This window comes from Lampetra planeri, chromosome 10, assembly GCF_965212315.1.
Source record: "Lampetra planeri chromosome 10, kcLamPlan1.2.h2, whole genome shotgun sequence".
Classification (NCBI taxonomy): domain Eukaryota; kingdom Metazoa; phylum Chordata; class Hyperoartia; order Petromyzontiformes; family Petromyzontidae; genus Lampetra; species Lampetra planeri.
In genome coordinates this window covers 9,693,511-9,837,689 of record NC_136116.1, presented here as the reverse complement: position 1 = coordinate 9,837,689, position 144,179 = coordinate 9,693,511, and the positions used below count along the sequence as shown (strand labels likewise).

At 47.9% G+C, this 144,179-nt stretch overlaps 2 protein-coding genes across 2 annotated transcripts; both read left to right on the top strand.

Annotated features, from left to right (window-relative positions):
- Positions 1–70,227: 70,227 nt before the first annotated feature.
- LOC144721142 (sodium channel protein type 2 subunit alpha-like) lies at positions 70,228–93,282 on the top strand. The gene is made up of 11 exons (XM_078598538.1): positions 70,228–71,003; positions 79,563–79,681; positions 80,799–80,879; positions 82,513–82,641; positions 83,749–83,840; positions 84,285–84,485; positions 87,854–87,911; positions 89,156–89,297; positions 90,496–90,708; positions 92,141–92,374; positions 92,965–93,282. The coding sequence occupies exons 1-11, from the start codon at positions 70,743–70,745 to the stop codon at positions 93,280–93,282; spliced, it is 1,848 nt and encodes a 615-aa protein (XP_078454664.1). The 5' UTR covers positions 70,228–70,742.
- A 6,344-nt stretch (positions 93,283–99,626) lies between these two features.
- Positions 99,627–142,052, top strand: LOC144720994 (sodium channel protein type 2 subunit alpha-like). Its single transcript, XM_078598252.1, has 14 exons — positions 99,627–99,853; positions 102,092–102,265; positions 103,899–104,258; positions 111,691–112,065; positions 113,153–113,336; positions 117,149–117,303; positions 117,921–118,094; positions 119,831–119,953; positions 123,050–123,322; positions 125,567–125,623; positions 126,643–126,780; positions 129,016–129,120; positions 131,051–131,321; positions 136,624–142,052. The coding sequence occupies exons 1-14, from the start codon at positions 99,701–99,703 to the stop codon at positions 137,772–137,774; spliced, it is 3,693 nt and encodes a 1,230-aa protein (XP_078454378.1). The 5' UTR covers positions 99,627–99,700; the 3' UTR covers positions 137,775–142,052.
- The last annotated feature ends 2,127 nt before the right edge of the window (positions 142,053–144,179 follow it).

Sequence of the window (144,179 nt, the reverse complement as noted above, 5' to 3'; positions counted from 1 at the left end):
CGTTCGTATTCGCTCATCTGTACGAGGGTTAACGTGCCCCCGCGTTAGAGACATTCAGAGTTGATATATAAATAGTTTAGATTTGATTTGATTCGCTTTCATATGCAACAAAATCGTTGCAAATGGTAATAATGAGTACAAGTTCGGGTTGAATGTATACAGTTGTAGTGCAGCCCGCAACAGGCAAACAGCTAGTCGGATATACAGCGAGACAGACAGACATACAGCGAGACAGACATATATCCAGATGGACAGAAAGACGGACATACAGACAGACATACAGATAAACGGACAGACAAGTAGATGGGCAGACAGCTAGATGGACAGATAGACGGAAATACAAACAGACATACAGCTAGACGGACAATTATACAAGCAGACATTCATCTAGACGGACAGACAGCTAGATGAGCAGACAGCGAGATAGACAAACAGATATAACAATATAGCTAGACGGACGGACAGACAGGGCAGACAGCTATACGGACAGACAGACGGAGCTAATGCACAATTAACGCGTTCAACCTTAAATGCAAAAAAAACGCGGAGTGAGAAGAAGAATAAGAGGAAGAGAAGAACCCCCCACCCCCTCTCCCCCCCGGGCAGCAGTCGGACGAGGCGCGCAGCGTAGACGGGGAACAAGCGACGGCGCCGCGGAGAATGCAGGAGAGGGCCCTTCCCCTGGCGAGGCGGTCCCGCGGCAGTCGGAGGAGTTCGCGAGCGAGGTCCGCAGCTCGTCCCGGCAGCAGCAGCAGCAGCCGGCACCACGCGGAGACTTTGACCCCCTTCCCCAACCCCAACCCCATCCGCCCCAACCTACCCCGACTCTCTTGGGGGTGAAGGTTTGTAGGAGGGTGGGGAGGGGGGGGGTGACGACGACTCGGGATTTTGTAACGGAATCGCAATATTTATTTATATACTGCAGGAGGAATCCGATGAGCTGTCAAGCTCTTTTTCACAGATGTCCAGTCGGGGCGAGTAAGAACGTCACAACAACAAACAGTCGAGAAACACGCAAAGTCAGACAAAGGTAAACAAATCACGTAAACACAAACACATACAACTAGACCAACCCCCTTCTTGGTTCTTTCGGAAAAGTCACGTAGAAGGGAAATAATAAAATAATAAAAATAAAACATAATAAAATAATTCTCACGACGTTTCGGCCACAACGCAAGCAGCCGTCCTCAGGTGAAGACCAGGTCTGTCTCCCCCAGGTCTGTCTCCCCGACAGACCTGGTCTTCACCTGAGGACGGCTGCTTGCGTTGTGGCCGAAACGTCGTGAGAATTATTGTATTATGTTTTCTTTTTATTATTGTATTACTTCCCTTCTACGTGACTTTAGCGAAAGAACCAAGAAGATGAATCCCTGCAGTCACGAAAGGTTTAAATCGAAATTTAGACCAACCCCGTGCTACCAGACAAGGGGACACACACAGACGCGTACAGATGCGTCGCGGGACCGCCTTGGAGACTTTATGAGTGAACGGTGTGGGTTCGTCAATGGGGACTGGGGGCAGCTCGAGGTACCGGAAGCCGGGGTGGGACGGCGAATTCAGTTCCACGAGCGATTTGAGCGTTTGGATGCAACTGGAGATGATTTAAAGCAGCGCTATTTGAGTAATTTACTCGAGAATTTTGCGTTAGGCACTCGGCCCTGTCCGTGATATTTTATGGACGGAGCTAAGCGGAAGGTCGCGATCGCGCCCACGTCTTTGAGAAAGGACGTGGTACAGGGGGAGAAAGACAGAGAGAGAGAGAGGCGCGTGGGGCTAAATCGATGCGGCCGAGACATATATATTCAGAAGACACTGCAATTACTTTGAACAATTTTCAACAAGTTTAATTTGTTCTAACCAGGTGAGAAGTCCAGGGGGCAGGGATGCGCGTCTCGTGTGTCAGAGTGACCTGGCTCACCGACGTGACACGTGGTGTACCGGGTACAGTGCGTGGAACCCAAATTAAACCACCGCTGTTACTGGCAAGCTGCTCGATTATCATCATAATCAGCAGCAGCTCTGCTCAATCCACTGCTGCATGAAGGTGTCCTCAAGCCCACTGCCACCGCTCACGATCTCGCGACGCACCGCGCTGTCGTCGCAGCAACAGCAACAGACCAATTGCCATAGGCGAACGATTGACGGGGAGCGGTGGCGCAGTGGTTAGCGCGCTTGCACTCCGAACTCGACGGTCTCGGAATCTCGTGACTGCTCTCGGTTTCCGTGGCTCACATAGGGAACTACGCGGGGGGGGGGGGGTAGATGGGGAAGGAAAAGTAAAAAGGAGAAGCTACAAAAGGCGACGGAAAACAACGCGACGCGATCGATCGAGCAGATTGGGTCTGAACAGAAAAATAAGCAACCCCCCCCCCCCCCCGTTGCCGTCTTCTGGGCTCAGACGGAGTCAATATCCATAACGAGGCCTCGTGGGACGCACCGCTCAAGGAATCTCCCTCCTTATGAATGTAGGCAGGTGTGTGTGTGTGTGTGCGTGCGTGTGTGTGTTATATTTGTGGATGTGGAAAGAAAAAAACGATATTCGATTGCCCCGGAAAAAAATGCAGTTCCGCGTTCATCGTTGTGGGGTGGGTAGGGGGTTCGAATAACAACGAGGAAGAAAAACCACGCACCGGCATGGATTCTGTAACTCGTCCCAACATGCGTTGTTTGTTTTATGATCCGTGCTCACGGCTCTGACAACACGTATCGTGCGCGTGGCCATTGACGAAGGTAACTGAGCCGGAATTGAAAGCGCACAGAAAAAAACAAACAAACGTGAAGCGGCACGTGCTTGAAGTCCAACAGAAAGAGGAAGAGGAACACTTTGCTGGAGGGCACACGCAATCCAGAGATATTGTATTTACTGGAAAAAAACGGAGAGTAGGTCAGCGTGGGCAGAACACGTGGTTGGTGGTCGAGACTCATGACGGAGAAGCAGCTAAAAGAATGAACTCGACCGAAATGGCATCCAGTGTGCAGATGGAGTATCGAGATTCGATTGTTTGTGCAGGAGCCACATTTTTGCTATGCATCGCGAGACTGCGAGAAATGTTGAGGTCTTCATCCAGCAGCAGATGGTGACGATAACGATGGTATTTTTTTTTACACGAAGGTAACTTTCCTGTAGGAACTGTGGATACTGTCTACCTGTTCTGAATCGATATCGCTCCCTTTGTCGAGGTCTGTAGCCCTGAGGGGACAACAAGGACGCAATAAATTAAAATCTGCGTCCTTGAGAGCTCACGTGATGGTCACGATCCGGCCATCGATGACCCCATCCACTCTCTCAAAATTGGAGTTTTCATTTTGTCTCCCCAGTCCAGCGGTTGAAGGACGTTGCTCGTAGGGCAAAGGGTCATTGCCGCTGATGAACAAATCACCCCGAATGCGCCCCAGTCGAGTCGGATTCCCCCCTACGATCAGCCGAGACGGACCTAGCCAGCAGTTGAATGGCCACTTTGCAGCCCCATGGAGTTGTGGACTTGGGCTGTGAAGTGGCCAGGAGGCGGAGAGATACATCAACGGATGATGTGAATCCACGTATTCAGAGCTGTGAGTGCTATTAACTCAAATTTCGATTTAAAGCTTTCGTGACTGCAGGGATTCATCTTCTTGGTTCTTTCGGTAAAGTCACGTAGGATAGAAATAATAAAATAAAAAAATAAAAAATAAAAAACATAATAAAATATTTTTATTTCCATCCTACGTAACTTTACCGAAAGAACCAAGAAGATGCTATTAACTCGTGAGCGTACCTTTTTCTTCGTCGCGCACTGATGTTTCTTCCCAACATGCCATGCAAACACTCGCGTTTGGAATTGGTCAAGCATCCCGCACCAAAGGACCATCCTAAAACAAGAGTGGTGAGACTCGGCGATACTTTTCTTGGGTACGTAAAAGGGGAATTGCTATTTGGCCTAAGGCGCTGTGGTCACTCGGGCGAGACACACTGAGGAAGTCTGGCATGTGATCTGGAAATTCTGCAAAAAAATAAGCTACTTTGACATTTTACCCACGACAGACGCGAATATATAATAATAATAATAACAATTACAGTTATGTTTCCAATCCACCTTTGGACGTAGTCTTCCCTAAACCGTGTCGGCGGTGCGGCATATTTGTCCATACATCGCCCGACTGGTCAGTGTTGGTGAAAGGGGACCCAGGGCCAGTTCAGATGACGATACATTGAACTCGTTACACATCGCGCGGTGTTCGCTCACTCTCGGAGAGAGAGGCAATGGCTCGGAAGAGCGAGGAACCGCAGATATGCGGGAAGACAGCAACCACGTGGTCAGGAGTTCGGCTCCAAATCCCCTCCCCACCTCTCCTCCAAGCTCCGCGGTCCTCTCTATAGTAAGGTGTCACCTGCCAATTGATTAGTATTTACACGAGGCAGGAAACGTGGAGCATCGAGAGAAAATCCGCACCTTGTGCGTGGGCGTCAATCGCTCTTGTACAATTGTGCAGTCCACATTTGCTGTACTGCCTTCTCCGAAACGAGCGAGGGTATGGCTCCTCCTCGAAGCCCACGGGAAGGAAAGAATACCCAACATGTTTGTGATCCATCAACCCTCGCCTCCGCAATGCTGCCTTACAAGCCACGTGCATAGCCACCACCGCCTGGCAAATGTCACGCGCCACTGAATTTATAGCTGTGGCAGATAATCAGGCTCCGGTAGCTCTGTTCCTCGCACATTGTGCGAACCACTGTTCCACCGCTTCACATGATTAACATATATATAATACAGGTATTTTTGTTGTTTAATTAATGCTTTAAGATGCAGTAAATGATACACTGTGAATTTGTTTTAAGAATTCACATTGGAAACCCAGTGTCAGTATTAGGACTTAGAGGATAACTCCATTATATAAGTATGTTTTATATATTCCGTGGGTGAGAGATTGCGCTTGGAAGGTGGTATCACTGAACGACTTCAGAAGTGACCCCACACAAGGCCTCTTCGTCTACATTTAATGAACACATTTTAATGCCCCGGCAAAAAAAACATTCGCCATTTGCGTCTCAAAAGCGACGCGTGCAATTCTCCGTGATGGTGTTTAGCCAATGAAGTGAAACCGCACATTTGATGGAATGTTTCCGTGCAAACACTGGTGACCCGTCTGAGGCCATGACCCGGTTGCACGTGAGAAGTCCGGCTATAGCTGACCACGGCTACAGCTCAACACAGCAACAGCTCACTGCTGCCTGCTCAGCGCTTTGACCGCTGAGCCACTCAGCCACCTCTCTGTTGCACAAAGACAAAGATTCCCCTCCCCCCCGTCTAGCCTCAACAGACTATTGGGGGCAAGTGCTGTTAGCGAGCATCTATGAAGGCCGACACGGCACACGAGGAGGTGGGTGGACAGCACCACGCACGGCCGCCTTTGTCTCCCTAGTGGCGATATTTACACATCGCACCAGGTACTCATTGGAGGCTGAGTCGACCTAGCGAAGACCCAGGTACCGATTCAGATAATCGTCACTGGTGAGCGGGAATCGAACTTGGGACAACGGATTCGTAGCGCACCGCGCTAAATGCTGCACTACTGCTACCCTTATATTACAAAGATCCCCCGTATAGCCTTAACAGACTGTAGGGGCAAGTGCTGTTAGCGAGCACCTATGAAGGCCGGAACGGTACACGAGGGGGTGGGTGGCCAGCACCACGCCCGACCGCCTTTGTCTCCCCAGTGGCGATATTTACACACCGCACCAGATACTCATTTAAGGCTGAGTCGACCTAATGGAGGCCCAGGACCGGTTCATATAATCGTCACTGGTGTTAGCCATGAGCGGGAATCGAACCCGCGTCGCCAGGTTCATAGCGCAGCGCGCTAACCGCTACACTACCTCTCTCCACATATTAGACACACACACACATACACACGCTCCAATATATATAAACTGCCAATAGCGAATCAAAGGAAAATCCGTCGGGGGACATTTTCATTCTCGTGGCAGCTGAGTGCGAGAGTCGCGCCCGACCGAGATTGAAAGTGGCGTGGATATCGGAGTGACCTCCTCGGCTTCTTTCCAGCAGCCGGCGAAGGGGGGAGCCGTTGCCACGAAACAGGGGGGGCATCACCGTGACTGGGTGCCGAGGATGTAACGTGTCCACTGTTCCGTTGAAAATGCTGATGGGATCTCCTGTTAAGGCCGCCTCCTCCACACATCCTTCTTCTTCCCCGCGCCCCTAGACAGCCATTTAATTCCTAGAATTCAGTGTTAAAGTGTGTGTGGGGGGGCGGGGCGGGCAGTGGGCTGTGGATATGGGGGAGGGGAGGTAGAGATGATGGAACGCGGTCCGAGCGGCGATTAATTAGCCTTCTTCGTGTACAGGGTGAAAGTGAAATGTCTGAAAGCTGAATAATAACCACACCTACAGGCTGAGTTGATTCATTGTCCACACGCTGCACGCTTGAGTGCGATTTTGTATGATCAATCAGTCGGCTCTCCTTAAAATTGGGTTTTATGCAATCGAATGTATTCCTATTTTCACAATCATACCTGTCTGTACAATGTGATGCAGTTTCATCGCGGCATTATGGCAATCCCACGTGAGTATGAAACACACTGCACCCTCACAGTTTTACGACCGTGAAACCACTCTCCCCCATGCACCTTTAGATTGGATGGGACGCCCCCGTCGTTACATATGTTGCTGGACCACTGCCTCGCGACACCGCTTCGGTCTCTGAAGATGTTTGGCCATACTCCACCACGCTGGTTACTGCGAATTAGGAAATTGGGAGGCCCAGGACCGATTCAGATATCGCTCGTTTCTGATGTTAGCCGTGGCTCGGGAACCAAACTCAAGTTAGCGTTTTCACAGGCCCGGTGCGCTAACCACTGCGCCACCGCTCCTCAGCGCGGGATAAATTTTTGTTCATAGCCACGTGTTGGGCCACGGCTGTCTGCCGCTCCCCGTGTCTCTGCGCCGCGATTATGGAGCCGAAATTCTCGCGGTAGGGAATTCAGGAGTAGTCTCGATGCGTCACTCGGCACTGATGTTCAAATTTGTCGGGAAAATTGAACGTGGTGCAACCGGGTTTATAGTGCACTGGCCACTGCACCACCACTCCCCACCAGCCTTTTCCTTGCGTGGATGATGGGCGATGAAAAAGGTCCAGTGCCCGAAACGTCTGCTTTATATATACACCGACGATTCATTTTAACGTCCTCTACTTATTCTTCTGCTTCCCTATGGCAAGGTGAAGTTTGCAATCTGTTGTGTGTACATCGCGGTTATTAAGCCATTTAATCGCCTCTGTGGGAGACTTCGTGGAGACAGTGTTATTGAGGGTTTATTTTAGTTTTGTTATTTGTGCTTTGTGCACCACTGCCAAAGCAGTATCATCATACATATACGTTTTGTTTTTCTCCATTGGGTGGATCGGCACAATCCGTCTTTTTCAAAACCAAATGTCGTCGTTGGGGAGAGAAATAAAAAAAAATCCATTGGGGCCCTCCCCTAAGGAAGGGTCCTGTCACTCTCTTTCATAACGCGCCCGTGCGCTTGTTATTTCCATGATCTCCTCTCTTAAATCGTAAATGACATCGCGCTCGATAAGCCGCCTACGGCCAATGGTCGAGGCGGCCTCGGCTCCTGCCGCTGCCGCTGTTTGTTTTGTGCTTCTGGCCCCCGAGGACACACGGAGGAGGGCCCTCTGAGAGCTTTGCGACGTCCTACGATGACCCCCCCCCCACCACGTCCAAATGGAATGTGCTCGGCGGCGAGATGGGATTATCCGAGAGAGAGAGAGATAGAGGGAGAGAGAGAGCCAGACGCTTGCTTATCACGCCGGGGAGATATGCAGGCTGATCCCTTGCAGAGATATCGCACCAACGTCGCCATCGTCGCTGTTATCATCATCATCATCTGTAGCAGCCATGTTCAATTCGCTGCTTGATAAATGTATTACCAATCCGCTGCGACGTCTCCTCGCGATCCTGCAATTACCGCACCTCCGATTGGCACGGTTTGGCGACGTACGGTGCGAAAGAAGTTCCACATACATACGCACAATTATCATAGTAATGCAGCTAACGCACGCGCGTGCTCGTTTGAGGTCCTCTTGAGAACGTTTAATTCCTTGTCAAACGACAGTACTAGAGCACGATTGAGAACAAAGCCTTTCCAGTCGAATGCTCGAGGTGGCTCCCACCGGATTCAAGACGCGCACTGCAAGAGCTGCTCTAGCCGTCACTTTCAGCCGATATTGTAACCACCCCTCGCGACGAGAACGAGAGAGCCATTAGCAATACGTGCGGTATCTGCAATCAGTGTCGTATCTGTAATCAGTGTGGTATTTGTAATCAGTGTGGTGTCTGTAATCAGTGTGGTATCTGCAATCAGTGCGGTATCTGTAATCAGTGCGGTATCTGTAATAAGTGCGGTATCTGCAATCAGTGTGGTATCTGTAATTAGTGCGGTATCTGCAATCAGTGCGGTATCTGCAATCAGTGTGGTATCTGTAATCAGTGCGGTATCTGCAATCAGTGTGGTATCTGCAATCAGTGCGGTATCTACAATCAGTGTGGTATCTGCAATCAGCGCGGTGTCTACATGCGGATCTCCCTGTGCTCGCTGTATATTGACAGTAAAGGCAAATAGAGTTATACCCCGATATACGTCTCCCCTTTCACATCGTTTCATAAGTACGTCGTCACTTTATTAATACCGCTACCTGATTTGCGTCGCCTCAACCTTACACTTACGTCGCTGACAGCATCACCCATCCATTCTCGTATCTGTCGCCTCTCAAACCTCCGCCTCCACCTTCCCTGGAAAGTGCTTTGAATTTACGTCGTTTCAATATTCGTCGCACATTCAAGGAACGTATCCCTGCCGTAAACCGGGGTATTATTATTATAATACCATGAGCCGAACTCCGTTCTGTGTTACACATCTTTTAGTCCATCTACCTATTGGCTTTCCAGACCGGGGGTTCACTCGTGTACCAGGAACCCGGCCACCTGAGTTCGATTCCGGCTCCTGATAACAACAGTGGCGAGTGACATCCTGCATGCCCTCCCCCCTCCCAGCCCCCATATTTCATCAATCTGCACTGACCAACGTGGTGAAGTATGGCCAACCGCATCTTCATCCATTGGTGGTGGATTGAAAATGGCTGCGATGTATGTTTTATGATCGAGCTGCATTTATTTAAGCAAGAAAACTCTGGACCGATCATTTTGAAAATTTCGCGTGGAGTTCTTCGTGCCATAAGAACCGTGGCGGTGATTCTCCCCGGGACATGCCCTGCAGTGTCATCTCGGCCAGGATTTATTCGAATCTAATGTGGCCCCCAGAGATTCGAACATAAATTATGGAGCGCATAGCCGGCGGCGTGCTTATAGCGGGGTACCGTTGTTTAATATAAATAAAATAATAAAATAAAATATTATATTTTCCTCCTAAATAAATAATTACGTTTGAGCCCTTTGTCCGTGCACCGCTGAGTGGAATTTTTTTTTCCTCACGCCGTGTTGGTCGAGGGAGTTGTGTGACCATACTTCCCCACGCTGGTCAGTGCGGGTTGGCGAATGGGAAGGAGGGCTCAGGACCGGTTCGGATATCACTCGCCACTGATGTTAGTCGTGGTCGGGAATCGACCTCGGGTCACCGGGTTCGTAGCGCAGCGTGCCAACAACTGCTGCACCACCACCACCCCAGTTTAAGACTAACAATTTAACGTAAAGATATGCAGCGTAGAAAACACTTTCATTGTGAACCTCAGCGCACGTCAGAGAGACAGAGGCGTGAGATGAGAGTCCACGGAATGAGGCCGTCCACTGTACGCAGAAAATCCCCACTGCGCCGCCGTGAGTGGACGCGTCGCGAACTAAATTCGAGCGACGGCTGAATTTGAAATGGGGGAAGAAAAAAAAACAATCACGTCCAACGCAGTGGATCGGTCATCGTCGTCGTCGTAACCAGTAAATCCACTGCTGGATGAATGAGTCCCCGGCAAGCCGTGGCCAACTCTCACGGTGCAGCAATGCAAACAATCGCCCGATATCAGAATCAGAATATTCATCGATGCCGGAGGAGGAATCCGATGAACTGAAAAATCAGTTTCTCACAGATGCCCAGTATCGCACCTGGCACCTACGGCGCTCCATCTCGGACACTTCATTCAGACTGCAGACGTAGCGTAGCGCCGTGCTGCCTCCTAATTACGGTGGCGCCGGCTGCGCTTTGCGTGGGGGAGGAGTGGGGGGGTCGCACGTGCCATTAGTGGGGGGGGGGGTTGGGGCTGGGGGGGCCCCCGGCGGAGCCCACGAGGTAATCGTGGAACTGCAGCAGCAGAAGGGTAGAGGGAGTTCCTATTGCCTCCCCACCCCTAGCCCCCACCCCCCCCACCCACCCCTAGCCCCACCAACCCCACCCCCCCCACCCACCCCTAGCCCCCCCCCTACCCACCCATGCAGGCCTCCTCTCTGGTTTATTATAATCAACCACAGGCGCCCCTACCTCCAACACCCCGATCCAAATTGGATGCGCAATTATTGGGTGAGGGTGACCGTTGAAATTGATAAGCTTCTCCGTGACACATCGAAGGGAGCTGTCGTTGCGTGTCTGTATGCAGTCGTGCTCGCTCACAGCACTTGCCCCAACCGCCTGCGTAGGCTACGCGGGGATTCTTCGTCCTTGCGTGTCAGTGGAACAGTGGTTGAGTCGTTGCTTCGTTATCCCAGCGACCCGGGTTCGATCCTCACCCATGGGCGACGCCAGTGTCGAGGTCGACGCGGCTTTCAATGCGAGTACCGTGTGCAGTGTGTACCTATCAGCGCAGGCGAGACAAAGGCGGCCCTGGGTGGTGCTGGCCAAACCAGCACCACGTCGCGCGCCATGCGGTCCTGAGTAGACGCTCGCAGACAGCGCTTGAGCCGATAGTCTATACAGGGCACGGATCTTTACCTCTTTGTGTGTGTGTGGGAGCGCATGTGCGTTTGCATCTCACTCGATTTAACCCATGAGGTACCTGGATCTGTCCTGTGATCTGCCCTACCAGCGAGCCTCCCACGCATCGTGCGGTCTGAAAGTGCACTTAGCCTGCCACAACCGTCGTGGTGACTTGGTTGCGAATGGCGGTAGATGCTGCTGTTGTTGTTGTTTTACGGTGCCGCGCTGCGCGTCCTTGACGCGGACGCGCGCTTTTCCTCCCTTCACCCCCGCCGAGGCGCGGCCTCTATGAATAAATCCCTTCCCCAGAGGCTCCTCCTTCTGGAACAATCCCCGCGCTTGGCTTTCCCGGCACGTCCTGCCCCTGCTGCTCCACCGACGACAACGACGAGGAGGAGGCGGCGGCCCACCTTGCCACGCGCTCTGCGCTCACCGCACGCGCGCTTCTTCGCGAAATCGGCAAGAGCAGTCACAACAACAGCAGCAGCAACAACAGCAGAATGATAGCTCCCTCCATTTCAGTACTCCCCCTCCCTCCTCCTCGAATTCATTTCCCCCTCCATCCGTCCGTGTCTCCCTCATAGGATTCCCTCCCTCCCTCTATATACATCTCTCTCCCTCCCTCTATCTATACCCCTATCCCATATAGGATCCCCCTCTCTTCATGCCTACCCCCTAGGAATTCCCCCCCCCCCCGACGCTCCCTCCTCGCACTTCCTCCATCGCCACCTTCCTTCCCACCCTCCTCTTGCGACTCCCTCCCTCCCCTGTCTACCTCTCCCCGTCCCGCAACGCGGCCCAATCAAACCGATTGGGCCAATTACCGCCAGAGTTAATCACACGTCGTGGTTCTGATAACGACGGGGGGGGGGGGGGGGTGGTGCTTCATTAGCATCGGCGGATGCTATTTCTGCTCCACAAGGTCCGGCCGGGAGCGATCGTGTCGCGGGAAGTTTTTTTTGTGTTGTTGCTACGATCCGCGCACTCCGCGGGAGTCACGGTCTACTGAGCCACCAATGAGTCGTGATGTGAGGGTTTTGGGGTGAAGGGCAATCCTTGGGCTTAGATTATGTTGGTCGAGAATTGGTGAAGCAAACGTTTATCTGCGGGTTATTGTTCCGTGGCTAGGAGGGCAAGAACATTGCGATGAAGGTTAATATCCGAAGAAGGCCAGACCGTTGAATTTGCGATAGGCCACAAATGCAGCAACAATGTGACATTGCTACAATGGCAATGCCCTTTACCCGGTAGAGCCTCACTGAGTCTGAAGACGCATTTTCAGGAGGGTCCTGCATCGGGACGTTTGGCTTATTCCATTAATGAGCGTTGTGAGCGTTGTGTGTGTCGGTCAGTGGCGCACCGCAGACACTGCCTGCACAACTGCGTGCTGAGCGACGCGACGCGACAGCTCTAGCGTTTCAATCGGACTCCTGCGATGTGAATGTTCACAATGCAATCGCCCAAGTGCCACCAATCACGTTCCTCTCTCCACACATCAAATCAGCGCTCCCCTGCACTCACTCTACAACCGTCGCATCTCATACTAATCATTCATAGTTCATCATCAAACCAAATGCTGGAAGAGTACGCCCCGTGACGTGTCGGCGATAAGGGTTGCTTGACTATATTTCACCACGATGAAAAGAGGGCATAATGACCGGTTCAGATTATCACCCACCACTGATGTTATCCGTGGCAACGAAGCGGATAGCGCATATATGTTGACTGCTTTATTATTTTTTGATATAAACTAGACCGGTATTGCACACAACGTATTCATCATATTGTACGCGTACGTAACGGCAGGCACATCGTCACACGGAAGCACGAACGTACAGTGGCCTATTTTACATACAAAGTCTCCCCGAGAGTGCGAGACACCATCCGACACATTCATCTGAGCGCATTAATAATACAGCCGGCGTTGTGTCCACTGCGTTCATATCAAAACGCGAGGGAGCGGGGTCTACGGGCATTACGCTCAACATGCAGTGAAGGGAAATGCTGGGTCAGGAGGATGTGTTGAATTATAAACTGCAACAGAATTGTTCTTCTTATTTCTCTCCAATTCACCTTTGACATATGTTGGCTCTCGTCGTCCGGTGAGCATTTCACTGCTGCTGTCGACGTCACTGTCGTGCCCACGATCGCGGCGCATAGACGAGGAATCCGTTGGCAATTGTCGCAGAGGAGTGCTTCATCACCCCCGTGGTATACATATAGAGAACGGTACGCGGAAGCAGATCCCACAAAACCACTTCTGGAATATCTTCAAATGACCTCTTATCCACACTAAGGGGCAGGACTGCCTCGCCTGTTCTGCTTTAGAGGAATGGTCCTCGTATGCCAGTCAATCCAACATTTTACATATTCATTTTTTATACTCAGAGTGGAAATTGTGAAAATTGAATGCATGCAGAACCGAGTTTTCAGTTAACTGTTTTTTGTACAGTTAACTTAAAACGTAGGTTTTCGTCGTCAATACTGTGATCCACATTTTTTTGGTAAGGCCACGTAGTGGTAGTTTTTATATTGTCATTGGTGGCCAGGCTGAGTCCATCAACTCGCCACACTTTAGAGAAGACATTTCAATCTCGGGTGGCTATCCAGATCCAGACGCTGGTTTGAGCCTTTGTTTGTCTGCGAGGACCTGCAGGTCACTTAAAATGCCAGTGTTGTGCGCTGGCGCTATTCCACATTGGCAGTAAAATAATTATTCTCGGCTTTGTTGGAATGTGTGTGTGCAAACCCACCTGCCGCTGGCAGACATCCCCTCCCATTCGCTTTGTGCGGTGCTATCTGTCCGAGACAATGGGTAGGGTTTTTTTTCCAAAGAAGGACATAAAAACTCTCGGTAAATTTGCTCCAAAGAAGTTAATTGGAAGGGTCAGTTTATTGATTCTTTCGTAATGAGCAAGTTTCCGTTGCGTTTTTTTTGCAATATCAATTTTAAATGCCTCAGTTTAATCCATCACGCGCAATGATGCCCCGTGTGTTCTGTATGTGTGCCACAAATCGATGCTGATCAGCAAATTAAGTGTTGAAATGCCTTAGAACCCGCACAGTATTATTTGTGGGTGCTTGCTGTTGATTAATTTTCAAATGCTTTCGCATTTACGTTATTTATCATTAAAAGGTCAACCGCATGAGTGATGATAAATACGTGATTTGGTTTTTTGTTCGCAAAAAAATGTAAACGTGTTTTTTTTGCATTTTCGACCGGTTCTCTTGTCCTGTGACATGTAAAGCACATACGTTCGTATCGCGACATATGTAGATGTGCGTGGGACGCTGAGGTTTGTGCTCTACAACATCTGTATCATCGCAGGACTCCCAGCACAGAGAGCCGAGCGCATCATTGGGTCCTTCCTGGTGAAATAAATCAAATCTATCTTTCAATGTAATTCATGGCAGTGGCATGGCCCTTGAGAATGCTTTTCATGTGAAGCTTTCATCGTCATTAGCACTATCATCATTAGCCACGTTCTATCCACTGCTGGATGGAGTCCTCTCCAAAACGTTGCTCAGAGACTCGAGATGTCACAGACAGATCCATCTCGCTCCTGCACATGGACTGATCTGTCATTCATGATAAAGGTTTTTCGCGTCAGTATAAATGTGTTGTTACCCTCCACCACCCGACGTAGCCAGGAAGGTTTGTCACGTAAACAACGCGCCAATTAGTTACTACTTCAGCCCACCGGTGTGTTGGAGAGTAAATCCACAACATTATTCATATTATAAATGTATTTTAAAATTATAAATGTTGTGGATTTACTCTCCAAAACAACGGTGGGCTGAAGTAGTAACCAGTGCCGGATTATCCTAGGTCCAAAAGTAGCGACATATGCTACGGGCCCCGCACTTTCAAGGGCCCCGCGCTAAATGCTTTCAAGCTATCGATTCCGGTTCAGTGATTCTGCACTTGCTATATCACTATAGTACTATACTGCCTTCAACGTTAATGAACGACTGGGTGTTTAAGGTTAGCGATTTGTCATATTATCTGGCTGTACAGCAAAATAAAAAATACAACTAATTTTCTATGCAAGTAAAAAAACGTGTGTTTTAATATGTATGTGTTTTTATTTTATTTAGGGCCCCTTTATAATATATGCTTCAGGCTCTGCACCAGCTTAATCCGGCACTGGTAGTCACTAATTGGCGAGTTGTTTACGTGACAAACTATACTGGCTGTGTCGAGCGGTTGAGGGTTATGCCACGTTCATACTTACGCGATCTTACCCAAAAACTTTCATTGTGACTAATATTGGTCGCGGAAGTCTACGTGTCAAATTGATCTCTCATCGCTCCATCTCCGCAGTGCACGTGCGTCAATCACGTGTCATTTCAGTGCTCTGTTTATTTTTGCCATTGCGTTGATTTAGTTGCATTGTTGGTTCCTTGTTGTCTTTGCCTGAAGTTGATTGAGAACAGTAAAAGAAACACGTGGTGCGCGCGTGCGTGTGTGGGGGGAGCGGTAGTGTAGCGGTTAGCGCGCTGCGCTACAAACCCGGTGGTCCGTGTTCGATTCCCGCTCACGGCCAACACCCAGTGACGATTATCTAAACCGGTCCTGGGCCTCCCTTAGGTCGACTGTGCCTCTAATGAGTACCTGGTGCGGTGTGTCAACATTGCCACTAGGCAGACAAAGGCGGCCGGGCGTGTTGTTGGCCACCCACCCCCTCGTGTGCCGTACCGGCCTTTATAGGTGCTCGCTAACAGCACTTTCCCCAACAGTCTGTTCAGGCTATAGGGGGAAATTCGTGTTTGTTTGTCTTGTGAAGTGGCCCCTTAATGCTTACTCCAGGAAACCTTTGTTCTTCGTGTGATGCTGTTACTACGGTCCTCAAAAACGGAATTCGATTCCCAGCCACGCACTTTAGGTGGAATTACGTATTACTCTCGATCAGAAACCTTTCTGCAAGGTATTTTAGTCGAACCACGCTAAAATGGGTACTTGGTGCGGTGCAAAAACATCGGAGAACTGCGCGGCGAAGGCAGCTGAGTGGGCGTGCTGCTGGCAACCACCGCGCCGCAGTTACGGCCTCAATGGGAGCTCGTCGCTAATGGCACTTGCAGCCACGGTCTATACGACCAAGCAAACGGGGGGTGCGATCTTTGTCCTTATTTGCAACGAGAGGAACTGAGGGGCAGGTGGCTTCCACGCCGCATCGTCCCATAAAACCAGTGGCAGAGTGACTCATAAAGAGGAGGCGGGGTGGCCAAAACAGGCAACAGTGGCCACGTTTGTTCCCTAGCGATTGTGCGGCATAGTGGGGCAGTTCCCGAATGGGGTAAAGGCACGCCACCGGCTGCGGTGTGTGTGTGTGATCTGTTACAGATACCGATACAGAGACACGGAGATACGTAGGGCTAAACGCGGAAAGACAGCCAGACAGACGGGACGCAGAGGCACGATGATGGAGACAATACGGAGATTGACACGTACGGAGAGAAGGGCGCGGACAGGCGCACAGAGAGAGAGAGAGAGAGACTCACACATAGAGACAAATACAAATGAAGATACAGGGAGGCAGAAATAAAACATGGAGAGACTGAGAGATGGACACAGAATGACTCACACAGAGAGAGAGACACACGCAAAGACAAAGATACGCAAAGAAAAAAACACACACACAGGAACAATGATGGCATCAGACGTACAGCGAGACACAGATCGACACGCAGAGGCAGAGAGATGGGCACAGAGGGGTGCACACGGGAAGAGGGACGCGTGAAGAAAGTTGGGCGCGGAGAGATACAGAGAGACGCACGCATGAGACGCAGGGGAGACCGAGCGAGACAGAAGCAGAGCTGTATAGGCCGACAGATATGGAAAACACGGAGATAATTTAGAGCATCAGAGAGCTCAGTGAGGTCCCTGTGACCGTGGTCCCTTTGCCATCTAACCGCCGCGTGTGCCCTCACAGCGCCTGTGTAGGCGACGGTGCGATGTCGCTTGCAGGGAGATCGCAAGGTTACGCCGATCTAAATTAATGTGAACGACGGGAAGACGTAACTCGCGTGACACATGTTCCATTAAAAACAACTCCCAAGCTCGCACAGCAGGCGCGAAATCTTAATTGAAATACGACTCACGAATTTTACTTGAACTTATATAAATACATTGAGAGGTTCAAGCTTGTTGTTGTTGCTAAAACGAAAACAAAGGAGAGGTCGCTTGATGACTGGGGAAGTCAGAGCGTCAAGCCGCCACCGCTGAGACGCTGGGTTGTAATTTTGGTTTCATAATCGCGTGACTACACCGGGTTCGTGAATGTAGCGAGTTGATATTTGTAATCCCTGTGACCAATGAATGGGTGTGTGTATATATGTATGTTGAACTTCTTTTTCACCGTACGTAGCCAACTGTGCTAATCGGAGGTGCCCAAAATATCTCTTGATTTTTTGTTATATATATTGCGCTAAATTGGAATGAATTCCATCTCTGAGAATGAACATGTGAGTTTTACTGCCACGCCGCATATATCAGTAAACACCAGGGTGTGCGCGACAGTGCGGCTGGCCCGCAGTGTCGTGCGTGTCACTTTCAAGGATCTCAGAAGTAGCTCCGTGATCTCACGTTCCGCTGTCCGTTTTCAAACAAAGAGTGATGGACAAAGAGTCTTGGGCTCTTCCGTGTCATGATGACGTCGATAGCGTAATTGGAATATAATTGACGAAAAGAGCGAAATAACTATAAAAAGCGGGAAATATTCGTTTGTACATGAACACTATTTAATCGTTCCAACTAATGTCCCTTCCTGAATCAAAACAACATACAACCCGCACGTTGTTTGAAGGCGACCTTCTGTCCGGCCCTCCTTCTAGCCAGCCAGCAAAACTTTATTTTGGCATCTAAGATAGAATGCCACGCTTGACGATATCTTTGTCTGCAATATTTCACCACCCTGCATGGTCAGCGCGGGTTGGTGTAGGAGAGGGTGCAGGGCTGACCGGCTACACTGGCATGGGGCATTGACGCGGGGAGCAGAGGAGTGCATGGCAACAATAATGGGTTCATGTTGCTCCCCTTTTGCAGACGTTCGCCCATCCGAGCACCAACCACTCTCAGCCCCGCTTAGCCTCGGAGATCCCGATACGAGGTCGAGCGCGTTCCGGGCTATTAGGCCATAGGACGTGCTGGCAACAATCGTGAAGAATAACGATTTAAGGAAATCCAGTGACGGCGTTTTGAGAAGAAAAAAAGAATCCCGTCGATGACCACCGGGTCTTGCCTTTTGTCTCTCGAGTCCCGAGTGTGTTGCAAACGACGGGCACGTGACGTCTGGGGTTTGTGGAAGTGAGTGGGGGGAGGGAGGCTGGGTGGCTGTGTGGATGTCTGCGTGTGTGGGTGGTGGGGAGTGGTGGTGTAGCGGTTAGCGCTACGCTGCGCTACGAACCCGGCCACCCGAGTTCGATTCCCGCTCACGATTATCTGAACCGGTCCTGTGCCTCCCCCTAGGTCGACTCATCCTCAAATGAGTTCCTGGTGAGGTGTGTAACATCATTGCCACTGGGGAGACAAAGGCGGTCGGGCCTGGTGCTTGCCACCCACCCGCTTGTGTACCGCGCCTGCCTTCATAGGTGTTCGCTAATAGCACTTGCCCCCAACAGTCTGTTAAGACTATACGGGGGATCTTTGTCTTTGTGTTGTAGCGCTCTTCGCTGCGATCCCGGCGACCCGAGTTCGTTCCCGCTCACCCCGAACACCAGTGACGATTATCTGAACCAATCATGGGCCTCCCCTAGGTCGACTCAGCCTCAAATGAGTTCCTGGTGTGGTGTGTAAAATCATCGCCACTGGGAAGACAAAAGCGGTCGGGCGTGGTGCTGGCCACTCACCCCCTCGTGTAACGTTCCGGCCTTCATAGGTGCTCCTCGCTAACAGCACTTGCCCCAGCAGTCTGCTACAGGCTGTACGGGAGATCTTTGTCTTTGTTGCGGGGCTATCGTGTGAAGAGCAGGAAGCAGATGGCTGCGTTTGTGCCTGCGTCTTTGGCAAGGCCACCTTGTATAGTGGGGGTGGTGGTTGTTTTTTTGTGTTTGTTGTTGTTGTTGCGATATATATTTAATTACTTACTTGTATCGTTTCTGAAACGCGCGACGCACAACAACTGCACTGCTGCATGTACCATCTACCACCAAGGCTTTCGCGACCAACATTGCCCATAATAGAGGTCGTTGGGTCAGATCGCGTCAATATAAATGTGTCGTTAAACCCGCCACCACTCGACACAGCCAAGCAGTAAGGTTTGCCACGTTAACGAAACGTGCCAATTCGTTGCTAGTTCAGCACACCGGTGTGTTGGAGAGTAAAACCAGCACCATTAACAATTCGAGTACGACGTTTCGCCAATAATTACAACTGACATCATCAGGCGGACAGCCATAGTTGGCTGTGTCGGGTGGTGGCGGATTTAACGACACAATAATATTTACGCGATCTATCCCCAAAAACCTCAATTAATGGACTGAATATACCACATTGGACTTTTTTCGCACCGTACCTATCGGAGGTTCCCCTTGCAAACAGATTCATCATTAGGTGGGGGGGGAGGGAAGCGAATTCACGTCGAGGTGCGGGGAACGCAACGCACAGCGGAACAACTTCCAATCCACTACGCCCCCAGTGTGTTTCACTCATTTTCTGTGGGGGGGGGGGGGGGGGCTGTGGGGGGGGGGGCTGTGGGGGGGGGCACTTTCGCCGATATGACATCCTCAGTGTGAGTTGCCGCCGCACATGTTAAACCATTGGTGGTTCGACCGCAGCAGCACGATGGGGATGATGATAGGGGGCGAGGCGAGGGGGGGGGGTCACATTTGTTGTGGACTGTCGCGAGGCCGCTTGTAACGGGCCCCACTCAGTGCCGGATTAAGCTATAGTAGCATATGATGTTATAAAGGGGCCCTAAATAAAATTAAAAAAACACATAAATATTAAAACACACATTTTTTACTTGCATAGCAAAGTTTTCTTTTTTTGTTTGCTATGCAGCCAGATAATACGACATATCGGTAACCTTAAACACCCAGTCGTTCATAAAAGTTGAAGGCAGTATAGTACTGTAGTAACAGAGCAAGTGCAGAATCACTGAACCGAAATTGATATCTTGAAAGCATTTAGCGCGGCACCCTTGAAAGTGCGGGGCCCGTAGCTACTACGTATGTAGCTATCTTGATTTGAAGCTTTCGTGACTGCAGGAATCCATACTCTTTGGTTCTTTCGGTAAAGTCACGTGGGTAGCGGCTATCGCGGTTTTCACCTGAAGACGGGCGCTTGTGTTGCGTTCGAAACCTCGTGACTTATTTGGTTTCTCTTCTACCTACGCGACTTTACCGATAGGACCAAAGAGTGTATATGTAGCTACTTTTGCTACTGAGGATAATGCGGCACTGGCCCGCAGGCCTTGCAATGAAGAACCGCCGCTGCTTCTCGAAGCTCGTCGGAGGCCGAGCTCCGTGCGCTCACGTGCGCTCACCACCATAGCTCGCTTGGCGACGCTCCGTTCGCGAGGCGTTGGGCTTCTTGGGGGGGGGGGATTTCCCGACACGATTTACAGTATAACCGCAGACCGCACGCATAAACAACGCCGCGTTTATTAATATGCACGGGACAAATGTGGGTGCGCGATTGTATTTATTTAATTTAACGCTGTTGCGTTAGCATTCATTTTCAAAAAAATATATTATTGTAATGAAGGGAGCGGTGGCGCAGCGGTTAGCGGCACCGCGATACCAACCCAAGCCACTTTTTTTTTTACCTACGTGACTTTACCGAAAAAAATCTAAGAATATGAATCCTTTCAGTCACGAAAGCTTCACATCTAGCATTAACACTTTGGTTCGGTCCCTGACCACGGCTAACGTCACCAGGCGAGTGCTACGGCGCAGTGCACTTGCATTGGCGTAATGGGTTCACCTCGCCGTCTGTAGCCGCGTGGTGAGGCCTCATCCAGCAGTGGACGGTTAATGACTAAAAAGACTGCGCATGTCGCCTCCCTGAGTGGTTGAGTGTCAGCTGAGTGGCGACGTGTCTGACGAGGAGCGGTTGAGTGGCAGTTTGTCACGTGACTCTGTCCCTAGAACATGCCATCATCTGTGAAAAAAGAGCTTTACAGCTCTTCGGATTCCTCCGGTATTAATGAACAGTCTGAGAACCGGCTGTGCACTCGTTACTTCCTAATAACCGCACCCTGTGGTTGGCAAGAGTCGGTAGCATCAGCAGCATCAGCAGCTTACGGTTATGGAGGCCAACGTTGCTCTTCATGAATTCATTGCGTGGCTCTGAGTGACAATGCGCCGTGAATGAAGCAAGGCGCGCGCGCGTTTTCTCTCGCGGCCGCATTGGAGCGAGGCGACGCAGCCCAGGCCCGGCTCCCCCAAGGTCATAGCAGGAGCCACGCAAGCCAATTGCCATCACCCACGAGCCCTGTCCATCGCTGTTGGGATCGAGGAGCCACGATCGGGAACATCGCCTTACATCTGGCGCCGCCACGCTCGCTGCGTTTCCTTCCCACGCGTTCTCGTTCTTTGAAAAGACACGGGAATAGACAAAAAAACGACACGCTGTGAGGCGTTTGAAATGAAAAGAATATATTTTTTTTATCCACTTACGCTCCATGTATTTTTGTCTATACAGTACATATATAGTAACGTTCGGCCCTTTGTCAATCCACTCCTTTACTAAAGGCCTTATTACCACACTGTGTGGGTCATGGCGGCTGCTTTAGCATAGGTACTTTACCGCATTGCTCAGTGCGTGTTTGTGAAGCGAGGTTCAGATATCCACTCGCCAATATCAAACTGAGGTCAATGGGTTCACAGCCAAATGTACTAACCACAGCGCCACCGCTCCACCCACGAGCCCACTCGATATGAGTGTACAATTACTACAATGACGATTAAGCTGAGAGCAGATCAATCTTCCGGTATCTAATCTCAGCCGGGAACACGATAATCCGTGTTCTTCTTCATCATCATCAGCAGCATCCGTGGCCAATTGAGTGGTGAATAACCCTCATGCGCATTACCGTGAGATTTTGGAGCAAAAGACACCAATTTCAGAAATGACACATTGGCACATTGCCTTCCGTTTCATTATCAGCCGTGATTAATCCGCTGCTGGGTTGAAGACCTCCCCAAGCCGTCGCTATCCTCACGCGGTTCTGCTATGCAACAAATCCACGTCGCACCTGCATACAAGCTGCGTTAATCGCCCGGTCTCTCCTTGCCTGCGGGCTCCGCGCTCCTGTTGTGTCAACCACTCCCTCGTGACGCCGTGCCCCCCGTGGAAGCTTGGAGCGCTGAATGGAGTTCAAAAGAACTCGCAAAAAAAAACACCTCTTGAAAGACCCAACGCTGGAAGATCCCTGGGGTTTGATCTCCCACGAAGTTCACGGTCCACCCTTAAACCGCATCCCACGCACAAACCGTGGCACATGCGGATACCCGATGCACAAATGGACACTTAAAAACTCTCCAGTCGTGTGCGACGGTGGTCATCCACAACAGAGCATACAACATATAACGACACAATGCCCAATTCACAAATACGAAGGAGACATCACAGCGACACACTCCGCTGCTCCTGACCCTGTTATTTGGCTCGACCACCTGAATGTGAAATCTCAGTTGTTGCTCTGCATCGACATCAGCAGCCGTACGAAAGAAGGATGCAAATTAAGTTGTGACCACGGGCCATCAATCATCCCGACTCGCTATTATTTGTGTATATTTGGCGTCCACTTTGCGGGGGGGGGGGGGTGAACACACTTTAGCTGATGGACAATCCCGGTGCGGGTGCCGGTCCGCGTCTCCTCCGAAGCGTCTGCCTCGTTCCCCGTGACGATCAAAATGGACCCAGCCGTCCATCTCATTCCCCGCTGCGTCTTCAGTTCGGCGACCGAGCTTGGATTTGCGTCACGCGCACCAGACCCCGTCTTTACGGCACGTGCCACGCGTGTGTGCCACGTGCGTGCCACGCGTGTGTGTCGCGTGCGCCACGTGTACCACATAGACCACCTGCGTATGCACTTCTCCACATTCGCCGCCCGCTTCCCCTCTCTCTGTCGCTTGTTCGCTGTCTCAATGGAGCTATCCTCTCCCCATCCCTTTCAGTCCGTCTCTATGTGTCGGTGTCTCTGTGTCTTTGTTGTCTGTCTCGGTGCCTGTGCCTGCCTCTCCCCACGCTGCACAAACGTCCCTGCATGCGAAGACACACGAACACAGAGGCAGACAATGAACCTCGCTTGCACAGCTTCGAGGGAGCGTGCGTGTGAATCAATGTGCGAGCCACTGTCGAAATCAGCACTGTGAAACAATGTACAATAGGTGACCCTTTTTCATAGCAAGAGAAGGATGGGCCTTCTTCATATCACTGCTATGAAGAAGAGCCACTGTTCAAAACTTTCCCTATTATTTTTTACTTTTAAGGCAATATTTTGTTTGACGAATCTGAGTTTCGTTATTTTTTGCTTGTGCACCTCTGCCAACGCACTACCTTAAATAAGCCAATTGTTTAATGTTATGGGGGCAATGTTTACTGGCGCTTGCTGGGTGCCTCAATCACGTTTGGAACGTGGAGGGACCACTGTTGAAGAAAGATTTTAACTTTTAAAATATATATCATTGTCATCGGGAGGTCACTGCTCCGTGTCCTTTTCCCTGCATTTGTTTTTCTCCAAGGTTAATGAGATGACCCCACACGTGACAGGTTGCCCGTGGATAAGTTTCAATAATTGACGAACTGGGCTGCAGTTGAGAGATCAATTTGGGGGGGGGGGGTACATCCCCCGCCATCACCCATCCCTACCCCCCCCCCCACAACCGTATCATTCAATAAACCGCTTACGGCGCTGTGGAAGAGAAAAATAGGTGAAAGGAATTGGCGTTTGGTCAATTCCGACCGATTGTACATTGTTCTCATATTATATGGGATGGCTAACTGTCGACATTGATCTCTATCGGGTGCCTACCTAAACGGCTTGGCTAATTATTCCGTGAAGTGTGTGTGTACTGTATGTGTATATAAGATTGCATTATATCGCTGGATCGTGACAGATGGCGACGGATTTGAGAAGTCATTCAGCAGGGGATTGATAAGTTTTAAATAAACATGGATTTTTACGCTTGTTTACCCAGGAAAGCATCACTGAGTCTCAAGACGTCTTGCCAAGTTTTCGCAGTAATGGGCAATAATAGCTAGGCATATTCAAATTGAGAGCCATGGCTGATGGTGATTATAAAAACGACTGAAGAAACCGTGTATTGTATTAGAACTTGTTTGCTATTATGTTTGAAGTTCATGATGTTTACATTTTTCATTATAAGTAGTTTTCACCTTAAATGTTACGATGAAAAAGCAGATTTCAAGTCTCAACGTCCTTGTCATCATCGACCACGATCGATCCACTGCTGGATGAGGCCCCTTTCCGAGCCGTCGTAATTTCTCACACATTCATCCATGGGAAGTAACAATCCACCGAGCACCTCCGTATGTGTTTACATTTCATCGCTCCATCTCCATGCCGCACTTCTTCTCGGCCGCTTTGCCGCCTTATCCCGTTCGCAAAGAGAATAAGCATTCTGTTGTTAGTCACTTTTCCACCAAGCCGTACAATGTGCTCAGTGTTAGGTAAAAAAAAGAAATTGCAGCAATCAATGTCCCAGCTCCAAAGGCGGATCCGTGTGGCGGAGATTAAAAATAAAACCTAGCACCTACGCGATCAAACACTCGCTCACATCAAACACCTGCCTCCTCGCTCTCAGTGGAACTCACGCCTGGTGTCACCTCGTCGCTTTCCAACGATGCTCACGACCCCCACCCCACCCTGCCAGCACCCCCCCGTACCCCCCCCCCGTACCCCCCCCCTGTAACCCCCCCGTACCCCCCCCGTACCCCCCCCCGTACCCCCCCCCTTGTACCCCCCTGTACCCCCCCCCGTACCCCCCCCCCGTACCCCCCCCCGTACCCCCCCCGTACCCCCCCCCGTACCTCCCCCCCGTACCCCCCCGTACCCCCCCCCGTACCCCCCCCCCGTACCCCCCCCGTACCCCCCCTGTACCCCCCCGTACCCCCCCCCAGTACCCCCCCCCCCGTACCCCCCCCTGTACCCAACCCCCTGTACCCCCCCCCCATCCCAAGAGCTTCACCTCCAATCCTCCAAAATCAATAGCTGACGTCACTAAGCCAATGACACAGTCTTGGCGAAAAATAGCTCTCTGTCCTGACCAATTGTGGTCCCCGCGTCTGAATCAATGCGTCCCCCTGCAGCCTCGAGCGAGAAGATTGATCAAACACCGTCCAATGGGAGAGCCGGCGCCGAGGAAGCCATACTAATATAAATCCGGTCACCAGCAGTATTCCCATGGTCGCTCCTTCAGCCGCTTTCCTGCCAGACCCCCGTCCCCCCAACACTGCCCCCCCCCGCCCCGTTCCCCTGTCTTCCGCCCTCCCCCCTCCTACTTTCCTCACCACTCTCTGTCCCTATCACCTCCACGCTAAATTGGGCCAGCGAATCCCGGCGGAGATTTGCCGGGGGCAGGGTTAGCCGGACGCGCGTCCATCCATTCCAGTGACGTATTCGCTTTAAAATCAAATCCAGTGGCGCAGCGGTTAGGAGTGAGCGGCTCGCAAAGGCCCGGCTCGGGGTCGACTGAGCTCATCACCTCCTCTGGGTCGGTAAACGAGAACCGCTTTGTTGGGAAGTAGAATATCGGTGCCGTTATGTGCGGCATGAATAAGTTGCATATTTATTTGCTTTGGCCTACGTTGAAATATACTTTTCTGTTGTCACTGGGCTCCACATCAGCCATAATCAATCCCACTTCTCGATGAAGGTTTCCCCAAACCGTCACCACCTCGCACCGTCGTACAGCGCAACAATCCGTCCAGCTGCTGCCCACAAGCCGGTTACATCGCTCCATCTCTCCTCTGCTCATCCCTTTGGGCGTCTGCCCTCCTCTGATTGCCACTCCATCGTCAGTCTCGACCATCGGCTACGATCCCTTCCAGCGACCTGTCCTGCCGCTTTCGTTATTAACAGTCAATCTGATGTCTCGAACGTGCATTTAGTGCAACAGGTAGCAGTGATAGCCCCCTCCTGGCAGACTCACGATTGCAGGCGATGTGCTGAGTCACCTTGTGCCCACAGGGACAGCTGCCACTGGGGGTGCCCTTTGAACATTTTTTTTATGTTATTGATGTAATTCACCTATCCCGTGTAATTGAATTGAATAAAGATTTGTATTATTATTTTTAAAACCATGAATATAATCAAGAATTAGAGAACATTCATATGCTAAAATGGATGTTTTCCTCTTCCCGACAGGGTATTAATGTGTTCTTACATCGCCTGAAATAGATGCATTAAATTGTCGTCATCGTATTCAGAGCTTGCACCTGCTATAAGGAATGTGGAATTGACGCTGCTTACCCGGAGCTGTAAGTAAGAGATGAGTGACCACCCCCCCCCCATTTCAGATTTGAGTGGAAAACCGCCTCGCTTTTCTGGCGAATCTAGTTTGGCGAGGCGGGGTTTGCGGCGAAGGGAAATCTGAACCGGTCCTGAGTCTGCCCATCAACCTTCGGCGACTGGCACTTATGAATGTGGCCACGTGGAGTCAACCGGCGCTCGTGACAAGCACGGTGTGGGGGAAGCCCTTCACCCATCAGTTGCTGTATACATTACTTGCATATGATGTGATAATGTCACCTTTAGACTGAAATGAAGAAAAAAAAACTCAATACATTAGTCGGTGTTTGTTTGCTTTGTCAAACGTGTGCTTGTGCACCGCGGTCAATGCAGCATCGCCAAATCACTTTGTTTGTTATATAGACGAACGGAGTGAACAAAATCGTATAAAACCAGGCATAAAACAAAATGAATGATGCCAACAATGTTTTAAACACGACAGACAAGATGGGTAATTGGGTAATTTAATCTATGGTGTGTGGCCTCCAAATGTATATGTATAACACTGGTCAACACACTTTTTCTGGCATAAATTATTCCAACGGTTTCAATGTAATTTTGGGGTGTTGATTCCAAATCTGACATCAGTTTTTGTCTATCACATGATGTTTTAGAGATATCAAATATTGCATTTTCAATAAAAACTGCAGAAGAAAAACATTAAATAAATGTGGATAGCTACATAAAATGATATTATAAACACACTATCCTAAAAATACAGCACCATATTATAACACTAAAGCAGTCACTGACTCGCAACAACTTGCAATCATAAGTGACAGAGTTAATTTCAATGAAAATGGGGTATGCCGATAGCATAAAAATGAGATGTTATAGAGCAAATCTGAGATCAGATTTGGAATCAGCACCCTGAAATTTGTCTAAAACAGCTGGAAAAGTCCAGGCCAGAAAAAAATGTTTTTTTCTTGTTGACCAGTGTAATCTATCATATATTATAATCAGCATCTGCCATTAGCTCGTTCGTTACTCAGTCTGCTTTTGCTGATGAGGGTCGCGGCGGCAGCGTGTTGAGTCGGGCGATCCAGACCTCCCTTTCCCTGATGATGGGAAGGATGTGTTTGTGTGTATTTATTTATTCTACTAAATATTTCCTTGCGGAACTATCCCAGCTCAGCACAAAAAAAGCAGTTCTGTTGAAAACGCATTTCTTTAAAGCTGCATTTTGTGTTTCGTTTTGTGTCTTTCCCCCGCATCTCCGATTATCACGGTTGGCTACGTGCGATGTGAAAGAAGTTCAACAAACATGCAGATAGCAGTGCACCACCTGCTGGCTGTCAGAAGAAGGGTCCGAAGAATTGCTTGCCAATCCGCACAACGGTACACGTGGGGCGATGGCGCGGCCACCTTCTTCAAGAGTGGAAGTCGAGGGATGTGACCCCAAAGCCCGACTGTGGCCATGAGTCCGAGGCCATGGAGCGCATCGCATCAACCTTCCCACCGAGATATGTTGCCTAAGGCACTTCATTAGTCCACTTAGCATCTCAGGAAGCGATTGAGTGGATCGCCACACTAGACATCCCATTATAAGCTTTGTCCGTCATACAAAAGAATGTTAGCTTGGTATAATTACTTCTGAAGGGCTTCCCTTAGTTGGCCTTTTTTATATCTACACTATATTCCCTGCAAAAAGTGTGTCACGAAATGTGCAGCATTCCGTGATTATCTGAATTAAATGTGATAGGTTTTATTCTCTTCGTGCAGTCATTGTTGACCAGAGAGAGAGGTGCAATAGCAGTTATGTGAAACCTGGATTCGCTGAGCCACTCGGCTATTGTGAGCATGCAAGATACTTTAACGTGTCTCTTCAAAGCTAAAATCAAACTGTGTTCACCATCGATATCCGATAGCATCGACGAAATTTCCACATCAGTGAGCGGTCAGATGTCCCCGTTCTATATTCTGCATGAAAAATTGCAGACGTGGTGCCTGGCTAATGGATATTCCGCGATTGGCGGTCGTGCCGTTGCTTGCAATTACGTGCAATGCAAACATAACTAAAAAAAAACCTCAGCAAATTATGCAGTGTGCATACACAAAGGGAGGAAATATGACGAAGATAGTTTTGCAGTGGAACGAAGGTGTAAATGAGTGTGGCTTTAATTAGAACGATCTCTCGCGGGAGTACTCACACGAGAGTATTGGACAATGATGGAGCTTTCAATATGAATATATGTGATGGATGCAGTTTGTTTGACCCAAATGAAATACGCTTTCTACCTGAAGAAGGAAGCTTGTGTTGCCTCCGAAACGTCGTGATTTTTATTTCATTTTTATTTTACTTCTATTAATTTTTATTTTTTACCTACTTGACTTTACCGAAAACCTTAGAATATAACAAATATTTTCTTCTTGGTGCAAATTGAACGCTGGCGAGAAGCCGCTCGTGTCTTTGGGTCGCTCCGCGGTTCGCACTGCCAGTGTCGCAAACCCACACTTCATTTGCAAGTCCCCCCCCACCCCTAATGGGAGCATATCCGCTGAATGCAGAAGTCTCGAGGCGAGTTGCTTCTTTTAGCGAGTGACGTGATGTACATGTCTGGAACTACAGAGGATAGCTGTCGGGGTGCATCGGTTGGCACGGCGGACTGGCAACGCACAGATCGCCGAATTGATAATCTCCCAACGCTCCAGTCGAAGCAATGGGGCAAGTCTAATAACCCCCTCCCCCAGTGGCGGCTCCTGCAAAATCTCTCAGGGGGGGCAAATGTCTGGATGATTGATAAGGATAAGGTCCACCCATGCAATGGATAAATTAACAGCTTAAGCATGTAAAGGGAACTTCACTTCTTTAATATTAATGAAAAATAAAGTGACTCTTACAATACATCTTGTTTGTTTCTATACTCACTATTAATACAATCCACTCAAGTTTTTTTTATTAAAGATTCCACTAGGTGGCGACAAATTATATTGTTGAATGAAACGTGCTTGCGTATGATGACGTAAGCACGTTAGTGCGAGCCCTCCCGGAAGCCATAGAGAATGCATTGCAGCGCCCCCGTTCGAAAAAAAACATCTTTGAATGTAAGTCTATGGGGCCACTCGGGGCGATTCTCAGCCGGAGTGAAATCGCCCAAAAAGAGGTGGTACTCCACAGAACGTGACATGACGCTGATTGGACTATATCCAGCGGCACAGTGACGGCTAGCGTGACTCTGTGGTTGAATGACATTGGTGGTGCGTCGCCCAATCGCCCTAATGAAGAAACCGCCCCTGCCCTCCCCCCTCCCTCCGTCTCTGTTCACCTCGCAGTGTGAATGGGCTACACCACGGTTGGTAAATCGTCCGGTTGCCTGTAGTGGGGGGAAGTGTGGGTCCTCCCTCCTCTTCTAAGACGTCTGGCCAACGTGGAAGAGTAGACGAGAAATTACCTTTTGGAGGCGGCTCTCTAAATCTCTCTGTCGTGGAAGGCTCTTCTGCCGGCAGTGACATAACCTATTTCAGGGCGGCACCTTTATCTGTTTTACAGAACTGCAACGCATTTTTTCCTCCGAAAAAACATTAACTCCTGCTTGCCGTGTTTTCGCGCAGATGCTTTCGCGCACTTTGTCGTTGTGCATTATTAATCGCGGCCTCGTGCGAACCTTTCCCGCGGCGGTTGCTGGGCTCCGTGTCGAATGACATTTTGCAGTGGTGGCAGCTCAATTTGTGGTTCCTATAATGAATTAAAAGTAATAAAAGTAAAATAAAATAAAAATCACGACGTTTCGGAGGCAACACAAGCTTCCGTCTCCGAAACGTCGTGATTTTTATTTTATTTTTATTTTACTTTTATTAATTTTTATTTTTTACCTACGTGACTTTACCGAAAAAAACAAACAAAGAATATTAATCCTTGCAGTCACGAAAGCTTCAAATCTAGAACCTATAATGCATTACGCGAGTCCTGGTTGGTAACGTATCCGGGATGCGTGCAAGTAGTGAGCACAGGACCTATGCAAGGGCTGCGGATGGAAAGGGTCTATAAAACATGAATGAATTACCTCGGAAAGCCTCCCTGAGTCTCAATATTTTTTGTGTTCAGGAGGGTCCTGCTACATTTGGGATTTTTTTCACCCATTTAATTATTGAGTGTTTGTCTTGTGGGAGGAAACCGGAGGGCCCTGAGAAAAAAACACATCACTCGCACGGCAAAGGATTGCACCCAAATGCTCTTCACACGTAGAATTAGGGATCGATTTTCTGTACTGCCATCTCCTGGCCACCTTGCAACCTAGCAGGTTTGCGAGTTTCGCAGTTCTCTGTGGGTGCGCCTAACCACCACGCGTATCTCATTCGTCGTGCACGGTAAATAAGTGGAATTCACATCGACTGACCCAGGACCGCTGATGGCGAAGTTTATATTTCGTTCACAGACCTTTTTTACATCCACTGTAGGATGAAGGCCTTCTCACGCTGTGTTGGTTGTGAGGGTTGTTTGACCACGTTTCAATATGCAGGTCACTGCAGATTGTTGAAGCTGGGGAGCATGTAGGAGCTTGGAAGGACAGCCTACAACAATGGACGTTTCCCAACTGCACCTCGGAACCATAACAGTGTGAAATGCAGTCCTACCACTCTGAAAGAGTGTGTTGACCAATCAGCGGGGTCAGACTCGACCCATAACATTATCCCTCCCTCTTGTTCATTCGTTTGTTGCCTAGCCGGCCCATTGTCACGCCCCGTGAGACCTTGAACACATTCTGATTTGCAGCGGCAGAATATTTCACAGCTGCCCAGTGGCCGGTGAGATTTAACACGGTGTAGATTTAAATTGTGCCGGGGAGACAGGAAGAGGGAGGGACACGTGGATTCAAGAACATATGCAAGGAAAAAGACACCATGACGTCAGAGCGGGCTTGGGCAAGACACATCACTCGAAGGGACTAACGACGGAGTGGCAGGCGAAAGATGGAACACTGTAGCGATGGAGCAATGAAATCAGCTCGTGTGCAGGAGCAAGATAGATCGTTGCATTGCGTGTGCATGTTGAACTTCTTTCGCACCGTACGTAGCCAGCCGTGCTAATCGGAGGTGCGTGTAGGTGTGGGTGTCTTGCGATGATGACACAAGGAGGAGCCCTTTTAATGTTACATGACGCTCAGACCCGCGTGCCGTGAGACGTGGGCTGAGCAATCATCGGGCTCGTGCAAGCACGCGACGCCTTCGTTTTTTTTCTGGGAACGGAGCCGCGTGGTCAGCCTGTAAACGCGGACTGCGGTTGGCGGGACCGGAGTGTTGGGGAAAGGGCGGATGAAAGTGTTACGAGGCTGCGGCAGATGACAAACGGTTTTCACAGGCTTCCATCCAGCAGTGGATAGACCAATAACTACTGCCGATGTTCACGCTGGCGACGAACGGGATGGGAGGTGGGAGGGAGGGGGGAGAATAATAATAATAAACTCTACGTTTTGTGCGCGATCGGCCACAGAACATGCAGCGGTGTGCAGGGCTGGCGGCGGCCGTAAGCCTCTCTGGGGCACGTGATTTGACGAGCATCTGCTGCTGCTCCCTACCGCGATCGCTCACGGGAAATCGCAGAGAGAATTGGGGGATGAAGGGAACCGTGTCACATGATGCGCGATGACCGCAATTCTAACGGACGTATTTTTAAAAATATATATTTTTAATGGATTTTATCAAATGTATTGGCCCCTAGTGATTTCAGGTTTTTTTGATTTGTTAAATGAGACGCCACTATCATTATGTATAGTACAGTATTTGACTGCACACAACGATCGTTATAGGACTGCTTTTTTGTGTTAAGTTCGTTGTCCTTCGCTCGCACCTCCGATTAGCACGGTTGATGACGTGCGGTGCGAAAGAAGTTCCACAAACATACAAACGTTCATATCAATAGACGCAAGTGGTATATACAAGATCTTGTACATAACGAGTGCGCAGTTGTGTGTTGCCAGGACATGCTGTGTGTGTGGGGGGGGGTATTTGACTGTACGACACCATCACGCTGGCCAGCGTGTGTTGTAGTTTGACAGCAGAGATGCGGAACGTATGTATGCACGTTGAACTTCTTTCGCACCGTACGTAGACGGTAGTACCAATCGGAGGTGCGCATCATAGGGATTATTGCAAACATGATGCCTTGTATAAAGGTGTCAGTTTTTGTACCAGTTGAAAGGGTAAAAACCTATCACTATATTTTGCCACTGGTAAAGGAGGTCTCATAGTGTAAATGCTTACCCCGAGCTCTCAATACTCTGATAGTGCGCTGCTTTTTGAGTTGTACGCATTTTGGCGTCATCTGGTCCAACACCAATGGAGACTAGGCTCTAAGAAAAGCTGTCTCGGGTGTGGACCAATCAACTTCAAGGACAGTGCAGATCATTATCATTATCAGAGTTGTTTCTTTTTGTTTGCATTTTGACTGCTTGTGTTGTGGTTATTACATGATGCCTTGTATAAAGGTGTCAGTTTTTGTATCAGTTGAAAGAGTAAAAACATATCACTATAGGGATACCGCACAGGAATTGTTTTTGCTACACTATCCTCTTCTGCCCGCAGTATAGCCCCCAATACAACCTGTTTGGTGCATGTTGGTCACTCAACCCAGCACTGTGCAGGTTAACAACCTGCTTAGCTTCCTGCAAGAGCTCCCTGCAAAGTCTGGCGCATTCCCAGCGATGTGATCGCAGGCATACAACGCTTAGAGCTGTAAGAACGATACCACAGCGTATTTAATGAAGTCTGTAAATAAAATATGTAAATGCGATGCAATATTCACAATGAGAGTGAGTTGTACAAAAAAAACAACTAATGTAGGCCTGCCAGTTAGGAACAGGTGCTAAATCTAGACTTGCGTTCGTGAACACGTTGTGCAGTTACATTTAATGCATTTTCAAATGTAAAGGAATACAAACTAGATAAATATATACAAATGCACCCTGGTGGCCGGCACGTTTGAGTCACTGGTCACCGTGACCCACAAAACAGAAGCCAAACAACACTGTCCTCATTAGGAATCGTCCAGCTCCGTTGAAAAGGCTGTGCTTCGAGGGCCATCTGAAGCTGTATTAAATATTCACCAGAGAGCTCACGGGAAACTCGGAGCGTTCGCAGCTGCGTTCGTAGCCAACGCGTCAAGCCGCTTGCTCAATTGCCCAACCCATTCTTTTGTTTTGCTCGATTTTTATTTATTTCGCCTATTGTGTATTTTGTTGTATACATGCGCTGTAGCTTATAATTTGCCCTGCACAGCAGCGGCTTCAGACGTTCCACAAATCCCAGTGCGAAGTGCCGGTGGCGCAGTGAGTGGTCAGCGCCGCAGCATTGTAAGAACACAGCGGCCCGCCTGAGTTGGATTCCTGGGCACGGATCACATCAGTGGCGGGTGATAAATAAACTGGCCCTGGGACACTGCCTGCAACCGAGCCGCGTTGAGTACGAATCGAGCAACTCCCCACGACTAACTAATACTAACTAACTAATACAAAACTAACTAATCCTAACTAACTAATACTAACTAACTAATACTAACTATCTCCTTGGTTCTTTCGGTAAAGTCACGTAGAAGGGAAAAAAAGAAATAAAACATAGTAAAGTAATATAATATTATAATATTATTTAATAAAATAATAAAAATAAAACATAATACAATACTATTATTATATTATTTTATTATGTTTTATTTTTATTCTTTTATTATTTCCCTTCTACGTGACTTTACCGAAAGAACCAAGGAGATGAATCCCTGCAGTCACGAAAGCTTCAAATCGAAATTTAATACCAACTAACTAATACGGCGTGGAGAGGACTGCATCCAGAGCAAAACAAACACCCCCCCCCCCATCTGGTTCCGCGCGACGTCTTCTTTGGTTCGCTGCGATGCTTATCAGATCGGGAGTGGTGGGCTGCGACGGGGGAGAAGGAGAATGAGGCAGAGGAGGCAGACGCTGGACAGATGGGAGGTTACACAACACTCGAGTCATGTCCGGAATAGTGCTCGAGCGTGGGTTGCAGCACGGACGGGGGAAGCGGCGGGGGGAGGAGGAGGAGAGAGTCTTGGGTTCGCGTGAACGCAGATTGCAGCTGCTCCCTCCCCTTGTCACCCCCATATCCGCCTCCCGCGAGCTCCCTCGCACCAGGGCTATAGCTCTCAATGTGTGTGTGTGTGTTGGGGTTGCCCCCCCCCACCCACCCCCCCACCAGAGTTGTTCGGTAATGTCCGACGTTTCGCTGCACGTACCGGGGAGGTAAATCGCGAACTGAACAATATATAAATATAACGCGATCTAACCCAAAAACGTTGATTATGAATACTATTGGTCGCGAAAGCCTACGTGTTAAACTGATTATGAAATATATGTGTGTCTTCTTGGTTCTTTCGGTAAAGTCACGTAGAAGGGAAGTAATAAAATAATAAAAATAAAACATAATAAAATAATTCTCACGACGTTTCGGCCACAACGCAAGCAGCCGTCCTCAGGTGGAGAACACGGCTGCTTGCGTTGTGGCCGAAACGTCGTGAGAATTATTTTATTATGTTTTATTTTTATTATTTTATTACTTCCCTTCTACGTGACTTTACCGAAATAACCAAGAAGATGAATCCCTGCAGTCACGAAAGCTTTACATCGAAATATGTGTGTGTGTTTTGGGGATTGTACCGCGTGGGGAGGGGGGGGGGTTCGACAGTGTCCGACGTTTTGCTCCACGATCTGAGAGCTTGTTCAGGAATTGAACTATTTATATCAATTCCGTATGCAGAATAAAAACCCGCGAAAGCACCCTCAGTCGTATCGCCCGGGACAGGGCTGTTGGAGCGGCTCTCGGGAGGTGACCTTGGAGCAGTCAACCAACTGATCACGCGTCCCAATGACCATCTTCAGCCACGCAGCTCACGCTGTCGTTGCGATCCCTGTGTGTGGTGTGTGTAGTGTGTGTGTGTGTGCGTGGTGTGTGTGTGGTGTGTGTGTGCGTGGTGTGTGTTTGTTTACGTCTATGGATGAGGCATGGCAGGATCGCGGTTTCGCGACCCCACGGACCGCTAGAAGGATGGTGGTTGACATTAATGACGGAGTGGCAGCCAAATGAGTCAGCACGCTCGAGGGAGCCATGCGATCAGCTCAATGGATTGTTGCATCCCATATCCAGCAGTGGATAGAACATGGCTGACGATCATAGTGACGATGCAAGTGTATTATCCGAAGCGACAGTTTTAATGCATGTGAAGTATTGGAAAATGACGGCAGGAAACTCCTTGACGGGAACACACTTCTTTTATTAAATCTTGACTTGTAACGATACAACGCGTGGCCTCTCTTCTTCACAATGCGGTCACCATACAACGGTACAACTCGTGACCTCTTCTCTCCGCCCTACGCTTCTCTTGACTCTCGTAGATTCTGTGCTGCTGGCTCTCTGTGCCTCGTGTAGACTCCGCGCCTCGGCTACACTCTTCTCTCGTCTCGTGTAGACTCTGCGCCTCTGCTACACTCTTCACTCGTCGCGTGTAGACCTTACGCCTCTGCTACACTCTTCACTCGTCTCGTGTAGACTTTACATCTCTCTCTGGCTACACCGTATGCATACTCGGCTCGTGTAGACCTTTCTCTCTCTCTGGCTACACCGTATGCATACTCGGCTCGTGAAGACCTTTCTCTCTCTCTGGCTACACACTATACATCGCTCAGCTCGTGTAGACCTTTCTCTCTCTCTGGCTACACACTATACATCGCTCAGCTCGTGTAGACCTTTCTCTCTCTCTGGCTACACACTATACATTACTCAGCTCGTGTAGACCGTTCTCTCTCTCTGGCTACACACTTATACCTTACTCTCCTCTACTTTCCATTACTCTCCTCTCCGGGCTCTATCTCTGCACCTTCGTCTTCATTCTTAGATGGTTCCACTTCTGCCCCCTACTCCTCTGTGCATCACCTTATATATCTCTTCCTCCCGGGAGACGGAGCGGATGCGGACCTCAACGTCGGCACCGCTCCTCAGTTACCCAATCACCACGCGCTATCTCCACGATCCGTTTTCGCCCAGCGCGTGTTTCCACTCCCCGACCAATCACACCGCGCTGCCACCCGATCACTCCCTCTCAGCGCGTCACCGGCACACAGCCAATCAGCAGCACTACCCCCACCCGCGCACTGACGCCTGCTCCTCCCCGTCAGCGCGCGTCACCACACACACACCCGTACATACGTGCTGGCACACGACGTTTACACCCAGCGCGTATCACCACTACATCACCCCCTCCCACATAGCTCGCAGCCGGCCCGGCTGCTAACAACAACCAACCGCAACGATAAGACGACAACCAACAAAAAAAAACCCTGTAACCCCCCCAGTGTGCCCCGTAACATAACAACAACAACAACAAGAACTATGTACAGATTGACAATGAACACGAAAAGTCAACAATAACACAATACAAGCAAATTCCAAAAAACGAACGCGCCCCACGTCCCTGCGACTACACGCAGTGACGAGGCGCTGCAACTGCCCCGACTCCTCACGAGGCAGGTCATGCAAAGTAGCACGACCTGGCGCGAGTCCGTCTGGCTGGTCCGTCGTATGGGGCGGGACACTGACGACCGTCCGGCGGTTCCGGCTGCTCCAGACGGCGCGGAACGGGCCTGAAAGGGCCGGCCCCGCCGCGGAGATCCGGCCGCCGGTGATCGGCAGCTGTCAGTTCCGAGACACCTGGGAGCAGATCAGGCGAAAATACGTATGGATCAGGCAGAGACATTTCCCCCTCTGGGTCGCCGGTCACGTCACACGCCCGGCCATCACGACACAAGGGGAGGCCATATGGAGGCGAGAACGGTTTCAGTCGGGAGGGGTGAACGTACCAACGGTGCTTTCCCCACTTTATCTGAACGCACTGGGGCCGTGCAACGCGCACGACCTCCACGGGTCCCCTCCACGGTCTCAACAATTTAGGCGACGTAGCCAAGGGTGCCTGAGGGCAATGCAGCCAGGCCCTGTCACCTGGTTTCCATTCGTGCATGGACACCTTCCGTGCCCGCAACCGTTCATTAGCAATTTGGCGAGCCCGCGAATTAAGCCGTGCGGCCTCCCTCGCCTCTGTCAGCTTGTGAATATTAAACTTAATATGTTCTGCCAATTTAGAATTAGTTCGTGGAGCGGACAGGCCAAGTTGCGTTTCCATTGGCGGGTCAGCTTCCCGACCGTACATCAAATAGAATGGGGAAAACCCCGTAGCTGCATGGGGGGCCATTCTATACGCGGCAAGGACTCCCGGGACCTGCAGGTCCCAATCTACATGTGCCTCGCACACCTGCTGGCACAGCATGGAAGTCAAAGTTTTGTGGACTCTCTCCACCATCCCGTCTGTCTGCGGGTGGTACGGGGAGGTACGCACCTTCTTGGTACCCAACAGATCGCACACCTCTTGCAACAATTTACTCGAAAATTTTTTACCTTGGTCGGTCAACAGGCGTTCGGGAGCCCCCTTGTCCAGGACATAGCCCTGGACGAAGGCGTCCGTCACAGCCGCTGCCGACTGGTTAGCGAGAGGCCACGCCATAGGCCATCGGGTAAAGTATTCGACCCCCACTAACAAATATTTATTCCCTCTCGGCGTGACTGGGAAGGGCCCCAAAATATCGAGTGCAACGAGCTCGTTGGTACGCGAGACCTGAATAGATTGCAGCGGTGGATTAGCTGCCACGGGCGGTGGTTTACGCCTGGCGCACTCAACGCACCCCTTCAGAATATTTACCACATCACTTCCCATTCCCGGCCAGTAATAGTCACGCTGAAGCAGGGCAAGCGTCTTGTTAACTCCCAAGTGCAAGAGGCGTTCGTGTGCCGCCAAGACAACCCTCCCCCTCACAGCGGAAGGCACCACGAGTGCGTTCCGCCGGGACAAACTGTCCCATCTCAATAACATGCCCTGCTCAAGTACATAGGAGCCGGTACGCTCCTGGTCCCCCTCGGGACCCCCAACCTTGCGGCGCAATGCTAGCAGCGAGCTGTCCGCCATCTGGAGACGGCCCCATTCGCTGAGCGACAACGAGAGCAGCGAGTCCCGACCCTGAGAGGCAGTGGAATCATCCACGATCGGTGCGCCCGCTGTCGCAGCCAGTGCCCCCATCTCCCCCGCAAGCGTCGGTTTACAGCGCGCCGATCCCGACAAACACGCGCATTCATCACAAGGCAACAACCGCGACAAGCAATCGGCATTTGTGTGTCGCAACCCCTTACGGTACGTAGTCGTAAACTGATAGTCCTGGAGGACTTCCAACCAACGCGACAACTGGCCCGAGGGTTGGGCGACCCTCAATGAATACTGTAGCGCCGCGTGGTCCGTTCGGACCGTAAAGCGACGACCATAGAGATATGGCCTAAACTGCTGCACAAAAAAGACAATGGCAAGCAGCTCGCGACGGGTGATGCAGTAGCGCTGCTCCGCCGGAGACAACACCCTACTACCGTAGGCGACAACTCTTTCGACACCCCCAACGACTTGGGATAGCACCCCCCCAATGCCCGTGTTGCTAGCATCCGTGTCCAGCAAAAAGGGACTCGCAAAATCGGGATAACACAAGGGTGGGGCACCCACCAAGGCGTCCCGGAGGGAGCGAAACGCGGCCTCCTCCTCCGGTCCCCATTTGAACTTCACTCCCTTCGCCGTTAGAGCGTGCAAGGGTTTTGCAATAGTAGCGAAGTGCTCAACGAACCGCCGATAATAAGAAGCAACCCCGATGAAACTACGCACGTCGGAAACGGACGTAGGTGTCGGCCACGAACCGACACAATCCGTCTTCGCGGGATCGGTGGAGATCCCCGAAGAATCGACAATGTGACCCAAGTATCTAACCGACCTACGAAGGAGGTGACATTTGGCCGGTTTAAATTTCAACTTAGCCGATCGCATTCGCAAGAACACCCCTCTCAATCGCTGGAGGTGTTCTTCAAACGTTTTACTGAAAACAATGACATCGTCCATATAAATCAAGCATGTATCCCACTGCAAGCCCGACAAAACCAACTCCATAAGTCGCTGAAACGTCGCTGGAGAGGAGTGAAGTCCCATGGGTAACCGGTTAAACTGGAACAGCCCCCCTGGAGTCCGAAATGCTGTCTTAGGTTTCGACTCTTCGTCGAGCGGCAACTGCCAAAACCCCGATAACAAATCAAGAGTCGAAAAATATCGCGCACCAGACAATGCATCGAGGGACTCATCCATCCTGGGGAGCGGATACGCGTCAGCCACAGAGATCTTATTCAGGCGACGGAAATCAACGCAGAATCGCAGGGACCCGTCCTGCTTCTTAACCAGCACAATAGGCGCTCCCCACGGGCTAGAGGAGGGCGAAATAATATCGGCTTCTAGCATTTCGTTAACAGCCGACTGAACGTGTTCCTTCTCCACGGGACTCAGTCGGAAGGGATTTAGCTTGACCGGCGCCGCATCGCCCGTTTCAATGTGATGGTGCAACAAATCCGTGCACCCAATGTCATACTTATGTTTACTGAACACATCAGAGAATTCAATGAGCAACTCGCGCAGCGCACCCAACTGCGCCGCCGACAAATCGTCCGAGGCGGCGCATAGCGAATGGACCCACTCAAGGTCGTCCCTTGGCTCAACGTTCCGCGCGGGGCTCGAGCCCACCTGCGCAACCAACCCATCATCCACAGGGACCCGCGCCGCGTGAGCCAGCACGGTGCCCTGCGGAATGACAGCTGGTCGCGACCCCGCGTTCAAAACCATCACAAACGGATCCCTGTCAGCCCGCACCAAAGTGTGAGCCACCGATAAATCAAGACCCCCGACAGCCTTGTTAGAAGGACCCAAAAGCATACTTTGTCCCGAAGCCTCCCTCACCCATGGTTTCCGCAACCGGAGGGGAATCAACATCTGTGAACCCGGGGGCACTTGCACGGTCTGCGTCGCCACCGCTTGTATCGTAGCGCACGCCGTCCGAATGTCAGTAGGGCCCGTCAAAAATGAAATCCGGCGACCCGATGACAGTTCAATGCATCGTTGATCGATAAGAATTTTAATAGGCATTTTAGCCAAAAAATCAGTGCCCAAAAGACACGGAACTGCCAAAGAAGACGAAACGAAAACGGGTCCCGACAATTTGATATCTCCAATGCAAATGGACGCCCTAACCTGACCGATAATGCCCAACGATCCCCCATTAGCGGCGTAAAATGGCACATCCACTGGAAGCAGCGGACGACATTGGACTGGAAGAATATTATAAATGAGGTCCGATATAATAGTTGCCGATGCCCCCGTGTCCACTAATACCCTAATCTCAACCCCATCAATAGCTCCCGTAACAACGGACGAACCCGCCGAAGCAGCCACAATTCTATGCCCCAATTCCGCCCATTCAATGTCTCCCTGGTCCTGGCCGAACCCCCCTCGCCGAACCGAATCCCCGAACCTTAACCGGCCCTCCTCCGCCGCAACGCGGCGTCCCATGTGTGCCGAATAAACAGGCCGAGCGTGTGAGGTGCCGCGACTTGCCGGGGATTGTAGAGATGACTTGGGCTCTCGGTCGTCGTCCAGCCGAGCTCCCATGGCGCGCTGACGCGGAGCGCGGCACCCGGACGCCACGTGGCCCCGGAGGCCGCAGTTATAGCACGTGACGAGGGTCGGAGTAGATCTTGGTTGCTCCGACTTTCGGCCCGATCGCAGAGGCGACCGGGCCCCCGGCCTCCAGTCCCCTGGTCGTCCCGTGGCGAACGCCTCCTCTCGTGGGCTGACGACTTGGGGTTCGGTGACCACCGAACCCAGGGCTGCGACGACAGCAGCGTTGCAACCAACGCCTTGTTTCCGTTGTAGGGCCTCGTGCGCTTGAATACTCGTGGCGACTCTCAAAGAAGAAATATCAATCTCGTCAGCTGTGTTGATAGGGACCCCCAGGTCCTGCGCCAACTTAAGCAGCTGCTCCAAAACCATCGCGTCTTGGCCCTCCTTGTCCATCCGAGGGAACGCAGCATCAGCAAGAGCCAGCAACGCCGTGCGATAGGCCAGCGCGGTCTCCGTGGCCGCTTTCCGTCTTGCGTAGAAATGATGGCGGCACGCCGAGGGAGGTCCGTAGACCCTGGCCAACAAACCCAGCGCATCCTTCAGCGTGGAGCGGTCCGACTTCCGTGCAGCCCTGAAGGCCGCGAGCGCATCGTCGTCCAGCATGGCGGGCAACGCCCGCAGCGCCGTAGCATCGGACCACGCTGACATCTCTTGATGCGCCAAAAACCTTCGCTGAAATTGGTCCCAGTCTCCGCCTTCCGCCTTGAAGGCTGACAACGTGGGCAGACGCTGCTGAAAAATGAAGTCATCCGCCTCGTGGTTCCTCTCCGCCTCTCCGTCGGTGTGTAAGATGGCGGCTCCAGCAGCAGACGTAAAATGGCGGACCCCCTCGCGCGCTGATGACGTCGATGCGCGCGCTTGGGAACCCACCACCACGTGGCGCTCGCCGTTCCCGCCAAAAGTAGGCCCAGGCGCAATGGCGGGAATCCCCCATTCGTTTTGGCGGGAATCTGCGGGGCGACCTTGTAAAATGTCCCCCACCGTCCCCGCTCCTCCCGACGAGCTGATCTCCGCCAAGATGGACGCGGCGGCGAGCAGCAGCTCCGCCAGTCGGGAGTGCGCCTCACGAAGCCCGGCGTCGGTCCCCGGTCGCTCGGCCGGCGCCGTCGACGGATCCTGTAGCGTGGGCAAGTCCTCCTCCTCACCCCCCGCCACCAGCGGCCCCGAGTCGTCCAGGTTTTCCTCGCGGTCAATCCCGTGGGTCCTACGGGTCTTCCTTGTCTCCATGCTTGGAAGCCCGTTTCACTTCTGACGCCAGATGAAGTATTGGAAAATGACGGCAGGAAACTCCTTGACGGGAACACACTTCTTTTATTAAATCTTGACTTGTAACGATACAACGCGTGGCCTCTCTTCTTCACAATGCGGTCACCATACAACGGTACAACTCGTGACCTCTTCTCTCCGCCCTACGCTTCTCTTGACTCTCGTAGATTCTGTGCTGCTGGCTCTCTGTGCCTCGTGTAGACTCCGCGCCTCGGCTACACTCTTCTCTCGTCTCGTGTAGACTCTGCGCCTCTGCTACACTCTTCACTCGTCGCGTGTAGACCTTACGCCTCTGCTACACTCTTCACTCGTCTCGTGTAGACTTTACATCTCTCTCTGGCTACACCGTATGCATACTCGGCTCGTGTAGACCTTTCTCTCTCTCTGGCTACACCGTATGCATACTCGGCTCGTGTAGACCTTTCTCTCTCTCTGGCTACACACTATACATCGCTCAGCTCGTGTAGACCTTTCTCTCTCTCTGGCTACACACTATACATCGCTCAGCTCGTGTAGACCTTTCTCTCTCTCTGGCTACACACTATACATCGCTCAGCTCGTGTAGACCTTTCTCTCTCTCTGGCTACACACTATACATTACTCAGCTCGTGTAGACCGTTCTCTCTCTCTGGCTACACACTTATACCTTACTCTCCTCTACTCTCCATTACTCTCCTCTCCGGGCTCTATCTCTGCACCTTCGTCTTCATTCTTAGATGGTTCCACTTCTGCCCCCTACTCCTCTGTGCATCACCTTATATATCTCTTCCTCCCGGGAGACGGAGCGGATGCGGACCTCAACGTCGGCACCGCTCCTCAGTTACCCAATCACCACGCGCTATCTCCACGATCCGTTTTCGCCCAGCGCGTGTTTCCACTCCCCGACCAATCACACCGCGCTGCCACCCGATCACTCCCTCTCAGCGCGTCACCGGCACACAGCCAATCAGCAGCACTACCCCCACCCGCGCACTGACGCCTGCTCCTCCCCGTCAGCGCGCGTCACCACACACACACCCGTACATACGCGCTGGCACACGACGTATACACCCAGCGCGTATCACCACTACACATGTACTTTACGCGTCTGTGACAGGGAGGAAATGTCAGCGGTGAAACGCAGCATATGCAAAAAGGGACTTTTGAAATGTCACGAGGTCACCTCTCGTGCCAGCTCCGCCTCCGTGATGTCGGGGAAGCGAGCCCGAGGCGTGTTCTCCACTCCGTCACGTACACTCACGGAACCACTCCTTTGATCAGCGGCTCAAAGAACATCATTTCGGGGCAAGTCCTTAATCGCAAGACAACTGTATCGTAACATTTCACTGGCATTGGACCGTCTTGACGAAGTGTTATCGTGACAACCTCCCCGCTGCAGACAGACGGACGAGGGTGGACAGAGCTAATGAACGCTTCGGCGCTCTCAATCTTCGTTGGACGGCTTTGGGAAACAAACCACACGAACAGTGACCGCGACGAGTCATTGTAGCGATATTTGAAGCAATGGGTCACCTTTCTTACCCCCCACTCGCCTCGCCGCCCCGCCCTCACCCACCTCTGTCCGCTCAGCGGTATATAAATGGGTTCACCGCAGTTGGTCATTCGTCAGGTCGCGTGTGGTGGGGTAAAGCATCAGTTCCAAGACGGTTGGCCAGCGTGGAAGTGTATAGGGTGTATCACAACCATATACCGTCAAGCGGGACTCTCTAAAGCTCACTCACGTTGAGGTCCCTTCCAGCAGCAGTGGAGTGAGCAAGCTATTCCAGGGCTGCACCTTTATAACCTTCCTTTTTTACTCCCGACAAAACGTTTTCTTGTAAACTCAACTTCCTTCCGTTTGTCTATAATATTATGGTTTGGCGGACACACGCATACGCTCTCTCACACACACACACCGTTCCATAAATAGTGATTGCCACCCAACAGGTATTGCTGTATCCTGCGAAGCAGTTCGGAAACGGATGTCTGAAAAATGTCAATGAGCTTTGCTTCCACGGTGTGGGCTCGTGGCCAGAATGACAATTTATAGCAAACTCGAAGGGGGCTCCAGGAAGCGACCATTGGTGCAGAGGTTTGCAGTGAGAGAAAAACGAACACCTGGATAATCAATTAAAATCTAGAAAAAGCAGTATCTATGTAGATAATCCACAACCGTAATTTATGATGACATAGTCATTATCGCAACAAATGAAAATTAACTTACATGATGTCATTTAACAACGTAATAAAGAAGGCTGCAAATATGGGCTCAAGATAATCTAGTATTCACGAAGAAGGGACACATTTAAAACACATCAGAGTGCGCACACCGAGGCAGTCATTGGAGGCGGATCGACATAACAATGTCGATGGTAAACAAGCCCTGCAGGTTGGAGTGCTTTAAAACAATGATTTTGAAAATGAAAAGCAACATAATGTCCCGAAATAACATAAAAAGGGTCGTAATCGGTGTGTATAACCTTCAATGCCATGTGGATCAGACACAGCCTTTTCCAGAGACAACGGAGCAACATCTGAGATATTGTATTGACTATTACGATAAAGTGTATTGACTGTTACGATAAAGTCGACTTGTCCAGGACGTGTTGCTAGAAGGGATGATGGCCAGTGGTCGAGACTCAAGACGGAGTCGCTGCCAAAGGATTGAACGCGTCCGAGGTGACACCCGCCGGGGAGATGGAGCGACAATATGAGCTCGCGTGCATGGATTGTAGGATCGTAGGATTGGGCGAGAGATGGCGACTGCTTGGGCAGGCCTTTATCCAACAATCACGGCTGGTCACGATGAGCGAATCCTCTACACACACAAAGAGTAATTACATCGGTAAACTCTTCTACTTTGTCTCCTCAGTAATTCACTGTGGTGGTGTGTTTGACAAGCAGAGCGAAGTCAAACGGCACTGATTTCCTGCTCAAATGAGGATTTGGGCGGTGGTCATCTCCTGTTTACAGCCCCGAGCCAGTGCCGGAAATTCCACATTCATATGGAGGCGGCCAGTATACTCGTAGCACAACCACTGTTGACCTCCGCACAAAGTTGTACCTATTTTGTCGACCTCGGAGGAATGATGATGGGCTGAGTCAACTTGCCAACCAGAATTTGAACTCGCAACCAGGGTAAAGGAAGTCAGGGCAGATTCGAAGTTCTACTTGTGTAATGATTCGTCATCAGATATTTTTAAATTGATCTGCAACATCATGGTTACCCCCCCAACCCCAAGATTTTCCACGTTGTTTTATCGATAATAATTTTCGAAACTTCACACATTTATATCAAGATATTTGATTGAGCCTGCAGTCTTGTCAGCGCAAGTATTGTTTGCGAGCACCTATTTAGTCCGGCACGGTAGCCTACAGGCGACCTGGGGTGGTATGGACAGAATCACGCCCAATGCTGATGTCCTACAAAGACAAAGATCGTATAGCCTACACACAATGCTGGGACAAGTGCTGTTAGCGAACACCTGTGAAGGCCGGGACGGCGCACGAAGAAGCTGTGTGGCCAGAACCACGCTCGGCCACCTTTGTCTCCCCAGCTTTTGGCGTCTTCACACTGCAACGAGGAACGGCTCAGATATTCGCCACTGAAGTTACCCTTGAGCGGGAATCGAACTCGGGTCGCCAGGTTCGTATAGCGCAGGGGTCGGCAACCAAAGCAACAAGAAGAGTATTTTTTTAATTCGATAAAAAAGAACTCAATATTGCAAGAGCCGCAATGCATGCAAATACGAAACGGTGGTCCTTAATAGATAACGTCACGAAAACAGTCCTGAATAAACTGCACGGTTCCGGAGCCGCAAATTGCCGACTCTTGCCCATGGCGAACTGGACTTCCATGGTGAACTAAACTTCCATGGGGAACTGGACTTCCATGGTGAACTGGGCTTCCATGGCAAAATGGACTTCCATGGTGAACTGGACTTCCATGGTGAACTGGACTTCTACGGCGAACTGGGCTTCCATGGCGAACTGGGCTTCCATGGTGAACTGGACTTCCATGGTGAACTGGACTTCCATGGTGAACTGGACTTCCATAGTGAACTGGACTTCCATGGTGAACTAGACTTCCAGAGCCATTTGTAAAAAAAATGTATTTCAAGAGCCGCACTGCAGTCCGCAAAGGGCCGCATGCGGCCCCAGAGCCGCAGGTTATCGATCCCTGCTGTGGTGTATACAGCACGCTCCGCGGTGCGCCCAACGTTATTATAGAGACGCAGGGGGCGATTTTCGTGGCGAAATGGGGTAACAAATGGGCGCAGTGTCTGAAATAATTTATATGCAAATTGACGATTAAATATGTATCAGGATCTGTAAAATGCGGCGAGCTGGAAAATTTCACGGCGCGCCTATCGCTTTTAATTAAGCGCAGCTAATTAGGCCCGCGAGTTGACGACGAGGCTCTGATTGGGAGAGGGACCTGGGATTGTTTGATTGGCAACATCGTCGTGTTCATTCAGAGGTGACATTCTTTCAATCCGGGCTTCCCCAAAACGCCGGTCCTCGTGACCCACCGCAGTCCGCGTTTACAGGTTTACCAGGCGTCTCCGCTCACAGGCAACATGAGGGCGTCACGTGCTCGCACGCGCCTGATGATTGCTCAACCCCCCGGCACGTGGGACGCGGGTTAAGCGCCATGCAAAATTAAGAGGGCGCCTCCCTGCGTCATTGCAAAAACACCGACACGTACACGCACCTCCGATTACCACGGTAGGCTACGTACGGTGCGAAAGAAGTTCAACACACATACAGTACACATAATCTGTTATCAATTTGATTCAGCGTTTTCCTAATAGTATTGCACGTGAGATGCACACCTACACACACACACAAAGATCTCTGCCACTCTGTGACGAGCCACTCAGGGCAGTGATATGGCCGAGCTTGTTCCACAGGATCGCGGTTTGAATTCAGCGGCCGTCCTGATTATTACTGCCCATGATGATACTCCGACACGCCTTCTGCTTCACGGTGGACAATGAAGATCCTCTGACATCATTCGCAAGAGTAGAGCCATTGTGTGCCGGCGTCACAGTCCACATTTTTCCAAAGTACATTATTGGGAAGAATACAATTTCAATAATCGCCCCCACCCCCCCTGCTGGCGGAGGAATGTCCCAGGCCATGCGGGCAAATAAGAGTCGGCCCGGTCTCTTGATTCCTCTATTGTAACTCCCACGTGGTTGAACAAAATCCACTCGAAACGCTGCCAGACGAAAGCTTCCTCGCGCCGTGTCAGTCACGGAGGTAATTTGTCACGGATGTTGTTTGACCCATACCTTGCCCCGCTGGTTATGACCGACAAACTCAGTTGGTAGGGTTCATAGGGTAGGGTTGGGTGCGCTAATCACTGCGCCACCACTCCCCCCTCCCTCCTGCTACTATTGTAGTTGTTCGTAGCCAAGATGGGGGTGGGGGGGTGGTCTGTCCTCGTGTTGGGCTTCGGTCACGGCTGTCCACCGCCGCTCGTGTCGCCTTGACGAGATTACAGAACCTAAATCCTCGCTTGCGGGGGCAGGTGAAGTGACCTGCAGATCCCCCCCTCCCTCACGCACACAACACCCCCCCCCCCATCGCCGCCACGTCAATCATCTCCGCCCCCTCCGGCACGCAAGCGTCTTCCACGTCCGCCCCAGTGGCTCCCAACAGCTCTCTCTCTCTCTCTGCAGGGTGATCCATTAATGGGTACAGAGTGAGGGGTGCACCCCGAAACGTTGATGTCTCACGACGCTGCTGGCGGAGTGCCTCCCCACAGAGAGAGGGGGCTCCGCAAAGACCTTCTCGAGGGTAGTATCACGGCCCACTCCATCACACGCTGGACAGGTGGGAGCACTCACACTTCGCAAGCGGCCTGCCGATCGACACATGGTGGAAGATCATGAGAAACTTGCCCTTTGTGTTTTTTTCGTTACTGCCGCGCCAAGAGATCGCATCGGCGACCTCTGGATCCCAGGTCCGGTGTGCTGACCGCTACAACACGGCATCGTTTATAGATACCCCGCTAACGCGGCAAGGGATACATTCTGTAAAAAAACGACATGTTCATGCAAACGCCTTCTGCTCGTCCCCCACCAATCTCAATACACGCATGGTATCTCCTTTAACAGTCTCATCTGTAAGACATAGAAACCGTCGCTTTCTCGATATGCAATCACACGATGTCGAGCAATACTAGTAAGAGGGTCATTTGAAAATACTAAATCAATGGGGTGTCGCAGCATCAGCAAGAACAGCACCGCTGCTCGACTTTCCAACTGCTTCTCATCGTTAATTTCCGCCTCAAGTTCCTATGCCCCTTGTTCAAATTAAGAAACGCATTGACTCATAAATATGGCAGCGTTGTATGCGGGTAAGCCCGCCTCGTCTAAGACGTTTGGCCAGCGTGGAAAATAAAGCAACGGATACCTTCAGAGCGGTGTTTCTCACTCGTTTTCAGAGAGGGGCGGCCACTTTCGCCGATAAGACATCATCAGAGTGACGGCCGCCACTCATTTGAAACCATCGGGGGTTTGACAGCAGCACGATGATGATGAAGATGATGGGGGGTGTTGTCACGTGTTGTTGTAGTTGTCACGTGTTGTTGTTGTTGTTGTTGTGTCACTGTCGGGCACCGCACGTCAAGGGCCGCACTAATGGCCCGAGGGGCCTTGCAATGCGGCACGGCAAAGTGCGGACTAATATAATCTGTGTGGGATAGTGTTGCCCTCTGGCGCGGCGTGCTTCTGGCCGCTTGGCATTTCTTTTTTTTGGTGCTCAGCAACCGTGATTTCGAGAGATAGGAAAAAAAACACACACACACGTGGAAGCGGCGGAGAAAATTAGATCAGGCGAAATCGCGTCTGCTGTTGTAACAGAATTAAAGTGATGCCTGCTGCTGCTGCTCGGCACAACTTACACGCCCCCGATTTGCTCCGATTTCTGCGGCTGTTGCGGCGAGGGAGCCGCGTGACATTATCGGGTTGTCGGTCTCTACGTGCCCGATCAGGATCACGCATTGAGGCATGGGGGAAGAAAACTAATCCGGCTGTGTAACCGCAGAAAATTTACCGTATAATCACGCGTCTCGGTACATTGCGGTTCAACACATTGGAGTATTGAAACATTTACATTTTTTAAAATGTGAAATATATTGACGGCCCATTTGTCACATCCACTGCTGGATGAAGGTTCCTCCCCGCCGTGTCGGTCATGAGGATTGTTTGACCATACTTCACCACGGCGGTCATCGCCGGTTGGTGAGTTTAAGCGCTCCTAGGCGCGGTTCAGAAGTCACTCGCCACTGAAATGAGTTCGCCGTGGATAAGAATCCAACGCAGGTCACCGTGTTCATAGCAGTGCCTGTAACCACTGCGCCATCGCTCCACCCAACATGTAAGATGTTTACGTGCATGATACATTATTTAACTATGGCGCTTCTCAAGCAGAGGAAATACATAGGTTAGGGAAAAACGCATTCATTCTGTGAAATTTTTGGAAGTTAAAAATCCAATGTATACATTTTATTCTTAATACAATCGTGCCTTTGGACGATTTCTGCACTACACGTCTGAGACGCGAAGTAAAATTGTGCATTACAAACGTGTACGTGTATGTGCACATCACGAAGTGTTTTTTTTAGGAAAAAGAGAGGATATTTAATGCATATATATTTGGCCCGTACGATGCTTGTCGAGGGAGTCCCTCGTGCTCACGGGACAAGGCTTACATAAGAAGCCTCCTCGGCTATGGGCAGACACCATGGCAATGTGCAAGTGCATGCGCACACGCACACACACGTACTGCACAGGCAACGACAAAGATCCCCGTATAGCCTTAACAAACTGTAGGAGCAAGTGCTATTAGCCAGCACCTTTGAATGCCAGAACGGTACACGAGCGGGTGGGTGGCCAACACCACGCTCGGACGCCTTTGTCTCCCCAGTGGCGATGTTTACACACCGCACCAGGTACTCATTTGAGGCCGAGTCGACCTAGGGGAGGCCCAGGATCGGTTCAGATAATCGTCACTGGTGTTGGCCGTGAACGGGAATCGAACTCGGGTGGCCGGGTTCGTAGCGCAGCGCTACCCTACCGCTCCCCATAAATGTACAGCCACACGGACACACAGAGACACAACGAGGCACACCGACACATACACAGACACACACGGAGGGACTTGCATCGGTCTCCGTTTGAACCGCTCATTCAATGCGATCGTTTTTGTTGTCCTTTATTTAACCAGGAGTTGAAATAAACCCAAAGAACGCATGGAGCAGCATCACCTCGACAGCCACTCGGGTTACAACAAGAGTAATTAAACAACACACGATTAAAACACATTAATAAGCGTAACCAATGCCGACCAACTTATAACAATTAATTAACACAGCACAATGTGTATTGGGCCAAATATAAACAAAATCTTCTGGGTAAAAATATGATCTTCATATGGATGATGTTGCTGATAATTTTGACGATGATGATAATATCGGTGATGAAGATTTTGATGTTGATCTTTATGCTGATGATGATCTTGACCTTGATGGTGATGATGATCCATGTTAATGACGGCGATTATTATCACCATCATGATGACATTGATATCGACGATGTCAATGGATGACGATGATGGCCTTGATTGTTATGATGTTTATAATATTGTGTGACTGGTGATCTTGGCCTATGCTCTGGCTGTTGCGTCGCGTGTCTTGATGAGGTTATTCGATTAAGAGCAGAGCGCGTCTCGCTTGGAGTTGGCCGCGAGGGAGATCTCAGAGGGGGCCCGCGTGTGTGATGGAGCCACAAATACGAGCTGGCAATCCTTTTAGGGCCGATAATTACCTGCAACTCGGTTTCCACGGCAACGAGACTACCTCCCCCCCTCGCCTTCCCCTATCACCCAAAACCCCTTCTCCTCTGCCCCCCCACAGACACCCGCCAACAAGCCCCAATCTCCCGCCCCCCCCCCCCAAATTCTGTATCTCGCCTCCGGGATTCCGCTTAATCATTCGCGCGCTCAGGTCGTAGAAAGCAATTTTCGCTCCAAATCAATTAAATATTTACGAAGATAGATGCGGCCACATTTTACTATTGCGTGACCCTGCAGCAGCAACAGCAGCACCATCAGCATTAACATAATACAGTACAGTGCATTCATACGGTCCTGCATGTATAAGCCTGTGGTGACCAAATCACCCCGGAACGCGCCCTATGACCATCAGATACGGGAAGCTAAGCAGGCGGTTTGGCCTGGATAATGCTCGCATGGGGAATGGTCAGCCACCCTAAGAAAAAATGTTGTTGTGTGAAGCGTACTATACTTCACCCTTTCTATGTCCAACCCCCAGTGACCAGCGTGGCGAAGTATGGACAAACAATCCCGACGAGCCACACGGCGTGTTGAGACGCTCATCCAGCAGTGGACGGACAAAGGTGGTTAGACTTATATGCGCGCAGTTTATGAATCGAGCGCAGTATCTCTGCGTGAGTTGTCAATTCTGGCCATCAGCCTATCGGCTTTCCGGGCCAAGGTTACAGTATCACATCCATTTGTTTAATCAGGCAAACGCTGACACTGAACTGTTTTCGATTCTTCTAAGTGGTATCGATTTTACAATTGTGTCATCGATTATACAATTTCGTCATGTCTGAGTAGTTTTATTACCTCCTGCATTCTTTACCAACCTCAGCCGAGGACGATGACATGCAGAGAGAGTGAGAGAGAGGGATGCAATGTGCGCACGTGTGAATATCAGCACTGGAAAGACAAAGGCGGGCGGGCGCATTGCTGGCTATATCATCCACCACCCCTCAGGGTGCGCCGTGCCGGCCTTAATAGGTGCTCGCCAACAGCATTTACCCGAGCTGTCAAAACGGCTGTACGTGTAAGTCTGTGTGTGTGTGTGTGTGGAGACACTGTACAGCGATTATCACGCTGCGCTACGAACCCGGCGAACCGAGTTCGATTCCCGCTCAAGGCCAACACCAGTGATGACTATTTGAACCGGTCCTGGGCCTCCCTTAGGTCGACTCAGCCTCAAATGAGGTGCTCGCTAACAGCATTTGCCGCAACAGTCCGTTAAGGTTATAGGGGCGGGGATCTTTGTCTTTGTGTGTGTAGGGCGTGACTGCCCAGGCAAGGCTTTATGATGCACGGCAAGCACAACCATTGTGGTGTTTAATATTTAATACAATTTATCTTTGAACATATAGGTGTACTCCTGAGATACTGTATAATCATTGTGATCTACAGATAATTTGCACCTTACACCTGTAAATTACTGTTATTGGTATACATGGAGTGGTGAAATCAGCTTCTGTGTAGGTCCTTGATGGCTTGCAACGTCCCAGGGCTCTTGAAAAATTGCGACGGCTTTGGGGAGGCATTCATCCAGCAGTGGGTTGATCATGGCTGTTGGCGATAATACTGTGCAGCATATAATCCTCCTTACTCCTTTTACACTTACTGTGACATCGATGCAATCGTTTTTATTCTCGTCTGTTCAATAATAATGATAGTGATGATTTTCAGTCGTGTGTCAAATCCACTGCTGGATGAAGGTTTCCCCACGCCGTGTCGGTCATGAGAGTTGTTTGACCATACTTCATCACACCGGTCGGTGCCGCTTTGTGAGTTTAAGTGCCTACGCCCGGTTCAGATATATCTCGCCGCTGATGTTAGCCGTGTCCGGGAATTTAACTCATGTTGTCAGGTTCATAGTTCAGTGCGCTAACCGCTCCAGCACCGGTCTGCCTCGCGTGATTCTGACTCGTCGATATATCCAGACGATTTGTGCTTCCATATTTTTGGCTCTGTAGTTTAGTTGTCTCTCGCCACGATATTTACATCTTAACAAAAAAAAAACCCCAACACTACCTCTTCCTTTCTGATGAATCCCTCTTCAAGTGTCGTATTCCGTCTGGCTGCGTGAGGCTCGGGAATGAATTCAGATGCAAAGGAATCCCATTGGTAAACTTAACGGCTCCCTAAAGCTCGTATTGATTGAAAGCGACCTCCTGCAATTAAATAAATCGTTGAAATATAACGTACACTCCTTTGTCCGCCCACTGTTGGGTGACTGTCCCCGACACGACATGGGGATATAAACGACAATGTCCTTGATTTGCCCAGGAAATCCTTGATGGGTCTCAAGGCTCTTTGTCAACAAGGCCTTGGAAGCGTGGCCAGTTGTCCGCATTGGTCGCGACGTCACGAGGGGAAATCTCCGTGCTTAACGAACCCAGGATTATGCATGCGGCTCCTTAACCCTCGCTTCTTGATGCATTGAGAGCAAGCGAGAGTGCCCTATTACGTCCCATTAAAATCCCCCAAGCCAATAATTGGGTAATTATACACACGGCACGAGGCTACGTGCAATGGGCAGTAGAGGGGCGTGCAGAACATTTCATTGTTGTGCAATACTGCTTGTATGCTCCCACAGTTATTCTCGCCGCCGTCACGAATACCGCTCTGACTGACCTAGCGTGGTGAGGCTCAATAACCTTCGCGATCCGTACAGCGTGGGGAGGCCCTCATCCAGCAGTGGATTGACAAACGGATGAATATACAAAGAATGCGTGACTAGGTCAGTGACTGCGGCCCACGGACAGATTTGGTCAACTCATTTGTGCATTGAGTCTGTGGACTGCTTGCATCTGTGCGTTATATTTTACCACGTGAAGCCAAACACAAATGAATGGAATTGGCCAAACAAACAAATGGAGGACTCTCCAGAATAAAGTTATCTCGAGACTCGGTGTGATTTTTTCCTGGACAAATAATTATGATTTACAGCCCTTTATTCATCAACCGCTGATTGAAGGCTTCCCAAAGCCATTCCCGAGGTATTATTCGACCATACTTTACCACGACGACAATCGCGGGGTTGGTGAAGGGGGGGGGGGCAGGCCAGTGGTGGTAGACCCAAGGGGAGGGGGAGGGGGGGGGCGATAGGGGAGATGCCCAACCCTCCCCCCACACCTGCAGATACAGAAACTGAGTGCTGTTGTACTGTGTTGTAGAGTGTTGATGGTTACCAGAAATGCGACACTGAATGGCGATTTAAAACGCTTGAGAAATTCGGAACCGCCCCACGTCCCACCTTGGAAAGTTTATCGATCCGCCTCTGACTCAAAATCGGTTCACATACGAGATGCCACTGACGTACCGATGTTAGCCGTGGCCGCTTTGAAGTCAATGGGGTACATAGCGAAATTCGCTCACCACAGCGCCACCGCCCGACTCGCAGTGTGTGAATACAATTACCACAAATGACGCTTAAACTGAAAGGGGCTCAATCATCCGCAATCGAAGCACAGCCGGGCACAACGCTGATCTGTGTTTTTTACCGCCATAATCAGCCATGGTCAGTCCCCTGAGGAATTGAAGGCTTCCTGAAGGTGTCGGCGTCTTTCACGGTTCTGCGATGCACGATCCACCTGGCGACTCTGTACTCATAGGGGCCGTTTATAAATGACGTCACGCACCTAGGGGGGGCGGTGTCAGACATTTGTGACGATGTGTGACGATGGGGGGGGGGGGTTGAGAAACTTGACGTCACATCAAAATGCGCAACTTTAAATAAATATAGACAACACGTTCTACTTAATTAAATAGACTTTTTAATAAATGTTTTCTCCTACAACATCAGAGTGCAGCGCCACATTAGATACGCACTACAATGACAATGGTTGAAAGCGATTTGAAGCATGTTTTTTTTGGGGGGGGGGGGGGCAGAGCTTTGTGACGTCATATTTGAGGGGGCGTCTGACTTTTTGTGACGCCGTGTGACGAGAGGGGGGGGGGGGTCAAAAATCGGCAAAAATCGCGTGACGTCATTTATGGACTGCCCCATAACTCATCCAGCAGTGGATTTAGAACGTCTTCTGTTTATGGCACACAGCGGTAGTGTCCGTGAGGTTTTTGCAGGGGCAGCCAAGAAACATCCGTTATTATTATTAAGCTGCTATACATTTTCACATGATGGACAACTTTGTTGCGCTATCATTTGTGGTCAGGTCGCTTTTGAAAAAAAAGCGAATAGCTCAGTGGCCTTCACCTGGTAAGATAAAATATTTTTTTTTTAAATTTATATTTTAAGTGATTTGTTTACCTTTTATCGTGTTTAATTTTGTTGTTGTAACATTCTTACCCGCTCCTACTGGACATCTGTGAAAAAGAGTTGTATAGTTCATCGGAATCCTTCAGTATAAATACATATTTTGATTCTGGCTGTCGGGGCAGCACTGCCCTCTGCCGCCCGCGAGTTGCTGCTGCTGCTGCCCACTCAGCAGCAGTTGAGGATGAGAGCATCGCTGCCCGTGTCAGTCGCAGCTCACGCCACGTGGCGTTCATTGTCAATTGGCGAAAGGCGCAGTGCGAGTGGCGTTTCTACAGCGTCTCAAGTTCAAGTTCATGTATTAGGTATAGCCCTGTGAGCCATTCGGCTCTTGAATCGGTTGCAACCGCAACAAACAAAAAACAAAAACATGAACAAAAAACATCTTAAAGTGAATATGTGACTAAGTGCAAACAGAAAATCCAGGAAAAGACAGCAAAATATTGCAGAAAAAAAACCGTACACCAACACTGTGTGCAAAAATCCTAGTGGGATGCAAGTCAAACAACAACAACACAACTTAGATTAAGGCCATCAGTCTAACTCTGTACTACAACAAACAAACATGGCTAAACCAATACACTTTTCGAAATCACCAAAATAAAGCTATGAAAAGCAATGATAGGAACCTACGTGCAAGCAAGATCAGCTCGCACTGCACGAGCGAGATGAGCCTGTTGCATTGCGATAATGCGAGGCCTGTGGAGGCATTCATCCCGCAGTGGATAGATCACGGTCTACGATGAAGATGCCCGTAATGAACGACGAGTGATGAGTGAGCTTGTGGCCAGGAAACCCGGCGGAGGGAGGAGAGTCGGTGTGAGGCGCTCGCTGAGCCCGGGTCCCCATGGGCTCATCCTGGTGGAGATGCCCGGAGACTTCACGTGGTGCCCTGATCCCCGGGTCTCACTCTGCGTCACGAACCACGCGAGACGCGACGAGACCGAGCCACTGGGCACAGAGCCTCGCTCACTACTCACGACAGCAGCCGCAGCGATGTTTGCGTCCGCAGCAGTGGCGTAGCCATCGGGTGCGCAGGCGGTGCAACTGCACCGCGTCCCACGAATGGCCCAGACACCAGGATATGAAAAAGGGAGAAATTGGACAGGAGACCCCATTCAGCCCCCCCCCCGTCACCCATGGCAACCACGCTCCACGCCCAGTCCCCAGCATGAGGAACGAAAGGGTCCTCTACATTAACCCTTGCACTGCGTGGTTGCCCGGCAGCCTGGCACTTAATTAAGGGCCGTTCTTGTGGCTGCAGATTTTGCTGAGGATGTAAGAGCGTCCTCGTGCTCATTACTGTGAGAAACGTTCTGCGCTTTGAAATATTGAAGAGAAAAGCACCGATTCCATGAATTACACATCAGCACATTGTCTTCTGTTTAATTATTGATTTATTTTATTTGTTTACGTGGGCAAGATGCATTCAGCCGCGGAGGACCTTGGTGAAAAATAAACGTGTCGAAAAATAAATCACAACATTTCAGACGCAGAGTAGCAAACAAATCAAGTGAATCACGAGTGGGACGCATCAGTGCACGATTGGCGTGACTTGAAACGTTGACATGTTTTAACATCTACGACAGCTCGAACAATGGAGTGAAACACGACTGTACTTGTGCAATGCCGAGTCATCTGTCTCTCATTGTTCAAATAAACCTACCATTAAAAATATAGACTGATCATTTCTTTGTCAGTGAGCAAACGTACAAAATCAGCAGAGGATCAAATTATTTTTCCCTTACTGTATGAAGTCCGGCACGCCCCTACGCACACCTACGAAATCTTGCAATCCTTACTGGGATTCACTCCAAGCCCTACAAACCGATGACAGCCCTACCTCTCTATGGCGAAACTCCTGGTTGACTGCAAACATCACTGATCCGAGCAGTGAAGTTCCAGGGTTCAACCTTCCACTGACAACTTGGACAACCCTCGACCGCTTGGGGACCTGGCCAGGGAAGACGATGTGGCGGCCACTTGCTTCACAAGTGTAACGTGAGGAGCAGCCCAGATGGTAACCGTGGCCACCCAAGTCAAACGGTCGCCTCACGTTACTGAACTCCTGCCCTAAGAGAACCGTTCCCCGGTGACATCGCAACCATTCACACTGCCTCGCCTGAAGCCGTTGAATTGATCGATAACCTCGACATCAAACTACGACTGATTCAATTTCGATTTAAAGCTTTCGTGACTGCAGGGATTCATCTTCTTGGTTCTTTCGGTAAAGTCACGTAGAAGGGAAGTAATAAAATAATAAAAACAAAACATAATAAAATAATTCTCACGACGTTTCGGCCACAACGCAATTCTTCACCTGAGGACGGCTGCTTGCGTTGTGGCCGAAACGTCGTGATAATTATTTTATTATGTTTTGTTTTTATTATTGTATTACTTCCCTTCTACGTGACTTTACGACTGATTCCCCAGACATACGAAGACGAAGAAGAAGAAGACCGACAACGGTGAATTTCAATGCCAACCTCTTGCCCACGCGTCTCCAGATTTGCCGATGAAGGCCACAAGATGGCAGAGTGAGCACGAGATATTGTAAGCGCGATGAAATACACATTTCTACGTTCGCGTGCATTGGTGTCTCCCGTAAAAGACAACAGTTGCATGCGGCGATTGTGTCAAATGTAGAAGCAAATTGGCACTGAAAATTGACTGAAATTTAATTCCAAATCGGCGCATGAATGTCTATGATTGATTAATTGTACATTTGGAACCAAACACAATTGGAATTTAATAGCGTCCGGCTCCCAGAATGTTTCGTGTAATGACATGGATCGGAAATATGTACATGGATGAAACACGTGGACGTTAACCATAGATTAGGGGAGAAAAACTGAAAAGTGGAGAGATGCATGCTTGGAAACGCACCGTGAGACAAACAGAGGAATACATGGAACAGGGTACAAATGCGACTCTGGTGTGTAATCGTGACGAAGAAAATGAAGTGTGCTTGGTCGAAACACATCGCTCACAGGGTATGATAGCTTTAAATCGAAATTTAAAGCTTTCGTGATTGCAGCGATTCATCTTCATGGTTATTTCGGTAAAGTCACGTAGAAGGGAAATAATAAAATAATTAAAGTAAAACATAATAAAATACAATTCTCACGACGTTTCGTGACTTTACCGAAAGAACCAAGAAGGTATGATAGCTGCCGGTCGACATTTGAGGTGGAATGGCAGCAATAAAACTCACCACATATGAGAACTCGGTTCAACCACAGGCGGCTGCCTGGATTCGAACTCAGTCTCGAAGTGGTGCCAGCTCAATGCGACAACCTCCGAGTCAGCCGGCGGCCACGACCTCGTGTGAATGACAGCCGAGTTAAAGCTGCTCCACACGCGTGGAGTACACACGAGGTTCCGTGCAAAAGTTTGCGCGATGATTTCACCGGAGTGAAAGGGATGTTTGAAATGCAAGGCGCTTAGTGTTCAAAATCTTTGCTTACGATCATTCCCCCCCCTCCCTGTCCAATTGTGTGTCTGTGTCAATTTTTTTTAAATGTCCTTCCCCCGAACCTTCGATTAGCATGGTTGGCGACGTACGGTGCGAAAGAAGTTCGACAAACATCCATACAAATGACGAGAAAATGAAAACCCTTCATAACAGAAATATAGTGCCTGTCAGTCAGCCTGTCATATTTGAACTTCTTTCGCACCGTACGTAGCCAATTGTTCTAATCGGAGGTGCGATTACCACGTATTTGTGTTTTCATATTTTCAGGTAAAGCGACAGATTCGTGGTTAGCGCGCTGCGCTACTAACCCAGCGACCCAAATTCGATCCTGCGCACGGCAAACATCAGTGACGATTGTCTCAACCGGTCCTGGGCCTCACTCAGCCTTAATTGAGTAACTGATACGGTATGTAAACATCAGCACTGGGGAGACAAAGGCGGCCGTTAGTCGCCGTGTTAGCTACACCATCCACGCGTGTGCCGTGCTGGCCTTAAAAGGTGCTCGTTAACACCACTTGCCCCAATAGCCTATACAGGCTACACGGGGGATCTTTGTCTTTGTGTGCAGGCCGTCACGTGACTCGGCAGGATTCATCACGCAAGCAGCGTTTGCGTGAACTAATTGCGTAGAACGCTTGATTGAAATACAATCGAATCGCACACGGACGAATCGATGTATATAATTTGTAGAACCTAGGTTGATCGCAAATCAACTGCGTGGCAATACTCAGCGATATGCCAATCTCCCACCGTAGTTCCGTGTCGTTTCAATTGCAGATCAAATTCGACTGTGGAATTCTCCGTGGAAAATGGCATCGACGAGTCGAGCTCAGTGGCTCGCAGGGTCGAATAAGAAGTTCGCGCTCTGACGGTCATTAGTCTGCATGGCACGCAAGACCCTTTTTTCAATCCACTGCTGGATGAAGGCCCCCCCCCTCCCTACGCCGTGTAGGTCACGAGCGTCGTTTAATCTCACAGCACCACGCTGGTCGGTGCTGCTTGGTGAAGGAGAGTTGGGGGAGGGGAGCGAGTGGCCGGTATTCGTCGGGCTCAAGTCATCTGGCTCGTTCATGCTTAGCTTCCAGGCCTCTGTGTAGCGACAGGAGCGGTGGGCGCAGTGGTTAGCGCACTGCGACTGCGCTGTGAACCCCACTGCCTGAGTTCGATAACCATCCACGACTGACATCAAAGTCGTGGTTGATATTTTAACCGGTCATACTCTTCCGCTCGTACTCACCAGAATAGTGAAGTATGGTTAAACAACTCCCCATTACCTAAACAGGACGTCGGGGAGGCATCGTATAGAGACGGGTCGCATTCAGAGTGAATCCGCGTTCCATAAATCATTTCTCCAGAAAGAGAAACTTTGGCTCAGGGTTACTAATTGGAACTTTTATCCCTTATGACCTCTACTGGCCGGGTGTGGTATCACCCGTGCAGCAATCCCGTAGCCGGGGATAGTGGATCAGGCAAAGATGGAGCAACCTTGCGCACGAGATATACCTTTGTTTCGGGCATTGGAGAGGATGTTACAGCAAGGCAGTACAATAAGTAGGTCTCTATGCATTGAGTGTGAGCAGGACTGCATTTAGTTTGGTGAGACAGAAGGAAATTTGTACAGGGCCAAAAACTCGATAGAGACTCATAAAATAAAATAACCTTTTTTTAATTACAAAAACTAAGAGTTTTTTTTTTTATAAAAATTCTCTTTACTAATTTCTGCTTTATTGGGCTATTTTAATTTCATCATACAATTTTCCCCATGTGGCAGAGATGAACTCTTCTGTAATCGGACCCGGGCTAAACGAAACCACTCACCCCCAGCTCCCAGCAGAACATGACGCAATCAAAACAGGTAAATGTGCAGCCCTGCAATTTCTCCATCACGCCACTGCTATCGGAAGGGCCTCCACTCGAGAACGGAATGATTACAGAGTACATCTAAACTACACAAGTATTCAATCTTAATTTTGGAGCTTTCGTGACTGCAGGAATTATTCTTTGGTTCTTTCGGTACAGTCACGTATAAAGATAAAATAATAAATTAAATAATAGCATACAAACGTCGTAGTATGCTATTATTTAATTTATTATTTTATCTTTATACGTGACTTTACCGAAAGAACCAAAGAATACACAAGTATTGTTTAATTGCACCATGTAAGGCCCACTAAGCTCTATAGCTCAACGAAATGGTTTATGCCGTGGACATTTTAAGCACTCAAATACTCTAAACGTATGTTGATTCTAAATGTGGAGGGGGATAAAACCGCAAGGCCCGGCGAAAAATCTACGCGACCACGGAGAGAAGAACATCCAAACTCCAAATATACAGCAGGCGTCAGAATTGGGGTCGAAACCACGACCTCCCGGGAGACCAAGCGAGGTAATTCACATCTCGCCGCTGGGGCAAGTATTTGGCCTACTCCTCCACGCTGGTCAGACGTTATTGGAAGAGGAGGTGGTACTCGCACCTTACCCCACCACGTGCAACCTTTAATTCGACTAACTCTGCGTGAACACATGCGAGGAAGGGGGATTATTAAAAAAAACTCTCAATGGTTTCACCTATCGCGCCAGGAGATCGACTCTAACCGGCGACCTCTGTGTCGCGAGTTCATTGTTCTACCAATTACACGAGCACCTAAGAGAGCAGCATGTCATACATCAGGTTAAGTGTCTGGGCGTACGATACGGTGTGTTTGTGCAAGGATCGGGTGTGTGCGTGCGGAAGAGGGGGAGGGAAGAACCGGGGTGGAGGTGGGTGCCCTGGGGGTAAAGACACTTAAATCCGGCCGTGACTGTGACTGTTGTTCCATCCTACATCTACTGCAGCTAACACCACACACACCTCTAGCGCACCAAACACCACATACACCTCTAGCGCACCAAACACCACACACCCCTCGATAGCGTCCCGAACACCACACTGCAAACCCCTCTAACGCACCAAACACCACACACCCCTCTATAGCGCAGCTAACACCACGCACACCAAGTGCACCAAACACCACACACACCTCTAGCGCACCAAACACCACCTTGCCTTCCAACTCACAGGGACATGCTGCCATTGGGGGGTCCCCTAGGCTAACAACTGCGGTATGAGACGCTTCGTGGCGGTATGGCAGCGATGTAAATCCCAGTATTATTATCACTTGCGTACCTTGGGCGTGTCCATTCATCCCTACCTCCAGCCAACCAGAGGGGCAACACATAATTAATATAATTGTAAAATGTACAGCAACGTGTCAATCCACTGCTGGATGAAGGGGCCCCTCCCACCGCGCGGTGCGAGGCGTGGGATGTGAAGCAAGCAAGGAACCCGGCTCAACGCAATGGGATGTCAGTGACGTCGCCACTGGCACCCAGACAGACAGGAATTGACTCAGGTTGTCTAGCCACACCACTTTATATATATATACGTACAAAGATATGAGTTGATATGAGTATCGTTATTAAACACGGAAGAGAACGGGAGAAAGAAAAAAAAACAACACCCCATCGATGCCGAAAATAAAAGTAGGAGAGTCCGTAATTATTTGCCCACCCGCCCGTAAATAGGTGGGGTGGCCTTGTTCAATGTAGGAAGGAACTTGAGAAGAGAAGGGGGGGGGGGGGCGCTGCCGTGGTAGAGAACGCGGCTTTTTGTTTTCTTTGAGTTGGCTTTCATTCCAGCGGCGAAAAACATCGCCGATGAATTTTGACACCGGGTGAGTCAACACGGATTGAGCATCTGGCGTCGTCGCGAGACCCCGCGTGCGCGGTTTAATGTGCGTGCAGAGTGGCGCGACTCGTCTGTGCGTGCGTGACACATTGCCACGGGGGAGACAAAGGCGGACGGGCGTGGTTCTGAACAGCCACCTCCGCGTGTACTGTGCCGGCCTTCGCTGGGTGCTCGCTAACGGCACTTGCCCCAACAGACCGTCGAGGCTACACGGGGGATCTTCGTATTTGTATGCGCAAGTAACACGGATGGGTATTTCACGTGTTAATTAAGTCACTGCACGCGCTCCGCGCACCTGATCATTGGTAATTACGGACAGGTGCAGCGTGGGGGAGGGGAGGGGAGTCACGTGGACTCGAGATGTTGTTGACGATTGTAAGACTGACGTTAAAGACCTTGTTATGACATATGTTGTGTAAGTATACGCGAGCAGTCGCGGGGTTTATAGTGCGGGTAAATAAGCAATTATTAACATAATCCCCAATTAAATCTCAACGAACTATTTCCCAGGAGCAGGGGAGAAAGAGCTGTATACAGTAACTCCCCGGTTAACGTCGAGGATACGTTCCTGAAATGTGCGACGAATATCGAAACGACTTAAAACAAAGCATTTTTTTCTCTCTCCGAATCTCCAAAATCTGCTTCTTCCACGCGTCTGTCCCACTCACGTGGGGGGGGGGGGGGGGGTCCGCTGTCCTTGCCAACCTTCTCCGCGCTGCCCTGTCCTGCGCCATCTCTCTTTCCGCTCCTCGGGCCACCGTGGTCCCATCGCACCACATCATTCCCTCCACCTCTTCTTCTGTTGCCTTCCTCTTGATCTCTTTCATTCCACTTGTATCACTTGCACCATCTGACCCACATCATTTTCCTGTTGTCTCTCCGCATGACCGCACCACACCAGCCCTTTCTCTCTCGTGTTCTCTGTAATTTCTACCACCTTGAATCTTCCTCTCACTTCTTCATTTCTCACCCCCTGTCCCTTCCTTGTTAAACCCAACATCCACCGCAACATCCTCATCTCTGTGACTGCCATTGCTTGGTCCCCACTCTTTCTTGTGCCCCAGCACTCGGCCCCATACAACAGCACCGGCCTCACCACCGTCCTACACACTTTTACGTTCAACCAAACTGGGACCCCCTCTCGTCGCACACCGCACCGGTCAAATCTCCAAAAATACCGTCCTCAAATAATATGGTGTACTCTGCAGTCCAGTACATATGTTCATGCGCGAAGGCATCGTAGTGGAGGCGAAGGCTGAGGCGACAGAAACGAGTACAGGACGTCTTCTTGGTTCTTTCGGTAAAGTCACGTAGAAGGGAAATAATAAAATAAGAATAACTTTCTGAGCCGTGGAGTACAGGGCGGTTGCTGTCAGCGACGTAAGTGTGTTTCGAGGCGACGCAAATCAGGTAGCGGTACGAATAAAGTGACGACGTCTTTACGACACGACGTAAAATGAGGAGACGTACATCTGGTTATGATTGTGTGTATATATATATGCGTACGTCCTTTCATTATACAACTACGAGCAACTTTCTGAGCCGTGGCCACACCACGGGAAGGGCAGTAGAGTCGATGACCTCCGATTCGCACGGTTAGCTACGTACGGTTGCGTAAGAAGTTCAACATACCGACATGCAAGGATGCAACGCATGGAAAACGAGAAGTAGAAGAAGAAGAAAACGGGCCAGCGAAGAGAGACGACGAAGAATTGGATGTAATGGGAAAATAATGGAAAGGGAACGAAAAATTTGGAGCAAAGGATCAGGAAAGACGAGGAAGAGTGAGGCAGCGGTGACGTCAGGGCCACGTCGCTGCACAGATCAGCTCACGTGTTGTCACAGACTGCCTGACAATACCTGGCGCCGTGGGCTCAGGTTCCAAGGGGGACAGGATATGGTAGTCAATCATTGGATCATTGAAGCTATCTGTGTGGAGCTTGGAGGGTTAGCCTCAAGTATGCGTGGGTTTACTGCGGGTTTTGTGTGGTTTTTTATATCTCACGTGCACAACGCTCATGGTGTTGTTAACAAATCCCGATCAAGGAATCTCCAGACTCGATTATGTTTTCTGATCACGTTAGTTAAGGGTGGCGCCACTGTAATTGTTATTTGCGCTGTTCCGTGCAGTCGGAGCGCATTACGTTGTGAAAAGGGCGCAGTGTTACCACCTGTAGGTAAACTTCGATAGAACTCCCTTGCTGTGCTGTAGACGCATTTGACACCCACCTCGAGCGCGCCAAACACGGCGCACACATCTCAAACGCGCGGGGAGCGCAATGACTGGCTGTCCCGGGCTGTCTCGTGTTGTTTGTCGCATTCAAATCGGGGCTACAGAGGACGGGCTGTGAGTTTGATGTGGTTAGCGAGCGTCCTTTGCGCCACTCTACTTCGCGACAGATGCATTCTGTCTGAGCTGTGTGTAGCCGGCGCTGCTGCAAGGTGCGAATAAGCGCTGCACAAGCGCGTTCTAACGCAGGACGGGGGGGCGGTGGTGGAGACGCCGACTCCAACGCTGCTGATAATGCCACGGGCGCTCCTCCCCTGCACCGTCTCCCGCTTTCACCTTTGATCACACTCGCAAATTCGAGATCGCGCAGGAGAGCGCCGCGCTATCGCGGACGCAAATTGGACGACGGACGCGCAATGTTTACCGACGATTAAAGCTCGGGAAAATGGTGAACTCGTGCAAATAAAACCGGTATCAATTATTCAGGGTACAGCATTAGTCCTTTCTCGTAAATAGTGCGCGCGGCGCGAGCGCGTGTGTGTGGTGCGGTTAGCACGGCCTCGTCTTCCTTTCATCTCCTATCCCCTCCCACTCTCCTCTCTCGCCCTCCCCCCCTCCCTGGTCTCCCCTCGCATCACGCCTCTTCACGAGAATGACGCCCGTCACGTCTGGGAGCGCCTGGCGCACACAAGGATGCAATGCGCGGCTCGTGACATAAATTGCTTTCAACGCGCGCACTTAAGGAAGCTTTCCTGAGACTCCTGCCCAAGGTAAGCCCACGTGCTGTGTCTACACACGACCATCAGCTGCATTTTTAAAATATATATGAAAACTTATTACGCGTTTATTTTTCGCGGGGGTTCGACAGGGGCCACCCCATAGTTGATATCGAGAGCTTTTGCCAATGACATTTGGTAGAAACCCGGCGGTACTTGTTTTAACAGTCTGTCTCTGCTGATGAGACCCAGAAGGTCGAAACCGGCCGAGAGTTTGCTTGTTGAAACACGTGCGAATGGACAATACGGGTGTGCAGAGTCAACAGGCTGATGGGATAAAAGACGCATTTATTTGTACGTGGAGATGCATCGTACTCTGTTGTACTCGCCTGTGCAGTGGCGCAGACGCGCTCGGCACAAAACTCTGGAAGATCGATTGATATGTCGCCAAAGATGTTTGATCTCACGTGATAATTGTAAAAGGCAAGACACTTGGGACTGTGCCCTTTAGGGTTCATCAGCCGAACGGAGCCGGTCGTGCAACTGCTAAACGTGGTCTGACCAGAATCTGGACGTTGTAGACCAAGAGCCCGACATGCTATATGAAAGTTACACACATACACGCACGTGTTGATATAGTTCGTGGTGGTGGTGGTCGCAGGGGCGGCGGTGGTGGTGATCGTGGGAGTAGTAATTGACGGCAGTGATGGTGACAATGATTGTGGGGGCGGTGGTGGTAATGATGCTGGTGGTGATGATGTTTGTGATGATTATTGTTGAAGCGCGAATGGCTGTGGTGATAGTAAATGGGCGTGGTATGAATAGTGCTGGTGGCGGTATCGGCAGAGAGTAGCGGTGTTGTTGCTTTGGTCCTGCTGTTGATTGAGACGTGGCGGGGATGGTCATGGCAGTGGTATTGAAGACGCTGTTAATGGCAATAGTGACAGAACGATAATAATGCATGCAATGGCATCGTCATCCTCGTTGCCTTTTATCCGCTTCATCGTCCCACTCCCAAGCGGCAAATGACTTGGTTGACTGCTGTTGGGTGGTGGTATACATTTGCAAGCGTTCAGCGCGAAATCGAAAGCAGTGTTAAACATTCGGTTGACCAAAGCACTCTGAGTTAAGTCAATCGACCCCCGCGCCGAGATCGACTCCCGTTGTGTTCGTGCCGCATGTAAAGAAACGGCCTCACTGACCCGTCCGCGGAGTGTCGGTGGAATTATTTAAATCACTCAGCGACGATCGCCAGCTTGCAAAGTCTGCCGTGGCACCACGACACTTTGCGGCAGTCGGTCACGACCGCCCCTACGCAGGCTGCATTTCAGACGCGTCGGCGGCATGCAACGTGCACTTGAATGCGCGTCGCGTGAATGCTTCACAGGACGCCTTCACGTGCACATGGTCTTGTACACGCTGTGTAATATGCGGGGGGAGCGGTGGCGCAGTGGTGACCGCACTGCGATGTGACGCCACAGTTTGATTGCTGACCACGTGGCAACGTGAGTGGCGAGTGATATCTAAACCGATCCTGGGCTTACCCTCTACCCGTTAACGAACTCGCACGGACCAGCGGGGTGAAGTATGGTCGAGCAACTCCCATGTCTGACACGCAGTGGGGAGGGGGGCCTTCATCCAGCAGTGGATTGGCAAAGGGCTGAAACGTGTAAATTTGACACCGCTGTTGTTGCGTCAAGATCGAACCATGTCGTTCGCCAAAGTTACGCGTTAAGGATACGGGAAATACTCGACACGGCCAAAACAACATCGGTTTGCTTTACGAAGTCAAATTTCGATGGAATGTTGGCGAAATTGTGTGACGAAGATGCCAAAGTAATGTGTTTCGGCCGTTTCAACAAGATGTGAATACGACAGATCGATGGAAATGCGAACAATGTCCTCGAAGGTTTGGAAAGCCCACCGTGACTGAGTGAGCGATTGTTGTGCAATCTAAACAACGTACGAACCCATATTCTTGGTTCGTTCGGTAAAGACCGCTTGTGTTGCGATCGAAACGTCGTGCAATTTTTAGCTTTTATCATTTTCAATTTTTTTATTTTATTTTTGTTTTCTATCTACGTGACTTTACCGAAAGAACCAAGAATATGAATTCCTGCAGTCACGAAAGTTTGAAGTCAAAATTTAACGTACGAACCCCATAATCATTCAACCGAGGAATTCGCCTCATGTAGAGTTTGACGAGGAAGCCAATAGAAGACTGAACCTATATATTTACAAATACAAAGATCCCCTGTATAGCCTCAACAGACTGTTGGGGCAAGTACTGTTAGTAAGTACCTAATATATGTAAAACACATATGCACGCCAATACGACATTGATAGGCCAGCGACGAGCGCGAGCTACATGCTAACACATCCATGTCCGTCATTGCAATCAGTCATCTACGACTGTGAATCTGTCATTAACATATGAGTGTGTTACTTTTTCTGAATACGTAATTGAAACAAGATGCACTTACTAATTCACGCATTATCCTTCGTTGCACAACGGTGTATACATGCGCGTATGTATTGACGTTAACAATTGGAACGCGATAACTCACAACTCACTTATTTCCCACAGTTCACCCCACGACCCCTTAATCTCCCCCGTCATAACCGCCACCGTTACTTTTCCCTCTTCATAGTCTCATTATCTGGCTTTCACTCATTAACCCAATTTATTCAATCCATTCATCATCATTTACCTTCATCAATGTCGCTTTCCACCAAATTTACGCATCATCTCAGATTCGCCCCCATCGCTTCAACTCATCTATTGCATGCCCCTCATTACCACCATTACATTCACACACATTGAACCGTTGTTGATTCCTTGTAAAGCGCCTTCGTTAAGTACATCTTAACGAAGGCGTGTGAAATACACGCGTATCTCTGTTATCCGTCATTGCAGCACGACAAATACACGTGCGATTGCCCCCCCCCCCGCCCCGCCCCCTGTAATTTCAACACGATGCATATTTGATCATTTCGTTTTGTCCGTGGCTGTAAACTCGAAGTGTCGATGCATCGCATTCCTTCTTGCGGCACCGTGCGCGTGCACGCGCGGGCCGCTCCATTCGTCATCACACCGCGAAACGGAACAGAGCGTCCACATCCACCACCTCGTGTCCGCCACTGCAGCACGGCAACGTGGGCGCGTCTCTTGTGTCCGTCATTGCCACTCCTGAGTCGATTGTTCCCTTCCCCCAGCCTGCCACCGCGACTCGGGGTGCTGTGCAGGACAGGGGTAGGCTAGCGTGTGTCCACGTCCCTGTGCAGCCTGCCTCGACTGTCGTCGCTGTCATCACGCCGATGACGAGAAGGTTGGAGTTTCAGAACATCGCAGTCGCCCTTACGGCACATGGAGTAAACCTTCGATAATGGAATTCTAACACTACTACACGAACTCTCTCCCGCTCTGTCATGAAGTTCTCTCGTGGATAACAGAGCTCGATATTGGCACCTACGATTACATTATCACGGTTGGCCACATACATGCGCGTGGCTCGTGAACACATTTCTGGTGCCATACTCAACACTAGAATAGACCTTACGTCGAGCGCAATGATGCGGATGATGATGGTGGTGATGATGATGATGATGTTGTTATAACCATCATCAACCACATTGAATTGTAAAAGAGCATCGCGTGTGCAAACAAATTTGTCAAAAGCGCTTACTGCGAGAAATGTCCATTTGAAGCGGTCGTATTAATTAGAAGCGGTCGTGTGTGCTTTGCAAACAGCGACACAGATCCATCTTAAGCAAGATGTAGTCGGGAAAGAGAGATGCTAGAATTACTACGGAACGTTTAAGCCCAGTCAGTGACATACGTACGACGTGCGTGTACGTTTGACATGGGTTCTATAAAGGATGTTAGAGACTGCTGTTTTATTTTAAGCTGCGATTTTTTTGTGCGTGCTCACATTTAGAGCGCTTCGCCACTCCACTGCTGAATGAAGGCCTCCTTTTACGTCGCGTAGATCATGGAAATTATTTCATCCACGCGTCACCACGCTGGCCAGTGCGGGTTAAGTGAATGGGGGAGACCCGGATCCCGGTTTGGATATCACTCGTACACTCATGCTAGCCGTGACCGTCAGTCGAACTCTGGTGGCATCCCGGGTTAATCGTATAGCGCAGTGCGCTAACCACCGCGTTATTGCTCGACCCCGTCCGTAATACCACAACGACATACAATTTAACTCAAATGTGGACAATGGCTGTGTGTTTAACAGGACCAGAATCACGTATTCGCGGTTGTCCTTTTTGTCCATCGGATGTTGTTTGTTTGTTGTGAACGCACACGCCCGCCGCGCCCCCATCACCATCGCACACACATCGATGTGCTTTTTTGGCCGTTTCATCAAGGTGTGAGCACGGCCCTTCCTTTGTATTCAAGAACCCTCCCCCGAGCCTGAATACTCGTTTTGCAGGAGGGGTCCTCCTACATTGGGATGTTTTGCCAATTGCACAAGGACGCGGGGGTTGGGGTACACTCAAAGCTCCGCACCAAAATATTCAATAATCTATCGCCGTGCTGCCATCTCGCGGCTGTCTCGCAGCCCTCACGCCACGACTCATGATATTCCCAGGCGGCTTCCCATAGCAACACTACGCAGGCTCAAGCCTCTTCAACCGCCAATATCTTTCAAGATGGGTCGCATTCTGGGTGATTTGGTCGTAGGTTATTCTCATCTCGGTCTCGCCCACAACAATCTAAACGGTAAATCCGCGGTGTTGTTGTTTGTGTTTGATATTTCCCGACAGCAGAGCACGAGGACCGTGATGATGGGAGGCGGACGATGCCACGGGGACCCTTTCACTCCGCTCCACAGCTGACCTGCGTGCGCACCGCCAGGAAGCTTTTCTTTAACGACACATCACTGGCTTCCAGGAGAAAAGACGTAGGGATAGATCACAGCATCACGCTGAGAAGAGGAAGGAGATCCGTAGAGCGAGTGTGAGCATTGACAAGCTCGCACGCGCAGGATCGATCACCATCACCATCATCATCTCCACTCTCATCGACTGCATAACCACTCTCATCGTCGTAATTATCTCTATCCTCACCACTAACATCTACATCATCATTACCATCAGTCTCACCACCATCACTTGTATCATCATCATCATCTATGTTACCATCACCACCACCAAGACGACTTCCATCCCTACACGTGCTGGTGCTGTAACCATCACTACGCGCGTGGCTCTCCCAACGAGGACAACAACAACAACAAAGTCAACAAAGTCAAGGCTCGTGGCTCCACTCGCCACCCATCTGTCACAATGTCCTGCATGGTCGGCATCCCCCAGTCGAGCGGCTTCTTTCGCCACTTCACCAAGGAGTCCGTGGCCAGGATCGAGGAGCAGATCGCCTGGGAAAAGGAGCGCAAGGCAGACAAAGATTCCACCGTGGTGATTGAGAAGGTGAAACCGCTCAATTTCTTGGAGGCGGACAGGACCATGCCATTTGTGTATGGGGAGGTTCCGCCGAAGATGATCTCGGAGCCGCTCGAGGACCTGGACCCCTACTACAGGAACAAGATGGTACGTTCCATTGCAATATGCATCGATAGCAATAGAGCACGTTTCGAGGTGCGGGTGACTGCTGTTAAAATAATAATAATACTACTACTACTACGAGTGATGTCAAATTCCACTGCAGGATAAAGGCCTTCCCATGCTGTGTTGACCACTGGACTTTGTTCGTCATACTTCACCACGCTGGTCGGTATTGGTTGCTGATAGTGCTGCCAATGGCCGGTTTAGATGTCACTCGCAATTGATGTGAGCAGTGGCTCGGAATCAAAAGTGCAGTGCTGTTAGCGAGCGCCTCTTAAGGGAGAGTGTGTGATTCATTCCAGCCACCGGCGTCGGTTTGGTGATCGACTGCTGATTGAGCATTCTGGTGCTAATTGAATATTTTTGGGTCAGATTGACCATGCGAGGTCCATGCAAGCTTCAGTGACAGTTACACATTTTCCATAACAATGATGAACATGCTCAGGTATTGAACTCATTGCCTGCCTCGGTGGAACAGGAACACTGCGTCAAACCGCTGCTTGTTGAATCCAGAGGGCAATATTTTACGGGGGTTACTGGAAGTAACAGGTGGTATACTTGATGCGGTGTGCCGGGTGTATACATATATCCGGGTTGTTGACCCGAACAGACCTGAACATCAGCCCTGGTTGTACGAGTGTACAGCAAAGACAATTATCCCCAGTCTCTGTTGTTAACGAGCATCTGTTATGGCTGGAATGTTAATGATAGGTGCTCGCTAACAGCTAGGGACGTCTCTGACAGCCTTCAAATACGGACTGAACCTGGGGCGACCGGACGTGATGCTGACCATCCAACCTCTCGAAGCGGCCTCCATAGCTGCTCGCTAACAGCACTTACCCCGGCAGTCTGTTAAATACTGCAACATGGGATATTTGTCTTCGTGCCACGTGACGCTGATTTGAAATTGCAATCCTTTACATTTAAATCAGCGTGCCCTGAAGTGCCGTGGGGCGTGTTTACAAACCATCGGGCACGTGGAGCTCGCAACGACTTAATTTGTATTTAATTGTATTCATGGGATGGGAAACACATATGGAAAGGCGACAGGAGCGGGTCGCGAGGACTGCGGTTCGTGAAATCCCGAACTGCGCACGCATACGAGCCACAGACAAAATTTCAGTTTCATGCCCTTGTGGACTCCGAGGAAGTTGAGTGGGAGCAGCAGGTAGAATTGGTTGCAGTAAAGTAAAAACAGCGGTACAAGAAGCAGCAGTAGCAATAGCAGCAGCAGGAGTAGGCAGCAGCAAGTGGAAGCAGCAGCGGAAGTGGCAGCAGCAGCAGGAGTAGGCAGCAGCAAGTGGAAGCAGCAGCGGAAGTGGCAGCAGTAGCAGGAGTAGGCAGCAGCAAGTGGAAGCAGCAGCGGCAGTGGCAGCAGTAGCAGGAGTAGGCAGCAGCAAGTGGAGGCAGCAGCAATAGCAGCAGCAGCAGGAGTAGGCAGCAGCAAGTGGAAGCAGCAGCGGAAGTGGCAGCAGCAGCAGGAGTAGGCAGCAGCAAGTGGAAGCAGCAGCGGAGGTGGCAGCAGCAGCAGGAGTAGGCAGCAGCAAGTGGAAGCAGCAGCGGCAATAGCAGCAGCAGCAGGAGTAGGCAGCAGCAAGTGGAAGCAGCAGCGGCAGTGGCAGCAGCAGCAGGAGTAGGCAGCAGCAAGTGGAAGCAGCAGCGGCAGTGGCAACCGTAGCAGGAATAGGCAGCAGCAAGTGGAAGCAGCAGCGGCAGTGGCAGCAGTAGCAGGCTGACACTGATCGGAATCTGTGCCCTTCACCGATGTGTTGCACCTGCCAGAAGTGCTGCTTCGTAAATTAAACATTGCGCTCAGAACAAATACATTTTAGTTAAGTTTAGTTTATTTTGTTGCATCCTTCTCCCAATTACCTTCCTTTTTGAGCTGTCAGCTTTATGTTGATTTTGTGTGAAAAAAATATATAAAAATTTGCGACTCTCGCAGAAAGCAGTGCATCACCCAGTGTTAGACAACGGTCCTGGAAGATGACCTCACAAAACTACTTCTGAGGTCCCTATAGATGTGTTCAAGTCTCGTGTCAATCAAACCAAACTTGATTGTGCTTGAAGCAAGAAAATTCTTGATTAAGCGTCGTCGATAAAATGCGTTTGGAGTATTTGGCTGCTATAAATGTCCACGTGATGAACCATTTCGTTGAGCTATCATTTGTGTCCAGGTCGCTTCTGAAACAAGGCAATATAGCTCAGTGAGTCTTACCTGGTAAAATAAAACATAGGTTAGTATAGGTTTATAGCACTCTTTGGTTCTTTCGGTAAAGTCACATTGGTAGAAAAATAAAATATAAGTGATATATTATTTTTCATTTTATTTTTCTACCTACGTGACTTTACCGAAAGAACCAAAGAGTATTGATTCCTGCAGTCACGAAAGATTCAAATCAAGATTATAGGTTTAGTATTCTGATGTTTTTGTTCTGCAGTCATCGGTGACCAGGCTGAGACCAACCATTTGTTACTCATGAGAGTCCCATTAAATCAATGCCTGCTGAAACCCCAATTTAACCCCAGGACCTCAGCATCTTTGACACGGTCATTATGAAACCCTTGAGCCACACAATTCATACTCCATTCGTGTGGTGTCACTACTTTAAATATATTCCACCAGGCCTGGAGTGACTACTTGGCCAATGTGATCCAGCTTTTGTTAGTAAAGTACAGTATTAATGATTGTTATTCCACCAGGAAAGCCTGAGAGTTTCAATACTTTTTTCGTCAAGATGGTCCGTGTCTTGGGATTTTCGGACAATTCCATTAATACGCTTTTCATATGTGGAGGAAACCAGAGTTCTCAGAGAAAGCCTGAAGTATAAAGAGGCAACACTCAATGCTCTGCAAAAATAGATTGAATGCACAGATACACCCAATATATTCAATAGAGATGGACTGAGCTCATTGCTGAATTTTCATCTCCTAGCCTAACCCAAGCATACAATGTCACGTAATTCAAGTGCATCTCAAATTCAAGTCGCAAGATGGCTGAGTCGTGGTGCGCTTACGAGATCTGAAGATTTAGAGTGGATATTCAGGGCGATTTTTTCTTAGTTGTCATCATTAATTATCTATCCACTGCTGGATTAAGTCCTCCTGAAACCATCACTTTCGCACGGTCCTGTGATGCAACAATCCATTTAGTGCCCGCACACGATCAGATTTCACCACTCCATATCTTGCGAGTTTCCCTCCGTTTGGTCACCGAGGCAGCGTGCGAGAAATGGGTCCATATTACGTCGCTCAACATTTGCCGGTAACAAATATTGATCTTCGACACATGCAGGGACAGGCTTGCTGGAAGCAGGTGGGGGAGGTTGTGTTTTTTCTTTTGCTTTCTAATGTACAGTAATTCCTCGTTTAACGCGGTAGATGCGTTCCTCAAAAGCTTTGCGTTAAGCGAAAACTATTTGCCCATAATTAACGAAACGATCAAGTTTGGCGAGATACGATGTATGCACACACAGTGAGATGGCGGGACAAAAAACTCAAGTTTTCAGCCTCGTTACTGTATAATTATGCGTATCTCAAGGAAGTAGTTCACCGTCGATCACTCAGAAATCACATTATGACGGGTGCATTCCGCGTTATAGCGGGCGCGTTCCACAATGTGTGTAAGAACCGGGTTATGGCAAAAAAAACCGTGCTGTGGGGACACGCGTTCAGCGAGAACTTCCCTAATTTTGGGCAGGTGTAAGGGGTTTAATAATAACAATACAGATCATTCTTGTCACAGGTGACGGCAGTGACGCATTGTTCTGGGCGTCGTAACGCGAACGCACGTGGCACTCGCGCGCCTCGGGGCAGTCTCGGTATACAAGCCCACGGCTCGTGGCTACGAAACACAATGGGGAGCCAACATAAAGGACACGTGGTACGAATAGCAGAAGCAGCAGCCACAGCAGCGGCAGTGTCTCAAATGCCAGACGTGGCTCACACCTCGAGGCGTGCATGCTTTCCAGTTTCACAAACAAAAACGCGTGCGTTGATGCTTGGTTTATTTGTACTTAAAAGTGGAGAACGTCAGTAAACGGGAAACGTAAATAAGAGAAAATAATAAACATTGAGTTTTGAGTTGCAGGTCAGTTTTAAACTCAAGGTCAAAAGGTCCTCGCTGTCAGTGCCGTCGATGTCACCATTCCTTGCCATCGCAAGGAATGGTGACATCTCCCAGGTCACACAATTGTTGCAAAGGTGACCACCCGACCTGCGAGGTCTGCTCTTAGGGTATCATAATCATCATCGTCACCACCACCACAATCTGGCTTTTTGTTCTTCTCCGTGCTATGTAGGTGGCAGATCATTCAAGGACCACTCCTACAGTCCAATCATTGCCACCGTCTGGCTTTAAGTCTTCATATTTAACAGTCGACACGTTTTTAGATGGATACTGTTAGTTGTATCACCACCACCAAGTCATGAATGCATGTCTCGATAACCTGCCCACCTCCATCTTACACGTCTCCTTCCCACTGCAGCACAATCTCATCTACCTGTTTACACCTATAACATTCACTTGATAGTCCGCATCCAGTATTTCGATGTATTTGTTTAATATCCTGTCGATTGTAGTGGCGTAGCGTGCTTGCTGTGGGCCCCAGGTGTGAAATGAATTAATCAGGGCCCCCTCCTCAATTAGCTCCCTCTTCGTATCCTAGGCCCCTCCAGACCATGGGCTCCCGTGCAGTTGCACCGCCTGCACCCTTGAGAGCTGCCCCCTCCCTACCAATGGATTCGTAGGACCTTCACGAACGTAAATGCACTTTTTCGCATGGAGGGCAGGCCACAATGCGAGAGGGGTGAGGGGTTGCGAGGGGGGCTTAAATTCACATGATTGGTAACGTCGCATTTGGGATATTAAATTTTATTGATAATGAGACACCAGTAGTGGATTATTGAACCTTCAACTTAAACTGGGGCTTCATGGCCTGGTGAATAACACTCCCTGGTTGTTTACCCAAAGTCTGTTCGCCCCCAGGCCTATGAGCACGTGCGTGCCAGGCTTGAATGTCTCACACGACACTGAACATACACGAGACGCTCTCCAGCCGCTCAACATCTCAGTTCGGCCCATGTATCTATAACATGGATGGGGATATGCTACGTCATATGTTGTTATTTTCTTCGTGGGTTTTGCTATCAAATGGAGCAATTCATTTGGATTGAGAGTAATGCAAAGAGTGACTGGAACACAGCCCAGAAAAGGCGATCGTTGTTGATCAGACACGTGATCAAGAGTTTTCAAAGGTGAACGCTTGTTGATGGAAACTGGAAGGACGGATGTTGGGAAAGAGACCATGAGGCAGATAAACAAAAATTCTGCTTTATGAAGGGGCCCGGGTGGGGTCAGGAGGCAGGTGACAGGATGGGGGGGGGGTAAAGATCAGTGGATGGGGCACGTTTCACCCAAGGACCTGCCCAAGAGAGAGAGAGATATTGCATCACATGAAGATTGAACAACCTTGATGTCCATCAGCCAGATTCTGAAGCAGAATTTCTTGAGCAGAATTTGGCAAATCCAGGCAAACCTTGACCTGGTTTCATCAGCAGTGCGTGGTTGTGAGACATTGGACCATAAGGCTCTTTGGTTCATGGGCCGAAATATTTTTATATTTTTTTTATTTTGGTGATGAAACAAATCCTGCTGTGTTTACAATGTCGTTACCCAAAGGCTATCAAGAGAGTGATTTTAATGATATAGTTTTACAGCCCATCACGGCACATCTGGGTCATGGGGGTTACTTGACCATCCTTCACCATGCGTTAGCGTATTAGGCTGCTATACATGTATACGTGATAAGCTACTTGGTTGAGCTATCATTTGTGGCCAGGTCGCTTCTGAAAAAGACCTCCATAGCTCAATGGGCCTTACCTGGTAAAAAAATAGATCAGCATCACCGGATAGTGTGATCAATTCCCCGAACTGGTTTGGCCAGAACACAGCACTGGGTCGACGACATCATTATCATCAATCACCATGATAACCACACGTTCCCTTTGCGTTCCAATTATAAATTAGTCAACCTGCATATATCACCCGAGACTTGAAACCCCAAGGCAAAGTTGTCCCCCCCACCCACCCAAAACTGCTGTCACGCACCACGACCATCAGCTGTGTAACAAATCAAATACAAGACGTCTCCTTCACATGCCCGTCTCTCCACGTAAAACAAACGCAATTAAATGCATGTATTGTCAAAGCAGGTTTGTTTGCATGTTTAACCACACGCATGTGTGGTTAAGACAGACTTGGTGCCTTGCGATAGGTGTCGATTTGGTATTTGAACAATATTTCTGGAAAAGGTAAAGCCTGTTCCCGTTTTCATCGTCTTGGTACTGGCAAAAAGGAACCCATAGATGAGAATAGATTTGTCCCCTTTTTTCTGGAAACAAAACAGGTGTTAAGATGTTAAAACACTAAACTGAAACCTTTTACAAGGAATCATGTTTCAAGGACAATGCATATATTATCAGCGTGTTTTTTGTTTGCATTGTGACCACAAGCATTGTGGTTAATGCAGACATGATTCCTTGTAAAAGGTTTCCGTTTGGTGTTTTAACATCTTAACACCTGTTTTGTTTCCAGAAAAAAGGGGAAAACCCTATTCTCTTATTTTGGTGTTGGCAAAGGAGGTCCCATGATGTGGAACCCATTGATGTTTTTTTTTACACTAACTATCCGCCGCACGGCCTTCTGGGAGTGCATGTCATCGACATTTGTGCAATAAAAGCAAAACTCTGGATAAGCTTCTACACACAGTGTGCCATAAGCAGCTCAGGACAAGCTTCCTTTAATCAATGCTGGCGAACTGCTGATATTAAAGGAAAGGATACTCTCTCTACGCTATAGGGTCCTAGTTCAACGCAGAATAGTAGTGTCATACATAACTCGAAATCATCGTTAGCGTCATTGTGGAAAACGTAAATAACATTAACATGAAGAAAATGTCTCTTTGAACTGTGTGGATAGACGTTACCACGTGATTGCAGGAGCACCTATGTCATCCAACAACTGAAACCGGTTACGTGAGTGTGCCGTACGGTTTTGGAGAATACACTGGCTATATAGTGTATCCAATGACAGTATCAAGTTTATGATTAACTCATGCAAATACAACACATTTTACCCGTTCTCTATCCAACAATGGAGGGGCACGTGACATTTCACCAATCCTGTTTTTATCACCGACAATCTACAAATTGTGGTTGAAATCGGAGCACCACACTGTTGAACGGTCCTTGTGAGCCCTGGCATAGCTGAGATCCTGGGATTGAATCTGAGTAATTAAACCTGGTCCATAAGTGCAGTGAGTTGATGTTCTCAGCCCGATCAATGACTGCACAAAAACGTAACGAAAATCGAATTATATTAAATTTGGATGTTCATTTAGTTCAGAATGTGTCTGACTATGAAGATTACACAAATGTTGGATCATCATATGAAGGACACCTTTATTTCAGAGCACGTGAGAAGGTATAGCACCGTAAGGCAATTACATATACATGTAGTCCCCGACTTACGATGGAGATGCGTTACGACGACCCCATCGTAAGTCGAAAATATCATAAGTCGAAAATGGCCAAGCCTACCCAGGAGTCTTAAAGAATGGTGATAATTTAGCAAAACAGAGCAATTTATAGTACCGTACTGTATAAACTATATACTGTATGTATTTATTAATTACAATACTGTATTGCACAGTCAAATTTAAAGTAAAAAACAAGGTAAATTCTCAGCATACCTACCTGAACTGCAATTTCATAGAAAGTTTTTTTCAGGAAACAATCCTATCTGCTATAAAAACTTTAAACATGCATTGAACGTATGTATCTTATCGTGGTAACCCTAAAATGAAATCGCTAAAGCTACGTATCATACATTCATTGAACGTGTCGTAACGTATCATATTGTACTGTAGTCACCTGGAACACAAAAACACAGAAAAAAATACACGCGCTAACATCGTGACCACTTAACTCCGTCGACCGCTGGTGAGAGTGAGAGGCATCACCATACAAGGTGGGAGATGCGCACATCCCGGCAGCGTCCCAACGTACAGCAAGCATCGTACCTCGTACGCTGCTGCGATTGCCTGCCTCGCGAAATGTAAAATATTCAACAATTTTGTCGTATCGATATCGCCATCGTAAGATCGAAATATCGTAAGTCGGACCCCATCGTAAGTCTGGGACTACCTGTATTTTACTCAAATCTCCACATAAAAGATTAAGAGGTTTCAGTCCATCAGCCAGACCAGCGATGTCCAGCAGCATTTGTTTAAACAAAGAAACAAACGCTTGCCTGGTTTTCACCTTTTTTGGTTCTCATCAGCAGCGTGCAGCTTGCTCAACAAATCCTGCTGGATTGCCAGATGTTCCGTGATGAACCGATTAACGCTATACACTTGCCATGCTCAGAGTCGTGGGATGCTTTGGTTATTGAGATGATGAATCACCGCTAATTGTTGTAACCGTCTGCTCCATGCTGTGGAGCGCAGCTGCGCCTAATGTCGCTGTTATCTGCTTCTCTTGCAGACGTTTTTGGTTCTCAACAAGGGCAAGACCATCTTCAGGTTTAATGCCTGCAAGGCGCTTTGTCTCTTCACAGTGTTCAACCCCATTAGGAGAATATCTATCAAGATCCTCACTCACTCATATCCTCTTTTGCTGAAGGCCGACGATCGCTATTGCATTTGCAAAGACGCTTTGTGTGTGTTGATCGCCGTGCCACCCATTCGTTTGACACCTATCCGTATCTTCTCAAAGGTGAAGCATATAACAACACACGTGCGTGTTACTGTCTTCTGACCCAGGATGGTTTTTTTTTCCTCCCAAAATTGTACGTCCAAGAAATATCTGCGTAAGAGTAATTTGCTTAGGGATCGTTATTGATATGTGACATTTTACAGGGATTGTGGTTTTGCTCCTTCGCCCAGCAGTGGATAGATCCAGCGCTGGCGAGGTCTTCGTCGAGCAGTGCGTAGGCAAGATAACGGCTGCTGGTGACGAGCATCTTCTTGGTTCTTTCGGTAAAGTCACGTAGAAGGAAAATAATAAAATAATAAAAATAAAACATAATAAAATAATTCTCACGACGTTTCGGCCACAACGCAAGCAGCCGTCGTGGCCGAAACGTCGTGAGAATTATTTTATTATGTTTTATTTTTATTATTTTATTATTTTCCTTCTACGTGACTTTACCGAAAGAACCAAGAAGATGAATCCCTGCAGTCACGAAAGCTTTAAATCGAAAAATGGTGACGAGCAGTTCGTTTTTGACACTCACATACCCTGTTGGCTATATGTAGCATCGCCGGGTTAAGAGACATCACACAAATCCTCTGCCAGAGCTACTGCTATCGGGAGTAACGTTAAAATGATAAGTAACATTTTAACTGGGACAAGATACGCATCAATCGGCCCAAGGAATCGTGTGTAGAAGAAAAAAAAAGCACCGTAGTATTTAAACGTAATATTCCAACTGCAAACTATCACTGGTGTCTGCCAAGCACCCACATGTGCCATGCAGCATCCGGGGTCACAAGTACCAACACCAATTCCACACGGCGTGCGACTTATTTACACTTACCGATTTCCACGAAGCTCAAATGGCATTGCTCTTGCGCGGTCTGCCTTGTCCATTGCAGTCGCCTGCTATAGGCAGCGTGCTGCTGCTGTGGGCTGTGTTGGTTCGAGGCACACAGATGTCGTGTGCCGTGTTTGTTGTGTGAAAATACCACCGCCGCCTTCAATCCTTAGCTCCGTCCATACATTATTCACCATCCTCATCATGGCGACCATTTTGACCAACTGTGTCTTCATGGCTATCAATACAGAGCTGAAGGTTGTGGAGTAAGTAAGTGTGTGGTTGTGTGTCGGTGGATGCGCATGCGTGTGTGATTGTGTATGAGTGTATCCTGGTGCAGAATTGCATACCTATCAATCCCTTATCATTTCCTACTTTAATACAGACCCCGTTCCCTCATAAATCTCAACGTTCATCCTACAAAATCCCATCACAAGGGAGAAACACAAACAAATATATATTTTTTTGCCCAATTTCCCTGTACAAGAATACGACTAAACCGTATGGGTTGACAGGTATGGAATTGCGTGTGAACCCATAACACCCAGGTCTGTCCCGTGACCTCATGCCAGCGAGCCTTTGACACTTCACGTGCCCTCAAGGTGCACTTAGACTGGCACTAGCGCCGTGGTGTCGTCACCACCACTTAGCGGCGAATGGCGGTCATTGCTGTTGTGTTCGTGCACGATTCTGTGTGTATCATTGTGTTGTTGTTGTGCGTGTTATCGAGCGCGTGATTTCTGGTGTATGACGTGCGTGGGTGTGTAAGTGTTGCTAGGGAGCGGTGGTGCAGCGGTTAGCGCGCTGCGCTACGAACCCGGCGACCCGAGTTCGATTCTCGCTCACGGCCAACACCAGTGACGATTATCTGAACCGGTCCTGGGCCCTCCCATAGGTCGACTCAGCCTCAAATGAGTACCTAGTGCGGTGTGTAGACAGCGTAACTAGGGAGACAAATGCGACCGGGCGTGGTGCTGGCCACCCATCATCTCGTGTGCCGTGCCGGCCTTCATAGGTGCTCGCTAACAGCAATTGCCCCAACAGTCTGTTAAGGGGGATCGTTGTCTTTGAGTGGTGCTGGTAACCCACCCACCCGCTGGAACACGAACGGGCGTTAATGACCATTGGGAATCCCCCGGTGTCTTGGTTTCTTGAAGCGTGTATGCGATTGCGTGCTTTTGTGCGTCTGATTGTGTGGGCATGTAAACACGCGTCTCTCCCTGTTGTCGGTGGTGCCCAGTTGATGCTCCACTTTTTTTGTACAGCCTCTTAAGATGCAGCTATACTCAGATGTGATATATATATATGTATACACAGTTTGATCATCGATTATAATCCGGCTGTCCCGGGCCGATCCGGCGAAACCGGCAAAAACGCTCCAAAGGCTGTTTACCAGTCCGGCGATTGGCACCGTGTAGCGTGACAAAAACAAATATTATATACAGTACATTATACACTACATACAACTTAAATACTGAAAATACTGCACGTGTATCCAGTGCGATCCGGCGAAAAGTGCGTGCAAGCACCGGTCTAAAGGCTGTGTCAGTCCGGCGATCGTCAAAAATACAAGTCAGGGTCGCGATCGAACCTACGACCTCCTGTATACCAGGCGAGGTAGTTAACATCTCGCCACCGTGGCACCCCCAAAGTACTTTCTGGGGGTGTTCTCTAGAGCTCTCTCCAGCGGAGGCCCTTCCGCCAGCAGTGTCGTGAGCAAGCCGTCGCAGGGCTGCACCTTTACCTGTTACCGAGCCAGTGTGGGGTCAGGTTCAGGGCTAAGGTGACGTGTGACAGGAAGGCTTGACCCGTGACCTGAAGGAGTTGACCGTGACCTCGAAGCGACGGGGGGGGGGGAGGGAAGTCTGTGTCCGTGACGCATGCCGTGGGGCGCTGCAGGTATGTGTTCACCGCCATCTACATGTTCGAGGCTTTGGTCAAGATTCTGGCTCGAGGCTTATTCTTCGGGGCCTTCACCTACCTGAGGGACCCGTGGAACTGGCTGGACTTGGCTGTGCTTGTCATCGCGTGAGTGGTCACCGCCTGCATTGCCCATCTCAAAGCTTTACTTTGTTTCTTGTCGGATTTTGTTCGTCCGTTTCTCCCCAGTTCTATCCCAATTATGCTTTCGATGTCGTGAAACAAAAGTGTCCATTCGCGAGTCTCGCGTACAAATGCATCGTGTTAGATAATTTCTCGCAGGAGCGGATGTCGCAGAACTACTTACGAGATTCGTCTAGTCACTTTTTCAGCCAGATGCCCGGGGTCCCATGTTCCCACGTGCCTTGCTACGAACACGTGTCACATGGCAGTCCAACCGATTAGAACAAAAGTATGTATTTATTTTAGAGCTGAAATTTATCCAAAATGAAATGTAAAACCAAGGCAATACATTTTAGTATGGTTACATTTAACATAACCGGCCAGCGATACAGCTGTAGAGCGAGTTAAAATTCTGGTTGGGGCATGACTCAGCCCATTATCCATCTGGGGTCGACAGAATGAGTATCACTTTGTGGGGATATCGATGCTGGCTGAGCTATGGAGATGAAGCGTGATTTCCGCCACTGGTTCAGGGTTGGAAACGGGAGATGAGAACCACATTAATGTTCATTTGAGCGCGGGACATGACTTTGCATTTTTGACATTGACTTGCTTACCTTTCCTATACTTTGCATTGTGTGTTGTTTGTAACGTTCTGACCCGCCCCAACTGGACACCTGTGAAAAAAAAAAACTTTATAGCTCATCGGATTCCCCTAGTATAAATATATATTCAGAATGTGCCTCCAACTTTCTGAGTCACTTAAACACCCCCCCCCCCGCGTCCGTTGTTGAGATGGTAAGTTTGCCCGTGATCCCCCGTGTCATAGTAAACCTGAATTTCAGTTTTGCCTCGAGTGTTTCCCATCCTGCGGAGGGAGAGAAAGAGAGTGCCCAAGGCAGAGTCCGAGATAGAGTTACTTTGCTCAGTGTGTGCACTGGAAAAAAAAGTAAGCACTGCATTTCAATTGAGTGAGTTTCGAGTGACAAAATTGGACACCGTTTCAAAATATCACGATGGACTGCGACAAATGCTTGTATTTTAAGTCTCCTGACTCCCGTCCCCCCACCCCACTCCGTAATGCCTCTTCAGATGTTTTACCAGCATACCAGGTTTCGCAAATCTGTCAGCACTGCGGATGTTCCGAGTGATGAGGGCGTTGAAAACCATTTCCGTGGTTCCAGGTGTGTGTGTGTTCCCTCCACATCACACATTTTCGGCTCGGGCAAGAATCATCCACACATGCACGTGTACAGATGCAAAGACACAGATCTCCCATATAGCCTCCCCAAGATTGACTCAGCCTTGAAATGGGTAGCTGGTGTGATGTGTAAACGTCAACATCAGCGACACAAAGGCGGCCGGGCGTGGTACTGGCCACACCACCCCCTCGTGTGCCGTAGCAGCCTTTTTGTAGGTACTCGCTAACATAACTTGCCCCAAGAGCCTATGGAATGCTATACGGGGATCTTTGTCTGTAGGACGGGCTGCCCTTTTGTAATGTTATAGATATATGCATGCATTTTACGCCATTGGATGAGAAGACATGGGTCGACTGTTGAAACCGAAGCGCGTTCGGATGAACCCCACTTTGCGAGAGAGTGACCTCCGTGCCGTTGGTACCGCAGGCCTGAAGACGATCGTCCGAGCGCTCATCCAGTCGGTGAAGAAGCTCTCTGACGTCACCATCCTCACCTTGTTCTGCCTCAGCATCTTCGCGCTGATCGCCCTGCAGCTATTCAAGGGCAACCTGAAGAACAAGTGCGTCCGCTGGCCAATTCCGGGCAACTTCACTTTCATTAACATCTCAGAGTACCTGGAGGACAAAGGTAGGCGGACGTTGCTTATGATTTTTATCGTTTTATTTGTATTATTTTTATTTTTATTAATTTTTATTTCATTTTTTACCTACGTGACTTTACCGAAAGAACTAAGAGTATGAATCCTTGCAGTCACGAAAGCTTCAAATCTAGAATTGCTTCTGATTTGTCGATTTACCCAATTGTTTTTATTTGAGTGGCTGGTTTGGTTGGTTGCACGATGGGCAGGGATGGCAGGGGATGTGTTGAGTTGTTGCCACGACGCGATGCCATGAATTGTCAAGATTATTTGGGCCGTAATTAGATTTACGAATGGATTATTTCGTGCTTGTATGATTTGTACAGTTTAATTTGCATGCTCTATTTAGTGTGCTCTGTCGCGCTCCATTAACCCTCAAGGTAACTTTGGCATATAACTTTCATTCATTGTAATTATTCGACTGTGAGGCGCATGATTCCATGCGTTTATTATGAGCGTAAGTTTCAATTAATTGGAGTCACGATGGAATTCATGAATTTATTAATTTCTTATCTCGCGGGCATTGCCTTTCTTGTTGTCTCATTTGGTCCATCATCCTAAAGGAGACATTTATTTGCGGTTTGCATGTCTAGTTTGCATCAACTAATAACATGCAACATTAATGCAAATCAGAAATAATGTATTCCTACAGACACTATTAAATGCACTTATCATAAGCTGAAGAATGCATTTTAGTTATTGAATCGGTCAATAATTATCTTCCCTGAGTGTATGTGAGTGATCAGTGTGGATGCTGCCAAGTCAGTTGAGTCAAAGTTTTGATTCCTGCAGACACAAAGTTGGGTGTGGAATGATTACCTGGATTGCTTAATGTGGCAGAGTGCATGTTAAAGACTCTGTGATGACATCGTTAACGAGAGTCACACATTTTGTGCTGGTTTAACGGCCAAAATGACAAATGTATATTTCACAATTGTATAGTGATTCATTTGTAGCAATGTGTCGGTTCACTGCTGGATGAAGGCCTCCCCACGCCGTGTCAGTCACAGCAAGTAGTTTGATTCTACTTTTCCACGCCGGTCGGTGTGGGTTGTTGGAGTGGCCTAGGACTTGGTTGAGTTATCACTCGCCAATGATGAGGATCGAACTCAGTGCTTTAAGCGCTGCACCACCGCTCCAACCCGCGATCCACAATTATACAAACTGAAAATAATTACTCTTCTTCTTGGTTCTTTCGGTAAAGTCACGTAGAAGGGAAGTAATAAAATAATACAAATAAAACATAATAAAATAATTATTACGACGTTTCGGCCACAACGCAAGCAGCCGTCCTCACCTGAGGACGGCTTTACCGAAAGAACCAAGAAGATGAATCCCTACAGTTACAAAAGCTTTACATCGAAATAATTACTCTCTCTGGGTAATTACAGTTATTCTTTTCGAACAATACACGCTAAACCTCACCAGATTCACACGTGGCTAAATCAAGCAATGTAAGTATTATATTTCATGCCACTCGCCCGTTTGGAAACCCTACAAGCGCTGCCACTTTCGAGCTGTCGCACTAACAAGACTCGTTATACTCTTTGGCTCTTTCGGTGAAGTCACGTAGGTATAAAATAAAATAAATTCAATCACGACGTTTCGGGCGCAACACAAGCGTCCGTCATCAGGTGGGACAACCACAGCGAGAAACAATTGCTGAAGTGGGCAAAAGGGCTGCTGTAACAGGAGGCTATATAGGTTGGAAGGATGTTATTAAGCAGGTAAAACCTGAACTGCTTCATGGTGTTGCCTTCATTTTTCCGCATCTCCAGCATCTTCAGCTTCCCACTCCCAGACCCGCTCACTTCAGCACCCCCCTCCCCCTACCACACCCCCCTCCCCCTACCACACCCCCCTCTCTATCTCTCCCCCCTTGCTCCTCCCCCCTCTCTTACCTATATAGCCTCCTGTTACAGCAGCCCTTTTGCCCACTTCAGCAATTGTTTCTTGCTGTGGTTGTCCCACCTGATGACGGACGCTTGTGTCGCGCCCGAAACGTCGTGATTTAATTTATTTTATTTTCTACCTACGTGACTTTACCGAAAGAACCAAAGAGTATGGATCCCTGCAGTCACGAAAACTTCAAATCAAGACTCATTATGATATCAAAGAGGGGCTTGATATTTACTTCGGAACTAAATGGCCCGTGAGCAGAGCTGGGCAAACCGGATGTGGCAGCAGCCAACCGTTGGTGGCAATCCGCATTTAACCGGGGCAGCTGCTGCCATCGTTAAAGTGTTACAGCATCCCCTTTCATGCAAGTTTTATCGTCAATATTCCAGGAAAGCGCAAACGCAGCTGTAATGGGACGTGTCTCGGAAACCGAACACTACAAACATGATTATCATTCTCCTGCGTCAGCGCACGGTTGAGCGAGTAGTCTGTGGGGTCGTGAAGGAAACAATAGCACTGGATTTAATTACATTCTACGAAGCGATTACGCAATGATATATCTTGCCACGGTGTCTAAACTTTATGTGAAGAAGAGTTCGTTTGTTTGGGGTTCTGTTGCATCATTTTTTTTACCGAGCTGATCAGCTGCTGCTTATTGCCATGCCTGGCACATGTCATGTGTCTGTCTGGTGGTACACTACAAGTTTTCACGAAAATTGCAAAACCCTTAAACTAGTTGATATGAAACTTACACACGGCTCACTAATCCCATTGCCCATAAGAACATACTTTTTAAGCATGATTGCCAGTTAAATGCTGGGCTTCTCAGCTAAATACTGTACTTTCAAAAAGCCAATAGCTGAAATGAAATGGTACAACTTTCCTGCACTTAGTTGGATTATTCAAATATTGTGCAATCTTTCCACGTAATATTAAGATTAAAAAACACCTTAGTTCCTTTTGTGTTTCAGCGCAATTGCACCCGACTGAGCCATTTGCACAACTATTTAGATAGCTGTGCAATATTCCTGAAGAATGATCTTGTACTCGTCCTCTGCTATATTGATATTGTTTGTTTTGTGTTACTGTTGTTGCCGTGCTCACACGCACCACGGACCTCCCGTGTAAAATAATCAGGCAATTGCCTCAATGGGGATCATCCGCGTAACAAATCAAATACAGTTAACCAAACTGATGATCAATGAAACTGAATCACGAGTGTCTAATAGAGTAGAGGCAGGGTCCGCCTCCATTCTATTCTAAGAGGGGTAAGGTAAGGCACGTGTTACAAAAAGTTTCCAATTTCTTACTGGTGACGTTGGTCGTGACTCAATAAAATAATGAGCATATGTGTGTTTTATGTCATTCTGCCTTGCTGTAGCAAAGCCAGTGATATCATGTGAAACTTTACCTGGAAGAGTTTCAGCATCTCTCAACCCTTCTTATTTTATTTCCACAGAAAATTACTACTTCCACAAGAATGTGCCACTACTCTGTTCAAACTCATCGGAAATTAAGTACGAACCTCCATCACTCCTCGCTTGCTATTCATCATATGTGCATGCTACATGATGTGTGTAATTAATAATGATGGATTTCGAATTGAAGTGGCTTTAATTTTCCAGCGCAATGCTTTCTATTTTATTTCCCCCGAATATCCTCTTGCGAAATGTTTAAAATATCCGAGTCAGCACCGTTCAGCCTCTGGAAGAAAAAAAACAATATAGGTACGCTGATGGACACCAAAAAACAATGTTGCCATTGTATTGGCCAAGAGGTCTTTATCATCGCGATGGCAGTATCGTTTTCACGGGAATGTAGTAGTGAATTTGGCGACGGTGCGAGATGTCTCATTCTCCTGCGTCTCGTGGCCCTTACTCAGAAGCACCCGACCTCACGTGTGAGCCTGTGGTGGGCTGGCCTTGTGCACGTTGGCTCAGCTATGCCTGTGCTACCAGATCACCTGCATGGTCAAGCCCCAATGCTGTGTCCTTCACCCGGTTTGTTTGACCATACGTCACCATGCTGGTCAGTGTGGGTTAATGAAATGGCATTATGGAGGTGGGGGTGCCAGGACCGGTTCAGGTATCACTTGCCACCGATGTTTTCCATGTTTGGGAATGGGCCTAAGGACTCATCCCATTTATACAGGGCCAGGTTCACATGTTCAAGAAAATGGCCTGAAACCAATTGCGGTGGTGATTTTCCTCATTGTCGCTGCTGGAAAATTTCCAAAAATGTGACGAAAAGGACCATATTCCAACAAGTGAATATGGTCCTTCAGGTGATTATCATTCAATCGTTTGGATCTCTCTCTTCGCTGAGGTCGCTGAGTTAATTGTTTCATGAACGTCACGAGGTGGCTCAGAGTGCTGAGCTGGCACGGCTGAGAACCTGAGTTCGAATCCAAATTTCAGACACCTGTGATTATTGACATCAATTACTGCACACAAAAAGAAACCCAACACAATTACAATTTGGCTTTGCACTTAATTTCGTTAAATTCCAGCTCTGAGTGACACAGCAGATGGGAAAGTGCTGCCTGCTGCTTACTATGTGGACCAGAGGTTACTTAATGAGATCTCAGAGGTATCTCTGTGGTATCCACTTCCGTGGGCCGTTCTCAAAGATGAAATGTTGCACTCCGAGAGATCCGAACCACACGACACCGATATCACTCTTGGGATACGAACACAGTTCTACACCGAGCCAAACAATCGGGTCTTGACCGCTTTGATTGACTCTGCTGTTTGTGCTTCAGTACTTGCCCTGATGGGTACAACTGCCTCAAGGCCGGGAAAAACCCAAACTACGGCTACACCAACTACGACAATTTCGGCTGGGCTTTCCTCTCCTTGTTCCGGCTCATGACGCAGGACTACTGGGAGAACCTCTATCAGCTGGTGAGCTCGGCTCGGGCCCAGCGTGGACACAACCGACACACGGAGGGGCACTAAACGAAACTATAAAACGGAACAATTTTTTTCTATTTTACCAGGTAAAGGGCCCACTGAGCTTTGTAGCTAATTTTTCAAAAGCGACCTGGCCACTAATGATAGCTCAACGAAGTGGCTTATCATGTGGACATTTATAGCAGTCAAACAATCTAAACATATTATTCTAAATGTGGAGGGAAAACCCGGAGGGCCTGGAGAAAATCCAATCGACCACAGGGAGAACATGCAAATCCCAAATTTTTAGGCATTAGGGTCAGGATCGAACCCACGACCTCCTGTATATCGGGCGAGGTAGTGAACATCTTGCCACCGTGGCGTCAACTAATGGGGCGCCTCTTAATATTTGGGGGGGAAGTGGAGGCTCCCATATTCACACGTTCACAACCTCAGTGTAATCCTCTGCGAGTGGCAAATACGAAGAAATGTGGTGTGGTGGTGGTGGCATTGGCGATGACCTCTTGAACTTGAGTGGCTCCTCAGAGGCTGGAGTGTCTTCCCGTGGGAGAGTTGAGGGGTGGGCGGACATGGGGGTAGGGGGGAGGATGGCGCACATCAGACACGACCGTTCATTAGGTGGCAATAGACTCCCTGGGGATATACCTGCTTTTTCCAGCACAGGCCGTATTGTAGTCGTCATTCACTCACTAGTTTGTAGACGCACGCTCTCCTGTTGTTGTGCATGTGCACATGCACACGTATAATATCAAGGAACACATATACGACCGAGGTGCCTCGAGGGTTCTTATGGTTAGTGATATCGCATGAAGGTGACAGTCAGATTCAGGCACATTTAATATTCTTAGGATTCTGTGTATGATTGTCTAAGGCTCACAAGGGCCAGACAGATGCACTTTTATGATGATGATGATAATTATTAAGGTTATTTGTTTTTATTGTTTAAGGCTCAAATAGTCAGATGCAAATAGCATATTTATGGTCTCTATAGGTCAATATTATTTCCCTAAGTTTACAAAACCGTTACTAGGAGTAGCATCTGTGGGAAACCACGTGGTATACACACACACACAAACACTAACACCTGTCTTCACTGGACAGTGTGCATACATGCTGTGTATAACTAAGTGGCGAATGGCGGCCGTCATTGTTGCTGTTGATCTGTCTGTACATCTTGCCCACTGCTCAGACCCTGCGGGCGTCCGGCAAGGTGTACATGATATTCTTCGTGATGGTCATCTTCCTGGGCTCCTTCTACCTCATTAACCTCATCCTGGCCGTGGTAGCCAAGTCTTACGAGGAGCAGAACCTGGCCACGCAGCAGGAGGCCGAGCGCAAGAAGGACGAGCTTCAGGAGATGCTGGAGCAGCTGAAGATCCAGAAGGAGGATCAGGTCGCCATGGTCTGTGCACGCGTGCATGTGGACACACACGCATGCACGCGCACACACGCGCACGCACGAACTAACACGTGCAAAATATAAAGATCCCCTCGTGTGACCAACAGGAATGTTGGGGCAAGTGCCGTTAGCGAGCGCCGAGTCGGTGGTGTGCTCAGCACTACACCTGGACGCTTCTGTCTCCCCGGTGGTGGTGGTGGTGTTTACACACCGCATTAGGTATTTATTTGAGGCTGAGTTGACTTAGGGGGAGGCCCAGTATTGTTTCAGATATTCTCCACTGATGTTATCCGTGGAATGTAACGCAGGTCTCGGAGTTGGTATCACAATGCAACAACCACTTCATCGCCACTCCTCGTACACGCACGCACATGTCGTGCATTCGCAACAACACGCGCCCCTTGGCACGTTTATAATTCCCTGTTAAGGAATCAAGCGTATCCACGTGGTAATCTGACTAATTAATAGCAACATGAAGCGATGCCCATGGGGTCAATTTGGCTGCACGTGGCAAAACCAGCCTGAAAATTGAGCGCTGAAATTACTTACACCTTATCCTATCCGAGGCCCGACGGCAATAGCATTGTTTGCAGACTTGTTTTTCTTTATGTTAGACTTTGTGTATTTTGTATGGTACGTGTATAGAAATATTTTGGCACGCCTTGCCCATGATCATTCATCGCTTTCTGCCTGCTCAAGTAGGCACTCATCTGCTTAGCATCATGTCCACGTAAGCAGTGTTTTCATCATCAGATCAAGATAACTTTCAGATTTCTTTCGGCTCAGTGCAATTGGTTTGAGGCTCAGAGGCAGACGAAGGGCTCCTTTCTAAGAATAATGAAGCACTATGTGATGTTTTTTGTGCTGTGTCTCCACGTTGCATAGAAATGTCACGTGACAAGCAGTCCCAGTTTACTACTGTCGAGTAACTATTGGAGCGTTGGTTTGTGCATTCCAGAATTAATTTGTGATTGACAGTTCAACTAAGTTGTTATATAATTAGTATTTTGTTAAAGTGACTTTCTACCTTGTTTTTACATAATAAAAAAAACTAGTTTACTTAACATTAATTATTAATCACAAACAAATATAATTACAAGATGTAAATAGCTTCGAATTCGGTCTTCACGGATAAATAAAACAGCCTGGTGTTTGAAAAGCACACGTGTGCTTTCACAGCCGCTTGAAATCCAAGCGTGGTTGTCCAGGTGGGGCATGCATGTCCTGAAGACGCAGCCGTCGTGTGTGGCGCAAGCTTCACAGAAGAAACTGCTCACCGCGCAGTGCAAGCGAGACCACTGCGCTCGGAATGCACCGTCCAGAGCCCAATTAGTCGACACACAGCCGCGAGGGTTATCGCCGTTCGAACCCTCACGCGGTCACGACGACGTAGCATCTTGGCGTCACCGTTTATCGCTCCCCCGCGCATCGGCAGGCGACCGGCCAATCACGGAGGCCCAGCTACTGCCGGAGCCGGATGGCCTCGGACCAATCGCATGGGAGCGACGCGGGCAGCGTGACGGGGGTGCTGGCGGTGCCGCGGGCTTTGGAGCGCCGTGGCACTCTGCTGCCGGAGGCCTCCGAGAACGGCAACGATCTGAGCCAGCAGCTGAGCCGCAAGGTGTACGTCCTGCACCCCGACGATCGGCAGGAGTGCGACAACGCCGGCGTGAGTGAACGGGCGCACGCCTGCTGAGGGATGGCGATGATAGTGGTGGTGGTGGTGATGGTGGCGGCGGCAGTGGCAATGGTGCTTTTGTTTGACGATGATGATTTAGAAGCTGTACTGCTCTGTTGACCCAGTCACCACCCGGCACTATGTGAAATATTGGTCGTTATCATAGTGGTGATGGTATTGGTGATGATGGTGGTGATGTTGCTTGTCGAAATTATAATTCAGCTCCCGGCTTTGGAAGTTTCACAAATCTTTAAGTGAATCACCAATTATACTCTTTGGTTTTTTTCGGTAAAGTCACGTAGGTAAAAAATACAATAAATAAAAGAAATGAAAACAACTCAATTAAATCACGACGTTTCGGAGGCAACACCGTTACAGCCAAAGTTGAAAAAACTAAAGAGTATGAATCCTTGCAGTCACGAAAGCGTCAAATCTAGAATCATCAATTCTTGCCTCCAAAGTGTTGGATCGCAGGTGTGCACCACTACACCCCGCTCAATGCCAATAGCCAAGCTACCCATTCCTGCTGCCCCGCAGACTCACATTTGTGCATGTCTGCGTGTATGTGCGTGTGTGTGTAGTCGCTGCTGTCCATAGTGATGAGTGCAACTCCGCAGCGTGTGAGCATGGGCAGCGTGTTCCGTGGCTCGGATGACTTAATGCTGAACGGGCGGCAGATCAATCGCGAGGGCGACACGGGCAGCTGCCAGGAGGTCCCCTACCAGCCGTGGCTCGAGCGCATGCCGCTGGGGAGCCGCAACAGCCAGAGCAGTGAGGGGGGGAAAACGATGGAGCACCTGGCAAGTGGGGCTCTCCTCGTCGTGCTCTCTGTCAGCAGCACCTCCGCACGCTTAACTGGGGAATTCCTGGGACCTTCCTTGCCAGTATCAAAGTATTAGAATAGGTTTTACCCTTTCTGACAAGGGAACAATCGCTGAGATGTTCAAACTCCAAACAGAAACCTTTTTGCGAGGAATCACGTCTGTTTAAAGTCGAGCCGACATGAGGTTGCAGGGGGTTTCCCCGGTCCACACTTGCCCGCGGCCTTCTCCGTCCATTCCCTGCCAACTCTCCCCCTGCTCCCCCTCAGCCCCCCTCCTATATCTCCTCGCCTGTGGCGCTACAGCAGATGCGCGTGTCCTAGGTCAAGCAATCCCCGGCTGAACACATCGGAGAACTCCTGCAGTAATGAGTGCAGCTGGTGCTTCTGATCGGGCGGCAAATCCGGCTCAGGCCCCGCTAACTGGTCCATCCCATCCACAGTCGTCACCTTAGTCCTCGGACTGGCTGACGCGTCCCATGAGCTCTGGCCCCGTCCCAGGAGCTCCTAGTGACAAAGTAGTCACGTGGGACAGAACCATTCCCGCCTGCACTGTCGCGGCCTCCGCCAGTGGATGGCGATCCGTGGCGGCTGGTGCTGGAGACACCAAGATGGGTGAGTCCGGCCGGGCTGCCACGAGGGAGGACCAATATTGCAGCGGTATAAGCATCTGGGCTGCCGGGTGAATGGAGACAGACTCACTGACCAGAGCCTGCACGTAGGGTACCCCCCGGCCGGCCCCCTCCACCTTCAGGAAATGGAGATGTGTTCCCTGGACTTTTACCCGCCCGTTGGCCAGATCGATTTTCCTCAGAAAGTCGGTCCCCAACAGGCAGGGCACGGGCATCGTTGCGGAGATAAGCTTTGTCTTGCTGTGCGCGGGAAGGGAGGTGTAAGAGGCGAGCGCATCGCCATCCAGAATGGAAGGCAGCCTCGAATCGTCGGACGAATGCCTCCCAATTGCCTCCTTCGGCTACGAATTTCTCGACGGGCCCAGCTGGCGTGCCAGTTCTGCCACCTGCTCACCCCATTGGGTGTTTGGCCCTGGTGGCCTTGGCAGGAGCAGCGGCAGCTGCTGACATGACATGGCGCCTCCTCCAGTAGCGCAATGAGTGGGAGAGGGGGTCCCAGCACCGGCGGGCCCCCCACAGGGAGCCCACGCAGTAGCTCCTGCAGCGCCCGCTCCATGTGGGCCATGCGGCCCTCCATGGGGTCCGGGGCCCCCTGCTGCTGCTGCTCCCGTGAGCAGGTCCTCTTGTTGCCTTAACCCTGGGGGGTCCCCGGCCCCTGCTTCCTCTTTTCCACGGAGGTTCTTCTTTGTAGCCATTGTCGGGAACCACCACTGCCACCAGATGTAAAGTAGAGCCGACACAAGGTTGCAGGGGGTTCGTCCATTGCTTCTCCCCCAGCCTATCTTGCCTCCAGCCTTCTCGCTCCGTCCCCTGCCAGCTCTTTAGCCGCCCCCCTCCACCCCCTCAGCCCCCCTCCCATATCTGCTCACCTGCTCCTCCCCCACTGTTCCCACTCCACCGCCTCCCTCCTTTTGGCGGGAATCCTTACCCTGACATCCCTTACACAGACATGATTCCTTGCAAAAAAAGGTTTTTAATTGATGTTTGAGCATCTTAACACCTGTTTTATTGCCAGAAAGGGTAAAACCTATTGTAATACTGGGAGATTCCTGTGAAACGTCACTGTTTGATAAAAATCACTTTAATGTCACTGAAATAGCTGAAATTTCACGACTGGACGTCTGTGAAAAAGAGCTTGATAGCTCATTGGATTCCTCGAGTATAAATAAATATTCTGATTTTAATGAAGTCCCCCCCCCTCCTTCCACTCTAAAAGACTCAATCTACCCTCACAGTGAAAATATTTGGTTCTGGTTATTAATTATTTTAAACTAGGTCAAACGAAGCTCAAAATCAATATCATAGGTCCCTATTTAATTCCTGATAGAATTACCCCTTACATGCCCTGGTGAAATGAAAATCAATCGTGTAAGTCATGTGACTTACGCACAGAATTACATTTCTTAAAATGTAGATGAGTACCGTCTTTTAGACTTCCAGCTCATGTGCTCATTGTGGCAGAATTTGACGTGAGTAGTTCTCTGAAAAAGTGCCATTGCTTAAAACATGAGCTTACTATATTTGTATGTATGTTATAAGGTGATGTGAATTACTCTTTTGAAGATTTTATTTTGAGCGACACTTCGTGGCAGTTTTCCTTTAAAAAGCACAAAATTAAACTGACAAAGAAGTCGATGATGTGAGGATAGCGATAGTGGATTTTACACTCTGTACTTGGCACACTCTTATGTTGTTTGTGTTGTTCTCCACAGGGATTTGAAGGAACCATGAGAATGAGGTCTGATTCTTTTCAGATTTCGGCAGATTTTTTGGATGATCCTATCAGCCGGGAGCGTGCGATGAGTGCAATAAGTGCCATTGAAGGTAACATTCCTCGGGGGTTTTGCGATTTGTGGTCAGGGAGCACACAAGCCATTTGCCCATCACTTAACTTTGCAAATGCCCTAAAATTTGCTGTGCAACATCTTTTAAAGGATATTTTAAATATTTTTTTCCAAATGTGATTTGCGCATCAGGCTGTGAGACGTATAATCGAGTGTTAAATCTCTCCAGAAAGAGCATTGCCCACCGTGCATCTGAGAAGGGCTGTTGCTCAAGAGATAATTGTCATTTAACACCCGACTGCAAACCTAGAGCCAGTCCACTGCTCTCTCGGTCACTGTCTCTGGCTGTGGTGATCAATACCAACTCACAGCCTGGCATTCACGTTGGCACAACACGGGACTCAGCACCTCGGTGACACGATCATTATAATTATTCGACCCGAGTACAGAAACATTGCTTAAATCTAACCAGGAAGTGATTTGCGAAAGCCACAAAAATTGTGCACCAGTATTCCCTCATTATTCACAAAACCTGCTTTCCGCGAATTTGGCTATCTGATGCGAATGGCATCAGGAACTGCATCTCGCGCGAGAGAGAGAAAGTGATTAGGGGAAATGTGATGCCCGAAAGTCATGCAATAAACTGATGATGCATAGCGTCATCATAATTTAAGGGAAGTAATTTATAAACTATCACCTTCATATGTATTCATATTTACCTTATGTTTATTATAAACATTCTCATTTAGTTGTGTTATGATCATTTGTTAGCTATTTAATAGCTTATTTTTGTATTTAAGGTAATTCATTAAAAATATTGCCTTTTGTCACCCAATGTTATCCGGAAAATATGCTATTCAGGAGCATCTCTGGAACGTATCCCTCGCATATAACGAGGGAACACTTAAACGCATAAAACGAAGTGCCTGGGTGCCTCGCAGCCGTTTCTCAGGCAGAGACCGCTCGTCATTGGTTGCTGTGGTTAACACCATCACTCCCGCTACACCAGTCGATCGGCTGTGATTAACACCATCACTCCCGCTACACCAGTCGATCGGCTGTGGATAACACCATCACTCCCGCTACACCAGTCAATCGGCTGTGGTTAACACCATCACTCCCGCTACACCAGTCGATTGGCTGTGGTTAACACCATCACTCCCGCTACACCAGTCGATTAGCTGTGGATAACACCATCACTCCCGCTACACCAGTCGATCGGCTGTGGTTAACACCATCACTCCCGCTACACCAGTCGATCGGCTGTGGATAACACATCACTCCTGCTACACCAGTCGATCGGCTGTGGATAACACCATCACTCCTGCTACACCAGTCGATCGGCTGTGGATAACACATCACTCCCGCTACACCAGTCGATTGGCTGTGGTTAACACCATCACTCCCGCTACACCAGTCGATCGGCTGTGGTTAACACCCTCACTCCCGCTACACCAGTCGATCGGCTGTGGTTAACACCATCACTTCCGCTACACCAGTCGATCGGCTGTGGTTAACACCATCACTCCCGCTACACCAGTCAATCGGCTGTGGATAACACCATCACTCTCGCTACACCAGTCGATTGGCTGTAGTTAACAACTTAATTCCCGCTACACCAGTCGATCGGCTGTGGTTAACACCATCACTCCCACTACACCAGTCAATCAGCTGTGGATAACACCATCGCTCCCGCTACACCAGTCGATCGGCTGTGGATAACACATCACTCCCGCTACACCAGTCGATTGGCTGTGGTTAACACCATCACTCCCGCTACACCAGTCGATCGGCTGTGGTTAACACCCTCACTCCCGCTACACCAGTCGATCGGCTGTGGTTAACACCATCACTTCCGCTACACCAGTCGATCGGCTGTGGTTAACACCATCACTCCCGCTACACCAGTCAATCGGCTGTGGATAACATCATCACTCTCGCTACACCAGTCGATTGGCTGTAGTTAACAACTTAATTCCCGCTACACCAGTCGATCGGCTGTGGTTAACACCATCACTCCCACTACACCAGTCAATCAGCTGTGGATAACACCATCGCTCCCGCTACACCAGTCGATCGGCTGTGGATAACACATCACTCCCGCTACACCAGTCGATTGGCTGTGGTTAACACCATCACTCCCGCTACACCAGTCGATCGGCTGTGGTTAACACCCTCACTCCCGCTACACCAGTCGATCGGCTGTGGATAACACCATCACTCCCGCTACACCAGTCGATCGGCTGTGGATAACACATCACTCCCGCTACACCAGTCGATCGGCTGTGGATAACACCATCACTCCCGCTACACCAGTCGATCGGCTGTGGACAACACCATCACTCCCGCTACACCAGTCGATCGGCTGTGGATAACACATCACTACCGCTACACCAGTCGATCGGCTGTGGACAACACCATCACTCCCGCTACACCAGTCGATCGGCTGTGGACAACACCGTCACTCCCGCTACACCAGTCGATCGGCTGTGGACAACACCATCACTCCCGCTACACCAGTCGATCGGCTGTGGACAACACCGTCACTCCCGCTACACCAGTCGATCGGCTGTGGACAACACCATCACTCCCGCTACACCAGTCGATCGGCTGTGGATAACACCATCACTCCCGCTACACCAGTCGATTCGCTGTGGATAACACCATCACTCCCGCAACACCAGTCGATCAGCTGTGGATAACACCATCACTCCCGCTACACCAGTCGATCGGCTGTGGACAACACCGTCACTCCCGGTACACCAGTCGATCGGCTGTGGACAACACCATCACTCCCGCTACACCAGTCGATCAGCTGTGGATAACACCATCACTCCCGCTACACCAGTCGATCGGCTGTGGATAACACCATCACTCCCACTACACCAGTCGATCGGCTGTGGATAACACCATCACTCCCACTACACCAGTCGATCGGCTGTGGATAACACCATCACTCCCACTACACCAGTCGATCGGCTGTGGTTAACACCATCACTCCCGCTACACCAGTCGATTGGCTGTGGATAACACCATCACTCCCGCTACACCAGTCGATTGGCTGTGGATAACACCCTCACTCCCGCTACACCAGTCGATCGGCTGTGGATAACACCATCACTCCCGCTACACCAGTCGATCGGCTGTGGATAACACCATCACTCCCGCTACACCAGTCGATCGGCTGTGGATAACACCATCACTCCCGCTACACCAGTCGATCGGCTGTGGACAACACCATCACTCCCGCTACACCAGTCGATCGGCTGTGGATAACGCCATCACTCCCGCTACACCAGTCGATTGGCTGTGGATAACACCATCACTCCCACTACACCAGTCGATCGGCTGTGGATAACACCATCACTCCCACTACACCAGTCGATCGGCTGTGGATAAGACCATCACTCCCACTACACCAGTCGATCGGCTGTGGTTAACACCATCACTCCCGCTACACCAGTCGATCGGCTGTGAATAACACCATCACTCCCACTACACCAGTCGATCAGCTGTGGATAACACCATCACTCCCACTACACCAGTCGATCGGCTGTGAATAACACCATCACTCCCACTACACCAGTCGATCGGCTGTGGATAAGACCATCACTCCCACTACACCAGTCGATCGGCTGTGGATAACACCATCACTCCCACTACACCAGTCGATCGGCTGTGGATAACACCATCACTCCCACTACACCAGTCGATCGGCTGTGGTTAACACCATCACTCCCGCTACACCAGTCGATCGGCTGTGGATAACACCATCACTCCCGCTACACCAGTCGATCGGCTGTGGATAACACCATCGCCACCGCTACCAGAAGCGATTGACACATGAAGTTATTGTGTGGCCCACCAAAGTTTGCCTGAACATCATATTCAGCCATCAGTAAAGAAAAGGTTTCCCACCCCTGATTTAACAGAGGCACGCAAAAGTGTGGAATCCCTAGCAGTGGCAGTGACCTGACTGTGCCGGGCTTTGTGTTCAGAAGAAGAGAAGAAGACCAAGTGCCCGCCGTGCTGGGACAGATTCGTCAACAAGTTCCTCATCTGGACCTGCTGCCCGTTCTGGATGAGGGTGAAGCGGCTGGCCAAGATAGTGGTCATGGACCCCTTCTTCGACCTCTTCATCACCCTCTGCATCGTCATCAACACGGTGTTCATGGCCATGGAGCACTACCCCATGAAGCCTGAATTTCAAACGATGCTGGACACCGGCAACAAGGTCAGTGAGATGCGATCGCGGTGGGCGGAGGAGGTCTCGCAGCAGCCGTGCAGCGTTTCCACGAGCAGTAGAAATCAGACGACGCAAGCCATGTGCCGCACCACTTCCGGGACAGCTCAGCAGAGCTCGTGCCCCTTCGCCTCCCTTTCCTTTGCAATCAGAGGAAAGCAAATATTGGTCATTTAAAACCCCCTTTTCGCGAGGTGTACCATATGCTTGAATCAGCCGATGCTATTCCAAGCTAAAATGTTTCAATGAATGGCAAATTTCCATAAGTGTTTTAAAGCTTTGACAAGTGTCGGATATGTATGATATATGTGAGTCATCGGGTGGAGCAGTTGTGCAGTGGTTCACGCACGACGCTACCAACCCAGTGACCTCAGTTTGATATCCAGCTGTGCCGAACATCAATGGCGAGTGACACCTGAACTGGTCTTGGGCACTATCATCACCAACCCACACTGACCAGCGTGGTAAAGTAGAGTAAAATACGTGGTAAAGTAGAGTAAAATACGTGGTAAAGTAGAGTAAAATACGTGGTAAAGTAGAGTAAAATACGTGGTAAAGTTGAGTAAAATACGTAGTAAAGTAGAGTAAAATAACCCCATAACTGCACGGTACCGTGAGTCCTTCGTCCAAGAGTGGATTGAAAAAGGGCTATACTCTTTGATTCTTTCGGTAAAGTCACGTAGGTGAAAATAAAAAAAATAATACAAATAATTAAAAATATAATAAATAAAATAACTACAATAATTAAATTAATTTAATTTATTTATTTTTATTTTATTATTTTTTATTTTTATTTTCACCTACGTGACTTTACCAAAAGAACCAAAGAGTATGGATCCTTGCAGTCACGAAAACTTCAAAGATAGAATGAAAAAGGGCTGTGCATTACGTTCCATTATATATATTTTTCTACGAGGTATACCTCTGTGAGTCAATTGTAACAATTTGTCTTAATCTTTGACCACACATCAGGGTTCGTATTACATCATTGAAATGTACAACAGGGACTCATGCATCATCTAAAAAGATCACACTATACAAATGCAAGCAGTGGAAGGGGGGGGGTGAGGCATATGCATCATGATGTTTCCGGGCTCTATTGTATCAGAAGCTGCACCATTGTGGGATGCCTCGCAGCAACTTGTTTGTTGCAAGTTCAATGTGGGATGTCTCAGAAAGCCGGGCCGCCTTGTTTTGGACAGGGCAGGGTTTGTGGAAGTGATTTTAAGCTGCCTACTGCTGCACTGATGCAGCCTTAATCGAATAACAGACCCAGGATGGGTTTAATGGGAACACATTAAGACCATTACCATGCACGGCGGGTTCTGTAAGCCGTGGGTAAGTGTCATGCCGTGGTATGGTGGGCACACGGAGCCGTTAAACTTGGCTGTGTTCCATCGCGAGGTGCTAGCCGAACCATCTGAGGCGGTTACTGCCGGCGCACACAGCTGTGGCCATTGTTGACGTTTTCCATGGGCTGACAATTACCGCGGTCAGCACCGGCCTCCAAAAAAACTATTACAATTGTGGCAACATCGTCATCATCATCATCAACAGCATCATCAACAGCTGCTGCGTGTGAGTGCGCAATTCACCAGGCCAGACAGGCTTAGCCCCTTCATCTGAAATTCAGTCAACATCCACAGTGGTTAATGCTTCTTTAACATGGGACTTCAAAAGCCCTCGACCGCTAATTCCAGAAGCGAGGTGGAAAAAAAAAGTTGGGCAGCACATTTCATATCCCGGTTTAATATAACCGTCATCATTGTCATCATCGTCGTCGTCATCATTGTGGTCGTCACCGTCGTCATCAATTGCACCTCTGTTTAACTTATCATTTAAGTTGAATAATAATAATAACAACACTTTGAGCCCTTTGTCAATCTTTTGATGGATGAAGGCTTCCTCATGCGGTGTTGGTGATGGGGGTTTGTTTGACCATATTTCATCACACTGGGTGGTGTGGGTTGGTAAAGGTTGAGACCAGGGCTGGTCCAGATGTCACTCACCACTGATGTTAGTCATGGTAGGATGTGGTGTGCCGGATGTAGAAATATTTTCCGGTTCGCCGTTCCCAACAGACGTGACTGAAATTACTCCCCGAGTACGCGGAATAACCTCAACGATACGTTAACAAATTTAAAATATTTTTTCCCTCTCCCTACCATTGTCTCCACCCCCCTCCCCCCCAACATCCTCCTCCTGCCCTCGCTACGCTGCCATCTGAAGCTCTTCACCGCCATCTTTGCTGCGGAGATGGTGCTGAAGCTGGTTGCGCTCGACCCATTCTACTACTTCCAGCAGAAGTGGAACATCTTCGACTCGTGCATCGTGACGCTCAGCTTCGTGGAGCTGGGCCTGACCGGCGTCGATGGCCTCTCCGTGCTGCGCTCCTTCCGCCTGGTGAGGCAGTCCGTGCCAGGCTACTGGCCCCCCGACACAGCACTGGCGACAGGGCAATACAATTTGTGCAATGCGCTGCAGCGTGGATTTATGTAGCGTCGTTCTGAATGCGACTGCATCTCAGAACGCTGTGACAGAAGTGGCGGGTACATGTGATTCTGTGGAGAGTAAGAGGCAGTCCGTGCCAGGCTCCCGGCCCCGACACAGCACTGGCGACAGGGCAATACAATTTGTGCAATGCGCTGCAACGTGGATTTATGTAGCGTCGTTCTGAATGCGACTGCATCTCAGGACACTGTGACGGAAGTGGCGGGTACATGTGATTCTGTGGAGAGTAAGAGGCAGTCGGGACACAGGACAAGGAAAAAATAATATTGTCGTGAGCCTGGACTTGAACAGAGGCAGGGAGTTGACAGCACAGATGGCTGGTGGAATGGAGTAGTTCCAGACCATAGAGGCAGCAGAGGAGAATAAGCGAGCTCCCACTGAGCAAACTTTGACAGGTACGTGTAGAGATGCATGCTTGGAATTACATTAAGAGACATAATGAGGATCACATGGATAAGAGAAACCAAACAGAGGTTCATGGACACCAAGAAAACTGTTAGGAAAAGCAAAGTGGGCTTGGGCAGAGAATAGCAATGGAGTGGCAGATAAGTAATCCAACGCATCCCAGAGTACACCGACCGGGGAGATGGAGCCATGAAATCGGTTTGCATGTTGGTGCGAGGTGGATCGTTGTATTGCAGGATCTTGAGAGGTAGGACTTGAGAAGGCCCAGCAGTGGATTGACCATAGCTGATGATGATTGTAACATAGCTACAAATCAGCCACAAATCTGGCTGATGATGCTAGTTTTAATTATTGGCGAAACGTCGTACTCAGATTGTAGATTTGCTCTCCAGTACACCGGTGTGCTGTACTAGTAACGAATTGGCACGTCCTGTTTACGTGACAACCCTTACTAATTGGCTGTGTTGGGTGGTGGTGAGTTTAATGACACATTTATATTTACGCGCTCTAACCCATAAAAACCTATATTATGGATGATATTGGTCACGTAAACCTACGTGTTAAACGTCTCCATATTTGCCAAACACGAAAATTACACTGAAAATTACTAAATTGGGATTATATGCAATAATCGTTGCCCCCCATACTGGCAGATTAATTGCCCCAGGTCACTGTTAAAAATGAAACTATCCTGATCTCTTGGGTTCCCACCTGCTTAAGCAAAATGTATCTGACACTTGCTACTACGGATGTCATACCTGCAAGGTGTATATCCTCTGTGCTTGTCTTGTGGGGAGCGGTGGTGCCGTAGGAAACATACCGCACTGCACACCCAGCAACCAGTTTGATTTCCCGACCACAACTAATATCAATGCCCAGTATTATCAGATCCCTTCCTGGACCTTCCCTAGGTCGAGTCAGTCTTAAATGAGTAACCTACTAATGGCATCAACGGCGCTGGGGAGAAATAAAGGCGGCCGGACGCGGCGCTGGTCATGGCACCCCCGTGTGTGCCGGCCCTGCCGGCTTCAATAGGCTCTCGCCAACGGCGTGCGTCCCACCTGTCCTCGAAGGCTGCGTTGACGATCTGTCTGTCACTTTGGCAACTCTCTCTCCGCAGCTGAGGGTGTTCAAGCTAGCCAAGTCGTGGCCCACGATGAACGCCCTCATTAAGATCATCGGCAACTCCGTGGGGGCCCTGGGCAACCTCACCGTCGTCCTGGTCATCGTCGTCTTCATCTTCGCCGTGGTGGGCGTGCAGCTCTTCGCGAAGCACTACGATGAAAATAAGGCGATGCAGACCATTCCCAACGAGTGTCCCCTGCGCTGGCACATGCGGGACTTCTTTCACTCCTTCCTTATCGTCTTCCGCATCCTGTGCGGCGAGTGGATCGAGAACATGTGGATCTGCATGGAGCTCGCGGGCCAGCCACTCTGCATCGTTGTCTTCATGATGGTGCTCATATTCGGAAACCTTGTGGTGAGTGTCACGTGAGTGCCCAACGTAAGCAATGCATCTATTACACGGGTCAACCAAAAAAAATTTCTGGCCTGGACTTTTGCAGCTGTTTTAGACTAATTTCAGGGTGCTGATTCCAAATCTGATCTCAGATTTGCTCTATCACATCTCATTTTGATGCTATCGGCATACCCCATTTTCATTGATTTCACCCGAAATTAACTCTGTCACTTATGATTGCAAGTTGTTGCGAGTCAGTGACGGCTTTAGTGTTAAAATATGGTGCTGTATTTTTAGGATAGTGTGTTTATAATATAATTTTATGTAGATAAAATTATTTTCAAATCCTGATGTGATAGACAAAAACTGATGCCAGATTTGGAATCAGCACCCCAAAATTACCTTAAAACCGTTGGAATACCTTATGCCAGAAAAAGTGTGTTGACTGGTGTTATCAGAGTATGTTTTTTGTTTGCATTCTGACCACACGTATTGTGGTTAATGCAGACATGATTCCTTGTAAAAGGTTTCAGTTTGGTGTTTTAACATCTTAACAGCTGTTTTGTTGACAGAAAAAATGGGGAAACCGATTCTCATATTTTGGTACTGGCAAAGGAGATCCCATGATGTAGCTGCTCCCCCGAGCTCTCTTTACTCTGATAGTGCGTTGTCTTTATGCTGTTCGCCATTTGGCATTCTCTGGTCCATCACCCTTTTGAGACTAGGCTCAAAAGAAAGCTGTCTCTGCGTGGACTAATCAGTTTCAAAGACAATGCATATATTATCGGAATATGTTTTTTGTTTGCATTCTGACCACCAAGTATTGTGGTTAATGCAGACATGATTCCTTGTAAAAGGTTTCAGTTTGTATACTGAATATATACACAGTATATATATACACAATGTAACTATCGATATGTTTAACGTTATAGGAAATAATGAGTGCACTTAACCAGTAAGCAGTTTACTACCTGATTCTCTACCTCTGGTGCATCATTGGAGACATGACACAACCCCAAGCAGGGAGATGTCAGCTGACATATAATAATTCAAATGTATAATGCGCATTCCATCCTATAATCTCAATGTGCAATGCATGAAAAGCAGGAAAGAAAAACAGAACCAGGGCAACCGACCAAACAAACGAGGGAAGGCCAGTTTAAAGAGATGGGTTTTCAAAGAAGACTTAAATATCTTGATTTGAAGCTTTCGTGACTGCAGGAATCCATACTTTTGGGGTTTTTTCGGTAAAGTCACGTAGGTATAAAATAAAATCAATCACGACGCTTCAGGCGCAACACAAGCGTCCGTCATCAGGTGGGACGGACTCTTGTGTTTGCGCACGAAACGTCGTGATTGATTTTATTTTATACCTACGTGACTTTACCGAAAGAACCAAAGAGTATAGACTTAAATATATCTACCGACTCTGATTTCCTGATTTCAAGTGGCAAAGCGTTCCATGGCTTGGGTGTCACGCCAACAAAAGCCCGATCACCAACACAGCGCAACCCAGACCTGGGAGTGCTGAGCGGTTCGGGAATCAGAATATCTTAAGCACCTGGAATATATAAATGTATTAGTTCATGCAAGTAATGCTTCCACCTCCATCGCCCACCCTTTTGGCCTCGCCCCCCCTCCCTCCCGATACGTTCCTTTCATTGGCTACCATAGTCTGATGAGCTCCCCCCTCCCTCTCCCTCCCCCCTCAACTCGCTTTTAAGGGATTACATCTTGAATCATTGCCTCACTTGATACAGCTAATCTGGCTGTGACGGTCCCACCTGATGACGGAGACTTGTGTTGCCTCCGAAACGTCGTGATTTTTGTTTTTATTTTATTTTACTTTCTACGTGACTTTACCGAAAAAACCTAAGAAGATAATGTGGGGTGAGCCCTTTCAAAGCTTCATAGGTTAATAGCAGAATCTTAAAATCCGTGTTCTGTCATAGTCATTGATGAACCCGGGGGATAGTGGGGCGTTGTGAGGGGGGGGGGGCATCGAGGTCTAGCCGACAATTGTACACCGGCACACTTTTAATTATCAAGCCTCAACAGCACGGTATCACTTCTGAGGCTGTCGATGGTGAAGGCTTTTAATGGGCACCCGAAGGATCTGCCCCACCAACTGAAGCGTATAACACTGACACCCTCCAATTGGATGATGTCTACGTTATGTTTCTCCGCTGTGAAAAAGAGCGTGATAGCTCATCGGATTCCTGCAGTATAAATACAGATTCTGGTCCTGTTTCCAGAGTCTGCTATTCCCTTCTGTTAACCAGCTCCTTTTAGGTGTCGGGGTAAGATGTGTCTACCGCTGACTGTCTCATATTTTTATTGCCCTCTTAATTCCAATGCTATTGTTTTGAAAATGGTGTGGTATTCAGACGATGTCGTCCCCAATGTTTACACTTGCATTGGATCCAGTTGTTGCGACATCCACCCATCCACACCGAGCACCCTCACCTACTGACCCTCCAGCTTTAGAACGGATTTTTTTGTTATTCTGTAGTTTCCACTTTTGTAGCAAGGGTTAGTGGCATCCCATCTCCTGCCACAGCCCTATTTAAAATTCCACGTTTGAGCCCTCTGTCATGATCACGGTTTTGGGTTCAATATAAACAATATAAAAAAAGACCATGCTAGTCCTGTGCCAACAGCTGCTTTGTCCCATTGACACTTTATCCGGGCACGACACTTTATTTATTGACAGTTATATTCTACTGAATGATCGTATGTCACATATTGGGCCAAGAGGGTGGGGCGGGAACGGAAATATTTTTTTTGTGTTTGCGCACAGGCTTATGTCAAACCGTAACACACTTCATAAACACTCACCCGTACGGATCTTTAAATACAGTTACATTATAGTGTTCTGACTCATGAACGCAATGTGTCCATAAGTCAAGAACAGCCTCAGGTAACAACAAGCTTTGGGAGGTTTGTATTGCCAGGTTCTTTGTTTTTTGGTTTTGGGAAACGTATAGCGCGCGGCCTATTTTTTTTTCGTTATTGACCCTGCGTGGCTACATTCACGTTTCAAAAAGCAGGCCGCCTCAACGCTAACCAAATTAATGGATGCCCAAATGCACTTAACTAGTGCGGCTGCATTTCATCGCCATAGCAACGAGATATCTCGTAGAATCGGTTTTACACTGAGTGCAGTCTGCTGCTGTGGGGCAAACGGACTCATCTGAGTATGGAAGTCACACAGGGGAGATAGGGGATTCACAAAAAATAAAATGAAAACTCAGAAGTGACAAAGGCTGTGTAGCCATAAACATATATGTGTGTGTGTGTAATACACAAGAGTAGGTGCCACGGGGTAATGGGATGATCCATTCTTTTTGTACATAGACATTTGTAGGTGATGGTATTCATGCTGGCTTCCACATACAAATTGTGCGAGTGAATTACATCATCAGAAACAAAGTGTTCTCTAGATAATACGTCAGTACTGTAATGGAGATTTAAAGTAAATCCATGTTAATGAAAATGGTATTTTAACTTGATCGTTTTTTTTTCCAACAATTAAGGTTATGACAGGGCACCTTTGTATCACATAGTCGGCACGCAGGCTCCATTCCATCGAAAAAAAATACTCTTCCAGTCCAGACTTTACGTGAAGCACTGTGTACGATAAGCACTGTCAGAGTGCCTGTGCTTGGCATGTGGAGAAAACAAGATACGAGAGCAGGGCTGGCCTTTAGGGGTGGGCAATCAGGGTGGCCGCCCAGGACACAAAGCTGTGAAGGGCGCCAAAAATGTATGAGTCTGGTGCGGCAATTGTGGTCCCTACCAAGATCTTTGGAGCCCTCAGGCTGAGCTGAGTCAACATGGGGCCCTGCGCAGATGGAGGGCGGGGGGGGGACAGAGACACAGGGACACAGAAATAGACAACTTTGATCTCCTCTTGGCACCCATCAAAGGATTACTTTGAAAGGGTCAAAGGGCTCTAGATCTTTGTTTCACGCCGGACACAATTTTTACTGGACATGTGAACATGCTTCGATTCATCGGTGAATTGGCAAGCTAACGATACGATGCATTGTCACGTTCATTGACATTTATGAAAATTACATGCGAGTGTTATGTTAATGCTGCTTTTGGGCTATTGAATCAAACAAACGCAACGGCAAATGTCGGTGGTAGGAACGAGCCACAAAAAATAATTAATGTTTGACTCAGACCACAACCTCGAATTGTGACAGTTTATTGAATTGCTGGTGATTGCAGAGCGTCGGATTTGCACACTCTGCCCAAGCCCAGATTGGGTACGTATTTCTGAATTAATGAAGCCGTCCATTCGTTCGATGCTTCATAAGTAATGCGAATGTGGAGCAACACTGCTGTGTGTTGGGACAAGAGCCCGGCCAGCGCACACTTGCTTGATTGTCGGCCCAACGCACCTCCTCGGACCAACTGGCGTTTTCATCTCGTGATGCGACCGCAAAGCCAACACGCCTGCACCTGGGCAGCTTCTTTGTACGTGCTTGATTAGCAAACAGACTGTTAATTATTAATCAATGTCTTGTTAATGTGAGCTTTACGTATTGATTTCTTAAAATTTTACGAGCATTAATTTTTAAGTCGTAAACATTGGACCGCGCCAAGGATTATCCAGCCGAAAGTTGCCAGCATGTGCAATTTGCATGCCTTCCCTGCTTTTAAAATTATATGGATATTCCTAATGCGATATACAGTGCTGCATTATAATACATGGCATTTTAATAATTAATTTTCCATACGCTCATCCTTTCAGACGGCATTAAGAGTTCAATCAATTTATCTCTCTAATAAAAATGAGCACACAAAACCATCCTTTCCACATTCAGCGCGCGTCCCCACATTCTCTTTGTGAGTACAGTATATATAGTTTACCTTTTAAACACTGTTCAAACTGTTAAGAAAAGTCAGTGGACCTGTTTAGGATGTGTCATGGCTAGAAGGGACAATGGCCGACGGTCAAGAAATATATAAATAACGAAGCAGCAGCCAATTAATGAACCACGTTCAAGAGGGCATCCACTGTATTTACGGTTAATAGGCCCGCAATATTTATCAGGGTGGCCACGGACCTCAAACCGCGAAGAGGGGACCTAATTTCATTCCTTGTACTAGGACCCAGCCAACCATGATACGCCACCAAATAAATTCATAGCTTAAAGAGAGAGATTGGGGCAGGTGTCTTGATTCAACAAGGTCACCATGGCACGTCGGCTGTGTTTAATGGCGCTTGTCCGTAGCGTACCGACATCCTCGTTCTTTGACTTGGAAAGAGCTGGAGGATGGCATGGTAGAGTGGTGTGGGCGGTTAGGTTGTTACCGTCGAGTATCAAGGAAAAAGGAAAATCTAGCAAAACCGGAAGAGGAGAGAACCACACGCAAGCGTCTGGTTACGACAAAAAACGGAAATAGTTACACATTCTCGACAGGCTACCCAGGAGAGCTACCTCGAAAAGCAGACGGTTCTGGAAAAATCAGGACAGGTGGCAATCCTAGTGGCTGGAGGAGTTGATTGACGTGCAGTGGCTCACGGGTTTCCACTTGGCTCCGATAATTATCTGTCGGGGTTTATGTTGGCAGTGTAAAACAAACACGCCGACATCACGAGGCCAGCAAAATGGCTCAAATTCAGGTGTGATGCACTTGCAAGAGATAAATAAACAGAATTAGACGATACAAATAGAACATGCAAAACAGGACATTGCCATTGTGACTCCGGTGCATGCGTCAGAGCAGGTTTTTGCAAAATAAAGGTTTTGCTTGTTCCACGCGCAGTGTGTACTGCACTGTATAGACCTTGTAACACTAGGCCAGAGGCACTCATCAAAAATAATTACAGGGTTTGCAGACGGGTGGCAGAAGATATGTGTTGTGTTATCTGTTGCCTTTTTTTGCAGAAACATTAGAAGCTTGATTCATTGACCATATATATATATTAATCTCTTACAGTGACTACGAGCAGGTTAGTCTGTTGAACTATGGGAAAGCCAGCTGGACAAACATATTTTTAAAACTTTTGATGTTCATTTGGCTAAATTCCATCTCTGAAAATTAAAATATAGATTTTAATGTTACGTGACATCCCCCCCTTCCTGCCCTGTTGCTCTGTGTAACGGTGCAGCGGTGGAGAGATGTTAACAACCTCGCTTGGTGTGCAGGAGCTCGTCGGTTTAATCGCGACCCTGAAGCTTGTATATTTGGAGTTTGCATGTTCTCCCCATGGTTGTGTGGATTTTTCTCTAGTCCCTCTGGTTTTTCCCTCCACATTTATAAACATGCGTTTAGAGTATTTGGCTGCGATTAATTTCCACGAGATGATAAGCCACTTCGTGGAGCTTTCATTTGCGACCAGGTCACTTCTGAAATATAGCTCAGTGAGCCTTACCTGGTAAAATACAATGTCAAGTATAGTTTTAGTTTAACCTGGGATGTCCACTTCCATGAGCCATTCTCGGAAATGAAGGGTCGTACGTCTCTGCAAGACATATGTAGGGATTCTTCATCTGGTGACATGATGCCAATAGCACACTGGGATCCAATTGAGACAAAAATGAAAATATATATTATTATTATTATTGACATTAATTAACATTTCCTATGTACTCATGAAGCCTAACTGGATGTTAAGTGTCCTAAATGGTAATTACCTGTGCCTCATCACATTATATTTGCTTGTAAGATTAGCATGGTTGGCTACGTATGGTGTGAAAGAAGCTCAACATACATACGTACATAGATAAAAGGGGGAAAAGTGCCTATTTATGGAGGCAAACATAGTAACAGGAGGAAATCCATGTTCATGAGAAGAGACGCTCAAACTCTGCACAGTCGGGTCACTAAGTGTCTTTCTATAGGTGGTAACCGCTCATAGATTCTGGTTGGGATTACGGGCAGTCACAAGTGACTCCAATTTTTATTCTTAGGTTTTTTCGGTAAAGTCACGTAGGTAAAAATTTCAAATTAATAAAAGTAAAATAAAATAAAAAATAAAATAAAAATCACGACGTTTCGGAGGCAACACAAGCTTTCGTCTTCAGGTGGAACCGTCACAGCCCGACAGCTGTATCACTTCATCACTTGATACAGCTGTCGGGCTGTGACGGTTCCACCTGAAGACGGAAGCTTGTGTTGCCTCCGAAACGTCGTGATTTTTATTAAATTTCTATTTTATTTAATTTTACTTTTATTAATTTTAATTTTAATTTTTTACCTACGTGACTTTACCGAAAAAACCTAAGAATATGAATCCTTGCAGTCACGAAAGCTTCTAATCTATAATGACTCCAATTTTCTTTTCCCAGCATCTACAGAGGCACAAGCGAGTCCGAGCATCTTAACCATCGACTCGAGATTATAATTTTTCGCGTCAGACAAACACGGCACGGTTAAGACGCGAGCCGCCTGCCGTGTCTCCCTTCCTTCCGTTGACCCCTGAACCCTGGCGCAGGTGCTGAACCTCTTCTTGGCGCTGCTGCTCAGCTCATTCTGCGCAGAAAACTTCACGGCGGCAGACGACGACACAGAGGCGACCAACATGAAGATCGCGCTGGGCCGCATCCGTAACGGGATCGCCTACGTGGCCTCCAGCATCCACCGCTTCGTCTGCAAGGTGCTGCGCTGCGGGAAGGTGCCGGACAGCAGGCAGAAGATCGACATCGTCAAGCTGGAGCAGATGAAAAATGTCTCGGGGGGTTTCGCGGGCACCAACGGCGCGAACCACGTGCACAACGTCGTGTCCAACGGCAGCGTGTCGAGCATGGCCGTGCCCGTCGCCATGCCCGAGCTCGAGTCCGACATACCTGACCACGGCTCCACGCTCACGGTAATGAGGCCTCCACTTCCTTACCTGGTCAAATAAAAAAATAATATATAGTTGAACAGTTCAAGGGCCCACCGAGCTATGTAAGCGACCTGGCCGCAAATGATAGCTCAACGAAGCGGCTCATCGTGTGGAAATTTATAGCGGCCAAATACTCTGCATGCATATATCTAAATGTGGAGGGGGAAAAACGGAGGAATTTACACGTGACCACGGGCAGAATTTGCAAACTCCAAATAGCCAGCCATCAGGGTCTGGATCGAACCCATGTGCTGTATACTAAGCGAGGTAGTTAACATCTCGCCACCAAACCTCCAACTTGTCCCCTCCTCCCCTCCCGGCCCTTCACACCTGAAGCTACCAAACATTCCGGTTTGACCTCGGACACTTCCAGTTTCGCAAATATCGTCCCATTCGGGACTTGTGATATAGGCAAAAGAGTGGGGGCTACTTGAGTAGTGGGTAGGGCCTACTGGCAGTATTTGGGACCAATGTCACAACAGTGAGGAGGGCCCCTCACTATGTGTGTGGGGATAATTATCGTGTGGTTTTTGTAAAAGTGGGAGTGGCTGATGGTTGGAGGGGCTGACAGCTTACCATGTGACCTGGTTGAGTCTGCAAGAAATTTTACAGATTTTTCCTCCCCAGCTTTATCCCCCCCCCCCTCTTACCCCGTAACATTACATTGCTGCACATTGCAAATTGGATTGTAATTTAGAATGCGACAGTTTGGGCTCACGATTCCATTCAGCAGACAATTATTTGTTTGCCCCTGGTCTCCTACGTATGGCTGATGTTGTTGATGTAGAGCAACGAGTAACTGCGTCAGGAGCATCAGAGTCTATCGCTGCGAGGATGCCTCATTCGTAGTTATGCATCGTGTTTAGCCCTGCCCTTGCCTCTGGTCTCTGCCCTAAATAATGGCCATTGCTCGGCCGAAACATCAATCCACTGTATAATACAAAGCAGTGTTCACGATTAAGGTTGTGATTTGTGCATGCATGCCACCACTGCCAAGAATTGCAACCCCTTAATTGTTTCGTTTGATTGTAAAGTTTGATGTAATGGCAATTTATGCACTGCGACCAAGGGTTACTCCACCCAGAGCCTGGGCTCCAGCCTGGTGGACGAGGCAATGGAGGTGGAGGTGACTGACGGAGTGCTGGCGAGCGAAGACGAGAAGACAAAGCAGGAGGAGGAGGAGGAGGAAGCGGAGAAGAAGTATGGTGAACCGGAAATCGTGGAGCCAGGACCTGGAGACTGCTTTCCAAATGGTACCAGAATTATCTCCACACACAGATGTCTTCCGTTACCAACTCCTTCCATCCTCTTTCCTTCCCCTCTCCACAAGCTTCTCCCAGCTGTCAATATTGCTGCCCACAGCGGCAGGGCTGTCATGCTTTGGGATCTCTGGGAGCGTGAGATTTACCAGTTGTCGTGTGTAGGGGTGCCAATTCGGCGAACCTCACCTGTAAATTCCAGCACCAAGGGTGCCAGCGGAATTGGGGGGAGATGGGGGGGGCGTTGCGGTGCATGGTGAGGACTCTTGCACCCGTTTGTGTGAGTAAATAACGTGTGCGTGTCAGTGGGGTTGCGTTGCATTCAATGTGCGTGCGTATTTGCATGTGAGTAGGTGCGTGCGTATTTGCTTATGTGACGGCCGAGGGGGTTGGTGCTGGCCTCATAACCCCCCTTTTCTGCGATCCAGGCGATGACAGGTGCTCGCTAACAGCACTGGCCTGGCCGTGTTGGCGATCTTTGTCATTGTTTGCATGTGAATGAGGACGTATTTGTACGTATGTATGTTGAACTTCTTTCGCGCCTTGTGTAGCCAACCATGCTCATCGGAGGTGCGGGGGAAGGACAACAAAGTAAACACAAAAAGCAGTTCTGAAGAAACGAGTTATCAATCTATATGTAATGTGTGCATTGTCAGTACTTGCCCCCAACACTCTGTGAAAGGCTACGTGGGGTATCTGTGTCTTAGTTTGCGTATGAGCGAGCCATGTTTGCGTGTGTTTGCCGGACGTCTTGTGTCGGCGGATGAGCCTGTGAAGGAGCTCAGGCGCATGTCACACAAACACACAGTGATTTAACAGTGTGGGGAGCGGTGGTGCAGTGGTGAGTGCACTCCAGTTACGAACCCGGCCACCCGAGTTCAATTCCCACTCACAGCCAATCGGTCGACATCCTTTAATCAGTATCCATTGCAGTGTGTAAGCATCAACACTGGGGAGACAAATTTGGCCGGGGTGTGGTGCTGGCCACCACCCCCCACAGTGCTGTTAGTGCTTGCTAACAGCACTTGCCCCAGCAGTCTGTAAAATGCCATATGGGCGGTCGTTGTCTTTGTGATGCGGCAGTCCTGAAACAATAACAATGGACAAAAATCCCAAACTTTTCCCAAACTTTTCAGGATCTATCATTGATTGTTGTTTTGACTGCGTTTGCTTTATCAGATATCTCTTAATATAACAAAATATTCCAAACCAAACTGGATTCCTACACTCTTAGAGAAAGGCCAGCTAATGCCACACAAGTAAGCCTATTATTTGTTTTACTACAAGCTAACAACTGTACTCTTTCAAGCTTCAGAAATGATTACTCATTACACACTACGTGAATAAAGTACAAATAGATTACAATTAGACAATTGCCAGCGTGAGCGGTGGGGTAGTGGTTAGCACGCTGCGCTATAAACCCAGCCACCTGACTTTGATTCGTAGCCACGGCTGATTTCAGCGGCGAGTGACCAGTGTGGTGAAGTATAGTAAAACTACCCCCCCCCCCCCCCCACAATGACTGGCATGGCGTTGAGATTCCTTCGTCCAGTAGTAAATTGAAAGAAAGAAAATTCATTTATAGTTTTTTTTTTACGATTTGGCAGTTTTGCACTGAACCTGTCTCGTAGCTTTAGTGGATGACTCTTGCTAATGTGATTTAGAGTGTGCATTTGCGAGTGGAATTCTAAGAATTGGAGCTCACAGAATGCGGTCACTGCTGATTGAATCATTAGCTTCCCCAGAGCTATTACTCGTATGATGTTCAAATGCAAAAGCAGTTGCTTATAAGGCCTGACCCTAATGATTAGCAGCGTCCATCGGAAATTGAAACCAGTCCAGAGTTTTGCCTGCTCAAAACAATCCTGCTGCAAAACATTGCTCCGGACACCTCATAAGCCACTGGATAGAATGGACACCCTATTTGAATTTGGAGATATTAAATGTGTCCGCTTAGTTATTTCCTGACTGAACGTGTTACCCACGAAACAACGGTGTCCAGCACAGTGGAGAAACTTGTAGCTGAAGCGACCCGGGAGAGTGGGGGGGTGGAACCTGGCTGCGCGTGGCCGCCTCGCTCGCCATCCGCAACGGCTCCGAGCGGCCGTGCAAAGTAGACCCGCCCCACGGAAACAGCTGTACGTGTGCGTGCGCACGCTGAACCTCTTTCCCACCGTGCGCAGCTGAACCGTGCTTTTCGGAGGTGTGGGGGAAGGGCAACAAAATAAATACAAAAGGCAGTTCTAAGGAAATGAGTTTCCTAGTCTTCTTGGTTCTTTCGGTAAAAGTCACGTAGAAGGGAAGTAATAAAATAATAGTGAGAATTATTTTATTATGTTTTATTTTTATTATTTTATTACTTCCCTTTTACGTGACTTTAACCGAAAGAACCAAGAAGATGAATCCCTGCAGTCACGAAAGCTTTAAATCGAAAAGAGTTTCCTAGTATGGGAAGGAAGAGCGTTCCAGACGGCCGCGAAAACGCATCTGGAAGCTCGCGATGCAGTGACCGTCTTTGTTCGGTGGTTATCCAAAAGCCGCTGCGAGGATGACGTCAGTGGCGACATTGTTATAGGGCTCGTGTACATCAATTTAAGTTTTTGTAAAAAAAAAAATTAACGAGGAGGAAAACAAATGTTTACAAATTTGTTTGGGATCGAGTAATGAGGCAACCATATGGTTGAGAAGTGAGCGGGCCAATGTCGCAGAAGCATGAGGTGGAGCCTCCACAGAGCAGTGCCAACAATAGATGGGCACGACTTGGGTCTGCTTTCCAATCGCTGTGGAAACGCGGCAGTAAACCCATACTCTTTCACAGGCACAGAGCTTTCCATGGCCCTTAAAGGTTTCTCCAGAGGTAATCAGCGAAGAACTCATCCCCTGTTCATCCCATCTGCCCATTCCTTCCAAATCCAACATTCATTATTGATGAAGGAGCCGCTGATGTTTAATCTCTTAAAATATGCCAATATCTGACTTTTTGGGTCACCCATATTATGTAAGCGCATTTGACGATTCGTCCCTCTAGGGATTCGATTAATTCTCACGACAGTCTTTGTCGCAATTAGATTCAAGAATCAATTATTTGTTAGTCTGATTTTTAAGTCTCGTTTGCATTGGTTCTCTTTTTTCATTTGGACATGTTTGTCTCCATTAACCTCAATAGAGCATGAGCGTATAATTGGTATAATATTCTGATGAATTGTATGTAATTGATTTTCACGTGTACAATTCAACAGCCGGCTTGTATTGTGAGTGTAAGAATGGCTTTTATTGATGAGTCAGAGTATGGTTCTATGAATAGCCATATCCTTTGCACTCATATATCTGGATTTCCTGGCTGGTGCCTGCATATCTTATTTTTTTTGTTTCATTTTTTTTATAATGTTATCTCATTTATGTAATCGGAGTGATGTCATGAAACCAAAAAAGCTATTTGGAACTTTCACAGGAGCAGCGCGACAAATGCGGATATTTTTACACATTTGATCGACACAATAGATGACAGTATTCAACTTCATTGTATCCGATCACTTAAATTGAGCCATGTTAAGCACGCAAAAAAACTAATTTGATGCGATGATTTTTTTTCTATGCAGTTATTGGTTACTAGGCTTCAGATCATCATCCCACTGCACATTGACAACCCCCATTAATCATGGACGCCCAAAAGCCTGATTTGAACCCAGTATCTCAGCGGAGCCAGGCCCAACGCTCTGACCTGTGAGCAAACCCGGGCCACCTCCCTTCTCGTCATGTTTGATTTCTAAAGTTGCCATCGTTGCGGTGGGTGCGTGCGCTGACAGTGATCGCGCGGAACTTCCCGTGTTGCAACGTGGACGTGAAGCGGGGCTGCTGCCTGCCGTGCTGGACCCTGCGGCGGACGTGCTTCACCATCGTGGAGCACAACTGGTTCGAGACGTTCATCATCTTCATGATCCTTCTCAGCAGCGGAGCCCTCGTGCGTAGGACCACACACTCCACTCAATGCTGATGTCGAGTCGGGAGCGTCCAACGTGATTGCGGCGGCGGTGGCGGCGATGGTGGCGGCGATGAGATTGTTGTTTTTACCATCATCATCAGCAGCAGCAGCCGTGGTCTATCTATTGCTGGATGAGTACCTCTTGTGTGTATGTTGTCTTTCGCACCGTACGTAGCCAACCGTGCTAATCGAAGAAGCGGTAGTCATCTATCACGGTCCTGCAATGCCGGAATCCATATCAATCCCGCACTACGTACACATATGCACACAAATATACAAATGTAAATACACACGCATACACAAATACTAAGATCTCCTCCCATAGAGATATGTAGACGATTGGGTCAAGTGCTGTTTGTAAGCACCTATTAAGGCCAGTACGCTGGATAAAGAGATGGTGTGATCAGAACCCCTTCCCCCCTACGCATCCATTTCCACCCATTACCTTACCTACTTCGCCGAAAAAATGATAGTTACACCCATGCACAAATACTGCAATGGATGTGTGTGGTTAATTGGTCAGAGCAGAAATGCGACGTTGCACTGCAACATGGTTTTTTTTACCCATAATACAACCTATCACTGTCCGCTTGCAGGCATTTGAAGATATTTACATCGAGCAAAGGAAAATGTTGAAGACCTTGCTGGAGTACGCCGACAAGGTGTTCACGTTCATTTTCATCATCGAGATGTTGCTCAAGTGGGTCGCCTATGGCTTCAAGAATTACTTCACCAACGCGTGGTGCTTGCTGGACTTTGTCATCGTCGGGGTGAGAGCCTGCAGTGGGCCGCCGCGCCGTGTGGTTCACAGGTCAAGAGTGCCCCGAGCTGACGCCGCTGCTGAGATCCTGGGTCCAAATCTGCATTTGAACTTCCCAGTGGTTAAACTGAGTGGTCCATTTTATCTTCTTGGTTCTTTCGGTAAAGTCACGTAGAAGGGAAATAATAAAATAATAAAAATAAAACGTAATAAAATAATTCTCACGACGTTTCGGCCACAACGCAAGCAGACCTGACGCTGTTTTTCCGACAGACCTGTTCTTCACCTGAGGACGGCTGCTTGCGTTGTGGCCGAAACGTCGTGAGAATGATTTTATTATGTTTTATTTTTATTATTTTATTATTTCCCTTCTACGTGACTTTACCGAAAGAACCAAGAAGATGAATCCCTGCAGTCCCGAAAGCTTTAAATCGAAAAATTGTCCATTTTAGTGAGTTTTACAATCTCAACCCATTCATCCAGTGACTGTAAAAAATATAACCCACTCATAATTTGGTCCTGTAACTGCATTGGACTAAAGTCCAGCTCGGGGAAATAAAAATATCGGTTTGACTGTAATGCCGCCCCAGGTTGTGTGGACCTGAGACCACTCAAAGGGATATCGGAGGTAGCTCTTTGATAACCACTTCTGTGAGCAGTTTTCTGACATGAACCGTTGCACTTGTTCTGCTAGAGATGCGAATGGGAGCTTAGTCTCGTGACATTGTCGAGAGCACAATTGGAATGAAACTGGAGAACCAGACAAAATATAAAGAGAGGCCGGGAACCTGATTTGTTTAGGATACGTGGGCCTTGCGGTGACGGTGTGCAGTATATTTATTGTTGAAGTGTCACCAGGAGATCAGAGTTGTCCGTGAGTGTGCAACGTTGAGAAGGTTCCCCACGTTCACACTCGCAGGGCTTGTAAAAATAGAGCCATGAGGCACCTCTCTCCCTCCCCTCCCTCCCTCTTTTTCCATCTTCTGCTGTTCAATGTTCTTGAACTATTCTCCCCTAACCCACTTTGCTATGTGGCTCTTCACGGCTGCCGGTCTATACACATATCTACTTAGTAATTGATTTTGCCAGCATCTCATGAAATATTTAAACATTTAATCACGTTTCATGATATTGCCACCGCTGCTAAAACTTGTGCATCTGTCCCTAGCAATGTCTTGTTACAGCAAAACACCACCAATAAATTCATAAAAAATGATGGCGTGTAAAACGATGGGAGTTGGATCCCTGCTGTGTGCATAGAGTTTACACTGCTAGGGCACAAAGCAACGGGAAGATGGTTATCGCACAATATTTGAAAAGGGGGAGAGCTACATTTAAGTTTTTTATTTGTTACACGGATGATCCAGTTTAGCCACTTACCCGGCTATTTTGCAAAGGGAGTTCGTGGTGTGTGAGCAGAGGAACAACAAACGAAAGACAAAAACATCAACATTACAGAGAACGAGCACAGGGTCCATAGGGAGTACTGCATGACTAACAAACTAAGCATTGAAAGGTTGTAAACGAAACACACACGAATCAACTACAGTGCAAATGTAAATATCTAAAAGTTAGGTATATGTGCAAGTACGTGAATGTGAATGCATTGTCGTGGGTGGCTTTGTATTGCTCCAAATCTTCTGGGAAGACTTCCAGATTTCCCAGGACCGACGACAACCCCATGTGAAAGGCCACGCTGCGAATCATCCCTCCATCGCACTCTCGCTCCCGCTCCTCTCTTTCCAGGTGTCGGTGACATCCCTCATCGCCTCGTTCATCGGATACAACGAGCTGACGGCCATCAAGTCGCTGCGGACCCTGCGCGCTCTCAGGCCTCTCCGGGCCCTGTCTCGTTTCGAGGGGATGAGGGTACGGCATGAGTGGCCGCGAGTTTTGTATTTTGCGATCAGTGGCTGTGCAGGCCCATTGAGGAGGCCCCAATCAGAAATTATTGTTGGGATCCCTCCCCTCTCCCCCTTTTTAGTTCATAAAATCTGAATGCAAACAAAACTAAGATTAGGGAGATTAATTGTCTTCTAAATTTGTAATGAGTTTGTTTAGTGTATTTCTACGTGACTTTACCGAAAGAGCCAACGAGTAGTTTATTAGCGTTTGAATTTGAACCCATAGTTTATACACCCCTATTTGTTTTTGAGCTTCTTGGGGTCGACGCATTTTGCTCGGGTTTGTTTGTGCCTGGCGCCAGCTGCCATTATTTATAGCGTGCCACCGGTGTTCCTGTGTGACCCCGAACGCTTTCCAGCAGAGGCTGGCATGGTTGCCTTCTACCCTGGTGCATGGCATGGACCCCTTGTCTAATTTCCTCCCTCTTTGTAGCTCGGTCCGTGGGCCCCGATGCGCTTGTGCAGCCTGCACACTCGATAGCTACGCCGCCACTTTATTTCCCTTTGTTTTGCAGCCCATAAATGACTTTAGCAAGACGGGACAAACACATCATCGTTGGTACCAACGATCCCGTATGATCGATGCGCTTGCTTCACTCCAGCTTGAAGATTTAGAATAATCAGAATCTGAATATGTATTTATACTGGATGAATCCGATAAGCTAAAAAGCTCTTTTTAACAGCAGAGAAACTTAGATATGATCCGGTAGGGGTGGGTCAGAACGTTACAACAAAAAATACGAAGGGAGTGAAAAGTATATGAAAGGCAAATACATCGCTTAAAAATATACAAATTAAACGAAATTATGTTTTATCTTACCACGTAAAGCCCACTGTGGTATTCACTTATTTTTCAGAAGTGTCCTGGCCACAAATCATAGCTCAACAAAGTGGCTTATCACGTGAATATTTAGAGCAGCAAAATAACATTCTAAATAATAAACAACGGTGACGGTAAACTGCATGGCTGGTTCAGCCTAAGATGGCTCGTGGCGCGCCTACATGGCTCATGCGTGCACTGCTCTCGCTATGAGTCGAACGTAATTGGTTTATTGGTGTGTTTCTATGGAAATCCGATACATAATGTCACTAGCACATGGACGGACGTGGTGTATGATTGAAAGGAAATTGGTGCCTTTGGTCTGGGTTTGGCTGCTCGTGTGGGTGTGCGGTGTTTTCCATGGTATGACTACACATTGCTCATTTTATATCCAGGGATATGTTTATCCTGTCAATTAGCGATAGTCGGAGACAACTTGTTTTGATGCTGTTGAGTATGCAGTGGTCTAGTAAAAGCCCTCTAGTGGCTAGCAGACCTCGACATTGAATATATTTCAATAGATGTTTTAATATATATAGCTCCTGAATATATTTCCCTACGCAAACATAGAATGATGAAATATAAATGCTCTCTCACCAAGAAATCTGGGATTACTCTTTATCAGACAGTCTGGGATTAAGCGGTGGTGCAATGATTAGTACATTCCGACTTCAGTCCAATTCCCAGCAATCGCTTACAAAAGTGGCGAATGATATTTGAACAAGTCCCATTAAAGGATTTGACCAAACGTTCCAAATGCAGGACCATCCTGAAAGAGAGTCTGAAGACACAGCGAGGCTTCTCTGCCTTATGCTCTCCAATTGGATGCTGTTTTGCCGAATGCAGCACATGCGTAAGAAAAGTTGAATCCTTGGGACTTGGCAGCGCATGTGCATTTCCCCCATGCTGAGCTCTTGACACAGACATAAGTGGCACTTGAATAATTGATAATGAAACTAATGTAGGGCCCTCTGTTAATCCAGTGCTGTATTAAGGCCTCTTCACGCCATTTCAGTCATGAGGTGTTTGACCACATTTTGCCATGCTGATCAGTGTGTGATGGTGAAGAGGGTGGGTTGGGTGGGTTTTGGGTGAGACAAAACCTTTTCAGATCTCTTGTCACTGATATCGGCCGTGACCAGCAATTGAACTCAGGTTACCTTGTTCAAAGTGCAGTGTACTAACCCGTGCAGCCCGCTCCGCTGCAAACGCAACCTACATTACGTAAATGTTTAGTGTGCAAGCATTAAAGTCGCACCAAGACCATGCTGTGAATTTGGATCAGGCCATATATAGTATATGTGTATAGTAACCATGATACACTACCACAAACCGTTATGAACAAGAATCACCCACTTTCCTCTATTGTGCGGACCAGATGTTTCTTGAATTATGGTCCATGGAAGTATCTAATTCCGTGGACCATCTCTAAAACGAGAGATTTGACTGCTCTGTAAGAAATCCCAGTGAATACTTCGTCACACGACATGATGCTGATCGCAAAATTGGAATAAAACTTGGGAGAAGATTTTTTTAAGTGAAAAAAACTAAAATGTATGAAATAATGATACGTAAATAAAACAAGTTCGAAATATCATGCACGTGCATGGATTCTGTAATGCTCTCCAACATGTGTGTGCCGTCAGAAAGATTTAAGTAGCACTACAGATGCTGATTGGTAGCCATCAGGACAAAATGTATTTGCAATTACAAGAGTCCTTTTTGTTCTGGTGTGAATCTCCAAGTTTGATGTAATTGACCGATTTTACATAGGTTAAGTCTCCCATAGTTGAACAAATTTTCACCACAGTTGTGATCCCCGCACACGTAACTAGTGTAGCAATATGGTCAGCGCAGTTTTGGGGTTTCAAGCCCAAAGACCTGGAGCCAGTTACTGGCAGATGTTCAGGATCCATCCTTGAATCTGAGCTAGTTTTGCCAAATACTTCAAAAAAAGTGTGATTCCAAAGAGCTTACTAAATGTGATCAGCATGTATTCATGAAGAACTGGACACATAAGAGTGCACGATGATAAATGTTCAAACTTACTAAAGTTTAGTTCATGTTGGACGATTGCGAATACGAGTTATCATGACCCCATGTTATATTGACAGGCGGGCGGACAGACATAGCATGAGCACTTTTAACCTCATTTAAAATCGGGAAAAGTGAAAGCGGCCACTGCTCGTCATCGGCCGTGCGGATGTGTGTGTGTGTGTGTGCACGCGCCCACTCACACAGGTGGTGGTGAACGCGCTCGTGGGCGCCATCCCCTCCATCATGAACGTGCTGCTCGTGTGCCTCATTTTCTGGCTCATCTTCAGCATCATGGGCGTCAACTTTTTCAAGGGAAAGTTCTTCAAGTGCGTCAACAGTACGGACGACAGCACGATGAACGAGTCAATAATCCCCCACCAAAACGCGTGCTTGGAGCAGTCGCCCTCCCTGCGCTGGAAGAACCTTCCTGTCAACTTCGACAACGTGGCCTCCGGCTACCTGGCCCTGCTGCAAGTCGTGAGTTGCGCCCCAACGCCTCCTCCTCTGCACACGAGGTCACAGCGGCGTTTATCGCGCCAACGAAATTAGTGACGCGGAAAAATCTTTTCGTCGACAAATAATTTGTTTGTTTGTGTTCGTCAACGATGACGATGAGTGGACGAACGTCATCGAGTGTGACGACGACTGCTTTGACTGTCCACCAAAGACCAAAGTTTGACTGACTACGACAATGTGAAATTATATTCTTGGTTCTTTCGGTAAAGTCACGTAGAAGGTAAATAATAAAATAATATAAATATAAAACAATAAAAATTCTCACGACGTTTCGACTGCAACACAAGCAATCATCATCAGGTGTGAAATCCATAGCTTGTGTTGCAGTCAAAACGTCGTGAGAATTTTGATTGTTTTATATTTATATTATTTTATTATTTCCCTTCTACGTGACTTTACCCAAAGAACCAAGAATATGAATCCCTGCAGTCACGAAAGCTTTAAATCAAAATGTGAAATTAACTCGTCTGCATGAAGACCCAGACGAAGATTATTCGCTATGTTATTAGACACCGCAGTGCACAGAGGAAGACCATATCTGGTCATGGGTTTATATGCATGCGGAACGATTTACTGAGTTAACTGATATTTGACTCATTTAGTCGATGAGTCTAAGATTATGACCACAATCAAAAATGCGAAGTGAACCCTGCTGCCCATGCAGCGTTAAAGCTGTATTGCTTCGTGCGTGACCTCCACGTGAAGTTCCATCTACTAAAACTACTAAACTAAACTTGTGCTCAAGAGCTGCCACCGTTGGACAGAGCTATCCTTGCCCAAAACCCTTTGCCGGCTTTGGAATTGCCCATGATGAGCATCGGCTTTCATAACAACGTTGTTTTAAGGCATTGGCTCAGCGCCAGATGTGATTACGTGACACGAGCAAGGACCCGGAGTGGAGGGGGGTGCGTATTGGAGAGAGCTTGATAGTGGTGGTCTGCTCGCAGTATAAACCCCGCCTGAGAACATGTTGCTGAGGAAAGAGTATTGAAATTTAATAATCTGGCTATACTGTGTTGAGACATTACAACAACGTTTTTTTTATGCACATCACAGATAAAATGAGATATATATTACTATTGAACTATTTTTATTTTACCAGGTAAGACTCACTGAGCAATATAGCTCTTTTTCAGACGTGACCTGGCCACAAATAATAGCTCAAATGAAGTGGCTTATCGCGTGAAAATTTATAGCAGCCAAATACTCTAAACGCTTGTTTCTAAATGTGGAGGTAAAAACCGGAGGACCTGGAGAAAAATCCACACGACCACGGAGAGAACATGCAAACTCCAAATATACAGGAGTCAGGGGCCAGGGATCGAACCCACGACCTCCTGTATACCAGGCGAGGTAGTTAACATCTCGCCACCATGGCTCCCCATATGTAAAGATGTTGCAGCTTAATACCTCTTTTCCACAGTACAACTGAACCGCGCTGGAGCCATGCCGTGCCATCTCTGCACGGCTCAGCAGGTGCCAGGTTGATTTTCCACTGCAGAAGCCTAGCCGAGCCGTGCCGTGCCGCTTACGTCACACACAATTAATGCTTCATTAGCCCAGCAACCTGACCCTGCTTGGCCCCAAGCCAGATTCAGATGTTTCGTGAGGCCAGGCTTTTACGGTTTTATTGGCTCGACAAATATACAGTGGAAAACCATCCCATACCAGGATGGTCACACGCTGGCACTGCTCAGATGTTCCAGTGGTACCGGGTTGAAAGTTGTGGAAGTAGGTTTTCTTGCTGCTAGGCGAAGAACATTGTTAGTGACTGTGTATTCATGGTCATGTATGTGTCATGTAATAAAAAGATTGTTTACTTAGAGAACTAGTTTTGTTTGTTATATGGTTCAGCGCTAATGCAAACTGTTTGGCTATTAATGCAGCTCATTATGGATTGACCACCTAACACTCTGAGCAAGGAGCGGTGGTGCACTGGTTAGCATACTGCGCGATGGGACTGGGACCTCCCCTTTCCCCTTTCACCAACTTCCACTGACCAGCATGGGTCAATCAACCACCACAATGGCTTGGTTCTAGCAGGGAAATTACAAAAGTACAATAAATTATTACTTATTTTTATATAGCACTTTTAATTCAGCCCTTAGTTTTGATGCTAAAATTGTTTTGCGTAAATAAATCATGTGTTGGAATGCTGAACTTTGCAAGGTAACGAGGCCGTGATTTGTCTGTCTGTCTGTGCAGTCCACATTCAAGGGATGGATGGATATCATGTACGCTGCAGTTGATTCTCGTCAAAATGTAAGCTGTTATATCCAAAACTTTGAATTCCCAGTGTTAACACAAGGCAACGAACGCGCCTTTTCTACGGTTGTGTTTTATACGTTCCACTCGTGCCTCGTAGAAAATTGCTTTTTTAATAGAATGATGGGTTAAGTAAAAATGATAATCATCGCTGAGTAGAAAAGAAACTGCAGGTTTTACTTGCTGCCCGTTCTCATTTCCTCTCAGTGAAACAAAAAAAAGCGAAAAAACCCTGTCATTATTTTTCATTCGCCTGTTATTTCACGTGTGAGTTCACCGAAGCAGAAAGTTCTGACACTTGAATCAACATGCGCGCATATGCGAATAACTCTGCGTGCGATGGTATGCTCATCACTTTCCCCAACAAGCCCCCCCCCGTATACATGTTTCAGATTTGTCTCTGTAACGCAGCTGCACTGAAGGCTGAGTCCAACAGCCCTGTGCCAGGCCTCGAAACTTCGAAGTCTATGCCAGGATGAGTGAAAACTCTTTGGTTGCGACAAGGTCAAGTGGTTCTGCGACCACAGCATTGAGCCGTCACTGCTGACATCCTTTGGTTCGAAGTTGGTTTTCAGTTACTCGTGATTAAACCAGGTTGACAAATGTGGCTGATGGTCTTGGACTTGTCACAATCGTCTGTAAAAAAAAAATGTCCATAATACATGAGCTTTTTTCATTTTATTTTGATAAATTCTCGCCATGAGAATGAATAAAACCACCAGTTTGACTGCCAGACAAATGGACGTCGTCGTTGTTGTTGTTGTGTCTGTGTCAGAACTTCCTCTGGTGGCCTTTTTCAGCCTCGGCTTCAAAGCGCCATGGCCAGTTGCATAACATCCCTGAAGTTACAAAAACAATCTCCTCAATGAATACTGACTTGAATAGGCATAAAAAGGACTGTGTATTCGAGTTTTTGTTTTATGCAACTGGGCCCTGTCTTTGAACGGAATCCCAGTGACTTGGTCGGTGTCCTGATTAACACGTGCTGTACCCTGTGTTGTGTTATTCCATTGCAGAATACCGAACAGCCTCGGTTTGAGGAGAGTTCGGGATACTATTTGTTCTTTGTCATCTTCATTATATTTGGAGCATTTTTCATCCTCAACCTTTTCATTGGTGTGATCATTGACAACTTCAACCAGCAAAAGAAAAAGATACGTTCCCCTCTTTGGCTCCGCATTTCACTGCATGCCGCCCGTGTACTGTAACGTGCCGTCACTTTTTTTTCTTTCTTGAGCGTGCGCGTGCGTGTGTTGACGCGCGTGTGTGTGCTCACGCTTCACGAGTGTGCTCCTAATCGCTTTGAGTTTGCTTTCAATTATTTAAGCCAAATCTCATGCAAAAATAATTATTTTGCCACTGCCGATGCGTCTCCGGGTTGTGTGCCATGTTTGGAAGCAAAGCAACGTTTTCACTGTGCGCCGATGAACCAGATGAGAGAGAGAGTGATCTTTCATATTTTTTTATAAATGTATATATGTTTTAATATATTCTTTCAAAGGAGAGTAACTGGGGGGAAAAACATAATGTTGACGTGAATTTTCTGCAATGGATTTGAGTTGAAAATGTGGCTGCCAACTGTCAAGAGGTGATCTAAACAATGATACTTTTCAGATTGTTTTGGGGGGTTGGTGGTCTGGACAAGGTTGATAAGCATTATGCATGCAATGTGGTGGTCTCCAATGGGATGCAAGGCATGATGGGAGTCGTGATGTTTGTATAAGCAACACACTTTTGCCTCCTGTTTGTTTCCAGCCTCCACGCAGTTTCCCATTGCAATGGGGTTGCCTCACCATTCACAGCAATGTGTTGTTCTTGAAGGGATGCTGCTCTCGTTTGTCAACGTTGGCCCTGCACGCAGAATTAAAAAAACACGCCTCGTTTGTTTCGTTTTTGTCGCACGTGCAATTTGATTCTCAGAAGTCAGCCATCCCCCTTGAAAAATATCCTATCATTAAAGTGAGTGTTCATGGGGAGCTGGTGAAAGGCTTTCACAGCACAACGCTGAGTGTTAATAAGACTAATTTCCTGCGAGGAGATCCCATTGTGCAGCATTACTAAGTAATCTCTCAAGACCCGAGAACGCAAGCCTCCTCTTTTATGGGCATCCCCCCAGTGACTTCTCCGGCAGCCGAACACTTTACAGATCACGCCTTTTCCTCCGCGTGCACACCTTTGTAGAGCCCATCCATTAAGGTGGCTCCATTTCCTGTGAAATGCAGGGTGCTAATTCACCCATTCCCTGTTGGACTACACGGAGACGATTTGCAATGTGCCGCTTGTTTAGCATGCGACAGTGAGCACTCTGCGTGCATGCAGTTGTGCCATTAAGTGCCTGTAGAATGCAGCTTGGGAAGTAGGTCTCTGCAACGTCTAGAGTTTTCTTCCTTTGCACACGTGGGTCTCCTCCAGGCGCTCAGATTTTCTCCCACGCACACGTGGTACCAAATACAACAAATTGGTCAAACGTCGCAAACAGGCAGCTTATCCGGCAACGAGCGTTGAGACTTGGAGAGCAAATCACCGGGAACGCACCCGCCCTCGCCAGGTCTCAGGAGCTCATCAGCATCGAGCCTGGATAGTGCTTGCTGCGGGGTCACGTGGTGGGCAGCAGAGGGCAGTGCAGCAGATGTTCAAACGCCAAAACTGAAACCTTTTGCGAGGAATCATGTTTGCGTTAACCGCATATTCTTGTGGCGAACGTGCAAACAGAAAAACATGCTCTGCTCATACTATGCATTGTCTTTGAAACAAATTTTTCCACACCAGAGCTGTCCCAGTTTCAAAGGCAATGCATATTACGGCTAGATGATGTTGTTTGGTTGTACCGTATGGTTATGCCTCTCCGCCTATGCTCCCCGCCTTCTCCAACCCGCACTGACCAGCGTGGTGAATTATAGTCAAATAACCCCCAACGAGTCAAGTGGCTTGGGATGGGGGTGGGGGGTGCTCATCCGTCAATGGATTAACAAAGGGCTAGACATATGCTTGTACGTGAGGATCATTATGATTTATATGTTCAGACTATCAGCTGTCCGCGTGTTTTACAATAGCTGAATTAGTCTCGGCTGAACCCAAGCAGTGTTCGGCTTCGTTAAAAACACGACGACATTTCCCCGCCGTGGCCCTTTGCAGGTACGTATGAACCACTGAGCGAGGCGTCTTTATGAATGTCACCACTTGCGACAGCCGGTGTGTCCCAGCGTGTCGTCGTAACGGTGCGGTTTCACCCCGAGGGATAGCGTCGCGACCGGCCGTGCTGAATTAGCACCGCTCGCCAGAGATGAAGGCACATCGTGAGAGCCCCGCTCGTTTCCCTGTCAGCGCCGACGCACACCGACGCGAATGGAAGGTTGTAACCAGATTTTTTTCTTTTGTCGTCCCTGCACTTTGGTGGAGAAGACATCTTCCTCACTGAGGAGCAGAGGAAATACCACAACGCCATGAAGAAGCTCGGATCCAAGAAGCCCAGAAAGCCAGTGCCAAGACCGAATGTAAATAACATCCCCTGTTAAACTCTCTGACTGAAGAGGTGGTCCCTAGATTTCCGTCAAGGCAACCGAGAAATAGGTCAGATTGTTCGGGGGCGAGTCTGCCGACCAGAGTTTGGCTCCCAGCCATGGCTGGCATCTGTGGCGGTGGTGAGTGTTATCAGACGCAGGATCATCTTGGTTCTTTCGGTAAAGTCACGTAGAAGGGAAGTAATAAAATAATAAAAATAAAACAGAAAAAAATAATTCTCACGACGTTTCGGCCACAACGCAAGCAGCCGTCCTCAGGTGAAGAAAGTTTCATTTCTTATTTTATTATGTTTTATTTTTATTATTGTATTACTTCCCTTCTACGTGACTTTACCGAAAGAACCAAGATGAATCCCTGCAGTCACGAAAGCTTTAAATCGAAATTTAGACGCAGGATAAATTAAGATTCTGATGCTGTCCTGGGACCCTTCGATTCATCAACATACACTGACCACAATGGTAAAGTATGATCTAGCAACTCTGACGACTGACATGACATGGGGTGGCCTTCATGCAGCATTAGATTGACAAAGGGCTGTTACTTTACAACTTGTTTTGTTAGAAAAACAGTGCATTTGTCAGTTTTAGATAGTTTATTGTTTTCCCAAAAATGTCTTGTTTCTTGTTAACATTTGCTCCAGGTGTTGTGTGCTGTGATTTATCTTGTTTTTCTTTAGAGGAACAATGGATGGCATTCATGACATATAGCAACATCCTGAATATAGCAATCTATTATTGGATGGAATTCATCATATAACATTCGTTTACAGCATTTAAAGTGCATTTATTCAATGAAACATGACTTATGAATTTCATCCGGTTCTCAAGTAGGATACGTTTTTGGGAGGATGAAGTGAATATCACTGAGCAACCCTGAGATGCCCATCCAGTGACTTCTGGTCCACAGAGTTGAGGGAAGCACTCTCCCACCCGCTGTGCATATGAGAGTAACGTTCGATACATGCCAGTCAAACAGTCAAGCCGATATAAGATTTCTCAGAGCTGGAATTTGACCAAATTATGTTCCACAGGACATTTCTTTTTTGCGAATAAAATGAAAACTAGTCTGGTGTGTGTGCACTCTGCCACACCTAGTAGAGAAACGAGTCCGAAGCATGGCACAGATGGGATGGAAGGCACTGAATAGCAGCACTGATACATATGAGTTGACGTCTCGTAACCAAAGTCTGTCGGCCAAAATGTTAATGGATGCGTTTTTCTTTCGCGTCTCTTTGCCATGCATATTTGATAACCCTTAAAAACGACCCCACACATTCTGCCGTAATAAAGTTAGATGTGTTTTTTTGTTGGGTAAATAAATCACATGGGTATAATTTATTTCACTTTTATTATGATGATCATAATTGACCTTCTGCTAATTCGTATCACGTGCACAATTTTGATACTTGCGATGATGATCACGGTGATGACGACGACGATGATAATGATGATGATTTTTTGGCATTTATATATTATTTGATTTTAAGAAATTATTACAAAACAAATCATATGCACGATACATTTCGGCTAATGCAGCGAATGTGGTTGGGCAAGTGAGACCGCTCAAAAAATAAAACTGTTAAAATAAGACAAACAAATAAGAGACTTCTAGTTACCCTGAATCATGCAACTTTATTAATCCCTGGGGGCCACGTGGTGAATTATCACAATCATAATGATGACATGTATGATGATGATGATGATTACAATGATGTTTGTGATGACGATGATAATGATGATGATGACATGATGATTACGGTAATTATCATGATGGCAATGATGTTCAAGACAATGATGAGGAAAATGATGATGATGATGACCATCATCATATTCACCTTGTGACAAGCGAGGGCCACCTCTTGTCGAACTGACCTGGTGCCTCCCCCTCCACCCTCCAACACAGAACAAGTACCAGGGAATGGCGTACGACCTCGTGCACTGGCAGGCATTTGAGATTGGCATCATGGTGCTAATCTGCCTCAACATGCTGACCATGATGATAGAGGCGGACGAGCAGAGCGAGGCGATGAAGACGGCACTGTACATCACCAACATCGTCTTCATCGGCATCTTCACCACCGAGTGTGTCCTCAAAATGTTCGCACTTCGACAGTACTTCTTCACGTTCCCGTGGAACGTGTTTGACTTTGCCGTCGTCACCTTGTCCGTCTTCGGTGAGTTCCTCACGCCTCTCGCGTACTGGGCACAAAGACCGCCGTCCTTGTCTTAGTTCTTTCGGTAAAGTCACGTAGGTAAAACATGAAATTAAAATTAATACAAAATTAAACAATAAAAATCATAATGCAAACAGTGATTTTTATTGTTTTATTTTTATTAATTTTTATTTCATATTTTTTACCTACGTGACTTTACCGAAAGAACTAAGAGTATGAATCCTTGCACTCACGAAAGCTTCAAATCTAGTACCAATGTCCTAGTCCAACGTATCTCCCTCGCTCGAATGAACTCGCTGAGCATTTGTGTAGTGCATTGTAGAGGGTGGCCGGAACGTTTGTCCATGGGTTTGATGCTAGGTTATCATGAAAACAAGTAACGTAATAAAATTGAAATAGCCTTCAAAATGTAATTTTTATAATGTATATATACACTATCATGTGTGCACGTTGCATCTCAAAATGCTGGAGAAGTTGTCGACAACAAGATTTTATCTTCTTGGTTCTTTCGGTAAAGTCACGTAGAAGGGAAGTAATAAAATAATAAAAATAAAACATAATACAAATTCTTCACCTGAAGACGGCTGCTTGCATTGTAGCCGAAACGTCGTGAGAATTATTTCATTTTATTATGTTTTATTTTTATTATTTTATTACTTTCCTTCTACGTGACTTTACCGAAAGAACCAAGAAGATGAATCCCTGCAGTCACGAAAGCTTTAAATCGGAACAAGATTTTACTTGGATGAAAAGACTCACCGGATTTGTCGCTAACACTGCCTTACAGCAAACATCTACATCTAGTATGGAAATGGCTCTTATTCAGAGGGAAGAGTGAGTGGGTAGAAAGACTGACTGACTCTATGTTCAGTGATTGCATTTTACAACTTTAAAGCGGTCAATTGTCCGGTCCTCATTCTGCAAACTCTGAAGAAGAGTGATTGCCTGAAACGTCAGCCTATGATATATCGGTATGAATGACAACCTTGCAATCGTCGTGTTGTTGATGTGTGCTTGTGAATACCATTGTCCATGCAACAGTCCCTGAATTGTTTGTCTTGTTATTGGTGCTTGCGTTTGTTGTTGTTGTTGTTTGTTTGTTTGTTGCCGGTATTGTTTGCATCGTTTAAAAAAAAACATGTTCAATGATAATATTTGTTCTAACAACAATATTCAAAATTCTCTATTTTTGAAATCAAACTGAAACAGCGAAGGTTTTTGTGTTCGTGTGGAGAAAAAGAGACCCAATGTTGGATCCGTCCATTGGTAGTATTTCATTTGTTTTTCGTTTACATACATTTTCTCTCTTAAGTCTTATTTCTGTTTTGGCTCATTGGTTTCTTTGAATTTTAAGATCGGTTTTTTTCTGTGAATATTATGATGATACTTCCGTTTGAAAATACATGGTGTCTATGTTCTATGCTATAACCTTATGCTACACTCTCAGAGAGAGAGGCCTGTGAATGTAGGACAAAAATGCAACATCAGGATCATAATCTTTATTTATCCTGGAGGAGTCCGATGAGCTATGAAGCTCTGTTTTGTAGATGTTCAGTAGGGGCGGGTGAGCAAGTTACATCAACAAACAATGCAAGAGACGCGATATGAGTGCTCAACAGAGATATGGTAAACAAATGACTATAAATAGATGTGGATATATTATAAAAGTACAAATTGCACGAGTGATACATTTGGAAACACAAAATGCAAGCTTGGGCAAGGAAGAAAAACAACAACAGTCCCAGACTAAACGAACACAAATAGACACACAGTCTGTCAATTACATGGCACATTAAAGCCAAAAATCAATGTGACGTTTTTAAAATTTGTTCACATGTCACATGCATGGTTGAAAAAGTATTTGCAGAAATCCTCTTTAAAGGATGCATGACCTTCCCATAACACCCCTCACAATATTTACAGTACATTACCCATTCAGAGTGAATTCACCATACCTGTCACACACGTATAATTAATGTCGAGTAAAACATGTATGTATGCCAGTTGTCCATTGAAAACGAATGCTTCAACTTTACTTTTGCTCTTCGTACAAACCCCAGCGGGCACTCATGCCGATGTTTAATATTTAACATTCTAAATATATTCATTTGCAATAGCCTGAAAAATGTATCACCACCACTCATATTTAATGTTTGTGCTGAATCTTACCCGACCAACAATGGCAGGAGGAGTGGTTGTTAGGCCTTTTTTGGTGAAACTTCCTTTTTTAAGATTAGTTTATTTGAACGATTTAGAAGTCTTCAGAATTTGCATAATATTTACTTGTATGCCTTGACTGGTAGTGTTTGCATTTCTGATAAACAAATGAGAGACGCACTGTTTTAAAGTGTCAAAATTCCATCTGCTTCATTATGTGTTGTAGACTATGGTTTTATGATCATTATGACCTCATACATTTAATTAAGCGACAAATATGGAAAACAACGGCCGACCCTCAAACTGACAGCAGGCTTCCAGACCCTTGCATTGTTCACCCAACAACAGCTGCATGGGGCGATGAATTGGCCAATCTGAAATTTCATTACCGATAAATCAGGCAGAAGAAGAGCTTATACGTGACCAATTGCAACAAGAAAGCTTCTTAAAACTATGACTGTCATGAAATATCCGTGCAAATAATAGACAACCCGTTAGGTAGTGATGTTCTAAAAAAACTGAACGGACAGTCTGCTCACCCATTAAATCCCATGCGGCATGGTGACTTCGCACTCCTTTTGCGATGTTCCCATTGGTTTGGTGTGGCCCATGGAATTGCTGTGAATGGCACCGCAATTAGTCAAAGCTAAAGGGGAATCACGATGAGATTCACCTGTAATAAATTACTGTGAGGGCTCACGCGGGTATGTCGTCGTCCCCCTCCCATCCCACCGTGAGCTTCCCTTAACCATGCACACACCAAATGCCTCTCCAATGGCACATGGCACATCTATAACATGTCTTTGAAATGTGGCCATGTCACATGCTGAAGTCTTGTAAATTATTATTGTTGCAAATAGAACAACCCAGGGCCGATGAGCCAATGTATCGGATTAAATGTGTGTGTGGGTTTTTTTGTTCACGTAATTTCGACATCATCTGCATAAATTGCATAGCATAAACTTGCACATGACAGCTGGACAATTCAAATTGATGGAGGTGTCCAGGATGAATTTTATGGACAAACAAACAAACACGCAGATTAGCCACGTAAAGGATAGTCAGCTGATTGATCATTTCATGACCTCCTTTACACTAGCCATTGGCTGATTGCGGTGTCTTAAATGAAACAGTAACTTGTGACATGGCAACCAACCTCATCGAGACTGGGAGAGCTTCCACAGAATACAGCAATAGAGACCTGAAACCAACACATTCCAATGTCCTGGGCTGCCTAATTCAACACCGCATAGCTCACCCCACTCAAAGGCCTCTGTCTCTGCTGGTGAAATTGCATAATCAATTCCATGTATAAAGGAAGCTTTAGACTGCATATGTATGTCTACGTGTCCCGTTTTGACACGTAGCTATGTGTGTATACATTACATATTTTTGCGTTTGGACGCAGTCTAAATTCCAAATATTACATGTTGTTTTGACAATACCTAACGCTTGCTGTGCTACAAATAATTACGTGCGACAATTAATTAATCGCTTAATGTCGATTATTTACACGCACGATACGAATCCGTTTCCTTTTAATCCACCTTGAATATCATTCGTTGAATTGTAAAACAAAACTACGATTAACAGCTATTATAGCATCGAGAACATCTACACTGTATACTTTCTTTGAAAAAAAATACATCTTTGCCCATATTTTATTCGGTTACATATTTAATTTTCCCATTATTTTCTTTGGAATAATATCATTGGCAGTCTAAAGACTATCCTAATGTGTGATGTGCCACTGGTGTTGAACTTTTCGCCTGCACCACAAATCTGAAACACCTCCAAAGATCCTGCCACACACGGGGGCCGGTAATGATGATGATCAGAATTCAGCATCGCCTTTCCCGCAGAGCGGCGTGTTTCACGCAGCTCCGTGAAGGTGATTGAGACCAGCAGAAATAGCAATTGCACAGGCCTAGTCAGTCACATCATTGGAACAACACAAGGCAATTAGAGATGCCTCTCATCTTAAACGACCAATGTGGAGCTGGGTTTTTTCGACCAAAGCTCAGTTTGGGGAAACCCTCTCAATGCCCAAGTACTTAACAACCAATAAGCGGTCAGACGGATCAAAAATGTTCCATTCCTCGTCGCTGTAGGAGAACGAGACCATGTGACTGAGAGTAATGTTGAGGGTAATTGTAATAACATGGCTCAGTGGCTCTCACCAGCGGCATTTAGAACCCTCAGAAAGCTTCTGACGGAAGGGCACGTTAAGGTGAACTTTTTTTTATCTCACTAAAATACTCACCCCCCCCTGTGTGGTGCTATTTTTGGTGGAAAGGTCCCCACTGTCTGGCAGATCAATGCATACCGGGATTTATCGGGGTTCCTTTCTGTTTGTTGGTGCTGTCATTTTGGGCTTTCGGTTGGTGCATTGAGTTAATTGTTTTCACTAATCTCGATGATTTTTTTAACAGTAATCATGATACGCGTTCAATTAAGACTATCCTTAATGTTTTCTATTTGCATCACAGCATGATTTTGTTCTCAGCCATCAATGTGAATGAAAACATGAATGTGAGTCGGTCACATACGTGGTCACAAAAAAGTTATGATTTTCATGTAATATACAGTAAAAAATATGTGCATAAAAATGTACAACTATCTTTTCAGTTCCCTTATTTTATCATTCATAGCACACGAATGATTTGAAAATATCGATACGATTTGTAAAAATGGGCCTCATTAAATGTTAATAACGATGATGTGCATTACATCAGCGGCATACAAACTTATACCCGAGAACATTCTGCATTGACACTACAATTGAATGATCTTAGTAAATGACAGTATTTCAGTTCTCTGATCTCGGTCATAACTGGGCCTTAATTTCTGCCGTGTCTGTCCGCTTCATTTAACCGTAAAATATTCCCGGCACCCAGCGCACCACGTCCATCACAGCTTCTACTATAGCTGTGACTGCTAGTCATGTGCCTACTCAAATATACCAGCAACGTGGACATTTATTCGGTGACAAAAATTAAGCCATGGTCATGACCAGAGTTCTTCAATCCAGCCCATCACGATTTACGTATTTCTCCCCGCCGATCCGAGCGCACCCAGAACATTTAAGTGAACAGTGAGCCACGACGGGCAATCAAGAGGGTGGCTTTTTTTTTCTCCCTTTCAGACCTCGCGATGGCTGACAACAGCTGGCTGTCCAACATCGTGGAGCCAACTTTGTTCCGGGTGGTGCGTCTCTTCCGAGTTGGTCGCATCCTACGTCTCATCCGCGGGGCGCAGGGCATCCGCACGCTGCTCTTCGCGCTGCTCATGTCGCTGCCGGCGCTCTTCAACATCGGCCTGCTCCTCTTTGTGGTCATGTTCATCTTCTCCGTCTTCGGCATGTCCAACTTTGGCTACCTGAAGCACACGGCCGGCATCGACGATATCTTCAACTTCGAGACGTTCGGCGGCTCCATGCTGTGCCTCTTCCAGATCACGACGTCAGCCGGCTGGGACGGGCTCCTGGCACCGACCCTCTTGAGCAAGGAGCCAGACTGCGAACCGAACGCCGTTCACGTGGGCACCAACGTCGTGGGCAACTGCGGCAACAAGGCCATCGGCTGCGCGTTTTTCGTGACGTACATCATCATCTCCTTTCTCATCGTCGTCAACATGTACATCGCCGTCATCCTCGAGAACTTCAATGTGGCCACGGCGGAGAGCAGCGAGCCGCTTAGCGAGGATGACTTTGAGATGTTCTACGACATCTGGGGAAAGTTCGACCCCAACGCCACGCAGTTCATCTCATTCACAGAGCTCCCGAATTTCATCGACAGCCTCGACGAACCGCTGCGCGTGCCCAAGCCCAACCAGCTGGCTGTGGCAGTCATGGACCTGCCGATAGTGGAAGGCGACCGCATCCACTGCCTGGAGGTGCTCTTCGCCCTCACCAAGCGCGTGCTCGGTCAGGGTGAGGGCCTGGAGGGCCTGCGTGAGCAGATGGAGGAGCGCTTCATCGCGGCCAACCCCGAGCAGGTGAACCTCGAGCCCGTGACGACGACACTGCAGCGGCAGCAGCAGGAGATGGCCGCGCTCAAGATCCAGAAGGCCTACAGGAAGTACCTGGAGTCGCTACCGCCCGAGGGAGGGCCCGCGCGACTGGCGGCGCTACGCGAGATGCGTCGCGCCAGCAAGGCCCGTGACCACCTCGCCACGGTGGTCACGGCGAAACGTCAAATGGCTTCGGCGGAGGCGTTGAGCTCGTCGGGCGAAGACGAGGGTCTGACAGCCGCCAGCAGCAACGGCAAGATTTCGGAAAGCTCAAAAACTGGCTGAGCTCAGTTCTGCCTTTAAAAGAAAGATGTAAAAATAGACGCTGCCAAGAGTGGAGGTTGTGAGACGCGACTGGGATGAGTTCGTTTTTTTTTTTCGATTGCGCTTACTGACGCAAAATGGTATTTAAACGCCGTGCTTATTACTGCAGCTGAGATTGAAAATAAGAATATTAAAATAAGCAAGCTAGTTATCAGTGTTTGGCTGAACATTTTACACATTTTATAACTTTTCCTGGACATTTATATATATAAAAAAACACAGGATATGGGTTAGATAGTACCAAACACTGGAACAGCAGAACACTCTTTAAATACAGGAATTACATGTTTAATTGAAGATGACATCTTTGTGAACAAAATAGAAATAAGCATGTGATTAGTCTAAGATCAGTATCACTTTCTTTTATACATATCTATACAATATGTACTTGTATATCAGCTCATATTCGCTGTATTTAAAATTTAGTTCGGTTTATATTTTTGCCTCTTAGATTCGGTTATTATTTGTGTCATATTCATCCCTCATATGACTTAATGTGCTTCCTCTATAGGCATTGAACAATGACCCAAGATCACGCAGTGATAGTAAAATCAGTCACTGCAACATGTAGCAGCTTGAGATGCAGGTGTTTCCAGTTGCTGTATAAAATCTGAAAGTGCATTGTATCAGCTGTCTGTTGCCATCTCGCTGCACATTTAACCTCAACTCATCAGAAATGAGGCAGAAAATATAAATAGCTCGACGTCAAAATAATAAGTGGCGTGTGTACCATTTACCTACCTTATTTTTTAGGTGCGCTGTCAATAAGCTGACTTAAGCTGAGTCACGACGCTTTGTATTAATAACACAATTTGTAAAATCAGCAGAGAGCAGTATGGCAAAATCCATTGTTATACTGTACTGTGAACCAACGTCTGTGTTCCCCACCTTTACCAACCCGCACTGACCAGCGTGGTAAAGTATGGTCAAGGAAACCCCATGACCTTCATGGCAATGATCATCTGCCATCCAGCAGTGGACTGACGGAAAGGGCTGTGGATGTTCTATAACCCATTAAAATGAGTGAATGTTTACAGCACACATCATGTCACTTGCAGCGTCACTTCTGAGGGTTCAGAGGTCAAGATGCTCGTGAGTGAGTGTGTACTCGTTCATGGTTCTGGACTGTGGAAGCCTAGAGCCTGAAAAAGGGATGGAGGTTGGACGAATGAGTTTGCCCATTTGCTGATCACAGGGAAATTTCTTTCACCAATTAGAAAGTAATTTTTTTGTTATTGCATAACCAACCACAAGGAATGGTTCCAAGCCCATTTACAAACCACCCTCAACTCCACTCAGCCTCTCCATCTCAATTTCCCACCACTCAGAAGACTCTGTCCCATCAGCCGGAATAGCTGTGCTCGTAAAATTATAATTTGTTTTGTACTCTCTTTATCATTATCATCACCATGATATTTGTTTTCGAATTGCATTGTCATGGTAACAATTGCTATATTTTTTCACGTGTGCATTCAATGCAATTTACCCACTTTGAATGTTTAAATGTTTTACCATAAACATTGCTGAGGGAAGAGGGCATTAGGTTGTTTTTTTTGTGGAGCCAATATTTTATGTGACCTAATGTTTGAAACAGCATTTCAACATTCACCCTGTGTATGTCACTTGACACGATAATGCCTTGGTTGGAGAGAATGTATCAACATAAAGTTCCACCATTTATCAGATACCTGGAAAAAAATATGTTCTTTCAGATGAAATGTTTTACACAACTGATAGTTATTTTAACATTAAATGTAAAATTATGCTGTAATCTTTTTCAACATCTTATTTTGAGTGCAGCTCCCATATGATAGCACATCTTCGTGTCGTTTCATTTGTTGGACTCGGTAACTACTGAAACCATTCTCCGCTTAATAAATTGATCTCAATGATTTGCTGTGGATGGAACAGCACCTCCTCATGGAATAACAACAGCAGGCACTGTCCCATTTGACCAACCCGACGGACTTGAGGTGTGGCGCAGGCTAAAACTGTTACATGAATAAAAACTAAAATGTAAAATTTTATACAAAAGAGAACATTCTAGTTCTGCGGTGTTTGGGTTAGATTTACGGTGTTGGTGAATTTAACTTTTCGTCAAATTGTTGGCAAAAATGTGCCGATGTCTCCATCGCATAGTTGTTGTAAGGTGAACACGTAACCTTCAAGGACCATTCTTGCAGTATCCCACGATTTGGATTTAGGTCTTCACGCTGGTCGCCAACTGAAACAACGTCTCCTACCCATCACGACCGCCTTCTCACAATTGCATCCACAACACTTGCTTGCCATATTGTATGACAAACTTACACGTTCCTTATGCTCTTCTTTCAGTGATTATTATAATCCTTTGCATGCACCTGATTTAAAATGCCAGAACTGTATATATTTTTGGTGGCTTCGAGTGCAGTGGACACATCCAGTATGTAATAGCTTATCAAGAATGCCTCTGAGAATCTTATAAAGATTGCACAAAATCTTTTAGTTGTGCATATGCACTTGCTACTTTTTAATTGCTGCCAATTAGAATAAAATATATTTAAGAAACATGCCACGCCCTCCAGCCACAATTGTCCCATTGATGTGACTTGACCCGGTCAATATAGTCCTTTCTGTTGATATAAAAACCAAGTCCAATCACAGAAATGCTCTTTTGTACTTACCTGGTCGTACATACACAATAACGTTTCCCAAGCGGTGACATTTTCGTTTACTTTCGTTTGATGTTCGTTTAACTGTTCCATCATCATCAGCCTTGCTCTATCGACTGCTGTACGAAGGCTTCCCCCCAAAGCTTTGCTAAACCCTCGGTTTGTCCAGCGACGCATTGTACAGGAGCTCAACTCATCGCTCCATCTGTGCGGTTGACATCCTCTCGGGCACGTTCCCTGCATTGGCTGCCACTCTAGCGTTAGCCTCAATCCCGTCTAAGTGACACGTCCTGCCCCCAGAGTCCACCTTGTTGCGTGTGAACGGACAGCCTCTGACGTTACCTGTTTGTTCACAATTGTGTAAACGCATCGTTCTCAAATGTTTAACGCGTCGTTGCCTTCGTCCGAACGTGTATTACGCGACACGTGACCATACTAACCCGTTAAGTAAGCTTCGATACGTCGTGAAACATTAATGCGCCTAATGGATGTAAGATACGTTTGAAAGGAGGCATGCATCATCTCCGCAAAGGCTGTAAACATTTCAACACTCGTGTATTGCATGCGCATTGAGGTGTTCCATTTGCCTGGAGAGAAAAAAAAAGTAGCACATCCAATTATATACACGACAGTATGATAAACAACAATAAGTACGCGTGCAGAGAATGTACCAATGCCGTCCATGGGTGGCATTAGGGTTATGACGCTCTTTTTTACATCCTAGAATAGTTATACGCTTTGAAGGTGTATTTAGAATGAGTTGCGCAATTACACGTGCATATGCGATCTGTCCAGGTGATGCAACGGTTGAGCGCGCGGCTCGCGATCGGAGATTTGTAAATTCAAATCCTGGCCAGGAATTGGCTCGCCACTTCGTGTCTACGGGGGTCGGTTAAAACGGGTACCAATTTATGCGGAATTCGGCACTGGTCAACCTCCGGATAGACTCGGCCTGCCCCATAGGAATGTGGAATTTCCACCACTGGCTCAGCGCTGTGCACAGGAGACAAGTTGAGAGAGACACCACCAATTCTGCATTTTGACAGACGATACGTACATTGCTATTGTGTATTGGGTATCCTCATTAATGAGGAGGCAAATCACTTCTCACGGTCACGGTACACGCAAAAAATCGTGCGCATAAGGATCCATTGTTTTAAAATCCCATACAGAACGATGCATGTATGGTAATTGCACAACGTGACCGCCTGCGGCCAGTAGAGCCGCTACTTTCCCCACACGCACAACGTTTGAAAATAGAATTGGTTCTTTCCATGACATTCGTGACATTTCAAAGGTGACGGGTGGGGGGTTGGAGCATTGAACCACAATTCCATTTGTAATTCAAAATTGACACTGACAGGACCTTAATATGTATCAAGTACATTCGTAAATAATTGAGTGTAGAGGTACAGCATTTCGATACAGCGTTCCCATTGATTCATTGACAGCATGAGAAAGAGAGAAAAAGCCGCCCTGAGTGTGTCTTGAACTGCGCTACGCTTACGTGGGGAGATCTCCGCTATATAATTGGATGTACGATGCTGTTTTCTAAAAGGTTACGTTTCATGTACAAATATCAAATAAATCATGCTGTCACATTGTTTTCTTTCCCCCAAAAATGTAAAACGTGTCGCAGCTGCAGACGTGAAAATACAAATAAAAAAATTAAACGTCATTTCTACCGAGAACGTTTGTGGCTTACTGTGAGTGATGTGTGCCGCCTATGGATCGATGGCTTTGTCTCGTCTTGCCTTGGCCAATATCAAACATCGCAAGGGCGGCTCAACTGGCACCACTGAAACTCCCCCCCCCCCCAGTTCAAATCCAGGCGGCCACCTGCGATTGAACTGGCTTCTCAACGGTATGGTGTCAACTCAGTCACCAATGTCTGCGCAAATATATTTTTTTATCACGATAACTTTAGTGCTCCACTTAATTTATCTCAAATTCCAGCTATGATCATGTATACATATATACGAGGAATTGCGAGACTACACAAACTCTCTCCTGAAGCCCTCTCGTAGCTAGCGAATCTCGACATTTGGCATTTAGCTTCTGAACATATCGCCATAGAATATAGAGTAGAATGGATACACCAGTCAGTCGATCGGCAGGTGGTGTCCGGTGGGGTAAAGTGTGGGTTACCCCCACCTAGACCAGGAGTCGGCAAACCAAAATAACAAAGAGACATTTTTTGGGGGAATTCCGTCTAAAAAAACTCTCAATATTTCAAGAGCCGCAAAGCTCGTGAATGCGAGACGGTGGCTCTTTCATAAATACACGTCACCAGCAGTCCTTAAAGAGCCGCATGCGGCTCCGAAGCCGCAAATTGATGACCCCTGGACGAAACCAACATACAACAATAGGTTTTACTCTTTCTGGCAATACAACAGGTGTTAAGATGATGTTGAAACACCAAACTGAAACCTTTCGCAAGGAATCATGTCTGCATTAACCACACATATTTGTCGTGAACATGCAAACAAAATCCATGCTCTGGTAGTGTATGATGCATTGTCTTTGAAACTGATTGGTCCACACCGGGGACAGTTTTCTTTAGAGCCTCGTCTCAAACAGTGTTAGACCAGACGACGCCAAAAGGCGACCAGGACAAAGACAATGCCACTATCAGGCTATTGAGAGCTCTGGGCGAGCAGCTACATCATAGGGCCTCCCTTGCCAGTGTCAAAATATAAGAATAGGTTTTACCAATTCTGGCAATGAAACAGGTATGAAGATGTTAAAACACCAACATGAAACCTTTTGCAAGGAATCATTCACGATGTAAATGTGCTTAATGCAGACATTATTCCTTGCAATAGGTTTCAATTTGGTGTTTTAACATCTTAACACAACTGTTTTGTTGCCAGAAAGAGTCAAGCCTATTGTTATATTTTGATACTGGAAAGGGCGGTCCCATGATGTCGCTGGTCAACCCGAGCTCTCAATGTCCTGAGAGTGCATTGTCTTTGTGTGGTTAGCCTTTTTTGCGTCCTCTTTTCTAACATTGTTTGAGACCAGGCTCTAAGGAAAGCTGTCGCTGGTGTGGAACAATCCGTGTCAAAGACAATGCAAACACTACCAGAGCATGTTTTGTGTTTGCATGCTCACCACAAGCATACGTGGTTAATGCGGACATGATTCCTTGTTAAAGGTTTCAGTGTGGTGTTTTAACATCTTAACACAACTGTTTTGGCTGCCAGACAGGGTGAAGCCTATTCTTATATTTTGATGCTGGCAAGGGAGGTTCCATGACAAACCGACATCCCTGTCGAGGGGCTCTCTAGAACTCCCTCTAGCGGAGGCGCTTCCTCCAGCAGTGGCGTGAGCCAGAACACGTGATGGGATTTCTGGCAGCAGCAGACACGACGAGGCTTGCTGACTACTCATTGCCACCGCGCATCAGCTTTTTACGCGCGATGAGTGAATAATTCAACACCAACACTCGGTACCGACTAAAGGCCACTCTTTCTGTGGGGGGAGGGGGGGGGCTTTACCACACTAATGGAGATGTCTGGAGGGAGAGACGTGACGCGCTTCCCTGCGCGTCTACTCCTCCCGCACTCTCTCGCGACGAGAAGACGTTCCCGCACGCAGGAGGACGCGTCTCAAAAAAAGCGTGCGCCCGGTGTCAACAATGAAGTCACAAGAATCACGTCAAACGCAGCTACCGCATTGTGAGGCGTATGCATGGTGAACTTCTTCCGCACCG

Excerpts from the sequence above, each read along its gene's own strand:
- LOC144721142 (XM_078598538.1), top strand. The coding sequence starts at position 70,743 with ATGTCCTGCATGGTCGGCATCCCCCAGTCGAGCGGCTTCTTTCGCCAC. Across the intron at positions 79,682-80,798 it reads ATCAAGATCCTCACTCACTC|ATTATTCACCATCCTCATCA; the intron begins ATATCCTCTTTT and ends CTCCGTCCATAC. Across the intron at positions 82,642-83,748 it reads TTGGCTGTGCTTGTCATCGC|ATGTTTTACCAGCATACCAG; the intron begins GTGAGTGGTCAC and ends ATGCCTCTTCAG.
- LOC144720994 (XM_078598252.1), top strand. The coding sequence starts at position 99,701 with ATGAGGGTGAAGCGGCTGGCCAAGATAGTGGTCATGGACCCCTTCTTC. Across the intron at positions 113,337-117,148 it reads TGGAGACTGCTTTCCAAATG|TGATCGCGCGGAACTTCCCG; the intron begins GTACCAGAATTA and ends GTGCGCTGACAG. Across the intron at positions 123,323-125,566 it reads ACCTGGCCCTGCTGCAAGTC|TCCACATTCAAGGGATGGAT; the intron begins GTGAGTTGCGCC and ends CTGTCTGTGCAG.